Below are 139,991 nucleotides of genomic sequence, written 5' to 3'. Positions count from 1 at the left end.
GGGACTCTGCTGCAGTTAGTGATAGTTGGGTCGGTGGGACTCTGTGCAGTAAAGGATAGTTGGGAGGTGGGATTCTGTTGCAGTTAGTTATAGTTGGGTAGGTGGGAATCTGTGCAGTAATGGATAGTTGTGGAGGTGGGATTATGTTACAGTTAGTGATAGTTGGGTAGGTGGGACTCTGTGCAGTTACTGATAGTTGGGTAGATGTGACTGTTGCAGTTAGTGATAGTTGGGTAGGTGGGACTCTGTTGCAGTTATTGATAGTTGGGTAGATGGGACTTTGTTACAGTGAGTGATATTTGGGTAGGTGGGACTCTGTTGCAGTTAGTGATAGTTGGGTAGGTGGGACTCTGTTGTAGTTAGTAATAGTTGGGGAGGTGGGACTCTGTTGCAGTAAGCTATAGTTGGGTAGTTGGGACTCTGTTGCTGTTAGTGATAGTTGTGTAGGTGGGACTTTGTGCAGTAAAGGATAGTTGGGTAGGTGGGAGTCTGCTGCAGTTAGTGATAGTTGTGCAGGTGGGACTCTGCTGCAGTTAGTGATAGTTGGATAGTTGGGACTCTGTTGCTGTTAGTGATAGTTGTGTAGGTGGGACTTTGTGCAGTAAAGGATAGTTGGGTAGGTGGGACTCTTCTGCAGTTAGTGATCGTTTTTTAGGTGGGACTCTGTGCGGTAACAGATAGTTGGGTAGTTGGGACTCTGTTGCAGTCAGTGATAGTTGGGTAGGTGGGACTCTGTTGTAGTTATTGATAATTGGGTATTTGGGACTCTGTTGCAGTTAGTGACAGTTGGGTAGGTGGGACTCTGTTGCAGTTAGTGACAGTTGGGTAGGTGGTTCACTGTTGCAGTAAGTGATAGTTAGGTAGGTGGGACTCTTTTGCAGTTAGTGATGGTTGGGTAGGTTGGACTCTGTGCGGTAAAGGACAGTTGGGTAGGTGGGACTCTGTTGCAGTTAGTGATAGTTGGGTAGGTGGGACTCTGTGTGGTAAAGGATAGTTGGGTAGGTGGGACTCTTGCATATAGTGATAGTTGGGTAGGTGGGACTCTTGCATATAGTGATAGTTGGGTAGGTGGGACTCTGATGCAGTTAGTGATAGTTGGGTAGGTGGGACTCTGTGTGGTAAAGGATAGTTGGGTAGGTGGGACTCTTGCATTTAGTGATAGTGTTACACCGCTCCCCGCACGAGCTGCGACTCTTCCTACAAAGACACGCCCCCCCACGTCTCTAGCCTCTTCCCATCCAGCACCCAAACACACACGTCCCGACAGGGGTACCTCATTACCTTATCTGGTGTCACGCTATGGGGCACGACGTGGCATGCTTGGCAGGACTGGGGTTTATCGCCCTTCATGTGTGTGGCAAACGAACTGGCGACTCCATCACAGATACGCACGAAGAACTGCGCGACCCAGCGCAGCCCGGAACACGTGACTCGTTGCCTAGCAACTCTCAACGCTTGGGTATACGTGTCACGTGATAATGGTCACGTGGTTCCTTTCCATGGTTAAAAGGAGCCCGGTTACGGAAAACGTTGCTTCACAGCTGTTCTCTCTGGATCACGTGTTGCTTGCGCTTCGTTTTCAAGTCTCCTTGCTTCGCCAGGCCCCTGCTCTGTCTAACGGACTGCTCAGTGCCTAACCCTTGTCTGCTTTGTCTACCTTGGAACTGGTATTGGTTGATGAACTATTTTGCCCAACGGATTGCTCGTGTCTCACCCCTCTCTGCCTTGGAACTTGGAACCATCAACGCCGACCTACGCTTTGCCTACGGACTGCCTCGTGTCTCACCCCTCTCTGCCTTGGAATTTGGATCCATCAACGCCGACCTACGCTTTGCCTACGGACTGCCTTGTGTCTATCCCCTTGGACACACTTCTGCTACTCGCTACCTTTCTTGTTACGAAGACCCCGTCCTGGGTGGTCACCTGCCTGTCTCTGTCGCCACGTCTGTCCCCCCCTGGTAACGCTTGCCTCCGACTCCCTGGGACTACGTTCCAGCATACACAACGCTCCAGCATACACAACGCTCCAGCCTACACAGGTATATCGTGTCTTGGTTGTTTTTACGAGATTTTGCATATTGAACAGTTAAATAACCTTATACCTTCCTTTACAGCGCTCCAGGGGTTTTTCCGGTTGTTCCTGAGTCCTGGCTCCACGGACTACCTTCTTTGGTCCTAAGCATCACTCTGGTGGTATTCTTGTGGTTGTCAGTCTGATACTTGGGAACAGAGGGATAGCCCATACTCTGCACGACCAACAGCTGCGTAACAGACTGTGAAGCCTTTTGGTCATCCAGAGTATGAATCCCTCCACCGGGGACCCAGTGACCGCTTTGATGCAAGCAGTAGCGGCCCTCAGGACCGACATGGCAGCCGCTACAACAGCCATACATGACCGTCTTGATGCCTTACAGAGCACGCGTTACCCATTACCCCCAGACACCGAATTCGGGGACTCCGGCCCCTCGGAACAGCCAGCACCTATCCCGGCCTCTGCACCCGCTCCTTTGTTGTTTCCGACACCCGTTCCTCTTGCTGCCCCAGAACGCTACCAGGGAGACCCCCGGAAATACCGAACCTTCATTAATCAATGTAAACTCCACTTTTTGTGCAGACCCTTGGCTTTCCCTGATTCAGTCACAAAGGCCGCATTCCTTCTTTCACATCTATCTGGGGTGGCGGCCACCTGGGCAAATCCAATGCTGGAAAACGACCATCCCGCTCTGTATGATTTCGACCTCCTCACAACGGAAATGGCCAAGGTCTTTAATACACATCATAAAGCCCAATCACGGGACCTTGAACTCCTAGACCTAACACAGGGTAAGCTATCGTTAATAGAATACATAGCTCGGTATAACCAGCTCGCCGCCGAGACTTCCTGGCCGGAGGAGAAAAAGGCGATTGTGTTCTACCGTGGCTTATGTAACACCATGAAAGATGCGCTTTCAGTGGTTCCTGCCCTTCCCTCGGTATTTCCAGACCTGGTGGATCTCGCTTTACAGATAGATGCAAGGAGGTCCGAGAGAAGGACAGAAACAACATTCGCTAGCCAGTCCGGTCAGGTCTCTTCTACCACCCCTTCCGAACCCATGCAAATAGGAGGCATCCGAAGCCCGATAACACCGTCAGAACGCGAACGCCGGAGGGCGGATAACGCCTGCTTTTATTGCGGGTTAAACGGGCACTATGTAAGGGAATGCCCCCGACGCCCTAAGAACAAAAACCCGGGTTTTCAGAAGGCTCGCCCATGATACAGGGGGCACCGGCGAGCCTGTCTTCAAGCACCTCTGAACCCGCCTTCGGCCCTGTCAGACCAGTGATCGTCCAGGCCCTCATGAAGCCCACTAGGGATGTCACACATATGGTCCATATAGTGATTGACTCTGGGGCCACTGGTTGTTTTATCGATATCGCCTTGGCCCATCGTCTCAACCTACCCCTGGTCAGAAAAGAACACCCAGAACCCATACATACTGTTGACGGCAAGTCCTTGTCGTCCGGCCCCATTCAGTTTCAGACCGCACCCTTGGAAGTATTGATCCAGAGCACCCACAGGGAAACCTTGTCGTTTGATCTTATTACCACGCCACAATTCGGTGTCATTTTGGGAATCCCCTGGTTGCGACAACACAACCCGTTGATTAACTGGGGGACAGGACAGGTCACGTTCGAGTCAGAGGTGTGTCAGCAGTTTTGTCTTGTGGAGGGCGATACGCCCTCCTCTCCTGCCAATATCCTGGGCGTCATGACCGCTGCTCGCATTACTGACGCAACCTCCGAGACTGGGCCTTCACATACTGTGGGGGCCGTCCTGGCTGACATCCCCATCGAATACCACGAATACCACATGGTATTTGATAAAGCCACGGCGGAGGGTCTCCCTCCACATAGACCATACGACTGCCCGATTGATTTGGTTACGGATGCGCCTATACCCAGGGGGAGGATCTACTCATTGTCCCAATCAGAGGAGCAGGCCCTCAATGAATACATCCAGCAGGCATTGCAATTGGGTCACATTCGTCCATCAAGTTCCCCTGCTGCCAGCCCGATATTTTTTGTGCCGAAAAAGGAAGGCGATTTGCGTCCATGTGTGGACTACAGGAAGCTGAATGCCGTTACCATAAAAAACAGGTACCCTCTCCCCCTCATCTCCACACTGCTGGACAGGTTAACCAGGGCTACCATTTTTACCAAATTGGACCTAAGAGGGGCCTACAACCTGATCCGTATGCGACGTGGGGATGAGTGGAAGACGGCATTCTGCTCTCGGCAAGGGTTATTTGAGTACACCGTAATGCCCTTTGGGCTTTGCAACGCTCCCGCAACTTTCCAGCGGTTTATCAATGACGTGTTCTCCGACGTCTTGGATACCTACGTAGTGGTATACCTGGACGATATATTGGTTTTTTCTCCCTCCTTAGAGGAACACATCGTTCATGTCAGAGAGGTCCTCTCTCGTCTTAAAGCGAACGCTCTGTTCGCCAAACCGGAGAAATGCATTTTTCATTCAAAGGAAGTGGAGTTCCTAGGCTTCCACATCTCCCCCGGAGGCTTGTCCATGAACCAGTCCAAGGTTCGTGCTGTCATGGAATGGCCGACTCCGACTAATGTTAAACAACTTCAATCCTTTCTTGGTTTCGCTAATTTCTACCGGCGGTTCATCGCCGGCTTCTCTTCCATCGTTTCTCCGCTGACCGCTCTGACCAGTCCTCTTGCCCCGTACTCTTGGACCCCCACGCAGCAAAGGGCGTTCGAGGCACTCAAATCCAGGTTTACTTCTGCCCCGGTCCTACAACACCCCGATCCCGACCTCTCCTACGTTCTGGAAGCGGATGCCTCTTCGTTTGCACTAGGTGCGGTGTTGTCCCAGCCATGTCCAGCCACGGGCCGGTTACATCCGGTGGCCTACCATTCTCGGAAGTTCTCAACAGCCGAAACTCACTACACGGTAACCGAGAAAGAGCTGCTGGCCATCAAGGACGCCCTCCAGACATGGAGACACCACCTCATGGGGGCAAAACACCAAACGGTGGTTTATACAGACCACAAAAACCTGCAAGACCTGGTCTCCCTGAAGTGCGTAAATAGTCGGCAGGTACACTGGCACTTGTTTTTTGCTGCCTTCGATTTCGTTGTGAAACACAGACCAGGCCTCACCAATGGCAAGGCTGACGCTTTGTCCCGATCTCCCGGTGGTGAGTCCTTAGTTTCGTTCCCAGACACTTTATTAGGGAAAGGCCATGTTGTCTGCTTATGTACGCCCTCGCCACTCATGCTCACTGCCATTAGAGAATGGGTTTCTCAACATCCCCATACGCTCACGGAATGGGACATCACTCTCCAGGATGGGCTCCCTTTCATTCAGGGCAAGCTATTCCTTCCTACATGCGATGCACGCAACCAGGCGCTGGCATGGTCGCATGATGCGGCCATTAACGGCCATCCCGGGCAACAACGCACCCTTGAATTGTTACAACGCTGGTGCTGGTGGCCATCCATGAGGAAGGACATAGAAAGTTATGTAAACACGTGTTCCATATGCGCACAATGTAAAACACGTAGAGGACGACCATTGGGGTTGCTCCTGCCATTACCCATACCTCCCAGGCCGTGGCACACCATTTCGATGGACCTCATTACTGATCTACCTCGCAGACAGGGTTACGATACCATATGGGTTGTCGTTGACTCATACACCAAAATGGCCCGTTTTGTTCCCTGCACAGGCATTCCATCGGCCCCAACACTAGCTCGCCTGTTTTTCAAAACGGTTTTCTGTCTTTTCGGTTTACCACATGTCATCATATCAGACCGGGGATCCCAGTTCACGTCCTGCTTCTGGCGCGCTCTTACCAGGCTTCTGAAGATCGATGCACACTTCTCTTCGGCGTACCACCCTGAAAGCGATGGGCAGACGGAGAGGGTTAACCAGGCCCTAGAACAGTACCTGCGCTGTCTGTCCCTCCAGTACCAGGACTCTTGGTTCAAGCTGCTCTATCTGGCTGAGTTCGCATACAATAATTCCCGTCATTCGGCCACTGGGTTCTCCCCTTTCTACTCTCTGTACGGGCAGCATCCTCGCGCCCTACCGCTCCCTGACTTCTCCTCGGCCACTCCCGCTGCTAACGCCTGCGTGCGTGATTTAGCGGGGGTCCATGCACATACTCTGGTCCACCTCCGCGAGGCTCAGGCGGTGATGAAGGCCAAAGCGGACCGTAGGCGGGCTGAGGCGCCGGTGTATCATGTGGGCGATCGGGTATGGTTGTCGACCAGACACCTGCGAATCCCTGGTTGTCGCAAGTTGTTGCCCCGCTTTGTGGGCCCCTATCGGATCGCCGGTATACTTAATCCCGTGGCCCTACGCCTGACTGTACCGCGTGCTTGGCGGATCCACCCGGTTTTCCATATCTCCCTCCTCAAACCGTTCCTTGCTTCCACTCGCATCCTTGTTCCTCCTGCCCCAGTTTCTGTGTCTTCCCAGGACGTTTTTGAGGTCAGTGCCATCCTCGGATCCCGCTTCCATAGAGGCCGTCTACAGTACCTGGTGGACTGGCTGGGTTATGGTCCCGAAGACCGGTCCTGGGTTCCCTCCCATGACGTCCAGGCCCCTCTTCTGGTGGCGCAGTTCCATAAGGATAACCCGACTTGCCCACGGGGTCGTGGGTCGTTGCGGGGGGAGTCTGTTACACCGCTCCCCGCACGAGCTGCGACTCTTCCTACAAAGACACGCCCCCCCACGTCTCTAGCCTCTTCCCATCCAGCACCCAAACACACACGTCCCGACAGGGGTACCTCATTACCTTATCTGGTGTCACGCTATGGGGCACGACGTGGCATGCTTGGCAGGACTGGGGTTTATCGCCCTTCATGTGTGTGGCAAACGAACTGGCGACTCCATCACAGATACGCACGAAGAACTGCGCGACCCAGCGCAGCCCGGAACACGTGACTCGTTGCCTAGCAACTCTCAACGCTTGGGTATACGTGTCACGTGATAATGGTCACGTGGTTCCTTTCCATGGTTAAAAGGAGCCCGGTTACGGAAAACGTTGCTTCACAGCTGTTCTCTCTGGATCACGTGTTGCTTGCGCTTCGTTTTCAAGTCTCCTTGCTTCGCCAGGCCCCTGCTCTGTCTAACGGACTGCTCAGTGCCTAACCCTTGTCTGCTTTGTCTACCTTGGAACTGGTATTGGTTGATGAACTATTTTGCCCAACGGATTGCTCGTGTCTCACCCCTCTCTGCCTTGGAACTTGGAACCATCAACGCCGACCTACGCTTTGCCTACGGACTGCCTCGTGTCTCACCCCTCTCTGCCTTGGAATTTGGATCCATCAATGCCGACCTACGCTTTGCCTACGGACTGCCTTGTGTCTATCCCCTTGGACACACTTCTGCTACTCGCTACCTTTCTTGTTACGAAGACCCCGTCCTGGGTGGTCACCTGCCTGTCTCTGTCGCCACGTCTGTCCCCCCCTGGTAACGCTTGCCTCCGACTCCCTGGGACTACGTTCCAGCATACACAACGCTCCAGCATACACAACGCTCCAGCATACACAGGTATATCGTGTCTTGGTTGTTTTTACGAGATTTTGCATATTGAACAGTTACATAACCTTATACCTTCCTTTACAGCGCTCCAGGGGTTTTTCCGGTTGTTCCTGAGTCCTGGCTCCACGGACTACCTTCTTTGGTCCTAAGCATCACTCTGGCGGTATTCTTGTGGTTGTCAGTCTGATACTTGGGAACAGAGGAATAGCCCATACTCTGCACGACCAACAGCTGCGTAACAGATAGTTGGGTAGGTGGGACTCTTGCATATAGTGATAGTTGGGTAGGTGAGACTCTGTTGCAGTTAGTGATAGTTGGGTAGGTGGGACTCTGTTGCAGTTATTGATAGTTGGGTAGATGGGACTTTGTTACAGTGAGTGATATTTGGGTAGGTGGGACTCTGTTGCAGTTAGTGATAGTTGGGTAGGTGGGACTCTGTTGTAGTTAGTAATAGTTGGGGAGGTGGGACTCTGTTGCAGTAAGCTATAGTTGAGTAGTTGGGACTCTGTTGCTGTTAGTGATAGTTGTGTAGGTGGGACTTTGTGCAGTAAAGGATAGTTGGGTAGGTGGGAGTCTGCTGCAGTTAGTGATAGTTGTGCAGGTGGGACTCTGCTGCAGTTAGTGATAGTTGGATAGTTGGGACTCTGTTGCTGTTAGTGATAGTTGTGTAGGTGGGACTTTGTGCAGTAAAGGATAGTTGGGTAGGTGGGACTCTTCTGCAGTTAGTGATAGTTTTTTAGGTGGGACTCTGTGCGGTAACAGATAGTTGGGTAGTTGGGACTCTGTTGCAGTCAGTGATAGTTGGGTAGGTGGGACTCTGTTGTAGTTATTGATAATTGGGTATTTGGGACTCTGTTGCAGTTAGTGACAGTTGGGTAGGTGGGACTCTGTTGCAGTTAGTGACAGTTGGGTAGGTGGTTCACTGTTGCAGTAAGTGATAGTTGGGTAGGTGGGACTCTTTTGCTGTTAGTGATGGTTGGGTAGGTTGGACTCTGTGCGGTAAAGGACAGTTGGGTAGGTGGGACTCTGTTGCAGTTAGTGATAGTTGGGTAGGTGGGACTCTGTGTGGTAAAGGATAGTTGGGTAGGTAGGACTCTTGCATATAGTGATAGTTGGGTAGGTGGGACTCTTGCATATAGTGATAGTTGGGTAGGTGGGACTCTGATGCAGTTAGTGATAGTTGGGTAGGTGGGACTCTGTGTGGTAAAGGATAGTTGGGTAGGTGGGACTCTTGCATTTAGTGATAGTTGGGTAGGTGGGACTCTTGCATATAGTGATAGTTGGGTAGGTGAGACTCTGTTGCAGTTAGTGATAGTTGGGTAGGTGGGACTCTTACATTTAGTGATAGTTGAGTAGGTTGGAATCTGCTGCAGTTAGTGATAGTTGGGTAGGTTGGAATCTGTTGCTGTTAGTGATAGTTGGGTAGGTGGACTCTGCTGCAGTTAGTGATAGTTGGGTAGGTGGGACTCTGTGTGGTAAAGGATAGTTGGGTAGGTGGGGCTCTTACATTTAGTGATAGTTGGGTAGGTTGGAATCTGCTGCAGTTAGTGATAGTTGGGTAGGTTGGAATCTGTTGCTGTTAGTGATAATTGGGTAGGTGGACTCTGCTGCAGTTAGTGATAGTTGGGTAGGTGGGACTCTGTGTGGTAAAGGATAGTTGGGTAGGTGGGACTCTTGCATTTAGTGATAGTTGGGTAGGTTGGAATCTGTTGCTGTTAGTGATAGTTGGGTAGGTGGGACTCTGTTGCAGTTATTGTTAATTGAGTAGGTGGCACTCTGTTGCAGTTAGTGTTAGTTGGGGAGGTGGGACTCTGTTGCAGTTAGTGATGGTTGCATAGGTGGGACACTGTTGCAGTTAGTGATAGTTTGGTAGGTGGGAGTCTGATGCAGTTAGTGATAGTTGGGTACGTGGGACTCTGTGTGGTAAAGGATAGTTGGGCAGGTGGGACTATGCTGCAGTTAGTGATGGATGCGTAGGTGGGACTCAGTTGCAGTTAGTGGTAATTGAGTAGGTGGGACCCGTTGCAGTTAGTGATAGACGTTTGAGTGGGACTCTGTGTGGTAAAGGATAGTTGGGTAGGTGGGACTCTATTGCAGTTAGTGATAGTTGGGTAGGCAAAACTCTGTTGCAGTTAGTGTTAGTTGGGTAGGTGGGGTCTGTGTGTTAAAGGATAGTTCAGTAGGTGGGACTCTGTTGCAGTTAGTGATGGTTGGGTAGGTGGGACTCTGTTGCAGTTAGCGATAGTTGGGTAGGTGGGACTCTTTTGCAGTTAGTGATATTTGGGTAGGTGGGACTCTGTGAGGGAAAGGATAGTTGGGTAGGTGGGACTATGCTGCAGTTAGTGATAGTTGGGTAGGTGGACCTCTGTTGTAGTAAGTGATAGTTGAGTAGGTGGGGCTCTGTTTCAGTTAGTGATAGTTGGTTAGGTGTCACTCTGTTGTAGTAAGTGATAGTTGTGCAGGTGGGACTCTGTTGCATTTAGTGATAGTTGGGTAGGTGGGACTGTTGCAGTTAGTTATAGTTGGGTAGGTGGGACTCGGTTGTAGTTAGTGATAGTTGGGGAGGTGGAACTCTGTTGCAGTTAGTGATAGTTGGGTAGGTGGGACTCTGTGAGCAAAGGATAGTTGGGTTGGTGGGACTCTGTTGCAGTTAGTGATGGTTGGGTAGTTGGGATTCGGTTGCAGTTAGTGATAGTTGGGTAGGTGGAACTCTGTCGCAGTTAGTGATGGTTGGGTAGGTGGGATTCTGTGCAGTAAAGGATAGTTGGGTAGGTGGGACTCTGTTGCTGTTAGTGATTGTTGGGTAGGGGGGACTCTGCGCAGTTAGTGATAGTTGGGTAGGTGGGACTGTTGCAGTTAGTGATAGTTGGGTAGGTGGGACTCTTGTAGTTAGTGATAGTTGGGGAGGTGGGACTCTGTTGCAGTTAATGATAGTTGGGTAGGTGGGACTCTGTTGCAGTTAGTGATAATTGGGTAGGTGGACCTCTGTTGTAGTAAGTGATAGTTGAGTAGGTGGGGCTCTGTTTCAGTTAGTGATAGTTGGTTAGGTGTCACTCTGTTGTAGTAAGTGATAGTTGTGCAGGTGGGACTCTGTTGCATTTAGTGATAGTTGGGTAGGTGGGACTGTTGCAGTTAGTGATAGTTGGGTAGGTGGGACTCGGTTGTAGTTAGTGATAGTTGGGGAGGTGGGACTCTGTTGCAGTTAGTGATAGTTGGGTAGGTGGGACTCTGTGAGCAAAGGATAGTTGGGTTGGTGGGACTCTGTTGCAGTTAGTGATGGTTGGGTAGTTGGGATTCGGTTGCAGTTAGTGATAGTTGGGTAGGTGGAACTCTGTCGCAGTTAGTGATGGTTGGGTAGGTGGGACTCTGTGCAGTAAAGGATAGTTGGGTAGGTGGGACTCTGTTGCTGTTAGTGATGGTTGGGTAGGGGGGACTCTGCGCAGTTAGTGATAGTTGGGTAGGTGGGACTGTTGCAGTTAGTGATAGTTGGGTAGAGGGGACTGTTGCCGTTAGTGATAGTTGGGTAGGTGGGACTCTGTTGTAGTTAGTGATAGTTAGGGAGGTGGGACTGTGTTGCAGTTAGTGATAGTTGGGTAGTTGGCACTCTGTTGGAGTTAGTGATAGTTGGGGCGGTGGGACTCTATTGTAGTTAAAGATAGGGCCTCATTACGACCCTGGCGGAGGACCATGGTGCTATTAGCACCATGGTCCATGGCGCTAAGCTGCCAACTCCGCCATGGTGGTTGGCGGACTTACCGCCCCATCCCGACCTTGGCGGGGCGGTAAATCCCCATTCCCCATTTTACCCTTCCCCATTCCCATTCTTGCCCCATAGGGTATAATGGGAGTGGGGAAGGCGTTAATTACGCCACCGTAAATTACGGTGGCGTAATTAACAACAAGGTCCCTTAGCGCCATGGATTTTACCGCCTGCAAAAAGCAGGCGTTAAAATCGCCCTGGCGCTAAGGGATCTCGTAGTAAGGCGGAAGGGGTCGGCGCTGTTAGCGCCGGCGTAAACCCCTTTCCGCCAGGGTCGTAATGAGGCCCATAGTCAGGTAGATTAGACTCTGTGCAGTAAAGGATAGTTGGGGAGGTGGGACTCTGTTGCAGTTAGTGAAAGTTGGGTAGGTGGGACTCTGTGCAGTTAGTGATAGTTGGGTAGGTGGGACTGTTGCAGTTAGTGATAGTTGGGTAGGTGGGACTCTGTTGTAGTTAGTGATAGTTGAGGAGGTGGAACTCTGTGCAGTAAAGGATAGTTGGGGAGGTGGGATTCGGTTGCAGTTAGTGATAGTTGGATAGGTGGGACTCTGTGCAGTTACTGATATTTGGGTAGGTGGGACTGTTGCAGTTAGTGATAGTTGGGTAGGTGGGACTCTGCTGCAGTTAGTGATAGTTGGGTCGGTGGGACTCTGTGCAGTAAAGGATAGTTGGGAGGTGGGATTCTGTTGCAGTTAGTTATAGTTGGGTAGGTGGGAATCTGTGCAGTAATGGATAGTTGTGGAGGTGGGATTATGTTACAGTTAGTGATAGTTGGGTAGGTGGGACTCTGTGCAGTTACTGATAGTTGGGTAGATGTGACTGTTGCAGTTAGTGATAGTTGGGTAGGTGGGACTCTGTTGCAGTTATTGATAGTTGGGTAGATGGGACTTTGTTACAGTTAGTGATATTTGGGTAGGTGGGACTCTGTTGCAGTTAGTGATAGTTGGGTAGGTGGGACTCTGTTGTAGTTAGTAATAGTTGGGGAGGTGGGACTCTGTTGCAGTAAGCTATAGTTGGGTAGTTGGGACTCTGTTGCTGTTAGTGATAGTTGTGTAGGTGGGACTTTGTGCAGTAAAGGATAGTTGGGTAGGTGGGAGTCTGCTGCAGTTAGTGATAGTTGTGCAGGTGGGACTCTGTTGCAGTTAGTGATAGTTGGATAGTTGGGACTCTGTTGCTGTTAGTGATAGTTGTGTAGGTGGGACTTTGTGCAGTAAAGGATAGTTGGGTAGATGGGACTCTTCTGCAGTTAGTGATAGTTTTTTAGGTTGGACTCTGTGCGGTAACAGATAGTTGGGTAGTTGGGATTTGTTGCAGTCAGTGATAGTTGGGTAGGTGGGACTCTGTTGTAGTTATTGATAATTGGGTATTTGAGACTCTGTTGCAGTTAGTGACAGTTGGGTAGGTGGGACTCTGTTGCAGTTAGTGACAGTTGGGTAGGTGGTACACTGTTGCAGTTAGTGATAGTTGAGGAGGTGGAACTCTCCTGTAGTTATTGATTATTGAGTAGTTGGGACTCTGTTGCAGTTAGTGAAAGTTGGGTAGGTGGGACTCTTTTGCAGTTAGTGATGGTTGGGTAGGTGGGACTCTGCTGTACTTATTGATAATTGGCTAGTTGGGACTCTGTTGCAGTTAGTGATAGTTGGGTAGGTGGGACTCTTTTGCAGTTAGTGATGGTTGGGTAGGTTGGACTCTGTGCGGTAAAGGTCAGTTGGGTAGGTGGGACTCTGTTGCAGTTAGTGATAGTTGGGTAGGTGGGACTCTGTGTGGTAAAGGATAGTTGGGTAGGTGGGACTCTTGCATATAGTGATAGTTGGGTAGGTGGGACTCTTGCATATAGTGATAGTTGGGTAGGTGGGACTCTGATGCAGATAGATATAGTTGGGTAGGTGGGACTCTGTGTGGTAAAGGATAGTTGGGTAGGTGGGACTCTTGCATTTAGTGATAGTTGGGTAGGTGGGACTCTTGCATATAGTGATAGTTGCGTAGGTGATACTCTGTTGCAGTTAGTGATAGTTAGGTAGGTGGGACTCTGTGTGGTAAAGGATAGTTGGGTAGGTGGAGCTCTTACATTTAGTGATAGTTGGGTAGGTTGGAATCTGCTGCAGTTAGTGATAGTTGGGTAGGTTGGAATCTGTTGCTGTTAGTGATAGTTGGGTAGGTGGACTCTGCTGCAGTTAGTGATAGTTGGGTAGGTGGGACTCTGTGTGGTAAAGGATAGTTGGGTAGGTGGGACTCTTGCATTTAGTGATAGTTGGGTAGGTTGGAATCTGTTGCTGTTAGTGATAGTTGGGTAGGTGGACTCTGCTGCAGTTAGTGATAGTTGGGTAGGTTGAAATCTGCTGCAGTTAGTGATAGTTGGGTAGGTTGGAATCTGTTGCTGTTAGTGATAGTTGGGTAGGTGGACTCTGTGTGGTAAAGGATAGTTGGGTAGGTGGGACTCTGCTGCAGTTAGTGATAGTTGGGTAGGTTGGAATCTGCTGCAGTTAATGATAGTTGGGTAGGTTGGAATCTGTTGCTGTTAGTGAAATTGGGTAGGTGGACTCTGCTGCAGTTAGTGATAGTTGGGTAGGTGGGACTCTGTGTGGTAAAGGATAGTTGGGTAGGTGGGGCTCTTACATTTAGTGATAGTTGGGTAGGTTGGAATCTGCTGCAGTTAGTGATAGTTGGGTAGGTTGGAATCTGTTGCTGTTAGTGATAGTTGGGTAGGTGGACTCTGCTGCAGTTAGTGATAGTTGGGTAGGTGTGACTCTGTGTGGTAAAGGATAGTTGGGTAGGTGGGACTCTTGCATTTAGTGATAGTTGGGTAGTTTGGAATCTGTTGCTGTTAGTGATAGTTGGGTAGGTGGGACTCTGTTGCAGTTATTGATAATTGAGTAGGTGGGACTCTGTTGCAGTTAGTGATAGTTGGGGAGGTGGGACTCTGTTGCAGTTAGTGATGGTTGCATAGGTGGGACACTGTTGCAGTTAGTGATAGTTTGGTAGGTGGGACTCTGATGCAGTTAGTGATAGTTGGGTACGTGGGACTCTGTGTGGTAAAGGATAGTTGGGCAGGTGGGACTATGCTGCAGTTAGTGATGGATGCGTAGGTGGGACTCTGTTGCAGTTAGTGGTAATTGAATAGTTGGGACTCCGTTGCAGTTAGTGATAGACGTTTAAGTGGGACTCTGTGTGGTAAAGGATAGTTGGGTAGGTGGGACTCTATTGCAGTTAGTGATAGTTGGGTAGGCAAAACTCTGTTGCAGTTAGTGATAGTTGGGTAGGTGGGGTCTGTGTGTTAAAGGATAGTTCAGTAGGTGGGACTCTGTTGCAGTTAGTGATGGTTGGGTAGGTGGGACTCTGTTGCAGTTAGCGATAGTTGGGTAGGTGGGACTCTGTTGCAGTTAGTGATAATTGGGTAGGTGGGACTCTGTGAGGGAAAGCATAGTTGGGTAGGTGGGACTATGCTGCAGTTAGTGATAGTTGGGTAGGTGGACCTCTGTTGTAGTAAGTGATAGTTGGGTAGGTTGGAATCTGTTGCTGTTAGTGATAGTTGGGTAGGTGGACTCTGCTGCAGTTAGTGATAGTTGGGTAGGTGGGACTCTGTGTGGTAAAGGATAGTTGGGTAGGTGGGACTCTTGCATTTAGTGATAGTTGGGTAGTTTGGAATCTGTTGCTGTTAGTGATAGTTGGGTAGGTGGGACTCTGTTGCAGTTATTGATAATTGAGTAGGTGGGACTCTGTTGCAGTTAGTGATAGTTGGGGAGGTGGGACTCTGATGCAGTTAGTGATAGTTGGGTAGGTGGGACTCGGTTGTAGTTAGTGACAGTTGGGGAGGTGGGACTCTGTTGCAGTTAGTGATAGTTGGGTAGGTGGGACTCTGTGAGCAAAGGATAGTTGGGTTGGTGGGACTCTGTTGCAGTTAGTGATGGTTGGGTAGTTGGGATTCGGTTGCAGTTAGTGATAGTTGGGTAGGTGGGACTGTTGCAGTTAGTGATAGTTGGGTAGGTGGGACTCTGTTGTAGTTAGTGATAGTTGGGGAGGTGGAACTCTGTGCAGTAAAGGATAGTTGGGGAGGTGGGATTCGGTTGCAGTTAGTGATAGTTGGATAGGTGGGACTCTGTGCAGTTACTGATATTTGGGTAGGTGGGACTGTTGCAGTTAGTGATAGTTGGGTAGGTGGGACTCTGCTGCAGTTAGTGATAGTTGGGTCGGTGGGACTCTGTGCAGTAAAGGATAGTTGGGAGGTGGGATTCTGTTGCAGTTAGTTATAGTTGGGTAGGTGGGAATCTGTGCAGTAATGGATAGTTGTGGAGGTGGGATTATGTTACAGTTAGTGATAGTTGGGTAGGTGGGACTCTGTGCAGTTACTGATAGTTGGGTAGATGTGACTGTTGCAGTTAGTGATAGTTGGGTAGGTGGGACTCTGTTGCAGTTATTGATAGTTGGGTAGATGGGACTTTGTTACAGTTAGTGATATTTGGGTAGGTGGGACTCTGTTGCAGTTAGTGATAGTTGGGTAGGTGGGACTCTGTTGTAGTTAGTAATAGTTGGGGAGGTGGGACTCTGTTGCAGTAAGCTATAGTTGGGTAGTTGGGACTCTGTTGCTGTTAGTGATAGTTGTGTAGGTGGGACTTTGTGCAGTAAAGGATAGTTGGGTAGGTGGGAGTCTGCTGCAGTTAGTGATAGTTGTGCAGGTGGGACTCTGCTGCAGTTAGTGATAGTTGGAAAGTTGGGACTCTGTTGCTGTTAGTGATAGTTGTGTAGGTGGGACTTTGTGCAGTAAAGGATAGTTGGGTAGGTGGGACTCTTCTGCAGTTATTGATAGTTTTTTAGGTGGGACTCTGTGCGGTAACAGATAGTTGGGTAGTTGGGACTCTGTTGCAGTCAGTGATAGTTGGGTAGGTGGGACTCTGTTGTAGTAATTGATAATTGGGTATTTGGGACTCTGTTGCAGTTAGTGACAGTTGGGTAGGTGGGACTCTGTTGCAGTTAGTGACAGTTGGGTAGGTGGTACACTGTTGCAGTTAGTGATAGTTGGGTAGGTGGGACTCTTTTGCAGTTAGTGATGGTTGGGTAGGTTGGACTCTGTGCGGTAAAGGACAGTTGGGTAGGTGGGACTCTGTTGCAGTTAGTGATAGTTGGGTAGGTGGGACTCTGTGTGGTAAAGGATAGTTGGGTAGGTGGGACTCTTGCATATAGTGATAGTTGGGTAGGTGGGACTCTTGCATATAGTGATAGTTGGGTAGGTGGGACTCTGATGCAGTTAGTGATAGTTGGGTAGGTGGGACTCTGTGTGGTAAAGGATAGTTGGGTAGGTGGTACTCTTGCATTTAGTGATAGTTGGGTAGGTGGGACTCTTGCATATAGTGATAGTTGGGTAGGTGAGACTCTGTTGCAGTTAGTGATAGTTGGGTAGGTGGGACTCTTACATTTAGTGATAGTTGAGTAGGTTGGAATCTGCTGCAGTTAGTGATAGTTGGGTAGGTTGGAATCTGTTGCTGTTAGTGATAGTTGGGTAGGTGGACTCTGCTGCAGTTAGTGAAAGTTGGGTAGGTGGGACTCTTTTGCAGTTAGTGATGGTTGGGTAGGTGGGACTCTGCTGTACTTATTGATAATTGGCTAGTTGGGACTCTGTTGCAGTTAGTGATAGTTGGTTAGGTGGGACTCTGCTGTACTTATTGATAATTGGCTAGTTGGGACTCTGTTGCAGTTAGTGATAGTTGGGTAGGTGGGACTCTTTTGCAGTTAGTGATGGTTGGGTAGGTTGGACTCTGTGCGGTAAAGGACAGTTGGGTAGGTGGGACTCTGTTGCAGTTAGTGATAGTTGGGTAGGTGGGACTCTGTGTGGTAAAGGATAGTTGGGTAGGTGGGACTCTTGCATATAGTGATAGTTGTGTAGGTGGGACTCTTGCATATAGTGATAGTTGGGTAGGTGGGACTCTGATGCAGTTAGTGATAGTTGGGTAGGTGGGACTCTGTGTGGTAAAGGATAGTTGGGTAGGTGGGACTCTTGCATTTAGTGATAGTTGGGTAGGTGGGACTCTTGCATATAGTGATAGTTGGGTAGGTGAGACTCTGTTGCAGTTAGTGATAGTTGGGTAGGTGGGACTCTTACATTTAGTGATAGTTGAGTAGGTTGGAATCTGCTGCAGTTAGTGATAGTTGGGTAGGTTGGAATCTGTTGCTGTTAGTGATAGTTGGGTAGGTGGACTCTGCTGCAGTTAGTGATAGTTGGGTAGGTGGGACTCTGTGTGGTAAAGGATAGTTGGGTAGATGGGACTCTTACATTTAGTGATAGTTGGGTAGGTTGGAATCTGTTGCTGTTAGTGATAGTTGGGTAGGTGGACTCTGTGCAGTTAGTGATAGTTGGGCAGGTTGAAATCTGCTGCAGTTAGTGATAGTTGGGTAGGTTGGAATCTGTTGCTGTTAGTGATAGTTGGGTAGGTGGACTCTGTGTGGTAAAGGATAGTTGGGTAGGTGGGACTCTGCTGCAGTTAGTGATAGTTGGGTAGGTTGGAATCTGCTGCAGTTAATGATAGTTGGGTAGGTTGGAATCTGTTGCTGTTAGTGATAGTTGGGTAGGTGGACTCTGCTGCAGTTAGTGATAGTTGGGTAGGTGGGACTCTGTGTAGTAAAGGATAGTTGGGTAGGTGGGGCTCTTGCATTTAGTGATAGTTGGGTAGGTTGGAATCTGCTGCAGTTAGTGATAGTTGGGTAGGTTGGAATCTGTTGCTGTTAGTGATAGTTGGGTAGGTGGACTCTGCTGCAGTTAGTGATAGTTGGGTAGGTGGGACTCTGTGTGGTAAAGGATAGTTGGGTAGGTGGGACTCTTGCATTTAGTGATAGTTGGGTAGGTTGGAATCTGTTGCTGTTAGTGATAGTTGGGTAGGTGGGACTCTGTTGCAGTTATTGATAATTGAGTAGGTGGGACTCTGTTGCAGTTAGTGATAGTTGGGGAGGTGGGACTCTGTTGCAGTTAGTGATGGTTGCATAGGTGGGACACTGTTGCAGTTAGTGATAGTTTGGTAGGTGGGACTCTGATGCAGTTAGTGATAATTGGGTACATGGGACTCTGTGTGGTAAAGGATAGTTGGGCAGGTGGGACTATGCTGCAGTTAGTGATGGATGCGTAGGTGGGACTCTGTTGCAGTTAGTGGTAATTGAATAGGTGGGACTCCGTTGCAGTTAGTGATAGACGTTTAAGTGGGACTCTGTGTGGTAAAGGATAGTTGGGTAGGTGGGACTCTATTGCAGTTAGTGATAGTTGGGTAGGCAAAACTCTGTTGCAGTTAGTGATAGTTGGGTAGGTGGGGTCTGTGTGTTAAAGGATAGTTCAGTAGGTGGGACTCTGTTGCAGTTAGTGATGGTTGGGTAGGTGGGACTCTGTTGCAGTTAGCGATAGTTGGGTAGGTGGGACTCTGTTGCAGTTAGTGATAATTGGGTAGGTGGGACTCTGTGAGGGAAAGGATAGTTGGGTAGGTGGGACTCTGCTGCAGTTAGTGATAGTTGGGTCGGTGGGACTCTGTGCAGTAAAGGATAGTTGGGAGGTGGGATTCTGTTGCAGTTAGTTATAGTTGGGTAGGTGGGAATCTGTGCAGTAATGGATAGTTGTGGAGGTGGGATTATGTTACAGTTAGTGATAGTTGGGTAGGTGGGACTCTGTGCAGTTACTGATAGTTGGTAGATGTGACTGTTGCAGTTAGTGATAGTTGGGTAGGTGGGACTCTGTTGCAGTTATTGATAGTTGGGTAGATGGGACTTTGTTACAGTTAGTGATATTTGGGTAGGTGGGACTCTGTTGCAGTTAGTGATAGTTGGGTAGGTGGGACTCTGTTGTAGTTAGTAATAGTTGGGGAGGTGGGACTCTGTTGCAGTAAGCTATAGTTGGGTAGTTGGGACTCTGTTGCTGTTAGTGATAGTTGTGTAGGTGGGACTTTGTGCAGTAAAGGATAGTTGGGTAGGTGGGAGTCTGCTGCAGTTAGTGATAGTTGTGCAGGTGGGACTCTGCTGCAGTTAGTGATAGTTGGAAAATTGGGACTCTGTTGCTGTTAGTGATAGTTGTGTAGGTGGGACTTTGTGCAGTAAAGGATAGTTGGGTAGGTGGGACTCTTCTGCAGTTATTGATAGTTTTTTAGGTGGGACTCTGTGCGGTAACAGAAAGTTGGGTATTTGGGACTCTGTTGCAGTTAGTGACAGTTGGGTAGGTGGGACTCTGTTGCAGTTAGTGACAGTTGGGTAGGTGGTACACTGTTGCAGTTAGTGATAGTTGGGTAGGTGGGACTCTTTTGCAGTTAGTGATGGTTGGGTAGGTTGGACTCTGTGCGGTAAAGGACAGTTGGGTAGGTGGGACTCTGTTGCAGTTAGTGATAGTTGGGTAGGTGGGACTCTGTGTGGTAAAGGATAGTTGGGTAGGTGGGACTCTTGCATATAGTGATAGTTGGGTAGGTGGGACTCTTGCATATAGTGATAGTTGGGTAGGTGGGACTCTGATGCAGTTAGTGATAGTTGGGTAGGTGGGACTCTGTGTGGTAAAGGATAGTTGGGTAGGTGGTACTCTTGCATTTAGTGATAGTTGGGTAGGTGGGACTCTTGCATATAGTGATAGTTGGGTAGGTGAGACTCTGTTGCAGTTAGTGATAGTTGGGTAGGTGGGACTCTTACATTTAGTGATAGTTGAGTAGGTTGGAATCTGCTGCAGTTAGTGATAGTTGGGTAGGTTGGAATCTGTTGCTGTTAGTGATAGTTGGGTAGGTGGACTCTGCTGCAGTTAGTGAAAGTTGGGTAGGTGGGACTCTTTTGCAGTTAGTGATGGTTGGGTAGGTGGGACTCTGCTGTACTTATTGATAATTGGCTAGTTGGGACTCTGTTGCAGTTAGTGATAGTTGGTTAGGTGGGACTCTGCTGTACTTATTGATAATTGGCTAGTTGGGACTCTGTTGCAGTTAGTGATAGTTGGGTAGGTGGGACTCTTTTGCAGTTAGTGATGGTTGGGTAGGTTGGACTCTGTGCGGTAAAGGACAGTTGGGTAGGTGGGACTCTGTTGCAGTTAGTGATAGTTGGGTAGGTGGGACTCTGTGTGGTAAAGGATAGTTGGGTAGGTGGGACTCTTGCATATAGTGATAGTTGGGTAGGTGGGACTCTTGCATATAGTGATAGTTGGGTAGGTGGGACTCTGATGCAGTTAGTGATAGTTGGGTAGGTGGGACTCTGTGTGGTAAAGGATAGTTGGGTAGGTGGTACTCTTGCATTTAGTGATAGTTGGGTAGGTGGGACTCTTGCATATAGTGATAGTTGGGTAGGTGAGACTCTGTTGCAGTTAGTGATAGTTGGGTAGGTGGGACTCTTACATTTAGTGATAGTTGAGTAGGTTGGAATCTGCTGCAGTTAGTGATAGTTGGGTAGGTTGGAATCTGTTGCTGTTAGTGATAGTTGGGTAGGTGGACTCTGCTGCAGTTAGTGAAAGTTGGGTAGGTGGGACTCTTTTGCAGTTAGTGATGGTTGGGTAGGTGGGACTCTGCTGTACTTATTGATAATTGGCTAGTTGGGACTCTGTTGCAGTTAGTGATAGTTGGTTAGGTGGGACTCTGCTGTACTTATTGATAATTGGCTAGTTGGGACTCTGTTGCAGTTAGTGATAGTTGGGTAGGTGGGACTCTTTTGCAGTTAGTGATGGTTGGGTAGGTTGGACTCTGTGCGGTAAAGGACAGTTGGGTAGGTGGGACTCTGTTGCAGTTAGTGATAGTTGGGTAGGTGGGACTCTGTGTGGTAAAGGATAGTTGGGTAGGTGGGACTCTTGCATATAGTGATAGTTGTGTAGGTGGGACTCTTGCATATAGTGATAGTTGGGTAGGTGGGACTCTGATGCAGTTAGTGATAGTTGGGTAGGTGGGACTCTGTGTGGTAAAGGATAGTTGGGTAGGTGGGACTCTTGCATTTAGTGATAGTTGGGTAGGTGGGACTCTTGCATATAGTGATAGTTGGGTAGGTGAGACTCTGTTGCAGTTAGTGATAGTTGGGTAGGTGGGACTCTTACATTTAGTGATAGTTGAGTAGGTTGGAATCTGCTGCAGTTAGTGATAGTTGGGTAGGTTGGAATCTGTTGCTGTTAGTGATAGTTGGGTAGGTGGACTCTGCTGCAGTTAGTGATAGTTGGGTAGGTGGGACTCTGTGTGGTAAAGGATAGTTGGGTAGATGGGACTCTTACATTTAGTGATAGTTGGGTAGGTTGGAATCTGTTGCTGTTAGTGATAGTTGGGTAGGTGGACTCTGCTGCAGTTAGTGATAGTTGGGCAGGTTGAAATCTGCTGCAGTTAGTGATAGTTGGGTAGGTTGGAATCTGTTGCTGTTAGTGATAGTTGGGTAGGTGGACTCTGTGTGGTAAAGGATAGTTGGGTAGGTGGGACTCTGCTGCAGTTAGTGATAGTTGGGTAGGTTGGAATCTGCTGCAGTTAATGATAGTTGGGTAGGTTGGAATCTGTTGCTGTTAGTGATAGTTGGGTAGGTGGACTCTGCTGCAGTTAGTGATAGTTGGGTAGGTGGGACTCTGTGTAGTAAAGGATAGTTGGGTAGGTGGGGCTCTTACATTTAGTGATAGTTGGGTAGGTTGGAATCTGCTGCAGTTAGTGATAGTTGGGTAGGTTGGAATCTGTTGCTGTTAGTGATAGTTGGGTAGGTGGACTCTGCTGCAGTTAGTGATAGTTGGGTAGGTGGGACTCTGTGTGGTAAAGGATAGTTGGGTAGGTGGGACTCTTGCATTTAGTGATAGTTGGGTAGGTTGGAATCTGTTGCTGTTAGTGATAGTTGGGTAGGTGGGACTCTGTTGCAGTTATTGATAATTGAGTAGGTGGGACTCTGTTGCAGTTAGTGATAGTTGGGGAGGTGGGACTCTGTTGCAGTTAGTGATGGTTGCATAGGTGGGACACTGTTGCAGTTAGTGATAGTTTGGTAGGTGGGACTCTGATGCAGTTAGTGATAATTGGGTACATGGGACGCTGTGTGGTAAAGGATAGTTGGGCAGGTGGGACTATGCTGCAGTTAGTGATGGATGCGTAGGTGGGACTCTGTTGCAGTTAGTGGTAATTGAATAGGTGGGACTCCGTTGCAGTTAGTGATAGACGTTTAAGTGGGACTCTGTGTGGTAAAGGATAGTTGGGTAGGTGGGACTCTATTGCAGTTAGTGATAGTTGGGTAGGCAAAACTCTGTTGCAGTTAGTGATAGTTGGGTAGGTGGGGTCTGTGTGTTAAAGGATAGTTCAGTAGGTGGGACTCTGTTGCAGTTAGTGATGGTTGGGTAGGTGGGACTCTGTTGCAGTTAGCGATAGTTGGGTAGGTGGGACTCTGTTGCAGTTAGTGATAATTGGGTAGGTTTAACTCTGTGAGGGAAAGGATAGTTGGGTAGGTGGGACTATGCTGCAGTTAGTGATAGTTGGGTAGGTGGACCTCTGTTGTAGTAAGTGATAGTTGAGTAGGTGGGGCTCTGTTTCAGTTAGTGATAGTTGGTTAGGTGTCACTCTGTTGTAGTAAGTGATAGTTGTGCAGGTGGGACTCTGTTGCATTTAGTGATAGTTGGGTAGGTGGGACTGTTGCAGTTAGTGATAGTTGGGTAGGTGGGACTCGGTTGTAGTTAGTGATAGTTGGGGAGGTGGAACTCTGTGCAGTAAAGGATAGTTGGGGAGGTGGGATTCGGTTGCAGTTAGTGATAGTTGGATAGGTGGGACTCTGTGCAGTTACTGATATTTGGGTAGGTGGGACTGTTGCAGTTAGTGATAGTTGGGTAGGTGGGACTCTGCTGCAGTTAGTGATGGTTGGGTAGTTGGGATTCGGTTGCAGTTAGTGATAGTTGGGTAGGTGGGACTGTTGCAGTTAGTGATAGTTGGGTAGGTGGGACTCTGTTGTAGTTAGTGATAGTTGGGGAGGTGGAACTCTGTGCAGTAAAGGATAGTTGGGGAGGTGGGATTCGGTTGCAGTTAGTGATAGTTGGATAGGTGGGACTCTGTGCAGTTACTGATATTTGGGTAGGTGGGACTGTTGCAGTTAGTGATAGTTGGGTAGGTGGGACTCTGCTGCAGTTAGTGATAGTTGGGTCGGTGGGACTCTGTGCAGTAAAGGATAGTTGGGAGGTGGGATTCTGTTGCAGTTAGTTATAGTTGGGTAGGTGGGAATCTGTGCAGTAATGGATAGTTGTGGAGGTGGGATTATGTTACAGTTAGTGATAGTTGGGTAGGTGGGACTCTGTGCAGTTACTGATAGTTGGGTAGATGTGACTGTTGCAGTTAGTGATAGTTGGGTAGGTGGGACTCTGTTGCAGTTATTGATAGTTGGGTAGATGGGACTTTGTTACAGTTAGTGATATTTGGGTAGGTGGGACTCTGTTGCAGTTAGTGATAGTTGGGTAGGTGGGACTCTGTTGTAGTTAGTAATAGTTGGGGAGGTGGGACTCTGTTGCAGTAAGCTATAGTTGGGTAGTTGGGACTCTGTTGCTGTTAGTGATAGTTGTGTAGGTGGGACTTTGTGCAGTAAAGGATAGTTGGGTAGGTGGGAGTCTGCTGCAGTTAGTGATAGTTGTGCAGGTGGGACTCTGCTGCAGTTAGTGATAGTTGGATAGTTGGGACTCTGTTGCTGTTAGTGATAGTTGTGTAGGTGGGACTTTGTGCAGTAAAGGATAGTTGGGTAGGTGGGAGTCTGCTGCAGTTAGTGATAGTTGTGCAGGTGGGACTCTGCTGCAGTTAGTGATAGTTGGATAGTTGGGACTCTGTTGCTGTTAGTGATAGTTGTGTAGGTGGGACTTTGTGCAGTAAAGGATAGTTGGGTAGGTGGGAGTCTGCTGCAGTTAGTGATAGTTGTGCAGGTGGGACTCTGCTGCAGTTAGTGATAGTTGGATAGTTGGGACTCTGTTGCTGTTAGTGATAGTTGTGTAGGTGGGACTTTGTGCAGTAAAGGATAGTTGGGTAGGTGGGACTCTTCTGCAGTTAGTGATAGTTTTTTAGGTGGGACTCTGTTGCAGTTAGTGACAGTTGGGTAGGTGGTACACTGTTGCAGTTAGTGATAGTTGGGTAGGTGGGACTCTGTTGCAGTTAGTGACAGTTGGGTAGGTGGTACACTGTTGCAGTTAGTGATAGTTGGGTAGGTGGGACTCTTTTGCAGTTAGTGATGGTTGGGTAGGTTGGACTCTGTGCGGTAAAGGACAGTTGGGTAGGTGGGACTCTGTTGCAGTTAGTGATAGTTGGGTAGGTGGGACTCTGTGTGGTAAAGGATAGTTGGGTAGGTGGGACTCTTGCATATAGTGATAGTTGGGTAGGTGGGACTCTTGCATATAGTGATAGTTGGGTAGGTGGGACTCTGATGCAGTTAGTGATAGTTGGGTAGGTGGGACTCTGTGGTAGAGGATAGTTGGGTAGGTGGGACTCTTGCATTTAGTGATAGTTGGGTAGGTGGGACTCTTGCATATAGTGATAGTTGGGTAGGTGAGACTCTGTTGCAGTTAGTGATAGTTGGGTAGGTGGGACTCTTACATTTAGTGATAGTTGAGTAGGTTGGAATCTGCTGCAGTTAGTGATAGTTGGGTAGGTTGGAATCAGTTGCTGTTAGTGATAGTTGGGTAGGTGGACTCTGCTGCAGTTAGTGATAGTTGGGTAGGTGGGACTCTGTGTGGTAAAGGATAGTTGGGTAGGTGGGGCTCTTACATTTAGTGATAGTTGGGTAGGTTGGAATCTGCTGCAGTTAGTGATAGTTGGGTAGGTTGGAATCTGTTGCTGTTAGTGATAATTGGGTAGGTGGACTCTGCTGCAGTTAGTGATAGTTGGGTAGGTGGGACTCTGTGTGGTAAAGGATAGTTGGGTAGGTGGGACTCTTGCATTTAGTGATAGTTGGGTAGGTTGGAATCTGTTGCTGTTAGTGATAGTTGGGTAGGTGGACTCTGCTGCAGTTAGTGATAGTTGGGTAGGTGGGACTGTTGCAGTTAGTGATAGTTGGGTAGGTGGGACTCTTGTAGTTAGTGATAGTTGGGGAGGTGGGACTCTGTTGCAGTTAATGATAGTTGGGTAGGTGGGACTCTGATGCAGTTAGTGATAGTTGGGTAGGTGGGACTCTTGCATTTAGTGATAGTGTTACACCGCTCCCCGCACGAGCTGCGACTCTTCCTACAAAGACACGCCCCCCCACGTCTCTAGCCTCTTCCCATCCAGCACCCAAACACACACGTCCCGACAGGGGTACCTCATTACCTTATCTGGTGTCACGCTATGGGGCACGACGTGGCATGCTTGGCAGGACTGGGGTTTATCGCCCTTCATGTGTGTGGCAAACGAACTGGCGACTCCATCACAGATACGCACGAAGAACTGCGCGACCCAGCGCAGCCCGGAACACGTGACTCGTTGCCTAGCAACTCTCAACGCTTGGGTATACGTGTCACGTGATAATGGTCACGTGGTTCCTTTCCATGGTTAAAAGGAGCCCGGTTACGGAAAACGTTGCTTCACAGCTGTTCTCTCTGGATCACGTGTTGCTTGCGCTTCGTTTTCAAGTCTCCTTGCTTCGCCAGGCCCCTGCTCTGTCTAACGGACTGCTCAGTGCCTAACCCTTGTCTGCTTTGTCTACCTTGGAACTGGTATTGGTTGATGAACTATTTTGCCCAACGGATTGCTCGTGTCTCACCCCTCTCTGCCTTGGAACTTGGAACCATCAACGCCGACCTACGCTTTGCCTACGGACTGCCTCGTGTCTCACCCCTCTCTGCCTTGGAATTTGGATCCATCAACGCCGACCTACGCTTTGCCTACGGACTGCCTTGTGTCTATCCCCTTGGACACACTTCTGCTACTCGCTACCTTTCTTGTTACGAAGACCCCGTCCTGGGTGGTCACCTGCCTGTCTCTGTCGCCACGTCTGTCCCCCCCTGGTAACGCTTGCCTCCGACTCCCTGGGACTACGTTCCAGCATACACAACGCTCCAGCATACACAACGCTCCAGCATACACAGGTATATCGTGTCTTGGTTGTTTTTACGAGATTTTGCATATTGAACAGTTACATAACCTTATACCTTCCTTTACAGCGCTCCAGGGGTTTTTCCGGTTGTTCCTGAGTCCTGGCTCCACGGACTACCTTCTTTGGTCCTAAGCATCACTCTGCCGGTATTCTTGTGGTTGTCAGTCTGATACTTGGGAACAGAGGGATAGCCCATACTCTGCACGACCAACAGCTGCGTAACAGATAGTTGGGTAGGTGGGACTCTTGCATATAGTGATAGTTGGGTAGGTGAGACTCTGTTGCAGTTAGTGATAGTTGGGTAGGTGGGACTCTGTTGCAGTTATTGATAGTTGGGTAGATGGGACTTTGTTACAGTGAGTGATATTTGGGTAGGTGGGACTCTGTTGCAGTTAGTGATAGTTGGGTAGGTGGGACTCTGTTGTAGTTAGTAATAGTTGGGGAGGTGGGACTCTGTTGCAGTAAGCTATAGTTGAGTAGTTGGGACTCTGTTGCTGTTAGTGATAGTTGTGTAGGTGGGACTTTGTGCAGTAAAGGATAGTTGGGTAGGTGGGAGTCTGCTGCAGTTAGTGATAGTTGTGCAGGTGGGACTCTGCTGCAGTTAGTGATAGTTGGATAGTTGGGACTCTGTTGCTGTTAGTGATAGTTGTGTAGGTGGGACTTTGTGCAGTAAAGGATAGTTGGGTAGGTGGGACTCTTCTGCAGTTAGTGATAGTTTTTTAGGTGGGACTCTGTGCGGTAACAGATAGTTGGGTAGTTGGGACTCTGTTGCAGTCAGTGATAGTTGGGTAGGTGGGACTCTGTTGTAGTTATTGATAATTGGGTATTTGGGACTCTGTTGCAGTTAGTGACAGTTGGGTAGGTGGGACTCTGTTGCAGTTAGTGACAGTTGGGTAGGTGGTTCACTGTTGCAGTAAGTGATAGTTGGGTAGGTGGGACTCTTTTGCTGTTAGTGATGGTTGGGTAGGTTGGACTCTGTGCGGTAAAGGACAGTTGGGTAGGTGGGACTCTGTTGCAGTTAGTGATAGTTGGGTAGGTGGGACTCTGTGTGGTAAAGGATAGTTGGGTAGGTGGGACTCTTGCATATAGTGATAGTTGGGTAGGTGGGACTCTTGCATATAGTGATAGTTGGGTAGGTGGGACTCTGATGCAGTTAGTGATAGTTGGGTAGGTGGGACTCTGTGTGGTAAAGGATAGTTGGGTAGGTGGGACTCTTGCATTTAGTGATAGTTGGGTAGGTGGGACTCTTGCATATAGTGATAGTTGGGTAGGTGAGACTCTGTTGCAGTTAGTGATAGTTGGGTAGGTGGGACTCTTACATTTAGTGATAGTTGAGTAGGTTGGAATCTGCTGCAGTTAGTGATAGTTGGGTAGGTTGGAATCTGTTGCTGTTAGTGATAGTTGGGTAGGTGGACTCTGCTGCAGTTAGTGATAGTTGGGTAGGTGGGACTCTGTGTGGTAAAGGATAGTTGGGTAGGTGGGGCTCTTACATTTAGTGATAGTTGGGTAGGTTGGAATCTGCTGCAGTTAGTGATAGTTGGGTAGGTTGGAATCTGTTGCTGTTAGTGATAATTGGGTAGGTGGACTCTGCTGCAGTTAGTGATAGTTGGGTAGGTGGGACTCTGTGTGGTAAAGGATAGTTGGGTAGGTGGGACTCTTGCATTTAGTGATAGTTGGGTAGGTTGGAATCTGTTGCTGTTAGTGATAGTTGGGTAGGTGGGACTCTGTTGCAGTTATTGTTAATTGAGTAGGTGGCACTCTGTTGCAGTTAGTGATAGTTGGGGAGGTGTGACTCTGTTGCAGTTAGTGATGGTTGCATAGGTGGGACACTGTTGCAGTTAGTGATAGTTTGGTAGGTGGGACTCTGATGCAGTTAGTGATAGTTGGGTACGTGGGACTCTGTGTGGTAAAGGATAGTTGGGCAGGTGGGACTATGCTGCAGTTAGTGATGGATGCGTAGGTGGGACTCAGTTGCAGTTAGTGGTAATTGAGTAGGTGGGACTCCGTTGCAGTTAGTGATAGACGTTTAAGTGGGACTCTGTGTGGTACAGGATAGTTGGGTAGGTGGGACTCTATTGCAGTTAGTGATAGTTGGGTAGGCAAAACTCTGTTGCAGTTAGTGTTAGTTGGGTAGGTGGGGTCTGTGTGTTAAAGGATAGTTCAGTAGGTGGGACTCTGTTGCAGTTAGTGATGGTTGGGTAGGTGGGACTCTGTTGCAGTTAGCGATAGTTGGGTAGGTGGGACTCTTTTGCAGTTAGTGATATTTGGGTAGGTGGGACTCTGTGAGGGAAAGGATAGTTGGGTAGGTGGGACTATGCTGCAGTTAGTGATAGTTGGGTAGGTGGACCTCTGTTGTAGTAAGTGATAGTTGAGTAGGTGGGGCTCTGTTTCAGTTAGTGATAGTTGGTTAGGTGTCACTCTGTTGTAGTAAGTGATAGTTGTGCAGGTGGGACTCTGTTGCATTTAGTGATAGTTGGGTAGGTGGGACTGTTGCAGTTAGTTATAGTTGGGTAGGTGGGACTCGGTTGTAGTTAGTGATAGTTGGGGAGGTGGAACTCTGTTGCAGTTAGTGATAGTTGGGTAGGTGGGACTCTGTGAGCAAAGGATAGTTGGGTTGGTGGGACTCTGTTGCAGTTAGTGATGGTTGGGTAGTTGGGATTCGGTTGCAGTTAGTGATAGTTGGGTAGGTGGAACTCTGTCGCAGTTAGTGATGGTTGGATAGGTGGGATTCTGTGCAGTAAAGGATAGTTGGGTAGGTGGGACTCTGTTGCTGTTAGTGATTGTTGGGTAGGGGGGACTCTGCGCAGTTAGTGATAGTTGGGTAGGTGGGACTGTTGCAGTTAGTGATAGTTGGGTAGGTGGGACTCTTGTAGTTAGTGATAGTTGGGGAGGTGGGACTCTGTTGCAGTTAATGATAGTTGGGTAGGTGGGACTCTGTTGCAGTTAGTGATAATTGGGTAGGTGGACCTCTGTTGTAGTAAGTGATAGTTGAGTAGGTGGGGCTCTGTTTCAGTTAGTGATAGTTGGTTAGGTGTCACTCTGTTGTAGTAAGTGATAGTTGTGCAGGTGGGACTCTGTTGCATTTAGTGATAGTTGGGTAGGTGGGACTGTTGCAGTTAGTGATAGTTGGGTAGGTGGGACTCGGTTGTAGTTAGTGATAGTTGGGGAGGTGGGACTCTGTTGCAGTTAGTGATAGTTGGGTAGGTGGGACTCTGTGAGCAAAGGATAGTTGGGTTGGTGGGACTCTGTTGCAGTTAGTGATGGTTGGGTAGTTGGGATTCGGTTGCAGTTAGTGATAGTTGGGTAGGTGGAACTCTGTCGCAGTTAGTGATGGTTGGGTAGGTGGGACTCTGTGCAGTAAAGGATAGTTGGGTAGGTGGGACTCTGTTGCTGTTAGTGATGGTTGGGTAGGGGGGACTCTGCGCAGTTAGTGATAGTTGGGTAGAGGGGACTGTTGCCGTTAGTGATAGTTGGGTAGGTGGGACTCTGTTGTAGTTAGTGATAGTTAGGGAGGTGGGACTGTGTTGCAGTTAGTGATAGTTGGGTAGTTGGCACTCTGTTGGAGTTAGTGATAGTTGGGGCGGTGGGACTCTATTGTAGTTAGAGATAGGGCCTAATTACGACCCTGGCGGAGGACCATGGTGCTATTAGCACCATGGTCCATGGCGCTAAACTGCCAACTCCGCCATGGTGGTTGGCGGACTTACCGCCCCATCCCGACCTTGGCGGGGCGGTAAATCCCCAATCCCCATTTTACCCTTCCCCATTCCCATTCTTGCCCCATAGGGTATAATGGGAGTGGGGAAGGCGTTAATTACGCCACCGTAAATTACGGTGGCGTAATTAACAACAAGGTCCCTTAGCGCCATGGATTTTACCGCCTGCAAAAAGCAGGCGTTAAAATCGCCCTGGCGCTAAGGGATCTCGTAGTAAGGCGGAAGGGGTCGGCGCTGTTAGCGCCGGCGTAAACCCCTTTCCGCCAGGGTCGTAATGAGGCCCATAGTCAGGTAGATTAGACTCTGTGCAGTAAAGGATAGTTGGGGAGGTGGGACTCTGTTGCAGTTAGTGAAAGTTGGGTAGGTGGGACTCTGTGCAGTTAGTGATAGTTGGGTAGGTGGGACTGTTGCAGTTAGTGATAGTTGGGTAGGTGGGACTCTGTTGTAGTTAGTGATAGTTGGGGAGGTGGAACTCTGTGCAGTAAAGGATAGTTGGGGAGGTGGGATTCGGTTGCAGTTAGTGATAGTTGGATAGGTGGGACTCTGTGCAGTTACTGATATTTGGGTAGGTGGGACTGTTGCAGTTAGTGATAGTTGGGTAGGTGGGACTCTGCTGCAGTTAGTGATAGTTGGGTCGGTGGGACTCTGTGCAGTAAAGGATAGTTGGGAGGTGGGATTCTGTTGCAGTTAGTTATAGTTGGGTAGGTGGGAATCTGTGCAGTAATGGATAGTTGTGGAGGTGGGATTATGTTACAGTTAGTGATAGTTGGGTAGGTGGGACTCTGTGCAGTTACTGATAGTTGGGTAGATGTGACTGTTGCAGTTAGTGATAGTTGGGTAGGTGGGACTCTGTTGCAGTTATTGATAGTTGGGTAGATGGGACTTTGTTACAGTTAGTGATATTTGGGTAGGTGGGACTCTGTTGCAGTTAGTGATAGTTGGGTAGGTGGGACTCTGTTGTAGTTAGTAATAGTTGGGGAGGTGGGACTCTGTTCCAGTAAGCTATAGTTGGGTAGTTGGGACTCTGTTGCTGTTAGTGATAGTTGTGTAGGTGGGACTTTGTGCAGTAAAGGATAGTTGGGTAGGTGGGAGTCTGCTGCAGTTAGTGATAGTTGTGCAGGTGGGACTCTGTTGCAGTTAGTGATAGTTGGAGAGTTGGGACTCTGTTGCTGTTAGTGATAGTTGTGTAGGTGGGACTTTGTGCAGTAAAGGATAGTTGGGTAGATGGGACTCTTCTGCAGTTAGTGATAGTTTTTTAGGTTGGACTCTGTGTGGTAACAGATAGTTGGGTAGTTGGGATTTGTTGCAGTCAGTGATAGTTGGGTAGGTGGGACTCTGTTGTAGTTATTGATAATTGGGTATTTGAGACTCTGTTGCAGTTAGTGACAGTTGGGTAGGTGGGACTCTGTTGCAGTTAGTGACAGTTGGGTAGGTGGTACACTGTTGCAGTTAGTGATAGTTGAGGAGGTGGAACTCTCCTGTAGTTATTGATTATTGAGTAGTTGGGACTCTGTTGCAGTTAGTGAAAGTTGGGTAGGTGGGACTCTTTTGCAGTTAGTGATGGTTGGGTAGGTGGGACTCTGCTGTACTTATTGATAATTGGCTAGTTGGGGCTCTGTTGCAGTTAGTGATAGTTGGGTAGGTGGGACTCTGCTGTACTTATTGATAATTGGCTAGTTGGGACTCTGTTGCAGTTAGTGATAGTTGGGTAGGTGGGACTCTTTTGCAGTTAGTGATGGTTGGGTAGGTTGGACTCTGTGCGGTAAAGGACAGTTGGGTAGGTGGGACTCTGTTGCAGTTAGTGATAGTTGGGTAGGTGGGACTCTGTGTGATAAAGGATAGTTGGGTAGGTGGGACTCTTGCTATATAGTGATAGTTGGGTAGGTGGGACTCTTGCATATAGTGATAGTTGGGTAGGTGGGACTCTGATGCAGTTAGTTATAGTTGGGTAGGTGGGACTCTGTGTGGTAAAGGATAGTTGGGTAGGTGGGACTCTTGCATTTAGTGATAGTTGGGTAGGTGGGACTCTTGCATATAGTGATAGTTGCGTAGGTGAGACTCTGTTGCAGTTAGTGATAGTTAGGTAGGTGGGACTCTGTGTGGTAAAGGATAGTTGGGTAGGTGGAGCTCTTACATTTAGTGATAGTTGGGTAGGTTGGAATCTGCTGCAGTTAGTGATAGTTGGGTAGGTTGGAATCTGTTGCTGTTAGTGATAGTTGGGTAGGTGGACTCTGCTGCAGTTAGTGATAGTTGGGTAGGTGGGACTCTGTGTGGTAAAGGATAGTTGGGTAGGTGGGACTCTTGCATTTAGTGATAGTTGGGTAGGTTGGAATCTGTTGCTCTTAGTGATAGTTGGGTAGGTGGACTCTGCTGCAGTTAGTGATAGTTGGGTAGGTTGAAATCTGCTGCAGTTAGTGATAGTTGGGTAGGTTGGAATCTGTTGCTGTTAGTGATAGTTGGGTAGGTGGACTCTGTGTGGTAAAGGATAGTTGGGTAGGTGGGACTCTGCTGCAGTTAGTGATAGTTGGGTAGGTTGGAATCTGCTGCAGTTAATGATAGTTGGGTAGGTTGGAATCTGTTGCTGTTAGTGAAATTGGGTAGGTGGACTCTGCTGCAGTTAGTGATAGTTGGGTAGGTGGGACTCTGTGTGGTAAAGGATAGTTGGGTAGGTGGGGCTCTTACATTTAGTGATAGTTCGGTAGGTTGGAATCTGCTGCAGTTAGTGATAGTTGGGTAGGTTGGAATCTGTTGCTGTTAGTGATAGTTGGGTAGGTGGACTCTGCTGCAGTTAGTGATAGTTGGGTAGGTGGGACTCCGTTGCAGTTAGTGGTAATTGAATAGGTGGGACTCCGTTGCAGTTAGTGATAGACGTTTAAGTGGGACTCTGTGTGGTAAAGGATAGTTGGGTAGGTGGGACTCTATTGCAGTTAGTGATAGTTGGGTAGGCAAAACTCTGTTGCAGTTAGTGATAGTTGGGTAGGTGGGGTCTGTGTGTTAAAGGATAGTTCAGTAGGTGGGACTCTGTTGCAGTTAGCGATAGTTGGGTAGGTGGGACTCTGTTGCAGTTAGTGATAATTGGGTAGGTGGGACTCTGTGAGGGAAAGCATAGTTGGGTAGGTGGGACTATTCTGCAGTTAGTGATAGTTGGGTAGGTGGACCTCTGTTGTAGTAAGTGATAGTTGGGTAGGTTGGAATCTGTTGCTGTTAGTGATAGTTGGGTAGGTGGACTCTGCTGCAGTTAGTGATGGTTGGGTAGGTGGGACTCTGTTGCAGTTATTGATAATTGAGTAGGTGGGACTCTGTTGCAGTTAGTGATAGTTGGGGAGGTGGGACTCTGTTGCAGTTAGTGATGGTTGCATAGGTGGGACACTGTTGCAGTTAGTGATAGTTTGGTAGGTGGGACTCTGATGCAGTTAGTGATAGTTGGGTACGTGGGACTCTGTGTGGTAAAGGATAGTTGGGCAGGTGGGACTATGCTGCAGTTAGTGATGGATGCGTAGGTGGGACTCTGTTGCAGTTAGTGGTAATTGAATAGGTGGGACTCCATTGCAGTTAGTGATAGACGTTTAAGTGGGACTCTGTGTGGTAAAGGATAGTTGGGTAGGTGGGACTCTATTGCAGTTAGTGATAGTTGGGTAGGCAAAACTCTGTTGCAGTTAGTGATAGTTGGGTAGGTGGGGTCTGTGTGTTAAAGGATAGTTCAGTAGGTGGGACTCTGTTGCAGTTAGTGATGGTTGGGTAGGTGGGACTCTGTTGCAGTTAGCGATAGTTGGGTAGGTGGGACTCTGTTGCAGTTAGTGATAATTGGGTAGGTGGGACTCTGTGAGGGAAAGCATAGTTGGGTAGGTGGGACTATGCTGCAGTTAGTGATAGTTGGGTAGGTGGACCTCTGTTGTAGTAAGTGATAGTTGGGTAGGTTGGAATCTGTTGCTGTTAGTGATAGTTGGGTAGTTTGGAATCTGTTGCTGTTAGTGATAGTTGGGTAGGTGGGACTCTGTTGCAGTTATTGATAATTGAGTAGGTGGGACTCTGTTGCAGTTAGTGATAGTTGGGGAGGTGGGACTCTGTTGCAGTTAGTGATGGTTGCATAGGTGGGACACTGTTGCAGTTAGTGATAGTTTAGTAGGTGGGACTCTGATGCAGTTAGTGATAGTTGGGTAGGTGGGACTCGGTTGTAGTTAGTGACAGTTGGGGAGGTGGGACTCTGTTGCAGTTAGTGATAGTTGGGTAGGTGGGACTCTGTGAGCAAAGGATAGTTGGGTTGGTGGGACTCTGTTGCAGTTAGTGATGGTTGGGTAGTTGGGATTCGGTTGCAGTTAGTGATAGTTGGGTAGGTGGGACTGTTGCAGTTAGTGATAGTTGGGTAGGTGGGACTCTGTTGTAGTTAGTGATAGTTGGGGAGGTGGAACTCTGTGCAGTAAAGGATAGTTGGGGAGGTGGGATTCGGTTGCAGTTAGTGATAGTTGGATAGGTGGGACTCTGTGCAGTTACTGATATTTGGGTAGGTGGGACTGTTGGAGTTAGTGATAGTTGGGTAGGTGGGACTCTGCTGCAGTTAGTGATAGTTGGGTCGGTGGGACTCTGTGCAGTAAAGGATAGTTGGGAGGTGGGATTCTGTTGCAGTTAGTTATAGTTGGGTAGGTGGGAATCTGTGCAGTAATGGATAGTTGTGGAGGTGGGATTATGTTACAGTTAGTGATAGTTGGGTAGGTGGGACTCTGTGCAGTTACTGATAGTTGGGTAGATGTGACTGTTGCAGTTAGTGATAGTTGGGTAGGTGGGACTCTGTTGCAGTTATTGATAGTTGGGTAGATGGGACTTTGTTACAGTTAGTGATATTTGGGTAGGTGGGACTCTGTTGCAGTTAGTGATAGTTGGGTAGGTGGGACTCTGTTGTAGTTAGTAATAGTTGGGGAGGTGGGACTCTGTTGCAGTAAGCTATAGTTGGGTAGTTGGGACTCTGTTGCTGTTAGTGATAGTTGTGTAGGTGGGACTTTGTGCAGTAAAGGATAGTTGGGTAGGTGGGAGTCTGCTGCAGTTAGTGATAGTTGTGCAGGTGGGACTCTGCTGCAGTTAGTGATAGTTGGAAAGTTGGGACTCTGTTGCTGTTAGTGATAGTTGTGTAGGTGGGACTTTGTGCAGTAAAGGATAGTTGGGTAGGTGGGACTCTTCTGCAGTTATTGATAGTTTTTTAGGTGGGACTCTGTGCGGTAACAGATAGTTGGGTAGTTGGGACTCTGTTGCAGTCAGTGATAGTTGGGTAGGTGGGACTCTGATGCAGTTAGTGATAGTTGGGTACGTGGGACTCTGTGTGGTAAAGGATAGTTGGGCAGGTGGGACTATGCTGCAGTTAGTGATGGATGCGTAGGTGGGACTCTGTTGCAGTTAGTGGTAATTGAATAGGTGGGACTCCGTTGCAGTTAGTGATAGACGTTTAAGTGGGACTCTGTGTGGTAAAGGATAGTTGGGTAGGTGGGACTCTATTGCAGTTAGTGATAGTTGGGTAGGCAAAACTCTGTTGCAGTTAGTGATAGTTGGGTAGGTGGGGTCTGTGTGTTAAAGGATAGTTCAGTAGGTGGGACTCTGTTGCAGTTAGCGATAGTTTGGTAGGTGGGACTCTGTTGCAGTTAGTGATAATTGGGTAGGTGGGACTCTGTGAGGGAAAGCATAGTTGGGTAGGTGGGACTATGCTGCAGTTAGTGATAGTTGGGTAGGTGGACCTCTGTTGTAGTAAGTGATAGTTGGGTAGGTTGGAATCTGTTGCTGTTAGTGATAGTTGGGTAGGTGGACTCTGCTGCAGTTAGTGATGGTTGGGTAGGTGGGACTCTGTTGCAGTTATTGATAATTGAGTAGGTGGGACTCTGTTGCAGTTAGTGATAGTTGGGGAGGTGGGACTCTGTTGCAGTTAGTGATGGTTGCATAGGTGGGACACTGTTGCAGTTAGTGATAGTTTGGTAGGTGGGACTCTGATGCAGTTAGTGATAGTTGGGTACGTGGGACTCTGTGTGGTAAAGGATAGTTGGGCAGGTGGGACTATGCTGCAGTTAGTGATGGATGTGTAGGTGGGACTCTGTTGCAGTTAGTGGTAATTGAATAGGTGGGACTCCATTGCAGTTAGTGATAGACGTTTAAGTGGGACTCTGTGTGGTAAAGGATAGTTGGGTAGGTGGGACTCTATTGCAGTTAGTGATAGTTGGGTAGGCAAAACTCTGTTGCAGTTAGTGATAGTTGGGTAGGTGGGGTCTGTGTGTTAAAGGATAGTTCAGTAGGTGGGACTCTGTTGCAGTTAGTGATGGTTGGGTAGGTGGGACTCTGTTGCAGTTAGCGATAGTTGGGTAGGTGGGACTCTGTTGCAGTTAGTGATAATTGGGTAGGTGGGACTCTGTGAGGGAAAGCATAGTTGGGTAGGTGGGACTATGCTGCAGTTAGTGATAGTTGGGTAGGTGGACCTCTGTTGTAGTAAGTGATAGTTGGGTAGGTTGGAATCTGTTGCTGTTAGTGATAGTTGGGTAGTTTGGAATCTGTTGCTGTTAGTGATAGTTGGGTAGGTGGGACTCTGTTGCAGTTATTGATAATTGAGTAGGTGGGACTCTGTTGCAGTTAGTGATAGTTGGGGAGGTGGGACTCTGTTGCAGTTAGTGATGGTTGCATAGGTGGGACACTGTTGCAGTTAGTGATAGTTTAGTAGGTGGGACTCTGATGCAGTTAGTGATAGTTGGGTAGGTGGGACTCGGTTGTAGTTAGTGACAGTTGGGGAGGTGGGACTCTGTTGCAGTTAGTTATAGTTGGGTAGGTGGGACTCTGTGAGCAAAGGATAGTTGGGTTGGTGGGACTCTGTTGCAGTTAGTGATGGTTGGGTAGTTGGGATTCGGTTGCAGTTAGTGATAGTTGGGTAGGTGGGACTGTTGCAGTTAGTGATAGTTGGGTAGGTGGGACTCTGTTGTAGTTAGTGATAGTTGGGGAGGTGGAACTCTGTGCAGTAAAGGATAGTTGGGGAGGTGGGATTCGGTTGCAGTTAGTGATAGTTGGATAGGTGGGACTCTGTGCAGTTACTGATATTTGGGTAGGTGGGACTGTTGGAGTTAGTGATAGTTGGGTAGGTGGGACTCTGCTGCAGTTAGTGATAGTTGGGTCGGTGGGACTCTGTGCAGTAAAGGATAGTTGGGAGGTGGGATTCTGTTGCAGTTAGTTATAGTTGGGTAGGTGGGAATCTGTGCAGTAATGGATAGTTGTGGAGGTGGGATTATGTTACAGTTAGTGAAAGTTGGGTAGGTGGGACTGTTGCAGTTAGTGATAGTTGGGTAGGTGGGACTCTGTTGCAGTTATTGATAGTTGGGTAGATGGGACTTTGTTACAGTTAGTGATATTTGGGTAGGTGGGACTCTGTTGCAGTTAGTGATAGTTGGGTAGGTGGGACTCTGTTGTAGTTAGTAATAGTTGGGGAGGTGGGACTCTGTTGCAGTAAGCTATAGTTGGGTAGTTGGGACTCTGTTGCTGTTAGTGATAGTTGTGTAGGTGGGACTTTGTGCAGTAAAGGATAGTTGGGTAGGTGGGAGTCTGCTGCAGTTAGTGATAGTTGTGCAGGTGGGACTCTGCTGCAGTTAGTGATAGTTGGAAAGTTGGGACTCTGTTGCAGTTATTGATAGTTTTTTAGGTGGGACTCTGTGCGGTAACAGATAGTTGGGTAGTTGGGACTCTGTTGCAGTCAGTGATAGTTGGGTAGGTGGGACTCTGTTGTAGTAATTGATAATTGGGTATTTGGGACTCTGTTGCAGTTAGTGACAGTTGGGTAGGTGGGACTCTGTTGCAGTTAGTGACAGTTGGGTAGGTGGTACACTGTTGCAGTTAGTGATAGTTGGGTAGGTGGGACTCTTTTGCAGTTAGTGATGGTTGGGTAGGTTGGACTCTGTGCGGTAAAGGACAGTTGGGTAGGTGGGACTCTGTTGCAGTTAGTGATAGTTGGGTAGGTGGGACTCTGTGTGGTAAAGGATAGTTGGGTAGGTGGGACTCTTGCATATAGTGATAGTTGGGTAGGTGGGACTCTTGCATATAGTGATAGTTGGGTAGGTGGGACTCTGATGCAGTTAGTGATAGTTGGGTAGGTGGGACTCTGTGTGGTAAAGGATAGTTGGGTAGGTGGTACTCTTGCATTTAGTGATAGTTGGGTAGGTGGGACTCTTGCATCTAGTGATAGTTGGGTAGGTGAGACTCTGTTGCAGTTAGTGATAGTTGGGTAGGTGGGACTCTTACATTTAGTGATAGTTGAGTAGGTTGGAATCTGCTGCAGTTAGTGATAGTTGGGTAGGTTGGAATCTGTTGCTGTTAGTGATAGTTGGGTAGGTGGACTCTGCTGCAGTTAGTGAAAGTTGGGTAGGTGGGACTCTTTTGCAGTTAGTGATGGTTGGGTAGGTGGGACTCTGCTGTACTTATTGATAATTGGCTAGTTGGGACTCTGTTGCAGTTAGTGATAGTTGGTTAGGTGGGACTCTGCTGTACTTATTGATAATTGGCTAGTTGGGACTCTGTTGCAGTTAGTGATAGTTGGGTAGGTGGGACTCTTTTGCAGTTAGTGATGGTTGGGTAGGTTGGACTCTGTGCGGTAAAGGACAGTTGGGTAGGTGGGACTCTGTTGCAGTTAGTGATAGTTGGGTAGGTGGGACTCTGTGTGGTAAAGGATAGTTGGGTAGGTGGGACTCTTGCATATAGTGATAGTTGTGTAGGTGGGACTCTTGCATATAGTGATAGTTGGGTAGGTGGGACTCTGATGCAGTTAGTGATAGTTGGGTAGGTGGGACTCTGTGTGGTAAAGGATAGTTGGGTAGGTGGGACTCTTGCATTTAGTGATAGTTGGGTAGGTGGGACTCTTGCATATAGTGATAGTTGGGTAGGTGAGACTCTGTTGCAGTTAGTGATAGTTGGGTAGGTGGGACTCTTACATTTAGTGATAGTTGAGTAGGTTGGAATCTGCTGCAGTTAGTGATAGTTGGGTAGGTTGGAATCTGTTGCTGTTAGTGATAGTTGGGTAGGTGGACTCTGCTGCAGTTAGTGATAGTTGGGTAGGTGGGACTCTGTGTGGTAAAGGATAGTTGGGTAGATGGGACTCTTACATTTAGTGATAGTTGGGTAGGTTGGAATCTGTTGCTGTTAGTGATAGTTGGGTAGGTGGACTCTGCTGCAGTTAGTGATAGTTGGGCAGGTTGAAATCTGCTGCAGTTAGTGATAGTTGGGTAGGTTGGAATCTGTTGCTGTTAGTGATAGTTGGGTAGGTGGACTCTGTGTGGTAAAGGATAGTTGGGTAGGTGGGACCCTGCTGCAGTTAGTGATAGCTGGGTAGGTTGGAATCTGCTGCAGTTAATGATAGTTGGGTAGGTTGGAATCTGTTGCTGTTAGTGATAGATGGGTAGGTGGACTCTGCTGCAGTTAGTGATAGTTGGGTAGGTGGGACTCTGTGTAGTAAAGGATAGTTGGGTAGGTGGGGCTCTTACATTTACTGATAGTTGGGTAGGTTGGAATCTGCTGCAGTTAGTGATAGTTGGGTAGGTTGGAATCTGTTGCTGTTAGTGATAGTTGGGTAGGTGGACTCTGCTGCAGTTAGTGATAGTTGGGTAGGTGGGACTCTGTGTGGTAAAGGATAGTTGGGTAGGTGGGACTCTTGCATTTAGTGATAGTTGGGTAGGTTGGAATCTGTTGCTGTTAGTGATAGTTGGGTAGGTGGGACTCTGTTGCAGTTATTGATAATTGAGTAGGTGGGACTCTGTTGCAGTTAGTGATAGTTGGGGAGGTGGGACTCTGTTGCAGTTAGTGATGGTTGCATAGGTGGGACACTGTTGCAGTTAGTGATAGTTTGGTAGGTGGGACTCTGATGCAGTTAGTGATAATTGGGTACATGGGACTCTGTGTGGTAAAGGATAGTTGGGCAGGTGGGACTATGCTGCAGTTAGTGATGGATGCGTAGGTGGGACTCTGTTGCAGTTAGTGGTAATTGAATAGGTGGGACTCCGTTGCAGTTAGTGATAGACGTTTAAGTGGGACTCTGTGTGGTAAAGGATAGTTGGGTAGGTGGGACTCTATTGCAGTTAGTGATAGTTGGGTAGGCAAAACTCTGTTGCAGTTAGTGATAGTTGGGTAGGTGGGGTCTGTGTGTTAAAGGATAGTTCAGTAGGTGGGACTCTGTTGCAGTTAGTGATGGTTGGGTAGGTGGGACTCTGTTGCAGTTAGCGATAGTTGGGTAGGTGGGACTCTGTTGCAGTTAGTGATAATTGGGTAGGTGGGACTCTGTGAGGGAAAGGATAGTTGGGTAGGTGGGACTCTGCTGCAGTTAGTGATAGTTGGGTCGGTGGGACTCTGTGCAGTAAAGGATAGTTGGGAGGTGGGATTCTGTTGCAGTTAGTTATAGTTGGGTAGGTGGGAATCTGTGCAGTAATGGATAGTTGTGGAGGTGGGATTATGTTACAGTTAGTGATAGTTGGGTAGGTGGGACTCTGTGCAGTTACTGATAGTTGGGTAGATGTGACTGTTGCAGTTAGTGATAGTTGGGTAGGTGGGACTCTGTTGCAGTTATTGATAGTTGGGTAGATGGGACTTTGTTACAGTTAGTGATATTTGGGTAGGTGGGACTCTGTTGCAGTTAGTGATAGTTGGGTAGGTGGGACTCTGTTGTAGTTAGTAATAGTTGGGGAGGTGGGACTCTGTTGCAGTAAGCTATAGTTGGGTAGTTGGGACTCTGTTGCTGTTAGTGATAGTTGTGTAGGTGGGACTTTGTGCAGTAAAGGATAGTTGGGTAGGTGGGAGTCTGCTGCAGTTAGTGATAGTTGTGCAGGTGGGACTCTGCTGCAGTTAGTGATAGTTGGATAGTTGGGACTCTGTTGCTGTTAGTGATAGTTGTGTAGGTGGGACTTTGTGCAGTAAAGGATAGTTGGGTAGGTGGGAGTCTGCTGCAGTTAGTGATAGTTGTGCAGGTGGGACTCTGCTGCAGTTAGTGATAGTTGGATAGTTGGGACTCTGTTGCTGTTAGTGATAGTTGTGTAGGTGGGACTTTGTGCAGTAAAGGATAGTTGGGTAGGTGGGAGTCTGCTGCAGTTAGTGATAGTTGTGCAGGTGGGACTCTGCTGCAGTTAGTGATAGTTGGATAGTTGGGACTCTGTTGCTGTTAGTGATAGTTGTGTAGGTGGGACTTTGTGCAGTAAAGGATAGTTGGGTAGGTGGGACTCTTCTGCAGTTAGTGATAGTTTTTTAGGTGGGACTCTGTTGCAGTTAGTGACAGTTGGGTAGGTGGTACACTATTGCAGTTAGTGATAGTTGGGTAGGTGGGACTCTGTTGCAGTTAGTGACAGTTGGGTAGGTGGTACACTGTTGCAGTTAGTGATAGTTGGGTAGGTGGGACTCTTTTGCAGTTAGTGATGGTTGGGTAGGTTGGACTCTGTGCGGTAAAGGACAGTTGGGTAGGTGGGACTCTGTTGCAGTTAGTGATAGTTGGGTAGGTGGGACTCTGTGTGGTAAAGGATAGTTGGGTAGGTGGGACTCTTGCATATAGTGATAGTTGGGTAGGTGGGACTCTTGCATATAGTGATAGTTGGGTAGGTGGGACTCTGATGCAGTTAGTGATAGTTGGGTAGGTGGGACTCTGTGTGGTAAAGGATAGTTGGGTAGGTGGGACTCTTGCATTTAGTGATAGTTGGGTAGGTGGGACTCTTGTATATAGTGATAGTTGGGTAGGTGAGACTCTGTTGCAGTTAGTGATAGTTGGGTAGGTGGGACTCTTACATTTAGTGATAGTTGAGTAGGTTGGAATCTGCTGCAGTTAGTGATAGTTGGGTAGGTTGGAATCTGTTGCTGTTAGTGATAGTTGGGTAGGTGGACTCTGCTGCAGTTAGTGAAAGTTGGGTAGGTGGGACTCTTTTGCAGTTAGTGATGGTTGGGTAGGTGGGACTCTGCTGTACTTATTGATAATTGGCTAGTTGGGACTCTGTTGCAGTTAGTGATAGTTGGTTAGGTGGGACTCTGCTGTACTTATTGATAATTGGCTAGTTGGGACTCTGTTGCAGTTAGTGATAGTTGGGTAGGTGGGACTCTTTTGCAGTTAGTGATGGTTGGGTAGGTTGGACTCTGTGCGGTAAAGGACAGTTGGGTAGGTGGGACTCTGTTGCAGTTAGTGATAGTTGGGTAGGTGGGACTCTGTGTGGTAAAGGATAGTTGGGTAGGTGGGACTCTTGCATATAGTGATAGTTGGGTAGGTGGGACTCTTGCATATAGTGATAGTTGGGTAGGTGGGACTCTGATGCAGTTAGTGATAGTTGGGTAGGTGGGACTCTGTGTGGTAAAGGATAGTTGGGTAGGTGGGACTCTTGCATTTAGTGATAGTTGGGTAGGTGGGACTCTTGCATATAGTGATAGTTGGGTAGGTGAGACTCTGTTGCAGTTAGTGATAGTTGGGTAGGTGGGACTCTTACATTTAGTGATAATTGAGTAGGTTGGAATCTGCTGCAGTTAGTGATAGTTGGGTAGGTTGGAATCTGTTGCTGTTAGTGATAGTTGGGTAGGTGGACTCTGCTGCAGTTAGTGAAAGTTGGGTAGGTGGGACTCTTTTGCAGTTAGTGATGGTTGGGTAGGTGGGACTCTGCTGTACTTATTGATAATTGGCTAGTTGGGACTCTGTTGCAGTTAGTGATAGTTGGTTAGGTGGGACTCTGCTGTACTTATTGATAATTGGCTAGTTGGGACTCTGTTGCAGTTAGTGATAGTTGGGTAGGTGGGACTCTTTTGCAGTTAGTGATGGTTGGGTAGGTGGGACTCTGCTGTACTTATTGATAATTGGCTAGTTGGGACTCTGTTGCAGTTAGTGATAGTTGGTTAGGTGGGACTCTGCTGTACTTATTGATAATTGGCTAGTTGGGACTCTGTTGCAGTTAGTGATAGTTGGGTAGGTGGGACTCTTTTGCAGTTAGTGATGGTTGGGTAGGTTGGACTCTGTGCGGTAAAGGACAGTTGGGTAGGTGGGACTCTTGCATTTAGTGATAGTTGGGTAGGTGGGACTCTTGCATATAGTGATAGTTGGGTAGGTGAGACTCTGTTGCAGTTAGTGATAGTTGGGTAGGTGGGACTCTTACATTTAGTGATAATTGAGTAGGTTGGAATCTGCTGCAGTTAGTGATAGTTGGGTAGGTTGGAATCTGTTACTGTTAGTGATAGTTGGGTAGGTGGACTCTGCTGCAGTTAGTGAAAGTTGGGTAGGTGGGACTCTTTTGCAGTTAGTGATGGTTGGGTAGGTGGGACTCTGCTGTACTTATTGATAATTGGCTAGTTGGGACTCTGATGCAGTTAGTGATAGTTGGGTAGGTGGGACTCTGTGTGGTAAAGGATAGTTGGGTAGGTGGGACTCTTGCATTTAGTGATAGTTGGGTAGGTGGGACTCTTGCATATAGTGATAGTTGGGTAGGTGAGACTCTGTTGCAGTTAGTGATAGTTGGGTAGGTGGTACACTGTTGCAGTTAGTGATAATTGGGTAGGTGGGACTCTGTTGTAGTAATTGATAATTGGGTATTTGGGACTCTGTTGCAGTTAGTGACAGTTGGGTAGGTGGGACTCTGTTGCAGTTAGTGACAGTTGGGTAGATGGTACACTGTTGCAGTTAGTGATAGTTGGGTAGGTGGGACTCTTTTGCAGTTAGTGATGGTTGGGTAGGTTGGACTCTGTGCGGTAAAGGACAGTTGGGTAGGTGGGACTCTGTTGCAGTTAGTGATAGTTGGGTAGGTGGGACTCTGTGTGGTAAAGGATAGTTGGGTAGGTGGGACTCTTGCATATAGTGATAGTTGGATAGGTGGGACTCTTGCATATAGTGATAGTTGGGTAGGTGGGACTCTGATGCAGTTAGTGATAGTTGGGTAGGTGGGACTCTGTGTGGTAAAGGATAGTTGGGTAGGTGGGACTCTTGCATTTAGTGATAGTTGGGTAGGTGGGACTTTTGCATATAGTGATAGTTGGGTAGGTGAGACTCTGTTGCAGTTAGTGATAGTTGGGTAGGTGGGACTCTTACATTTAGTGATAGTTGAGTAGGTTGGAATCTGCTGCAGTTAGTGATAGTTGGGTAGGTTGGAATCTGTTGCTGTTAGTGATAGTTGGGTAGGTGGACTCTGCTGCAGTTAGTGAAAGTTGGGTAGGTGGGACTCTTTTGCAGTTAGTGATGGTTGGGTAGGTGGGACTCTGCTGTACTTATTGATAATTGGCTAGTTGGGACTCTGTTGCAGTTAGTGATAGTTGGTTAGGTGGGACTCTGCTGTACTTATTGATAATTGGCTAGTTGGGACTCTGTTGCAGTTAGTGATAGTTGGGTAGGTGGGACTCTTTTGCAGTTAGTGATGGTTGGGTAGGTGGGACTCTGCTGTACTTATTGATAATTGGCTAGTTGGGACTCTGTTGCAGTTAGTGATAGTTGGTTAGGTGGGACTCTGCTGTACTTATTGATAATTGGCTAGTTGGGACTCTGTTGCAGTTAGTGATAGTTGGGTAGGTGGGACTCTTTTGCAGTTAGTGATGGTTGGGTAGGTTGGACTCTGTGCGGTAAAGGACAGTTGGGTAGGTGGGACTCTGTTGCAGTTAGTGATAGTTGGGTAGGTGGGACTCTGTGTGGTAAAGGATAGTTGGGTAGGTGGGACTCTTGCATATAGTGATAGTTGTGTAGGTGGGACTCTTGCATATAGTGATAGTTGGGTAGGTGGGACTCTGATGCAGTTAGTGATAGTTGGGTAGGTGGGACTCTGTGTGGTAAAGGATAGTTGGGTGGGTGGGACTCTTGCATTTAGTGATAGTTGGGTAGGTGGGACTCTTGCATATAGTGATAGTTGGGTAGGTGAGACTCTGTTGCAGTTAGTGATAGTTGGGTAGGTGGGACTCTTACATTTAGTGATAGTTGAGTAGGTTGGAATCTGCTGCAGTTAGTGATAGTTGGGTAGGTTGGAATCTGTTGCTGTTAGTGATAGTTGGGTAGGTGGACTCTGCTGCAGTTAGTGATAGTTGGGTAGGTGGGACTCTGTGTGGTAAAGGATAGTTGGGTTGGTGGGACTCTTACATTTAGTGATAGTTGGGTAGGTTGGAATCTGCTGCAGTTAGTGATAGTTGGGTAGGTTGGGATCTGTTGCTGTTAGTGATAGTTGGGTAGGTGGACTCTGCTGCAGTTAGTGATAGTTGGGTAGGTGGGACTCTGTTGCAGTTAGTGATAATTGGGTAGGTGGGACTCTGTGAGGGAAAGGATAGTTGGGTAGGTGGGACTATGCTGCAGTTAGTGATAGTTGGGTAGGTGGACCTCTGTTGTAGTAAGTGATAGTTGAGTAGGTGGGGCTCTGTTTCAGTTAGTGATAGTTGGTTAGGTGTCACTCTGTTGTAGTAAGTGATAGTTGTGCAGGTGGGACTCTGTTGCATTTAGTGATAGTTGGGTAGGTGGGACTGTTGCAGTTAGTGATAGTTGGGTAGGTGGGACTCGGTTGTAGTTAGTGATAGTTGGGGAGGTGGGACTCTGTTGCAGTTAGTGATAGTTGGGTAGGTGGGACTCGGTGAGCAAAGGATAGTTGGGTTGGTGGGACTCTGTTGCAGTTAGTGATGGTTGGGTAGTTGGGATTCGGTTGCAGTTAGTGATAGTTGGGTAGGTGGGACTGTTGCAGTTAGTGATAGTTGGGTAGGTGGGACTCTGTTGTAGTTAGTGATAGTTGGGGAGGTGGAACTCTGTGCAGTAAAGGATAGTTGGGGAGGTGGGATTCGGTTGCAGTTAGTGATAGTTGGATAGGTGGGACTCTGTGCAGTTACTGATATTTGGGTAGGTGGGACTGTTGCAGTTAGTGATAGTTGGGTAGGTGGGACTCTGCTGCAGTTAGTGATAGTTGGGTCGGTGGGACTCTGTGCAGTAAAGGATAGTTGGGAGGTGGGATTCTGTTGCAGTTAGTTATAGTTGGGTAGGTGGGAATCTGTGCAGTAATGGATAGTTGTGGAGGTGGGATTATGTTACAGTTAGTGATAGTTGGGTAGGTGGGACTCTGTGCAGTTACTGATAGTTGGGTAGATGTGACTGTTGCAGTTAGTGATAGTTGGGTAGGTGGGACTCTGTTGCAGTTATTGATAGTTGGGTAGATGGGACTTTGTTACAGTTAGTGATATTTGGGTAGGTGGGACTCTGTTGCAGTTAGTGATAGTTGGGTAGGTGGGACTCTGTTGTAGTTAGTAATAGTTGGGGAGGTGGGACTCTGTTGCAGTAAGCTATAGTTGGGTAGTTGGGACTCTGTTGCTGTTAGTGATAGTTGTGTAGGTGGGACTTTGTGCAGTAAAGGATAGTTGGGTAGGTGGGAGTCTGCTGCAGTTAGTGATAGTTGTGCAGGTGGGACTCTGCTGCAGTTAGTGATAGTTGGATAGTTGGGACTCTGTTGCTGTTAGTGATAGTTGTGTAGGTGGGACTTTGTGCAGTAAAGGATAGTTGGGTAGGTGGGAGTCTGCTGCAGTTAGTGATAGTTGTGCAGGTGGGACTCTGCTGCAGTTAGTGATAGTTGGATAGTTGGGACTCTGTTGCTGTTAGTGATAGTTGTATAGGCGGGACTTTGTGCAGTAAAGGATAGTTGGGTAGGTGGGAGTCTGCTGCAGTTAGTGATAGTTGTGCAGGTGGGACTCTGCTGCAGTTAGTGATAGTTGGATAGTTGGGACTCTGTTGCTGTTAGTGATAGTTGTGTAGGTGGGACTTTGTGCAGTAAAGGATAGTTGGGTAGGTGGGACTCTTCTGCAGTTAGTGATAGTTTTTTAGGTGGGACTCTGTTGCAGTTAGTGACAGTTGGGTAGGTGGTACACTGTTGCAGTTAGTGATAGTTGGGTAGGTGGGACTCTGTTGCAGTTAGTGACAGTTGGGTAGGTGGTACACTGTTGCAGTTAGTGATAGTTGGGTAGGTGGGACTCTTTTGCAGTTAGTGATGGTTGGGTAGGTTGGACTCTGTGCGGTAAAGGACAGTTGGGTAGGTGGGACTCTGTTGCAGTTAGTGATAGTTGGGTAGGTGGGACTCTGTGTGGTAAAGGATAGTTGGGTAGGTGGGACTCTTGCATATAGTGATAGTTGTGTAGGTGGGACTCTTGCATATAGTGATAGTTGGGTAGGTGGGACTCTGATGCAGTTAGTGATAGTTGGGTAGGTGGGACTCTGTGTGGTAAAGGATAGTTGGGTAGGTGGGACTCTTGCATTTAGTGATAGTTGGGTAGGTGGGACTCTTGCATATAGTGATAGTTGGGTAGGTGAGACTCTGTTGCAGTTAGTGATAGTTGGGTAGGTGGTACACTGTTGCAGTTAGTGATAATTGGGTAGGTGGGACTCTGTTGTAGTAATTGATAATTGGGTATTTGGGACTCTGTTGCAGTTAGTGACAGTTGGGTAGGTGGGACTCTGTTGCAGTTAGTGACAGTTGGGTAGGTGGTACACTGTTGCAGTTAGTGATAGTTGGGTAGGTGGGACTCTTTTGCAGTTAGTGATGGTTGGGTAGGTTGGACTCTGTGCGGTAAAGGACAGTTGGGTAGGTGGGACTCTGTTGCAGTTAGTGATAGTTGGGTAGGTGGGACTCTGTGTGGTAAAGGATAGTTGGGTAGGTGGGACTCTTGCATATAGTGATAGTTGGGTAGGTGGGACTCTTGCATATAGTGATAGTTGGGTAGGTGGGACTCTGATGCAGTTAGTGATAGTTGGGTAGGTGGGACTCTGTGTGGTAAAGGATAGTTGGGTAGGTGGGACTCTTGCATTTAGTGATAGTTGGGTAGGTGGGACTCTTGCATATAGTGATAGTTGGGTAGGTGAGACTCTGTTGCAGTTAGTGATAGTTGGGTAGGTGGGACTCTTACATTTAGTGATAATTGAGTAGGTTGGAATCTGCTGCAGTTAGTGATAGTTGGGTAGGTTGGAATCTGTTGCTGTTAGTGATAGTTGGGTAGGTGGACTCTGCTGCAGTTAGTGAAAGTTGGGTAGGTGGGACTCTTTTGCAGTTAGTGATGGTTGGGTAGGTGGGACTCTGCTGTACTTATTGATAATTGGCTAGTTGGGACTCTGTTGCAGTTAGTGATAGTTGGTTAGGTGGGACTCTGCTGTACTTATTGATAATTGGCTAGTTGGGACTCTGTTGCAGTTAGTGATAGTTGGGTAGGTGGGACTCTTTTGCAGTTAGTGATGGTTGGGTAGGTGGGACTCTGCTGTACTTATTGATAATTGGCTAGTTGGGACTCTGTTGCAGTTAGTGATAGTTGGTTAGGTGGGACTCTGCTGTACTTATTGATAATTGGCTAGTTGGGACTCTGTTGCAGTTAGTGATAGTTGGGTAGGTGGGACTCTTTTGCAGTTAGTGATGGTTGGGTAGGTTGGACTCTGTGCGGTAAAGGACAGTTGGGTAGGTGGGACTCTTGCATTTAGTGATAGTTGGGTAGGTGGGACTCTTGCATATAGTGATAGTTGGGTAGGTGAGACTCTGTTGCAGTTAGTGATAGTTGGGTAGGTGGGACTCTTACATTTAGTGATAATTGAGTAGGTTGGAATCTGCTGCAGTTAGTGATAGTTGGGTAGGTTGGAATCTGTTACTGTTAGTGATAGTTGGGTAGGTGGACTCTGCTGCAGTTAGTGAAAGTTGGGTAGGTGGGACTCTTTTGCAGTTAGTGATGGTTGGGTAGGTGGGACTCTGCTGTACTTATTGATAATTGGCTAGTTGGGACTCTGTTGCAGTTAGTGATAGTTGGTTAGGTGGGACTCTGCTGTACTTATTGATAATTGGCTAGTTGGGACTCTGTTGCAGTTAGTGATAGTTGGTTAGGTGGGACTCTGCTGTACTTATTGATAATTGGCTAGTTGGGACTCTGTTGCAGTTAGTGATAGTTGGGTAGGTGGGACTCTTTTGCAGTTAGTGATGGTTGGGTAGGTTGGACTCTGTGCGGTAAAGGACAGTTGGGTAGGTGGGACTCTTGCATTTAGTGATAGTTGGGTAGGTGGGACTCTTGCATATAGTGATAGTTGGGTAGGTGAGACTCTGTTGCAGTTAGTGATAGTTGGGTAGGTGGGACTCTTACATTTAGTGATAATTGAGTAGGTTGGAATCTGCTGCAGTTAGTGATAGTTGGGTAGGTTGGAATCTGTTGCTGTTAGTGATAGTTGGGTAGGTGGACTCTAATGCAGTTAGTGAAAGTTGGGTAGGTGGGACTCTTTTGCAGTTAGTGATGGTTGGGTAGGTGGGACTCTGCTGTACTTATTGATAATTGGCTAGTTGGGACTCTGTTGCAGTTAGTGATAGTTGGTTAGGTGGGACTCTGCTGTACTTATTGATAATTGGCTAGTTGGGACTCTGTTGCAGTTAGTGATAGTTGGGTAGGTGGGACTCTTTTGCAGTTAGTGATGGTTGGGTAGGTGGGACTCTGCTGTACTTATTGATAATTGGCTAGTTGGGACTCTGTTGCAGTTAGTGATAGTTGGTTAGGTGGGACTCTGCTGTACTTATTGATAATTGGCTAGTTGGGACTCTGTTGCAGTTAGTGATAGTTGGGTAGGTGGGACTCTTTTGCAGTTAGTGATGGTTGGGTAGGTTGGACTCTGTGCGGTAAAGGACAGTTGGGTAGGTGGGACTCTGTTGCAGTTAGTGATAGTTGGGTAGGTGGGACTCTGTGTGGTAAAGGATAGTTGGGTAGGTGGGACTCTTGCATATAGTGATAGTTGTGTAGGTGGGACTCTTGCATATAGTGATAGTTGGGTAGGTGGGACTCTGATGCAGTTAGTGATAGTTGGGTAGGTGGGACTCTGTGTGGTAAAGGATAGTTGGGTAGGTGGGACTCTTGCATTTAGTGATAGTTGGGTAGGTGGGACTCTTGCATATAGTGATAGTTGGGTAGGTGAGACTCTGTTGCAGTTAGTGATAGTTGGGTAGGTGGGACTCTTACATTTAGTGATAGTTGAGTAGGTTGGAATCTGCTGCAGTTAGTGATAGTTGGGTAGGTTGGAATCTGTTGCTGTTAGTGATAGTTGGGTAGGTGGACTCTGCTGCAGTTAGTGATAGTTGGGTAGGTGGGACTCTGTGTGGTAAAGGATAGTTGGGTAGGTGGGACTCTTACATTTAGTGATAGTTGGGTAGGTTGGAATCTGCTGCAATTAGTGATAGTTGGGTAGGTTGGAATCTGTTGCTGTTAGTGATAGTTGGGTAGGTGGACTCTGCTGCAGTTAGTGATAGTTGGGTAGGTGGGACTCTGTGTGGTAAAGGATAGTTGGGTAGGTGGGACTCTTGCATTTAGTGATAGTTGGGTAGGTTGGAATCTGTTGCTGTTAGTGATAGTTGGGTAGGTGGGACTCTGTTGCAGTTATTGATAATTGAGTAGGTGGGACTCTGTTGCAGTTAGTGATAGTTGGGGAGGTGGGACTCTGTTGCAGTTAGTGATGGTTGCATAGGTGGGACACTGTTGCAGTTAGTGATAGTTTGGTAGGTGGGACTCTGCTGCAGTTAGTGATAGTTGGATAGTTGGGACTCTGTTGCTGTTAGTGATAGTTGTGTAGGTGGGACTTTGTGCAGTAAAGGATAGTTGGGTAGGTGGGACTCTTCTGCAGTTAGTGATAGTTTTTTAGGTGGGACTCTGTGCGGTAACAGATAGTTGGGTAGTTGGGACTCTGTTGCAGTCAGTGATCGTTGGGTAGGTGGGACTCTGTTGTAGTTATTGATAATTGGGTATTTGGGACTCTGTTGCAGTTAGTGACAGTTGGGTAGGTGGTACACTGTTGCAGTTAGTGATAGTTGAGGAGGTGGAACTCTGCTGTAGTTATTGATTATTGGGTAGTTGGGACTCTGTTGCAGTTAGTGAAAGTTGGGTAGGCGGGACTCTTTTGCAGTTAGTGATGGTTGGGTAGGTGGGACTCTGCTGTACTTATTGATAATTGGCTAGTTGGGACTCTGTTGCAGTTAGTGATAGTTGGTTAGGTGGGGCTCTGCTGTACTTATTGATAATTGGCTAGTTGGGACTCTGTTGCAGTTAGTGATAGTTGGGTAGGTGGGACTCTTTTGCAGTTAGTGATGGTTGGGTAGGTTGGACTCTGTGCGGTAAAGGACAGTTGGGTAGGTGGGACTCTGTTGCAGTTAGTGATAGTTGGGTAGGTGGGACTCTGTGTGGTAAAGGATAGTTGGGTAGGTGGGACTCTTGCATATAGTGATAGTTGGGTAGGTGGGACTCTTGCATATAGTGATAGTTGGGTAGGTGGGACTCTGATGCAGTTAGTGATAGTTGGGTAGGTGGGACTCTGTGTGGTAAAGGATAGTTGGGTAGGTGGGACTCTTGCATTTAGTGATAGTTGGGTAGGTGGGACTCTTGCATATAGTGATAGTTGGGTAGGTGAGACTCTGTTGCAGTTAGTGATAGTTGGGTAGGTGGGACTCTTACATTTAGTGATAGTTGAGTAGGTTGGAATCTGCTGCAGTTAGTGATAGTTGGGTAGGTTGGAATCTGTTGCTGTTAGTGATAGTTGGGTAGGTGGACTCTGCTGCAGTTAGTGATAGTTGGGTAGGTGGGACTCTGTGTGGTAAAGGATAGTTGGGTAGGTGGGGCTCTTACATTTAGTGATAGTTGGGTAGGTTGGAATCTGCTGCAGTTAGTGATAGTTGGGTAGGTTGGAATCTGTTGCTGTTAGTGATAATTGGGTAGGTGGACTCTGCTGCAGTTAGTGATAGTTGGGTAGGTGGGACTATGTGTGGTAAAGGATAGTTGGGTAGGTGGGACTCTTGCATTTAGTGATAGTTGGGTAGGTTGGAATCTGTTGCTGTTAGTGATAGTTGTATAGGCGGGACTTTGTGCAGTAAAGGATAGTTGGGTAGGTGGGAGTCTGCTGCAGTTAGTGATAGTTGTGCAGGTGGGACTCTGCTGCAGTTAGTGATAGTTGGATAGTTGGGACTCTGTTGCTGTTAGTGATAGTTGTGTAGGTGGGACTTTGTGCAGTAAAGGATAGTTGGGTAGGTGGGACTCTTCTGCAGTTAGTGATAGTTTTTTAGGTGGGACTCTGTTGCAGTTAGTGACAGTTGGGTAGGTGGTACACTGTTGCAGTTAGTGATAGTTGGGTAGGTGGGACTCTGTTGCAGTTATTGACAGTTGGGTAGGTGGTACACTGTTGCAGTTAGTGATAGTTGGGTAGGTGGGACTCTTTTGCAGTTAGTGATGGTTGGGTAGGTTGGACTCTGTGCGGTAAAGGACAGTTGGGTAGGTGGGACTCTGTTGCAGTTAGTGATAGTTGGGTAGGTGGGACTCTGTGTGGTAAAGGATAGTTGGGTAGGTGGGACTCTTGCATATAGTGATAGTTGTGTAGGTGGGACTCTTGCATATAGTGATAGTTGGGTAGGTGGGACTCTGATGCAGTTAGTGATAGTTGGGTAGGTGGGACTCTGTGTGGTAAAGGATAGTTGGGTAGGTGGGACTCTTGCATTTAGTGATAGTTGGGTAGGTGGGACTCTTGCATATAGTGATAGTTGGGTAGGTGAGACTCTGTTGCAGTTAGTGATAGTTGGGTAGGTGGTACACTGTTGCAGTTAGTGATAATTGGGTAGGTGGGACTCTGTTGTAGTAATTGATAATTGGGTATTTGGGACTCTGTTGCAGTTAGTGACAGTTGGGTAGGTGGGACTCTGTTGCAGTTAGTGACAGTTGGGTAGGTGGTACACTGTTGCAGTTAGTGATAGTTGGGTAGGTGGGACTCTTTTGCAGTTAGTGATGGTTGGGTAGGTTGGACTCTGTGCGGTAAAGGACAGTTGGGTAGGTGGGACTCTGTTGCAGTTAGTGATAGTTGGGTAGGTGGGACTCTGTGTGGTAAAGGATAGTTGGGTAGGTGGGACTCTTGCATATAGTGATAGTTGGGTAGGTGGGACTCTTGCATATAGTGATAGTTGGGTAGGTGGGACTCTGATGCAGTTAGTGATAGTTGGGTAGGTGGGACTCTGTGTGGTAAAGGATAGTTGGGTAGGTGGGACTCTTGCATTTAGTGATAGTTGGGTAGGTGGGACTCTTGCATATAGTGATAGTTGGGTAGGTGAGACTCTGTTGCAGTTAGTGATAGTTGGGTAGGTGGGACTCTTACATTTAGTGATAATTGAGTAGGTTGGAATCTGCTGCAGTTAGTGATAGTTGGGTAGGTTGGAATCTGTTGCTGTTAGTGATAGTTGGGTAGGTGGACTCTGCTGCAGTTAGTGAAAGTTGGGTAGGTGGGACTCTTTTGCAGTTAGTGATGGTTGGGTAGGTGGGACTCTGCTGTACTTATTGATAATTGGCTAGTTGGGACTCTGTTGCAGTTAGTGATAGTTGGTTAGGTGGGACTCTGCTGTACTTATTGATAATTGGCTAGTTGGGACTCTGTTGCAGTTAGTGATAGTTGGGTAGGTGGGACTCTTTTGCAGTTAGTGATGGTTGGGTAGGTGGGACTCTGCTGTACTTATTGATAATTGGCTAGTTGGGACTCTGTTGCAGTTAGTGATAGTTGGTTAGGTGGGACTCTGCTGTACTTATTGATAATTGGCTAGTTGGGACTCTGTTGCAGTTAGTGATAGTTGGGTAGGTGGGACTCTTTTGCAGTTAGTGATGGTTGGGTAGGTTGGACTCTGTGCGGTAAAGGACAGTTGGGTAGGTGGGACTCTTGCATTTAGTGATAGTTGGGTAGGTGGGACTCTTGCATATAGTGATAGTTGGGTAGGTTAGACTCTGTTGCAGTTAGTGATAGTTGGGTAGGTGGGACTCTTACATTTAGTGATAATTGAGTAGGTTGGAATCTGCTGCAGTTAGTGATAGTTGGGTAGGTTGGAATCTGTTACTGTTAGTGATAGTTGGGTAGGTGGACTCTGCTGCAGTTAGTGAAAGTTGGGTAGGTGGGACTCTTTTGCAGTTAGTGATGGTTGGGTAGGTGGGACTCTGCTGTACTTATTGATAATTGGCTAGTTGGGACTCTGTTGCAGTTAGTGATAGTTGGTTAGGTGGGACTCTGCTGTACTTATTGATAATTGGCTAGTTGGGACTCTGTTGCAGTTAGTGATAGTTGGTTAGGTGGGACTCTGCTGTACTTATTGATAATTGGCTAGTTGGGACTCTGTTGCAGTTAGTGATAGTTGGGTAGGTGGGACTCTTTTGCAGTTAGTGATGGTTGGGTAGGTTGGACTCTGTGCGGTAAAGGACAGTTGGGTAGGTGGGACTCTTGCATTTAGTGATAGTTGGGTAGGTGGGACTCTTGCATATAGTGATAGTTGGGTAGGTGAGACTCTGTTGCAGTTAGTGATAGTTGGGTAGGTGGGACTCTTACATTTAGTGATAATTGAGTAGGTTGGAATCTGCTGCAGTTAGTGATAGTTGGGTAGGTTGGAATCTGTTGCTGTTAGTGATAGTTGGGTAGGTGGACTCTAATGCAGTTAGTGAAAGTTGGGTAGGTGGGACTCTTTTGCAGTTAGTGATGGTTGGGTAGGTGGGACTCTGCTGTACTTATTGATAATTGGCTAGTTGGGACTCTGTTGCAGTTAGTGATAGTTGGGTAGGTTGGAATCTGTTACTGTTAGTGATAGTTGGGTAGGTGGACTCTGCTGCAGTTAGTGAAAGTTGGGTAGGTGGGACTCTTTTGCAGTTAGTGATGGTTGGGTAGGTGGGACTCTGCTGTACTTATTGATAATTGGCTAGTTGGGACTCTGTTGCAGTTAGTGATAGTTGGTTAGGTGGGACTCTGCTGTACTTATTGATAATTGGCTAGTTGGGACTCTGTTGCAGTTAGTGATAGTTGGTTAGGTGGGACTCTGCTGTACTTATTGATAATTGGCTAGTTGGGACTCTGTTGCAGTTAGTGATAGTTGGGTAGGTGGGACTCTTTTGCAGTTAGTGATGGTTGGGTAGGTTGGACTCTGTGCGGTAAAGGACAGTTGGGTAGGTGGGACTCTTGCATTTAGTGATAGTTGGGTAGGTGGGACTCTTGCATATAGTGATAGTTGGGTAGGTGAGACTCTGTTGCAGTTAGTGATAGTTGGGTAGGTGGGACTCTTACATTTAGTGATAATTGAGTAGGTTGGAATCTGCTGCAGTTAGTGATAGTTGGGTAGGTTGGAATCTGTTGCTGTTAGTGATAGTTGGGTAGGTGGACTCTAATGCAGTTAGTGAAAGTTGGGTAGGTGGGACTCTTTTGCAGTTAGTGATGGTTGGGTAGGTGGGACTCTGCTGTACTTATTGATAATTGGCTAGTTGGGACTCTGTTGCAGTTAGTGATAGTTGGTTAGGTGGGACTCTGCTGTACTTATTGATAATTGGCTAGTTGGGACTCTGTTGCAGTTAGTGATAGTTGGGTAGGTGGGACTCTTTTGCAGTTAGTGATGGTTGGGTAGGTGGGACTCTGCTGTACTTATTGATAATTGGCTAGTTGGGACTCTGTTGCAGTTAGTGATAGTTGGTTAGGTGGGACTCTGCTGTACTTATTGATAATTGGCTAGTTGGGACTCTGTTGCAGTTAGTGATAGTTGGGTAGGTGGGACTCTTTTGCAGTTAGTGATGGTTGGGTAGGTTGGACTCTGTGCGGTAAAGGACAGTTGGGTAGGTGGGACTCTGTTGCAGTTAGTGATAGTTGGGTAGGTGGGACTCTGTGTGGTAAAGGATAGTTGGGTAGGTGGGACTCTTGCATATAGTGATAGTTGTGTAGGTGGGACTCTTGCATATAGTGATAGTTGGGTAGGTGGGACTCTGATGCAGTTAGTGATAGTTGGGTAGGTGGGACTCTGTGTGGTAAAGGATAGTTGGGTAGGTGGGACTCTTGCATTTAGTGATAGTTGGGTAGGTGGGACTCTTGCATATAGTGATAGTTGGGTAGGTGAGACTCTGTTGCAGTTAGTGATAGTTGGGTAGGTGGGACTCTTACATTTAGTGATAGTTGAGTAGGTTGGAATCTGCTGCAGTTAGTGATAGTTGGGTAGGTTGGAATCTGTTGCTGTTAGTGATAGTTGGGTAGGTGGACTCTGCTGCAGTTAGTGATAGTTGGGTAGGTGGGACTCTGTGTGGTAAAGGATAGTTGGGTAGGTGGGACTCTTACATTTAGTGATAGTTGGGTAGGTTGGAATCTGCTGCAGTTAGTGATAGTTGGGTAGGTTGGAATCTGTTGCTGTTAGTGATAGTTGGGTAGGTGGACTCTGCTGCAGTTAGTGATAGTTGGGTAGGTGGGACTCTGTGTGGTAAAGGATAGTTGGGTAGGTGGGACTCTTGCATTTAGTGATAGTTGGGTAGGTTGGAATCTGTTGCTGTTAGTGATAGTTGGGTAGGTGGGACTCTGTTGCAGTTATTGATAATTGAGTAGGTGGGACTCTGTTGCAGTTAGTGATAGTTGGGGAGGTGGGACTCTGTTGCAGTTAGTGATGGTTGCATAGGTGGGACACTGTTGCAGTTAGTGATAGTTTGGTAGGTGGGACTCTGCTGCAGTTAGTGATAGTTGGATAGTTGGGACTCTGTTGCTGTTAGTGATAGTTGTGTAGGTGGGACTTTGTGCAGTAAAGGATAGTTGGGTAGGTGGGACTCTTCTGCAGTTAGTGATAGTTTTTTAGGTGGGACTCTGTGCGGTAACAGATAGTTGGGTAGTTGGGACTCTGTTGCAGTCAGTGATCGTTGGGTAGGTGGGACTCTGTTGTAGTTATTGATAATTGGGTATTTGGGACTCTGTTGCAGTTAGTGACAGTTGGGTAGGTGGTACACTGTTGCAGTTAGTGATAGTTGAGGAGGTGGAACTCTGCTGTAGTTATTGATTATTGGGTAGTTGGGACTCTGTTGCATTTAGTGAAAGTTGGGTAGGCGGGACTCTTTTGCAGTTAGTGATGGTTGGGTAGGTGGGACTCTGCTGTACTTATTGATAATTGGCTAGTTGGGACTCTGTTGCAGTTAGTGATAGTTGGTTAGGTGGGGCTCTGCTGTACTTATTGATAATTGGCTAGTTGGGACTCTGTTGCAGTTAGTGATAGTTGGGTAGGTGGGACTCTTTTGCAGTTAGTGATGGTTGGGTAGGTTGGACTCTGTGCGGTAAAGGACAGTTGGGTAGGTGGGACTCTGTTGCAGTTAGTGATAGTTGGGTAGGTGGGACTCTGTGTGGTAAAGGATAGTTGGGTAGGTGGGACTCTTGCATATAGTGATAGTTGGGTAGGTGGGACTCTTGCATATAGTGATAGTTGGGTAGGTGGGACTCTGATGCAGTTAGTGATAGTTGGGTAGGTGGGACTCTGTGTGGTAAAGGATAGTTGGGTAGGTGGGACTCTTGCATTTAGTGATAGTTGGGTAGGTGGGACTCTTGCATATAGTGATAGTTGGGTAGGTGAGACTCTGTTGCAGTTAGTGATAGTTGGGTAGGTGGGACTCTTACATTTAGTGATAGTTGAGTAGGTTGGAATCTGCTGCAGTTAGTGATAGTTGGGTAGGTTGGAATCTGTTGCTGTTAGTGATAGTTGGGTAGGTGGACTCTGCTGCAGTTAGTGATAGTTGGGTAGGTGGGACTCTGTGTGGTAAAGGATAGTTGGGTAGGTGGGGCTCTTACATTTAGTGATAGTTGGGTAGGTTGGAATCTGCTGCAGTTAGTGATAGTTGGGTAGGTTGGAATCTGTTGCTGTTAGTGATAATTGGGTAGGTGGACTCTGCTGCAGTTAGTGATAGTTGGGTAGGTGGGACTATGTGTGGTAAAGGATAGTTGGGTAGGTGGGACTCTTGCATTTAGTGATAGTTGGGTAGGTTGGAATCTGTTGCTGTTAGTGATAGTTGGGTAGGTGGACTCTGCTGCAGTTAGTGATAGTTGGGTAGGTGGGACTGTTGCAGTTAGTGATAGTTGGGTAGGTGGGACTCTTGTAGTTAGTGATAGTTGGGGAGGTGGGACTCTGTTGCAGTTAATGATAGTTGGGTAGGTGGGACTCTGTGCAGATAAGGATATCTGGGGCGGTGGGACTCTGCTGCAGTTAGTGATAGTTGGGTAGGTGGGACTCTGTGCAGTTAGTGATAGTTGGGTAGAGGGGACTGTTGCCGTTAGTGATAGTTGGGTAGGTGGGACTCTGTTGTAGTTAGTGATAGTTAGGGAGGTGGGACTGTGTTGCAGTTAGTGATAGTTGGGTAGTTGGCACTCTGTTGGAGTTAGTGATAGTTGGGTAGGTGGGACTCTGTGTGGTAAAGGATAGTTGGGTAGGTGGGACTCTTGCATATAGTGATAGTTGTGTAGGTGGGACTCTTGCATATAGTGATAGTTGGGTAGGTGGGACTCTGATGCAGTTAGTGATAGTTGGGTAGGTGGGACTCTGTGTGGTAAAGGATAGTTGGGTAGGTGGGACTCTTGCATTTAGTGATAGTTGGGTAGGTGGGACTCTTGCATATAGTGATAGTTGGGTAGGTGAGACTCTGTTGCAGTTAGTGATAGTTGGGTAGGTGGTACACTGTTGCAGTTAGTGATAATTGGGTAGGTGGGACTCTGTTGTAGTAATTGATAATTGGGTATTTGGGACTCTGTTGCAGTTAGTGACAGTTGGGTAGGTGGGACTCTGTTGCAGTTAGTGACAGTTGGGTAGGTGGTACACTGTTGCAGTTAGTGATAGTTGGGTAGGTGGGACTCTTTTGCAGTTAGTGATGGTTGGGTAGGTTGGACTCTGTGCGGTAAAGGACAGTTGGGTAGGTGGGACTCTGTTGCAGTTAGTGATAGTTGGGTAGGTGGGACTCTGTTGCAGTTAGTGACAGTTGGGTAGGTGGTACACTGTTGCAGTTAGTGATAGTTGGGTAGGTGGGACTCTTTTGCAGTTAGTGATGGTTGGGTAGGTTGGACTCTGTGTGGTAAAGGATAGTTGGGTAGGTGGGACTCTTGCATATAGTGATAGTTGTGTAGGTGGGACTCTTGCATATAGTGATAGTTGGGTAGGTGGGACTCTGATGCAGTTAGTGATAGTTGGGTAGGTGGGACTCTGTGTGGTAAAGGATAGTTGGGTAGGTGGGACTCTTGCATTTAGTGATAGTTGGGTAGGTGGGACTCTTGCATATAGTGATAGTTGGGTAGGTGAGACTCTGTTGCAGTTAGTGATAGTTGGGTAGGTGGGACTCTTACATTTAGTGATAGTTGAGTAGGTTGGAATCTGCTGCAGTTAGTGATAGTTGGGTAGGTTGGAATCTGTTGCTGTTAGTGATAGTTGGGTAGGTGGACTCTGCTGCAGTTAGTGATAGTTGGGTAGGTGGGACTCTGTGTGGTAAAAGATAGTTGGGTAGGTGGGACTCTTACATTTAGTGATAGTTGGGTAGGTTGGAATCTGCTGCAGTTAGTGATAGTTGGGTAGGTTGGAATCTGTTGCTGTTAGTGATAGTTGGGTAGGTGGACTCTGCTGCAGTTAGTGATAGTTGGGTAGGTGGGACTCTGTGTGGTAAAGGATAGTTGGGTAGGTGGGACTCTTGCATTTAGTGATAGTTGGGTAGGTTGGAATCTGTTGCTGTTAGTGATAGTTGGGTAGGTGGGACTCTGTTGCAGTTATTGATAATTGAGTAGGTGGGACTCTGTTGCAGTTAGTGATAGTTGGGGAGGTGGGACTCTGTTGCAGTTAGTGATGGTTGCATAGGTGGGACACTGTTGCAGTTAGTGATAGTTTGGTAGGTGGGACTCTGCTGCAGTTAGTGATAGTTGGATAGTTGGGACTCTGTTGCTGTTAGTGATAGTTGTGTAGGTGGGACTTTGTGCAGTAAAGGATAGTTGGGTAGGTGGGACTCTTCTGCAGTTAGTGATAGTTTTTTAGGTGGGACTCTGTGCGGTAACAGATAGTTGGGTAGTTGGGACTCTGTTGCAGTCAGTGATCGTTGGGTAGGTGGGACTCTGTTGTAGTTATTGATAATTGGGTATTTGGGACTCTGTTGCAGTTAGTGACAGTTGGGTAGGTGGTACACTGTTGCAGTTAGTGATAGTTGAGGAGGTGGAACTCTGCTGTAGTTATTGATTATTGGGTAGTTGGGACTCTGTTGCAGTTAGTGAAAGTTGGGTAGGCGGGACTCTTTTGCAGTTAGTGATGGTTGGGTAGGTGGGACTCTGCTGTACTTATTGATAATTGGCTAGTTGGGACTCTGTTGCAGTTAGTGATAGTTGGTTAGGTGGGGCTCTGCTGTACTTATTGATAATTGGCTAGTTGGGACTCTGTTGCAGTTAGTGATAGTTGGGTAGGTGGGACTCTTTTGCAGTTAGTGATGGTTGGGTAGGTTGGACTCTGTGCGGTAAAGGACAGTTGGGTAGGTGGGACTCTGTTGCAGTTAGTGATAGTTGGGTAGGTGGGACTCTGTGTGGTAAAGGATAGTTGGGTAGGTGGGACTCTTGCATATAGTGATAGTTGGGTAGGTGGGACTCTTGCATATAGTGATAGTTGGGTAGGTGGGACTCTGATGCAGTTAGTGATAGTTGGGTAGGTGGGACTCTGTGTGGTAAAGGATAGTTGGGTAGGTGGGACTCTTGCATTTAGTGATAGTTGGGTAGGTGGGACTCTTGCATATAGTGATAGTTGGGTAGGTGAGACTCTGTTGCAGTTAGTGATAGTTGGGTAGGTGGGACTCTTACATTTAGTGATAGTTGAGTAGGTTGGAATCTGCTGCAGTTAGTGATAGTTGGGTAGGTTGGAATCTGTTGCTGTTAGTGATAGTTGGGTAGGTGGACTCTGCTGCAGTTAGTGATAGTTGGGTAGGTGGGACTCTGTGTGGTAAAGGATAGTTGGGTAGGTGGGGCTCTTACATTTAGTGATAGTTGGGTAGGTTGGAATCTGCTGCAGTTAGTGATAGTTGGGTAGGTTGGAATCTGTTGCTGTTAGTGATAATTGGGTAGGTGGACTCTGCTGCAGTTAGTGATAGTTGGGTAGGTGGGACTCTGTGTGGTAAAGGATAGTTGGGTAGGTGGGACTCTTGCATTTAGTGATAGTTGGGTAGGTTGGAATCTGTTGCTGTTAGTGATAGTTGGGTAGGTGGACTCTGCTGCAGTTAGTGATAGTTGGGTAGGTGGGACTGTTGCAGTTAGTGATAGTTGGGTAGGTGGGACTCTTGTAGTTAGTGATAGTTGGGGAGGTGGGACTCTGTTGCAGTTAATGATAGTTGGGTAGGTGGGACTCTGTGCAGATAAGGATATCTGGGGCGGTGGGACTCTGCTGCAGTTAGTGATAGTTGGGTAGGTGGGACTCTGTGCAGTTAGTGATAGTTGGGTAGAGGGGACTGTTGCCGTTAGTGATAGTTGGGTAGGTGGGACTCTGTTGTAGTTAGTGATAGTTAGGGAGGTGGGACTGTGTTGCAGTTAGTGATAGTTGGGTAGTTGGCACTCTGTTGGAGTTAGTGATAGTTGGGTAGGTGGGACTCTGTGTGGTAAAGGATAGTTGGGTAGGTGGGACTCTTGCATATAGTGATAGTTGTGTAGGTGGGACTCTTGCATATAGTGATAGTTGGGTAGGTGGGACTCTGATGCAGTTAATGATAGTTGGGTAGGTGGGACTCTGTGTGGTAAAGGATAGTTGGGTAGGTGGGACTCTTGCATTTAGTGATAGTTGGGTAGGTGGGACTCTTGCATATAGTGATAGTTGGGTAGGTGAGACTCTGTTGCAGTTAGTGATAGTTGGGTAGGTGGTACACTGTTGCAGTTAGTGATAATTGGGTAGGTGGGACTCTGTTGTAGTAATTGATAATTGGGTATTTGGGACTCTGTTGCAGTTAGTGACAGTTGGGTAGGTGGGACTCTGTTGCAGTTAGTGACAGTTGGGTAGGTGGTACACTGTTGCAGTTAGTGATAGTTGGGTAGGTGGGACTCTTTTGCAGTTAGTGATGGTTGGGTAGGTTGGACTCTGTGCGGTAAAGGACAGTTGGGTAGGTGGGACTCTGTTGCAGTTAGTGATAGTTGGGTAGGTGGGACTCTGTGTGGTAAAGGATAGTTGGGTAGGTGGGACTCTTGCATATAGTGATAGTTGGGTAGGTGGGACTCTTGCATATAGTGATAGTTGGGTAGGTGGGACTCTGATGCAGTTAGTGATAGTTGGGTAGGTGGGACTCTGTGTGGTAAAGGATAGTTGGGTAGGTGGGACTCTTGCATTTAGTGATAGTTGGGTAGGTGGGACTCTTGCATATAGTGATAGTTGGGTAGGTGAGACTCTGTTGCAGTTAGTGATAGTTGGGTAGGTGGGACTCTTACATTTAGTGATAATTGAGTAGGTTGGAATCTGCTGCAGTTAGTGATAGTTGGGTAGGTTGGAATCTGTTGCTGTTAGTGATAGTTGGGTAGGTGGACTCTGCTGCAGTTAGTGAAAGTTGGGTAGGTGGGACTCTTTTGCAGTTAGTGATGGTTGGGTAGGTGGGACTCTGCTGTACTTATTGATAATTGGCTAGTTGGGACTCTGTTGCAGTTAGTGATAGTTGGTTAGGTGGGACTCTGCTGTACTTATTGATAATTGGCTAGTTGGGACTCTGTTGCAGTTAGTGATAGTTGGGTAGGTGGGACTCTTTTGCAGTTAGTGATGGTTGGGTAGGTGGGACTCTGCTGTACTTATTGATAATTGGCTAGTTGGGACTCTGTTGCAGTTAGTGATAGTTGGTTAGGTGGGACTCTGCTGTACTTATTGATAATTGGCTAGTTGGGACTCTGTTGCAGTTAGTGATAGTTGGGTAGGTGGGACTCTTTTGCAGTTAGTGATGGTTGGGTAGGTTGGACTCTGTGCGGTAAAGGACAGTTGGGTAGGTGGGACTCTTGCATTTAGTGATAGTTGGGTAGGTGGGACTCTTGCATATAGTGATAGTTGGGTAGGTGAGACTCTGTTGCAGTTAGTGATAGTTGGGTAGGTGGGACTCTTACATTTAGTGATAATTGAGTAGGTTGGAATCTGCTGCAGTTAGTGATAGTTGGGTAGGTTGGAATCTGTTGCTGTTAGTGATAGTTGGGTAGGTGGACTCTGCTGCAGTTAGTGAAAGTTGGGTAGGTGGGACTCTTTTGCAGTTAGTGATGGTTGGGTAGGTGGGACTCTGCTGTACTTATTGATAATTGGCTAGTTGGGACTCTGTTGCAGTTAGTGATAGTTGGTTAGGTGGGACTCTGCTGTACTTATTAATAATTGGCTAGTTGGGACTCTGTTGCAGTTAGTGATAGTTGGTTAGGTGGGACTCTGCTGTACTTATTGATAATTGGCTAGTTGGGACTCTGTTGCAGTTAGTGATAGTTGGGTAGGTGGGACTCTTTTGCAGTTAGTGATGGTTGGGTAGGTTGGACTCTGTGCGGTAAAGGACAGTTGGGTAGGTGGGACTCTTGCATTTAGTGATAGTTGGGTAGGTGGGACTCTTGCATATAGTGATAGTTGGGTAGGTGAGACTCTGTTGCAGTTAGTGATAGTTGGGTAGGTGGGACTCTTACATTTAGTGATAATTGAGTAGGTTGGAATCTGCTGCAGTTAGTGATAGTTGGGTAGGTTGGAATCTGTTGCTGTTAGTGATAGTTGGGTAGGTGGACTCTGCTGCAGTTAGTGAAAGTTGGGTAGGTGGGACTCTTTTGCAGTTAGTGATGGTTGGGTAGGTGGGACTCTGCTGTACTTATTGATAATTGGCTAGTTGGGACTCTGTTGCAGTTAGTGATAGTTGGGTAGGTGGGACTCTTTTGCAGTTAGTGATGGTTGGGTAGGTGGGACTCTGCTGTACTTATTGATAATTGGCTAGTTGGGACTCTGTTGCAGTTAGTGATAGTTGGTTAGGTGGGACTCTGCTGTACTTATTGATAATTGGCTAGTTGGGACTCTGTTGCAGTTAGTGATAGTTGGGTAGGTGGGACTCTTTTGCAGTTAGTGATGGTTGGGTAGGTTGGACTCTGTGCGGTAAACGACAGTTGGGTAGGTGGGACTCTGTTGCAGTTAGTGATAGTTGGGTAGGTGGGACTCTGTGTGGTAAAGGATAGTTGGGTAGGTGGGACTCTTGCATATAGTGATAGTTGTGTAGGTGGGACTCTTGCATATAGTGATAGTTGGGTAGGTGGGACTCTGATGCAGTTAGTGATAGTTGGGTAGGTGGGACTCTGTGTGGTAAAGGATAGTTGGGTAGGTGGGACTCTTGCATTTAGTGATAGTTGGGTAGGTGGGACTCTTGCATATAGTGATAGTTGGGTAGGTGAGACTCTGTTGCAGTTAGTGATAGTTGGGTAGGTGGGACTCTTACATTTAGTGATAGTTGAGTAGGTTGGAATCTGCTGCAGTTAGTGATAGTTGGGTAGGTTGGAATCTGTTGCTGTTAGTGATAGTTGGGTAGGTGGACTCTGCTGCAGTTAGTGATAGTTGGGTAGGTGGGACTCTGTGTGGTAAAGGATAGTTGGGTAGGTGGGACTCTTACATTTAGTGATAGTTGGGTAGGTTGGAATCTGCTGCAGTTAGTGATAGTTGGGTAGGTTGGAATCTGTTGCTGTTAGTGATAGTTGGGTAGGTGGGACTCTGTGTGGTAAAGGATAGTTGGGTAGGTGGGACTCTTGCATTTAGTGATAGTTGGGTAGGTTGGAATCTGTTGCTGTTAGTGATAGTTGGGTAGGTGGGACTCTGTTGCAGTTATTGATAATTGAGTAGGTGGGACTCTGTTGCAGTTAGTGATAGTTGGGGAGGTGGGACTCTGTTGCAGTTAGTGATGGTTGCATAGGTGGGACACTGTTGCAGTTAGTGATAGTTTGGTAGGTGGGACTCTGCTGCAGTTAGTGATAGTTGGATAGTTGGGACTCTGTTGCTGTTAGTGATAGTTGTGTAGGTGGGACTTTGTGCAGTAAAGGATAGTTGGGTAGGAGGGACTCTTCTGCAGTTAGTGATAGTTTTTTAGGTGGGACTCTGTGCGGTAACAGATAGTTGGGTAGTTGGGACTCTGTGGCAGTCAGTGATCGTTGGGTAGGTGGGACTCTGTTGTAGTTATTGATAATTGGGTATTTGGGACTCTGTTGCAGTTAGTGACAGTTGGGTAGGTGGTACACTGTTGCAGTTAGTGATAGTTGAGGAGGTGGAACTCTGCTGTAGTTATTGATTATTGGGTAGTTGGGACTCTGTTGCAGTTAGTGAAAGTTGGGTAGGCGGGACTCTTTTGCAGTTAGTGATGGTTGGGTAGGTGGGACTCTGCTGTACTTATTGATAATTGGCTAGTTGGGACTCTGTTGCAGTTAGTGATAGTTGGTTAGGTGGGGCTCTGCTGTACTTATTGATAATTGGCTAGTTGGGACTCTGTTGCAGTTAGTGATAGTTGGGTAGGTGGGACTCTTTTGCAGTTAGTGATGGTTGGGTAGGTTGGACTCTGTGCGGTAAAGGACAGTTGGGTAGGTGGGACTCTGTTGCAGTTAGTGATAGTTGGGTAGGTGGGACTCTGTGTGGTAAAGGATAGTTGGGTAGGTGGGACTCTTGCATATAGTGATAGTTGGGTAGGTGGGACTCTTGCATATAGTGATAGTTGGGTAGGTGGGACTCTGATGCAGTTAGTGATAGTTGGGTAGGTGGGACTCTGTGTGGTAAAGGATAGTTGGGTAGGTGGGACTCTTGCATTTAGTGATAGTTGGGTAGGTGGGACTCTTGCATATAGTGATAGTTGGGTAGGTGAGACTCTGTTGCAGTTAGTGATAGTTGGGTAGGTGGGACTCTTACATTTAGTGATAGTTGAGTAGGTTGGAATCTGCTGCAGTTAGTGATAGTTGGGTAGGTTGGAATCTGTTGCTGTTAGTGATAGTTGGGTAGGTGGACTCTGCTGCAGTTAGTGATAGTTGGGTAGGTGGGACTCTGTGTGGTAAAGGATAGTTGGGTAGGTGGGGCTCTTACATTTAGTGATAGTTGGGTAGGTTGGAATCTGCTGCAGTTAGTGATAGTTGGGTAGGTTGGAATCTGTTGCTGTTAGTGATAATTGGGTAGGTGGACTCTGCTGCAGTTAGTGATAGTTGGGTAGGTGGGACTCTGTGTGGTAAAGGATAGTAGGGTAGGTGGGACTCTTGCATTTAGTGATAGTTGGGTAGGTTGGAATCTGTTGCTGTTAGTGATAGTTGGGTAGGTGGACTCTGCTGCAGTTAGTGATAGTTGGGTAGGTGGGACTGTTGCAGTTAGTGATAGTTGGGTAGGTGGGACTCTTGTAGTTAGTGATAGTTGGGGAGGTGGGACTCTGTTGCAGTTAATGATAGTTGGGTAGGTGGGACTCTGTGCAGATAAGGATATCTGGGGCGGTGGGACTCTGCTGCAGTTAGTGATAGTTGGGTAGGTGGGACTCTGTGCAGTTAGTGATAGTTGGGTAGAGGGGACTGTTGCCGTTAGTGATAGTTGGGTAGGTGGGACTCTGTTGTAGTTAGTGATAGTTAGGGAGGTGGGACTGTGTTGCAGTTAGTGATAGTTGGGTAGTTGGCACTCTGTTGGAGTTAGTGATAGTTGGGGAGGTGGGACTCTATTGTAGTTAGAGATAGCCAGGTAGATTAGACTCTGTGCAGTAAAGGATAGTTGGGGAGGTGGGACTCTGTTGCAGTTAGTGAAAGTTGGGTAGGTGGGACTGTTGCAGTTAGTGATAGTTGGGTAGGTGGGACTCTGTTGTAGTTAGTGATAGTTGGGGAGGTGGAACTCTGTGCAGTGAAGGATAGTTGGGGAGGTGGGATTCGGTTGCAGTTAGTGATAGTTGGATAGGTGGGACTCTGTGCAGTTACTGATATTTAGGTAGGTGGGACTGTTGCAGTTAGTGATAGTTGGGTAGGTGGGACTCTGCTGCAGTTAGTGATAGTTGGGTAGGTGGGACTCTGTGTGGTAAAGGATAGTTGGGTAGGTGGGACTCTTACATTTAGTGATAGTTGGGTAGGTTGGAATCTGCTGCAGTTAGTGATAGTTGGGTAGGTTGGAATCTGTTGCTGTTAGTGATAGTTGGGTAGGTGGACTCTGCTGCAGTTAGTGATAGTTGGGTAGGTGGGACTCTGTGTGGTAAAGGATAGTTGGGTAGGTGGGACTCTTGCATTTAGTGATAGTTGGGTAGGTTGGAATCTGTTGCTGTTAGTGATAGTTGGGTAGGTGGGACTCTGTTGCAGTTATTGATAATTGAGTAGGTGGGACTCTGTTGCAGTTAGTGATAGTTGGGGAGGTGGGACTCTGTTGCAGTTAGTGATGGTTGCATAGGTGGGACACTGTTGCAGTTAGTGATAGTTTGGTAGGTGGGACTCTGCTGCAGTTAGTGATAGTTGGATAGTTGGGACTCTGTTGCTGTTAGTGATAGTTGTGTAGGTGGGACTTTGTGCAGTAAAGGATAGTTGGGTAGGTGGGACTCTTCTGCAGTTAGTGATAGTTTTTTAGGTGGGACTCTGTGCGGTAACAGATAGTTGGGTAGTTGGGACTCTGTTGCAGTCAGTGATCGTTGGGTAGGTGGGACTCTGTTGTAGTTATTGATAATTGGGTATTTGGGACTCTGTTGCAGTTAGTGACAGTTGGGTAGGTGGTACACTGTTGCAGTTAGTGATAGTTGAGGAGGTGGAACTCTGCTGTAGTTATTGATTATTGGGTAGTTGGGACTCTGTTGCAGTTAGTGAAAGTTGGGTAGGCGGGACTCTTTTGCAGTTAGTGATGGTTGGGTAGGTGGGACTCTGCTGTACTTATTGATAATTGGCTAGTTGGGACTCTGTTGCAGTTAGTGATAGTTGGTTAGGTGGGGCTCTGCTGTACTTATTGATAATTGGCTAGTTGGGACTCTGTTGCAGTTAGTGATAGTTGGGTAGGTGGGACTCTTTTGCAGTTAGTGATGGTTGGGTAGGTTGGACTCTGTGCGGTAAAGGACAGTTGGGTAGGTGGGACTCTGTTGCAGTTAGTGATAGTTGGGTAGGTGGGACTCTGTGTGGTAAAGGATAGTTGGGTAGGTGGGACTCTTGCATATAGTGATAGTTGGGTAGGTGGGACTCTTGCATATAGTGATAGTTGGGTAGGTGGGACTCTGATGCAGTTAGTGATAGTTGGGTAGGTGGGACTCTGTGTGGTAAAGGATAGTTGGGTAGGTGGGACTCTTGCATTTAGTGATAGTTGGGTAGGTGGGACTCTTGCATATAGTGATAGTTGGGTAGGTGAGACTCTGTTGCAGTTAGTGATAGTTGGGTAGGTGGGACTCTTACATTTAGTGATAGTTGAGTAGGTTGGAATCTGCTGCAGTTAGTGATAGTTGGGTAGGTTGGAATCTGTTGCTGTTAGTGATAGTTGGGTAGGTGGACTCTGCTGCAGTTAGTGATAGTTGGGTAGGTGGGACTCTGTGTGGTAAAGGATAGTTGGGTAGGTGGGGCTCTTACATTTAGTGATAGTTGGGTAGGTTGGAATCTGCTGCAGTTAGTGATAGTTGGGTAGGTTGGAATCTGTTGCTGTTAGTGATAATTGGGTAGGTGGACTCTGCTGCAGTTAGTGATAGTTGGGTAGGTGGGACTCTGTGTGGTAAAGGATAGTTGGGTAGGTGGGACTCTTGCATTTAGTGATAGTTGGGTAGGTTGGAATCTGTTGCTGTTAGTGATAGTTGGGTAGGTGGACTCTGCTGCAGTTAGTGATAGTTGGGTAGGTGGGACTGTTGCAGTTAGTGATAGTTGGGTAGGTGGGACTCTTGTAGTTAGTGATAGTTGGGGAGGTGGGACTCTGTTGCAGTTAATGATAGTTGGGTAGGTGGGACTCTGTGCAGATAAGGATATCTGGGGCGGTGGGACTCTGCTGCAGTTAGTGATAGTTGGGTAGGTGGGACTCTGTGCAGTTAGTGATAGTTGGGTAGAGGGGACTGTTGCCGTTAGTGATAGTTGGGTAGGTGGGACTCTGTTGTAGTTAGTGATAGTTAGGGAGGTGGGACTGTGTTGCAGTTAGTGATAGTTGGGTAGTTGGCACTCTGTTGGAGTTAGTGATAGTTGGGTAGGTGGGACTCTGTGTGGTAAAGGATAGTTGGGTAGGTGGGACTCTTGCATATAGTGATAGTTGTGTAGGTGGGACTCTTGCATATAGTGATAGTTGGGTAGGTGGGACTCTGATGCAGTTAATGATAGTTGGGTAGGTGGGACTCTGTGTGGTAAAGGATAGTTGGGTAGGTGGGACTCTTGCATTTAGTGATAGTTGGGTAGGTGGGACTCTTGCATATAGTGATAGTTGGGTAGGTGAGACTCTGTTGCAGTTAGTGATAGTTGGGTAGGTGGTACACTGTTGCAGTTAGTGATAATTGGGTAGGTGGGACTCTGTTGTAGTAATTGATAATTGGGTATTTGGGACTCTGTTGCAGTTAGTGACAGTTGGGTAGGTGGGACTCTGTTGCAGTTAGTGACAGTTGGGTAGGTGGTACACTGTTGCAGTTAGTGATAGTTGGGTAGGTGGGACTCTTTTGCAGTTAGTGATGGTTGGGTAGGTTGGACTCTGTGCGGTAAAGGACAGTTGGGTAGGTGGGACTCTGTTGCAGTTAGTGATAGTTGGGTAGGTGGGACTCTGTGTGGTAAAGGATAGTTGGGTAGGTGGGACTCTTGCATATAGTGATAGTTGGGTAGGTGGGACTCTTGCATATAGTGATAGTTGGGTAGGTGGGACTCTGATGCAGTTAGTGATAGTTGGGTAGGTGGGACTCTGTGTGGTAAAGGATAGTTGGGTAGGTGGGACTCTTGCATTTAGTGATAGTTGGGTAGGTGGGACTCTTGCATATAGTGATAGTTGGGTAGGTGAGACTCTGTTGCAGTTAGTGATAGTTGGGTAGGTGGGACTCTTACATTTAGTGATAATTGAGTAGGTTGGAATCTGCTGCAGTTAGTGATAGTTGGGTAGGTTGGAATCTGTTGCTGTTAGTGATAGTTGGGTAGGTGGACTCTGCTGCAGTTAGTGAAAGTTGGGTAGGTGGGACTCTTTTGCAGTTAGTGATGGTTGGGTAGGTGGGACTCTGCTGTACTTATTGATAATTGGCTAGTTGGGACTCTGTTGCAGTTAGTGATAGTTGGTTAGGTGGGACTCTGCTGTACTTATTGATAATTGGCTAGTTGGGACTCTGTTGCAGTTAGTGATAGTTGGGTAGGTGGGACTCTTTTGCAGTTAGTGATGGTTGGGTAGGTGGGACTCTGCTGTACTTATTGATAATTGGCTAGTTGGGACTCTGTTGCAGTTAGTGATAGTTGGTTAGGTGGGACTCTGCTGTACTTATTGATAATTGGCTAGTTGGGACTCTGTTGCAGTTAGTGATAGTTGGGTAGGTGGGACTCTTTTGCAGTTAGTGATGGTTGGGTAGGTTGGACTCTGTGCGGTAAAGGACAGTTGGGTAGGTGGGACTCTTGCATTTAGTGATAGTTGGGTAGGTGGGACTCTTGCATATAGTGATAGTTGGGTAGGTGAGACTCTGTTGCAGTTAGTGATAGTTGGGTAGGTGGGACTCTTACATTTAGTGATAATTGAGTAGGTTGGAATCTGCTGCAGTTAGTGATAGTTGGGTAGGTTGGAATCTGTTGCTGTTAGTGATAGTTGGGTAGGTGGACTCTGCTGCAGTTAGTGAAAGTTGGGTAGGTGGGACTCTTTTGCAGTTAGTGATGGTTGGGTAGGTGGGACTCTGCTGTACTTATTGATAATTGGCTAGTTGGGACTCTGTTGCAGTTAGTGATAGTTGGTTAGGTGGGACTCTGCTGTACTTATTAATAATTGGCTAGTTGGGACTCTGTTGCAGTTAGTGATAGTTGGTTAGGTGGGACTCTGCTGTACTTATTGATAATTGGCTAGTTGGGACTCTGTTGCAGTTAGTGATAGTTGGGTAGGTGGGACTCTTTTGCAGTTAGTGATGGTTGGGTAGGTTGGACTCTGTGCGGTAAAGGACAGTTGGGTAGGTGGGACTCTTGCATTTAGTGATAGTTGGGTAGGTGGGACTCTTGCATATAGTGATAGTTGGGTAGGTGAGACTCTGTTGCAGTTAGTGATAGTTGGGTAGGTGGGACTCTTACATTTAGTGATAATTGAGTAGGTTGGAATCTGCTGCAGTTAGTGATAGTTGGGTAGGTTGGAATCTGTTGCTGTTAGTGATAGTTGGGTAGGTGGACTCTGCTGCAGTTAGTGAAAGTTGGGTAGGTGGGACTCTTTTGCAGTTAGTGATGGTTGGGTAGGTGGGACTCTGCTGTACTTATTGATAATTGGCTAGTTGGGACTCTGTTGCAGTTAGTGATAGTTGGGTAGGTGGGACTCTTTTGCAGTTAGTGATGGTTGGGTAGGTGGGACTCTGCTGTACTTATTGATAATTGGCTAGTTGGGACTCTGTTGCAGTTAGTGATAGTTGGTTAGGTGGGACTCTGCTGTACTTATTGATAATTGGCTAGTTGGGACTCTGTTGCAGTTAGTGATAGTTGGGTAGGTGGGACTCTTTTGCAGTTAGTGATGGTTGGGTAGGTTGGACTCTGTGCGGTAAACGACAGTTGGGTAGGTGGGACTCTGTTGCAGTTAGTGATAGTTGGGTAGGTGGGACTCTGTGTGGTAAAGGATAGTTGGGTAGGTGGGACTCTTGCATATAGTGATAGTTGTGTAGGTGGGACTCTTGCATATAGTGATAGTTGGGTAGGTGGGACTCTGATGCAGTTAGTGATAGTTGGGTAGGTGGGACTCTGTGTGGTAAAGGATAGTTGGGTAGGTGGGACTCTTGCATTTAGTGATAGTTGGGTAGGTGGGACTCTTGCATATAGTGATAGTTGGGTAGGTGAGACTCTGTTGCAGTTAGTGATAGTTGGGTAGGTGGGACTCTTACATTTAGTGATAGTTGAGTAGGTTGGAATCTGCTGCAGTTAGTGATAGTTGGGTAGGTTGGAATCTGTTGCTGTTAGTGATAGTTGGGTAGGTGGACTCTGCTGCAGTTAGTGATAGTTGGGTAGGTGGGACTCTGTGTGGTAAAGGATAGTTGGGTAGGTGGGACTCTTACATTTAGTGATAGTTGGGTAGGTTGGAATCTGCTGCAGTTAGTGATAGTTGGGTAGGTTGGAATCTGTTGCTGTTAGTGATAGTTGGGTAGGTGGGACTCTGTGTGGTAAAGGATAGTTGGGTAGGTGGGACTCTTGCATTTAGTGATAGTTGGGTAGGTTGGAATCTGTTGCTGTTAGTGATAGTTGGGTAGGTGGGACTCTGTTGCAGTTATTGATAATTGAGTAGGTGGGACTCTGTTGCAGTTAGTGATAGTTGGGGAGGTGGGACTCTGTTGCAGTTAGTGATGGTTGCATAGGTGGGACACTGTTGCAGTTAGTGATAGTTTGGTAGGTGGGACTCTGCTGCAGTTAGTGATAGTTGGATAGTTGGGACTCTGTTGCTGTTAGTGATAGTTGTGTAGGTGGGACTTTGTGCAGTAAAGGATAGTTGGGTAGGAGGGACTCTTCTGCAGTTAGTGATAGTTTTTTAGGTGGGACTCTGTGCGGTAACAGATAGTTGGGTAGTTGGGACTCTGTGGCAGTCAGTGATCGTTGGGTAGGTGGGACTCTGTTGTAGTTATTGATAATTGGGTATTTGGGACTCTGTTGCAGTTAGTGACAGTTGGGTAGGTGGTACACTGTTGCAGTTAGTGATAGTTGAGGAGGTGGAACTCTGCTGTAGTTATTGATTATTGGGTAGTTGGGACTCTGTTGCAGTTAGTGAAAGTTGGGTAGGCGGGACTCTTTTGCAGTTAGTGATGGTTGGGTAGGTGGGACTCTGCTGTACTTATTGATAATTGGCTAGTTGGGACTCTGTTGCAGTTAGTGATAGTTGGTTAGGTGGGGCTCTGCTGTACTTATTGATAATTGGCTAGTTGGGACTCTGTTGCAGTTAGTGATAGTTGGGTAGGTGGGACTCTTTTGCAGTTAGTGATGGTTGGGTAGGTTGGACTCTGTGCGGTAAAGGACAGTTGGGTAGGTGGGACTCTGTTGCAGTTAGTGATAGTTGGGTAGGTGGGACTCTGTGTGGTAAAGGATAGTTGGGTAGGTGGGACTCTTGCATATAGTGATAGTTGGGTAGGTGGGACTCTTGCATATAGTGATAGTTGGGTAGGTGGGACTCTGATGCAGTTAGTGATAGTTGGGTAGGTGGGACTCTGTGTGGTAAAGGATAGTTGGGTAGGTGGGACTCTTGCATTTAGTGATAGTTGGGTAGGTGGGACTCTTGCATATAGTGATAGTTGGGTAGGTGAGACTCTGTTGCAGTTAGTGATAGTTGGGTAGGTGGGACTCTTACATTTAGTGATAGTTGAGTAGGTTGGAATCTGCTGCAGTTAGTGATAGTTGGGTAGGTTGGAATCTGTTGCTGTTAGTGATAGTTGGGTAGGTGGACTCTGCTGCAGTTAGTGATAGTTGGGTAGGTGGGACTCTGTGTGGTAAAGGATAGTTGGGTAGGTGGGGCTCTTACATTTAGTGATAGTTGGGTAGGTTGGAATCTGCTGCAGTTAGTGATAGTTGGGTAGGTTGGAATCTGTTGCTGTTAGTGATAATTGGGTAGGTGGACTCTGCTGCAGTTAGTGATAGTTGGGTAGGTGGGACTCTGTGTGGTAAAGGATAGTAGGGTAGGTGGGACTCTTGCATTTAGTGATAGTTGGGTAGGTTGGAATCTGTTGCTGTTAGTGATAGTTGGGTAGGTGGACTCTGCTGCAGTTAGTGATAGTTGGGTAGGTGGGACTGTTGCAGTTAGTGATAGTTGGGTAGGTGGGACTCTTGTAGTTAGTGATAGTTGGGGAGGTGGGACTCTGTTGCAGTTAATGATAGTTGGGTAGGTGGGACTCTGTGCAGATAAGGATATCTGGGGCGGTGGGACTCTGCTGCAGTTAGTGATAGTTGGGTAGGTGGGACTCTGTGCAGTTAGTGATAGTTGGGTAGAGGGGACTGTTGCCGTTAGTGATAGTTGGGTAGGTGGGACTCTGTTGTAGTTAGTGATAGTTAGGGAGGTGGGACTGTGTTGCAGTTAGTGATAGTTGGGTAGTTGGCACTCTGTTGGAGTTAGTGATAGTTGGGGAGGTGGGACTCTATTGTAGTTAGAGATAGCCAGGTAGATTAGACTCTGTGCAGTAAAGGATAGTTGGGGAGGTGGGACTCTGTTGCAGTTAGTGAAAGTTGGGTAGGTGGGACTGTTGCAGTTAGTGATAGTTGGGTAGGTGGGACTCTGTTGTAGTTAGTGATAGTTGGGGAGGTGGAACTCTGTGCAGTGAAGGATAGTTGGGGAGGTGGGATTCGGTTGCAGTTAGTGATAGTTGGATAGGTGGGACTCTGTGCAGTTACTGATATTTAGGTAGGTGGGACTGTTGCAGTTAGTGATAGTTGGGTAGGTGGGACTCTGCTGCAGTTAGTGATAGTTGGGTAGGTGGGACTCTGTGTGGTAAAGGATAGTTGGGTAGGTGGGACTCTTACATTTAGTGATAGTTGGGTAGGTTGGAATCTGCTGCAGTTAGTGATAGTTGGGTAGGTTGGAATCTGTTGCTGTTAGTGATAGTTGGGTAGGTGGACTCTGCTGCAGTTAGTGATAGTTGGGTAGGTGGGACTCTGTGTGGTAAAGGATAGTTGGGTAGGTGGGACTCTTGCATTTAGTGATAGTTGGGTAGGTTGGAATCTGTTGCTGTTAGTGATAGTTGGGTAGGTGGGACTCTGTTGCAGTTATTGATAATTGAGTAGGTGGGACTCTGTTGCAGTTAGTGATAGTTGGGGAGGTGGGACTCTGTTGCAGTTAGTGATGGTTGCATAGGTGGGACACTGTTGCAGTTAGTGATAGTTTGGTAGGTGGGACTCTGCTGCAGTTAGTGATAGTTGGATAGTTGGGACTCTGTTGCTGTTAGTGATAGTTGTGTAGGTGGGACTTTGTGCAGTAAAGGATAGTTGGGTAGGTGGGACTCTTCTGCAGTTAGTGATAGTTTTTTAGGTGGGACTCTGTGCGGTAACAGATAGTTGGGTAGTTGGGACTCTGTTGCAGTCAGTGATCGTTGGGTAGGTGGGACTCTGTTGTAGTTATTGATAATTGGGTATTTGGGACTCTGTTGCAGTTAGTGACAGTTGGGTAGGTGGTACACTGTTGCAGTTAGTGATAGTTGAGGAGGTGGAACTCTGCTGTAGTTATTGATTATTGGGTAGTTGGGACTCTGTTGCAGTTAGTGAAAGTTGGGTAGGCGGGACTCTTTTGCAGTTAGTGATGGTTGGGTAGGTGGGACTCTGCTGTACTTATTGATAATTGGCTAGTTGGGACTCTGTTGCAGTTAGTGATAGTTGGTTAGGTGGGGCTCTGCTGTACTTATTGATAATTGGCTAGTTGGGACTCTGTTGCAGTTAGTGATAGTTGGGTAGGTGGGACTCTTTTGCAGTTAGTGATGGTTGGGTAGGTTGGACTCTGTGCGGTAAAGGACAGTTGGGTAGGTGGGACTCTGTTGCAGTTAGTGATAGTTGGGTAGGTGGGACTCTGTGTGGTAAAGGATAGTTGGGTAGGTGGGACTCTTGCATATAGTGATAGTTGGGTAGGTGGGACTCTTGCATATAGTGATAGTTGGGTAGGTGGGACTCTGATGCAGTTAGTGATAGTTGGGTAGGTGGGACTCTGTGTGGTAAAGGATAGTTGGGTAGGTGGGACTCTTGCATTTAGTGATAGTTGGGTAGGTGGGACTCTTGCATATAGTGATAGTTGGGTAGGTGAGACTCTGTTGCAGTTAGTGATAGTTGGGTAGGTGGGACTCTTACATTTAGTGATAGTTGAGTAGGTTGGAATCTGCTGCAGTTAGTGATAGTTGGGTAGGTTGGAATCTGTTGCTGTTAGTGATAGTTGGGTAGGTGGACTCTGCTGCAGTTAGTGATAGTTGGGTAGGTGGGACTCTGTGTGGTAAAGGATAGTTGGGTAGGTGGGGCTCTTACATTTAGTGATAGTTGGGTAGGTTGGAATCTGCTGCAGTTAGTGATAGTTGGGTAGGTTGGAATCTGTTGCTGTTAGTGATAATTGGGTAGGTGGACTCTGCTGCAGTTAGTGATAGTTGGGTAGGTGGGACTCTGTGTGGTAAAGGATAGTTGGGTAGGTGGGACTCTTGCATTTAGTGATAGTTGGGTAGGTTGGAATCTGTTGCTGTTAGTGATAGTTGGGTAGGTGGACTCTGCTGCAGTTAGTGATAGTTGGGTAGGTGGGACTGTTGCAGTTAGTGATAGTTGGGTAGGTGGGACTCTTGTAGTTAGTGATAGTTGGGGAGGTGGGACTCTGTTGCAGTTAATGATAGTTGGGTAGGTGGGACTCTGTGCAGATAAGGATATCTGGGGCGGTGGGACTCTGCTGCAGTTAGTGATAGTTGGGTAGGTGGGACTCTGTGCAGTTAGTGATAGTTGGGTAGAGGGGACTGTTGCCGTTAGTGATAGTTGGGTAGGTGGGACTCTGTTGTAGTTAGTGATAGTTAGGGAGGTGGGACTGTGTTGCAGTTAGTGATAGTTGGGTAGTTGGCACTCTGTTGGAGTTAGTGATAGTTGGGGAGGTGGGACTCTATTGTAGTTAGAGATAGCCAGGTAGATTAGACTCTGTGCAGTAAAGGATAGTTGGGGAGGTGGGACTCTGTTGCAGTTAGTGATAGTTGGGTAGGTGGGACTGTTGCAGTTAGTGATAGTTGGGTAGGTGGGACTCTGTTGTAGTTAGTGATAGTTGGGGAGGTGGAACTCTGTGCAGTGAAGGATAGTTGGGGAGGTGGGATTCGGTTGCAGTTAGTGATAGTTGGATAGGTGGGACTCTGTGCAGTTACTGATATTTGGGTAGGTGGGACTGTTGCAGTTAGTGATAGTTGGGTAGGTGGGACTCTGCTGCAGTTAGTGATAGTTGGGTTGGTGGGACTCTGTGCAGTAAAGGATAGTTGGGAGGTGGGATTCTGTTGCAGTTAGTTATAGTTGGGTAGGTGGGAATCTGTGCAGTAATGGATAGTTGTGGAGGTGGGATTATGTTACAGTTAGTGATAGTTGGGTAGGTGGGACTCTGTGCAGTTACTGATAGTTGGGTAGATGTGACTGTTGCAGTTAGTGATAGTTGGGTAGGTGGGACTCTGTTGCAGTTATTGATAGTTGGGTAGATGGGACTTTGTTACAGTTAGTGATATTTGGGTAGGTGGGACTCTGTTGCAGTTAGTGATAGTTGGGTAGGTGGGACTCTGTTGTAGTTAGTAATAGTTGGGGAGGTGGTACTCTGTTGCAGTAAGCTATAGTTGGGTAGTTGGGACTCTGTTGCTGTTAGTGATAGTTGTGTAGGTGGGACTTTGTGCAGTAAAGGGTAGTTGGGTAGGTGGGAGTCTGCTGCAGTTAGTGATAGTTGTGCAGGTGGGACTCTGTTGCAGTTAGTGATAGTTGGATAGTTGGGACTCTGTTGCTGTTAGTGATAGTTGTGTAGGTGGGACTTTGTGCAGTAAAGGATAGTTGGGTAGATGGGACTCTTCTGCAGTTAGTGATAGTTTTTTAGGTGGGACTCTGTGCGGTAACAGATAGTTGGGTAGTTGGGATTTGTTGCAGTCAGTGATAGTTGGGTAGGTGGGACTCTGTTGTAGTTATTGATAATTGGGTATTTGGGACTCTGTTGCAGTTAGTGACAGTTGGGTAGGTGGGACTCTGTTGCAGTTAGTGACAGTTGGGTAGGTGGTACACTGTTGCAGTTAGTGATAGTTGAGGAGGTGGAACTCTCCTGTAGTTATTGATTATTGGGTAGTTGGGACTCTGTTGCAGTTAGTGAAAGTTGGGTAGGTGGGACTCTTTTGCAGTTAGTGATGGTTGGGTAGGTGGGACTCTGCTGTACTTATTGATAATTGGCTAGTTGGGACTCTGTTGCAGTTAGTGATAGTTGGGTAGGTGGGACTCTGCTGTACTTATTGATAATTGGCTAGTCGGGACTTTGTTGCAGTTAGTGATAGTTGGGTAGGTGGGACTCTTTTGCAGTTAGTGATGGTTGGGTAGGTTGGACTCTGTGCGGTAAAGGACAGTTGGGTAGGTGGGACTCTGTTGCAGTTAGTGATAGTTGGGTAGGTGGGACTCTGTGTGGTAAAGGATAGTTGGGTAGGTGGGACTCTTGCATATAGTGATAGTTGGTCAGGTGGGACTCTTGCATATAGTGATAGTTGGGTAGGTGGGACTCTGATGCAGTTAGTTATAGTTGAGTAGGTGGGACTCTGTGTGGTAAAGGATAGTTGGGTAGGTGGGACTCTTGCATTTAGTGATAGTTGGGTAGGTGGGACTCTTGCATATAGTGATAGTTGGGTAGGTGAGACTCTGTTGCAGTTAGTGATAGTTGGGTAGGTGGGACTCTGTGTGGTAAAGGATAGTTGGGTAGGTGGGACTCTTGCATATAGTGATAGTTGTGTAGGTGGGACTCTTGCATATAGTGATAGTTGGGTAGGTGGGACTCTGATGCAGTTAGTGATAGTTGGGTAGGTGGGACTCTGTGTGGTAAAGGATAGTTGGGTAGGTGGGACTCTTGCATTTAGTGATAGTTGGGTAGGTGGGACTCTTGCATATAGTGATAGTTGGGTAGGTGAGACTCTGTTGCAGTTAGTGATAGTTGGGTAGGTGGGACTCTTACATTTAGTGATAGTTGAGTAGGTTGGAATCTGCTGCAGTTAGTGATAGTTGGGTAGGTTGGAATCTGTTGCTGTTAGTGATAGTTGGGTAGGTGGACTCTGCTGCAGTTAGTGATAGTTGGGTAGGAGGGACTCTGTGTGGTAAAGGATAGTTGGGTAGGTGGGACTCTTACATTTAGTGATAGTTGGGTAGGTTGGAATCTGCTGCAGTTAGTGATAGTTGGGTAGGTTGGAATATGTTGCTGTTAGTGATAGTTGGGTAGGTGGACTCTGCTGCAGTTAGTGATAGTTGGGTAGGTGGGACTCTGTGTGGTGAAGGATAGTTGGGTAGGTGGGACTCTTGCATTTAGTGATAGTTGGGTAGGTTGGAATCTGTTGCTGTTAGTGATAGTTGGGTAGGTGGGACTCTGTTGCAGTTATTGATAATTGAGTAGGTGGGACTCTGTTGCAGTTAGTGATAGTTGGGGAGGTGGGACTCTGTTGCAGTTAGTGATGGTTGCATAGGTGGGACACTGTTGCAGTTAGTGATAGTTTGGTAGGTGGGACTCTGCTGCAGTTAGTGATAGTTGGATAGTTGGGACTCTGTTGCTGTTAGTGATAGTTGTGTAGGTGGGACTTTGTGCAGTAAAGGATAGTTGGGTAGGTGGGACTCTTCTGCAGTTAGTGATAGTTTTTTAGGTGGGACTCTGTGCGGTAACAGATAGTTGGGTAGTTGGGACTCTGTTGCAGTCAGTGATAGTTGGGTAGGTGGGACTCTGTTGTAGTTATTGATAATTGGGTATTTGGGACTCTGTTGCAGTTAGTGACAGTTGGGTAGGTGGTACACTGTTGCAGTTAGTGATAGTTGAGGAGGTGGAACTCTGCTGTAGTTATTGATTATTGGGTAGTTGGGACTCTGTTGCAGTTAGTGAAAGTTGGGTAGGTGGGACTCTTTTGCAGTTAGTGATGGTTGGGTAGGTGGGACTCTGCTGTACTTATTGATAATTGGCTAGTTGGGACTCTGTTGCAGTTAGTGATAGTTGGTTAGGTGGGGCTCTGCTGTACTTATTGATAATTGGCTAGTTGGGACTCTGTTGCAGTTAGTGATAGTTGGGTAGGTGGGACTCTTTTGCAGTTAGTGATGGTTGGGTAGGTGGGACTCTGCTGTACTTATTGATAATTGGCTAGTTGGGACTCTGTTGCAGTTAGTGATAGTTGGGTAGGTGGGACTCTGCTGTACTTATTGATAATTGGCTAGTCGGGACTTTGTTGCAGTTAGTGATAGTTGGGTAGGTGGGACTCTTTTGCAGTTAGTGATGGTTGGGTAGGTTGGACTCTGTGCGGTAAAGGACAGTTGGGTAGGTGGGACTCTGTTGCAGTTAGTGATAGTTGGGTAGGTGGGACTCTGTGTGGTAAAGGATAGTTGGGTAGGTGGGACTCTTGCATATAGTGATAGTTGGTCAGGTGGGACTCTTGCATATAGTGATAGTTGGGTAGGTGGGACTCTGATGCAGTTAGTTATAGTTGAGTAGGTGGGACTCTGTGTGGTAAAGGATAGTTGGGTAGGTGGGACTCTTGCATTTAGTGATAGTTGGGTAGGTGGGACTCTTGCATATAGTGATAGTTGGGTAGGTGAGACTCTGTTGCAGTTAGTGATAGTTGGGTAGGTGGGACTCTGTGTGGTAAAGGATAGTTGGGTAGGTGGGACTCTTGCATATAGTGATAGTTGTGTAGGTGGGACTCTTGCATATAGTGATAGTTGGGTAGGTGGGACTCTGATGCAGTTAGTGATAGTTGGGTAGGTGGGACTCTGTGTGGTAAAGGATAGTTGGGTAGGTGGGACTCTTGCATTTAGTGATAGTTGGGTAGGTGGGACTCTTGCATATAGTGATAGTTGGGTAGGTGAGACTCTGTTGCAGTTAGTGATAGTTGGGTAGGTGGGACTCTTACATTTAGTGATAGTTGAGTAGGTTGGAATCTGCTGCAGTTAGTGATAGTTGGGTAGGTTGGAATCTGTTGCTGTTAGTGATAGCTGGGTAGGTGGACTCTGCTGCAGTTAGTGATAGTTGGGTAGGAGGGACTCTGTGTGGTAAAGGATAGTTGGGTAGGTGGGACTCTTACATTTAGTGATAGTTGGGTAGGTTGGAATCTGCTGCAGTTAGTGATAGTTGGGTAGGTTGGAATCTGTTGCTGTTAGTGATAGTTGGGTAGGTGGACTCTGCTGCAGTTAGTGATAGTTGGGTAGGTGGGACTCTGTGTGGTGAAGGATAGTTGGGTAGGTGGGACTCTTGCATTTAGTGATAGTTGGGTAGGTTGGAATCTGTTGCTGTTAGTGATAGTTGGGTAGGTGGGACTCTGTTGCAGTTATTGATAATTGAGTAGGTGGGACTCTGTTGCAGTTAGTGATAGTTGGGGAGGTGGGACTCTGTTGCAGTTAGTGATGGTTGCATAGGTGGGACACTGTTGCAGTTAGTGATAGTTTGGTAGGTGGGACTCTGCTGCAGTTAGTGATAGTTGGATAGTTGGGACTCTGTTGCTGTTAGTGATAGTTGTGTAGGTGGGACTTTGTGCAGTAAAGGATAGTTGGGTAGGTGGGACTCTTCTGCAGTTAGTGATAGTTTTTTAGGTGGGACTCTGTGCGGTAACAGATAGTTGGGTAGTTGGGACTCTGTTGCAGTCAGTGATAGTTGGGTAGGTGGGACTCTGTTGTAGTTATTGATAATTGGGTATTTGGGACTCTGTTGCAGTTAGTGACAGTTGGGTAGGTGGTACACTGTTGCAGTTAGTGATAGTTGAGGAGGTGGAACTCTGCTGTAGTTATTGATTATTGGGTAGTTGGGACTCTGTTGCAGTTAGTGAAAGTTGGGTAGGTGGGACTCTTTTGCAGTTAGTGATGGTTGGGTAGGTGGGACTCTGCTGTACTTATTGATAATTGGCTAGTTGGGACTCTGTTGCAGTTAGTGATAGTTGGTTAGGTGGGGCTCTGCTGTACTTATTGATAATTGGCTAGTTGGGACTCTGTTGCAGTTAGTGATAGTTGGGTAGGTGGGACTCTTTTGCAGTTAGTGATGGTTGGGTAGGTTGGACTCTGTGCGGTAAAGGACAGTTGGGTAGGTGGGACTCTGTTGCAGTTAGTGATAGTTGGGTAGGTGGGACTCTGTGTGGTAAAGGATAGTTGGGTAGGTGGGACTCTTGCATATAGTGATAGTTGGGTAGGTGGGACTCTTGCATATAGTGATAGTTGGGTAGGTGGGACTCTGATGCAGTTAGTGATAGTTGGGTAGGTGGGACTCTGTGTGGTAAAGGATAGTTGGGTAGGTGGGACTCTTGCATATAGTGATAGTTGGGTAGGTGGGACTCTTGCATATAGTGATAGTTGGGTAGGTGGGACTCTGATGCAGTTAGTGATAGTTGGGTAGGTGGGACTCTGTGTGGTAAAGGATAGTTGGGTAGGTGGGACTCTTGCATTTAGTGATAGTTGGGTAGGTGGGACTCTTGCATATAGTGATAGTTGGGTAGGTGAGACTCTGTTGCAGTTAGTGATAGTTGGGTAGGTGGGACTCGTACATTTAGTGATAGTTGAGTAGGTTGGAATCTGCTGCAGTTAGTGATAGTTGGGTAGGTTGGAATCTGTTGCTGTTAGTGATAGTTGGGTAGGTGGACTCTGCTGCAGTTAGTGATAGTTGGGTAGGTGGGACTCTGTGTGGTAAAGGATAGTTGGGTAGGTGGGGCTCTTACATTTAGTGATAATTGGGTAGGTTGGAATCTGCTGCAGTTAGTGATAGTTGGGTAGGTTGGAATCTGTTGCTGTTAGTGATAATTGGGTAGGTGGACTCTGCTGCAGTTAGTGATAGTTGGGTAGGTGGGACTCTGTGTGGTAAAGGATAGTTGGGTAGGTGGGACTCTTGCATTTAGTGATAGTTGGGTAGGTTGGAATCTGTTGCTGTTAGTGATAGTTGGGTAGGTGGACTCTGCTGCAGTTAGTGATAGTTGGGTAGGTGGGACTGTTGCAGTTAGTGATAGTTGGGTAGGTGGGACTCTTGTAGTTAGTGATAGTTGGGGAGGTGGGACTCTGTTGCAGTTAATGATAGTTGGGTAGGTGGGACTCTGTGCAGATAAGGATATCTGGGGCGGTGGGACTCTGCTGCAGTTAGTGATAGTTGGGTAGGTGGGACTCTGTGCAGTTAGTGATAGTTGGGTAGAGGGGACTGTTGCCGTTAGTGATAGTTGGGTAGGTGGGACTCTGTTGTAGTTAGTGATAGTTAGGGAGGTGGGACTGTGTTGCAGTTAGTGATAGTTGGGTAGTTGGCACTCTGTTGGAGTTAGTGATAGTTGGGGAGGTGGGACTCTATTGTAGTTAGAGATAGCCAGGTAGATTAGACTCTGTGCAGTAAAGGATAGTTGGGGAGGTGGGACTCTGTTGCAGTTAGTGAAAGTTGGGTAGGTGGGACTCTGTGCAGTTAGTGATAGTTGGGTAGGTGGGACTGTTGCAGTTAGTGATAGTTGGGTAGGTGGGACTCTGTTGTAGTTAGTGATAGTTGGGGAGGTGGAACTCTGTGCAGTAAAGGATAGTTGGGGAGGTGGGATTCGGTTGCAGTTAGTGATAGTTGGATAGGTGGGACTCTGCAGTTACTGATATTTGGGTAGGTGGGACTGTTGCAGTTAGTGATAGTTGGGTAGGTGGGACTCTGCTGCAGTTAGTGATAGTTGGGTTGGTGGGACTCTGTGCAGTAAAGGATAGTTGGGAGGTGGGATTCTGTTGCAGTTAGTTATAGTTGGGTAGGTGGGAATCTGTGCAGTAATGGATAGTTGTGGAGGTGGGATTATGTTACAGTTAGTGATAGTTGGGTAGGTGGGACTCTGTGCAGTTACTGATAGTTGGGTAGATGTGACTGTTGCAGTTAGTGATAGTTGGGTAGGTGGGACTCTGTTGCAGTTATTGATAGTTGGGTAGATGGGACTTTGTTACAGTTAGTGATATTTGGGTAGGTGGGACTCTGTTGCAGTTAGTGATAGTTGGGTAGGTGGGACTCTGTTGTAGTTAGTAATAGTTGGGGAGGTGGTACTCTGTTGCAGTAAGCTATAGTTGGGTAGTTGGGACTCTGTTGCTGTTAGTGATAGTTGTGTAGGTGGGACTTTGTGCAGTAAAGGATAGTTGGGTAGGTGGGAGTCTGCTGCAGTTAGTGATAGTTGTGCAGGTGGGACTCTGTTGCAGTTAGTGATAGTTGTATAGTTGGGACTCTGTTGCTGTTAGTGATAGTTGTGTAGGTGGGACTTTGTGCAGTAAAGGATAGTTGGGTAGATGGGACTCTTCTGCAGTTAGTGATAGTTTTTTAGGTGGGACTCTGTGCGGTAACAGATAGTTGGGTAGTTGGGATTTGTTGCAGTCAGTGATAGTTGGGTAGGTGGGACTCTGTTGTAGTTATTGATAATTGGGTATTTGGGACTCTGTTGCAGTTAGTGACAGTTGGGTAGGTGGGACTCTGTTGCAGTTAGTGACAGTTGGGTAGGTGGTACACTGTTGCAGTTAGTGATAGTTGAGGAGGTGGAACTCTCCTGTAGTTATTGATTATTGGGTAGTTGGGACTCTGTTGCAGTTAGTGAAAGTTGGGTAGGTGGGACTCTTTTGCAGTTAGTGATGGTTGGGTAGGTGGGACTCTGCTGTACTTATTGATAATTGGCTAGTTGGGACTCTGTTGCAGTTAGTGATAGTTGGGTAGGTGGGACTCTGCTGTACTTATTGATAATTGGCTAGTTGGGACTTTGTTGCAGTTAGTGATAGTTGGGTAGGTGGGACTCTTTTGCAGTTAGTGATGGTTGGGTAGGTTGGACTCTGTGCGGTAAAGGACAGTTGGGTAGGTGGGACTCTGTTGCAGTTAGTGATAGTTGGGTAGGTGGGACTCTGTGTGGTAAAGGATAGTTGGGTAGGTGGGACTCTTGCATATAGTGATAGTTGGTCAGGTGGGACTCTTGCATATAGTGATAGTTGGGTAGGTGGGACTCTGATGCAGTTAGTTATAGTTGAGTAGGTGGGACTCTGTGTGGTAAAGGATAGTTGGGTAGGTGGGACTCTTGCATTTAGTGATAGTTGGGTAGGTGGGACTCTTGCATATAGTGATAGTTGGGTAGGTGAGACTCTGTTGCAGTTAGTGATAGTTGGGTAGGTGGGACTCTGTGTGGTAAAGGATAGTTGGGTAGGTGGGACTCTTGCATGTAGTGATAGTTGGGTAGGTTGGAATCTGCTGCAGTTAGTGATAGTTGGGTAGGTTGGAATCTGTTGCTGTTAGTGATAGTTGGGTAGGTGGACTCTGCTGCAGTTAGTGATAGTTGGGTAGGTGGGACTCTGTGTGGTAAAGGATAGTTGGGTAGGTGGGACTCTTGCATTTAGTGATAGTTGGGTAGGTTGGAATCTGTTGCTGTTAGTGATAGTTGGGTAGGTGGACTCTGCTGCAGTTAGTGATAGTTGGGTAGGTTGGAATCTGCTGCAGTTAGTGATAGTTGGGTAGGTTGGAATCTGTTGCTGTTAGTGATAGTTGGGTAGGTGGACTCTGTGTGGTAAAGGATAGTTGGGTAGGTGGGACTCTTGCATTTAGTGATAGTTGGGTAGGTTGGAATCTGTTGCTGTTAGTGATAGTTGGGTAGGTGGACTCTGCTGCAGTTAGTGATAGTTGGGTAGGTTGGAATCTGCTGCAGTTAGTGATAGTTGGGTAGGTTGGAATCTGTTGCTGTTAGTGATAGTTGGGTAGGTGGACTCTGTGTGGTAAAGGATAGTTGGGTAGGTGGGACTCTGCTGCAGTTAGTGATAGTTGGGTAGGTTGGAATCTGCTGCAGTTAGTGATAGTTGGGTAGGTTGGAATCTGTTGCTGTTAGTGATAGTTGGGTAGGTGGACTCTGCTGCAGTTAGTGATAGTTGGGTAGGTGGGACTCTGTGTGGTAAAGGATAGTTGGGTAGGTGGGGCTCTTACATTTAGTGATAGTTGGGTAGGTTGGAATCTGCTGCAGTTAGTGATAGTTGGGTAGGTTGGAATCTGTTGCTGTTAGTGATAGTTGGGTAGGTGGACTCTGCTGCAGTTAGTGATAGTTGGGTAGGTGGGACTCTGTGTGGTAAAGGATAGTTGGGTAGGTGGGACTCTTGCATTTAGTGATAGTTGGGTAGGTTGGAATCTGTTGCTCTTAGTGATAGTTGGGTAGGTGGGACTCTGTTGCAGTTATTGATAATTGAGTAGGTGGGACTCTGTTGCAGTTAGTGATAGTTGGGGAGGTGGGACTCTGTTGCAGTTAGTGATGGTTGCATAGGTGGGACACTGTTGCAGTTAGTGATAGTTTGGTAGGTGGGACTCTGATGCAGTTTGTGATAGTTGGGTACGTGGGACTCTGTGTGGTAAAGGATAGTTGAGCAGGTGGGACTATGCTGCAGTTAGTGATGGATGTGTAGGTGGGACTCTGTTGCAGTTAGTGGTAATTGAGTAGGTGGGACTCCGTTGCAGTTAGTGATAGACGTTTAAGTGGGACTCTGTGTGGTAAAGGATAGTTGGGTAGGTGGGACTCTGTTGCAATTAGTGATAGTTGGGTAGGTGGGGTCTGTGTGTTAAAGGATAGTTCAGTAGGTGGGACTCTGTTGCAGTTAGTGATGGTTGGGTAGGTGGGACTCTGTTGCAGTTAGCGATAGTTGGGTAGGTGGGACTCTGTTGCAGTTAGTGATAATTGGGTAGGTGGGACTCTGTGAGGGAAAGGATAATTGGGTAGGTGGGACTATGCTGCAGTTAGTGATAGTTGGGTAGGTGGACCTCTGTTGTAGTAAGTGAAAGTTGAGTAGGTGGGGCTCTGTTTCAGTTAGTGATAGTTGGTTAGGTGTCACTCTGTTGTAGTAAGTGATAGTTGTGCAGGTGGGACTCTGTTGCATTTAGTGATAGTTGGGTAGGTGGGACTCTGTTGTAGTTAGTGATAGTTGGGTAGTTGGGATTCGGTTGCAGTTAGTGATAGTTGGGTAGGTGGGACTGTTGCAGTTAGTGATAGTTGGGTAGGTGGGACTCTATTGTAGTTAGTGATAGTTGGGGAGGTGGAACTCTGTGCAGTAAAGGATAGTTGGGGAGGTGGGATTCGGTTGCTGTTAGTGATAGTTGGATAGGTGGGACTCTGTGCAGTTACTGATATTTGGGTAGGTGGGACTGTTGCAGTTAGTGATAGTTGGGTAGGTGGGACTCTGCTGCAGTTAGTGATAGTTGGGTCGGTGGGACTATGCTGCAGTTAGTGATAGTTGGGTAGGTGGACCTCTGTTGTAGTAAGTGAAAGTTGAGTAGGTGGGGCTCTGTTTCAGTTAGTGATAGTTGGTTAGGTGTCACTCTGTTGTAGTAAGTGATATTTGGGTAGGTGGGACTGTTGCAGTTAGTGATAGTTGGGTAGGTGGGACTCTGCTGCAGTTAGTGATAGTTGGGTCGGTGGGACTATGCTGCAGTTAGTGATAGTTGGGGAGGTGGGACTCTGTTGCAGTTAGTGATGGTTGCATAGGTGGGACACTGTTGCAGTTAGTGATAGTTTGGTAGGTGGGACTCTGATGCAGTTTGTGATAGTTGGGTACGTGGGACTCTGTGTGGTAAAGGATAGTTGAGCAGGTGGGACTATGCTGCAGTTAGTGATGGATGTGTAGGTGGGACTCTGTTGCAGTTAGTGGTAATTGAGTAGGTGGGACTCTGTTGCAGTTAGTGATAGTTGGGTAGGTGGGGTCTGTGTGTTAAAGGATAGTTCAGTAGGTGGGACTCTGTTGCAGTTAGTGATGGTTGGGTAGGTGGGACTCTGTTGCAGTTAGCGATAGTTGGGTAGGTGGGACTCTGTTGCAGTTAGTGATAATTGGGTAGGTGGGACTCTGTGAGGGAAAGGATAATTGGGTAGGTGGGACTATGCTGCAGTTAGTGATAGTTGGGTAGGTGGACCTCTGTTGTAGTAAGTGAAAGTTGAGTAGGTGGGGCTCTGTTTCAGTTAGTGATAGTTGGTTAGGTGTCACTCTGTTTTAGTAAGTGATAGTTGTGCAGGTGGGACTCTGTTGCATTTAGTGATAGTTGGGTAGGTGGGACTCTGTTGTAGTTAGTGATAGTTGGGTAGTTGGGATTCGGTTGCAGTTAGTGATAGTTGGGTAGGTGGGACTGTTGCAGTTAGTGATAGTTGGGTAGGTGGGACTCTATTGTAGTAAGTGATATTTGGGTAGGTGAGACTGTTGCAGTTAGTGATAGTTGGGTAGGTGGGACTCTGCTGCAGTTAGTGATAGTTGGGTCGGTGGGACTATGCTGCAGTTAGTGATAGTTGGGTAGGTGGACCTCTGTTGTAGTAAGTGAAAGTTGAGTAGGTGGGGCTCTGTTTCAGTTAGTGATAGTTGGTTAGGTGTCACTCTGTTGTAGTAAGTGATAGTTGTGCAGGTGGGACTCTGTTGCATTTAGTGATAGTTGGGTAGGTGGGACTGTTGCAGTTAGTGATAGTTGGGTAGGTGGGACTCGGTTGTAGTTAGTGATAGTTGGGGAGGTGGGACTCTGTTGCAGTTAGTGATAGTTGGGTAGGTGGGACTCTGTGAGCAAAGGATAGTTGGGTTGGTGGGACTCTGTTGCAGTTAGTGATGGTTGGGTAGTTGGGATTCGGTTGCAGTTAGTGATAGTTGGGTAGGTCGGACTGTTGCAGTTAGTGATAGTTGGGTAGGTGGGACTCTGTTGTAGTTAGTGATAGTTGGGGAGGTGGAACTCTGTGCAGTAAAGGATAGTTGGGGAGGTGGGATTCGGTTGCTGTTAGTGATAGTTGGATAGGTGGGACTCTGTGCAGTTACTGATATTTGGGTAGGTGGGACTGTTGCAGTTAGTGATAGTTGGGTAGGTGGGACTCTGTTGCAGTTATTGATAGTTGGGTAGATGGGACTTTGTTACAGTTAGTGATATTTGGGTAGGTGGGACTCTGTTGCAGTTAGTGATAGTTGGGTAGGTGGGACTCTGTTGTAGTTAGTAATAGTTGGGGAGGTGGGACTCTGTTGCAGTAAGCTATAGTTGGGTAGTTGGGACTCTGTTGCTGTTAGTGATAGTTGTGTAGGTGGGACTTTGTGCAGTAAAGGATAGTTGGGTAGGTGGGAGTCTGCTGCAGTTAGTGATAGTTGTGCAGGTGGGACTCTGCTGCAGTTAGTGATAGTTGGATAGTTGGGACTCTGTTGCTGTTAGTGATAGTTGTGTAGGTGGGACTTTGTGCAGTAAAGGATAGTTGGGTAGGTGGGACTCTTCTGCAGTTAGTGATAGTTTTTTAGGTGGGACTCTGTGCGGTAACAGATAGTTGGGTAGTTGGGACTCTGTTGCAGTCAGTGATAGTTGGTTAGGTGGGACTCTGTTGTAGTTATTGATAATTGGGTATTTGGGACTCTGTTGCAGTTAGTGACAGTTGGGTAGGTGGGACTCTGTTGCAGTTAGTGACAGTTGGGTAGGTGGTACACTGTTGCAGTTAGTGATAGTTGGGTAGGTGGGACTCTTTTGCAGTTAGTGATGGTTGGGTAGGTTGTACTCTGTGCGGTAAAGGACAGTTGGGTAGGTGGGACTATGTTGAAGTTAGTGATAGTTGGGTAGGTGGGACTCTGTGTGGTAAAGGATAGTTGAGTAGGTGGGACTCTTGCATATAGTGATAGTTGGGTAGGTGGGACTCTTGCATATAGTGATAGTTGGGTAGGTGGGACTCTGTGTGGTAAAGGATAGTTGGGTAGGTGGGACTCTTGCATATAGTGATAGTTGGGTAGGTGTGACTCTTGCATATAGTGATAGTTGGGTAGGTGGGACTCTGTGTGGTAAAGGATAGTTGGGTAGGTGGGACTCTTGCATTTAGTGATAGTTGGGTAGGTGGGACTCTTGCATATAGTGATAGTTGGGTAGGTGAGACTCTGTTGCAGTTAGTGATAGTTGGGTAGGTGGGACTCTTACATTTAGTGATAGCTGAGTAGGTTGGAATCTGCTGCAGTTAGTGATAGTTGGGTAGGTTGGAATCTGTTGCTGTTAGTGATAGTTGGGTAGGTGGACTCTGCTGCAGTTAGTGAAAGTTGGGTAGGTGGGACTCTTTTGCAGTTAGTGATGGTTGGGTAGGTGGGACTCTGCTGTACTTATTGATAATTGGCTAGTTGGGACTCTGTTGCAGTTAGTGATAGTTGGTTAGGTGGGACTCTGCTGTACTTATTGATAATTGGCTAGTTGGGACTCTGTTGCAGTTAGTGATAGTTGGGTAGGTGGGACTCTTTTGCAGTTAGTGATGGTTGGGTAGGTTGGACTCTGTGCGGTAAAGGACAGTTGGGTAGGTGGGACTCTGTTGCAGTTAGTGATAGTTGGGTAGGTGGGACTCTGTGTGGTAAAGGATAGTTGGGTAGGTGGGACTCTTGCATATAGTGATAGTTGTGTAGGTGGGACTCTTGCATATAGTGATAGTTGGGTAGGTGGGACTCTGATGCAGTTAGTGATAGTTGGGTAGGTGGGACTCTGTGTGGTAAAGGATAGTTGGGTAGGTGGGACTCTTGCATTTAGTGATAGTTGGGTAGGTGGGACTCTTGCATATAGTGATAGTTGGGTAGGTGAGACTCTGTTGCAGTTAGTGATAGTTGAGTAGGTGGGACTCTTACATTTAGTGATAGTTGAGTAGGTTGGAATCTGCTGCAGTTAGTGATAGTTGGGTAGGTTGGAATCTGTTGCTGTTAGTGATAGTTGGGTAGGTGGACTCTGCTGCAGTTAGTGTTAGTTGGGTAGGTGGGACTCTGTGTGGTAAAGGATAGTTGGGTAGGTGGGACTCTTACATTTAGTGATAGTTGGGTAGGTTGGAATCTGCTGCAGTTAGTGATAGTTGGGTAGGTTGGAATCTGTTGCTGTTAGTGATAGTTGGGTAGGTGGACTCTGCTGCAGTTAGTGATAGTTGGGTAGGTGGGACTCTGTGTGGTAAAGGATAGTTGGGTAGGTGGGACTCTTGCATTTAGTGATAGTTGGGTAGGTTGGAATCTGTTGCTGTTAGTGATAGTTGGGTAGGTGGGACTCTGTTGCAGTTATTGATAATTGAGTAGATGGGACTCTGTTGCAGTTAGTGATAGTTGGGGAGGTGGGACTCTGTTGCAGTTAGTGATGGTTGCATAGGTGGGACACTGTTGCAGTTAGTGATAGTTTGGTAGGTGGGACTCTGCTGCAGTTAGTGATAGTTGGATAGTTGGGACTCTGTTGCTGTTAGTGATAGTTGTGTAGGTGGGACTTTGTGCAGTAAAGGATAGTTGGGTAGGTGGGACTCTTCTGCAGTTAGTGATAGTTTTTTAGGTGGGACTCTGTGCGGTAACAGATAGTTGGGTAGTTGGGACTCTGTTGCAGTCAGTGATAGTTGGTTAGGTGGGACTCTGTTGTAGTTATTGATAATTGGGTATTTGGGACTCTGTTGCAGTTAGTGACAGTTGGGTAGGTAGTACACTGTTGCAGTTAGTGATAGTTGAGGAGGTGGACATCTGCTGTAGTTATTGATTATTGGGTAGTTGGGACTCTGTTGCAGTTAGTGAAAGTTGGGTAGGTGGGACTCTTTTGCAGTTAGTGATGGTTGGGTAGGTGGGACTCTGCTGTACTTATTGATAATTGGCTAGTTGGGACTCTGTTGCAGTTAGTGATAGTTGGTTAGGTGGGGCTCTGCTGTACTTATTGATAATTGGCTAGTTGGGACTCTGTTGCAGTTAGTGATAGTTGGGTAGGTGGGACTCTTTTGCAGTTAGTGATGGTTGGGTAGGTTGGACTCTGTGTGGTAAAGGATAGTTGGGTAGGTGGGACTCTTGCATATAGTGATAGTTGGGTAGGTGGGACTCTTGCATATAGTGATAGTTGGGTAGGTGGGACTCTGATGCAGTTAGTGATAGTTGGGTAGGTGGGACTCTGTTGTAGTTAGTAATAGTTGGGGAGGTGGTACTCTGTTGCAGTAAGCTATAGTTGGGTAGTTGGGACTCTGTTGCTGTTAGTGATAGTTGTGTAGGTGGGACTTTGTGCAGTAAAGGATAGTTGGGTAGGTGGGAGTCTGCTGCAGTTAGTGATAGTTGTGCAGGTGGGACTCTGTTGCAGTTAGTGATAGTTGTATAGTTGGGACTCTGTTGCTGTTAGTGATAGTTGTGTAGGTGGGACTTTGTGCAGTAAAGGATAGTTGGGTAGATGGGACTCTTCTGCAGTTAGTGATAGTTTTTTAGGTGGGACTCTGTGCGGTAACAGATAGTTGGGTAGTTGGGATTTGTTGCAGTCAGTGATAGTTGGGTAGGTGGGACTCTGTTGTAGTTATTGATAATTGGGTATTTGGGACTCTGTTGCAGTTAGTGACAGTTGGGTAGGTGGGACTCTGTTGCAGTTAGTGACAGTTGGGTAGGTGGTACACTGTTGCAGTTAGTGATAGTTGAGGAGGTGGAACTCTCCTGTAGTTATTGATTATTGGGTAGTTGGGACTCTGTTGCAGTTAGTGAAAGTTGGGTAGGTGGGACTCTTTTGCAGTTAGTGATGGTTGGGTAGGTGGGACTCTGCTGTACTTATTGATAATTGGCTAGTTGGGACTCTGTTGCAGTTAGTGATAGTTGGGTAGGTGGGACTCTGCTGTACTTATTGATAATTGGCTAGTTGGGACTTTGTTGCAGTTAGTGATAGTTGGGTAGGTGGGACTCTTTTGCAGTTAGTGATGGTTGGGTAGGTTGGACTCTGTGCAGTAAAGGACAGTTGGGTAGGTGGGACTCTGTTGCAGTTAGTGATAGTTGGGTAGGTGGGACTCTGTGTGGTAAAGGATAGTTGGGTAGGTGGGACTCTTGCATATAGTGATAGTTGGTCAGGTGGGACTCTTGCATATAGTGATAGTTGGGTAGGTGGGACTCTAATGCAGTTAGTTATAGTTGGGTAGGTGGGACTCTGTGTGGTAAAGGATAGTTGGGTAGGTGGGACTCTTGCATTTAGTGATAGTTGGGTAGGTTGGAATCTGCTGCAGTTAGTGATATTTGGGTAGGTTGGAATCTGTTGCTGTTAGTGATAGTTGGGTAGGTGGACTCTGCTGCAGTTAGTGATAGTTGGGTAGGTGGGACTCTGTGTGGTAAAGGATAGTTGGGTAGGTGGGACTCTTGCATTTAGTGATAGTTGGGTAGGTTGGAATCTGTTGCTGTTAGTGATAGTTGGGTAGGTGGACTCTGCTGCAGTTAGTGATAGTTGGGTAGGTTGGAATCTGCTGCAGTTAGTGATAGTTGGGTAGGTTGGAATCTGTTGCTGTTAGTGATAGTTGGGTAGGTGGACTCTGTGTGGTAAAGGATAGTTGGGTAGGTGGGAATCTTGCATTTAGTGATAGTTGGGTAGGTTGGAATCTGTTGCTGTTAGTGATAGTTGGGTAGGTGGACTCTGCTGCAGTTAGTGATAGTTGGGTAGGTTGGAATCTGCTGCAGTTAGTGATAGTTGGGTAGGTTGGAATCTGTTGCTGTTAGTGATAGTTGGGTAGGTGGACTCTGTGTGGTAAAGGATAGTTGGGTAGGTGGGACTCTGCTGCAGTTAGTGATAGTTGGGTAGGTTGGAATCTGCTGCAGTTAGTGATAGTTGGGTAGGTTGGAATCTGTTGCTGTTAGTGATAGTTGGGTAGGTGGACTCTGCTGCAGTTAGTGATAGTTGGGTAGGTGGGACTCTGTGTGGTAAAGGATAGTTGGGTAGGTGGGGCTCTTACATTTAGTGATAGTTGGGTAGGTTGGAATCTGCTGCAGTTAGTGATAGTTGGGTAGGTTGGAATCTGTTGCTGTTAGTGATAGTTGGGTAGGTGGACTCTGCTGCAGTTAGTGATAGTTGGGTAGGTGGGACTCTGTGTGGTAAAGGATAGTTGGGTAGGTGGGACTCTTGCATTTAGTGATAGTTGGGTAGGTTGGAATCTGTTGCTGATAGTGATAGTTGGGTAGGTGGGACTCTGTTGCAGTTATTGATAATTGAGTAGGTGGGACTCTGTTGCAGTTAGTGATAGTTGGGGAGGTGGGACTCTGTTGCAGTTAGTGATGGTTGCATAGGTGGGACACTGTTGCAGTTAGTGATAGTTTGGTAGGTGGGACTCTGATGCAGTTTGTGATAGTTGGGTACGTGGGACTCTGTGTGGTAAAGGATAGTTGAGCAGGTGGGACTATGCTGCAGTTAGTGATGGATGTGTAGGTGGGACTCTGTTGCAGTTAGTGGTAATTGAGTAGGTGGGACTCCGTTGCAGTTAGTGATAGACGTTTAAGTGGGACTCTGTGTGGTAAAGGATAGTTGGGTAGGTGGGACTCTGTTGCAGTTAGTGATAGTTGGGTAGGTGGGGTCTGTGTGTTAAAGGATAGTTCAGTAGGTGGGACTCTGTTGCAGTTAGTGATGGTTGGGTAGGTGGGACTCTGTTGCAGTTAGCGATAGTTGGGTAGGTGGGACTCTGTTGCAGTTAGTGATAATTGGGTAGGTGGGACTCTGTGAGGGAAAGGATAATTGGGTAGGTGGGACTATGCTGCAGTTAGTGATAGTTGGGTAGGTGGACCTCTGTTGTAGTAAGTGAAAGTTGAGTAGGTGGGGCTCTGTTTCAGTTAGTGATAGTTGGTTAGGTGTCACTCTGTTGTAGTAAGTGATAGTTGTGCAGGTGGGACTCTGTTGCATTTAGTGATAGTTGGGTAGGTGGGACTGTTGCAGTTAGTGATAGTTGGGTAGGTGGGACTCGGTTGTAGTTAGTGATAGTTGGGGAGGTGGGACTCTATTGTAGTTAGAGATAGCCAGGTAGATTAGACTCTGTGCAGTAAAGGATAGTTGGGGAGGTGGGACTCTGTTGCAGTTAGTGAAAGTTGGGTAGGTGGGACTCTGTGCAGTTAGTGATAGTTGGGTAGGTGGGACTGTTGCAGTTAGTGATAGTTGGGTAGGTGGGACTCTTGTAGTTAGTGATAGTTGGGGAGGTGGGACTCTGTTGCAGTTAATGATAGTTGGGTAGGTGGGACTCTGTGCAGATAAGGATATCTGGGGCGGTGGGACTCTGCTGCAGTTAGTGATAGTTGGGTAGGTGGGACTCTGTGCAGTTAGTGATAGTTGGGTAGAGGGGACTGTTGCCGTTAGTGATAGTTGGGTAGGTGGGACTCTGTTGTAGTTAGTGATAGTTAGGGAGGTGGGACTGTGTTGCAGTTAGTGATAGTTGGGTAGTTGGCACTCTGTTGGAGTTAGTGATAGTTGGGGAGGTGGGACTCTATTGTAGTTAGAGATAGCCAGGTAGATTAGACTCTGTGCAGTAAAGGATAGTTGGGGAGGTGGGACTCTGTTGCAGTTAGTGAAAGTTGGGTAGGTGGGACTCTGTGCAGTTAGTGATAGTTGGGTAGGTGGGACTGTTGCAGTTAGTGATAGTTGGGTAGGTGGGACTCTGTTGTAGTTAGTGATAGTTGGGGAGGTGGAACTCTGTGCAGTAAAGGATAGTTGGGGAGGTGGGATTCGGTTGCAGTTAGTGATAGTTGGATAGGTGGGACTCTGTGCAGTTTCTGATATTTGGGTAGGTGGGACTGTTGCAGTTAGTGATAGTTGGGTAGGTGGGACTCTGCTGCAGTTAGTGATAGTTGGGTTGGTGGGACTCTGTGCAGTAAAGGATAGTTGGGAGGTGGGATTCTGTTGCAGTTAGTTATAGTTGGGTAGGTGGGAATCTGTGCAGTAATGGATAGTTGTGGAGGTGGGATTATGTTACAGTTAGTGATAGTTGGGTAGGTGGGACTCTGTGCAGTTACTGATAGTTGGGTAGATGTGACTGTTGCAGTTAGTGATAGTTGGGTAGGTGGGACTCTGTTGCAGTTATTGATAGTTGGGTAGATGAGACTTTGTTACAGTTAGTGATATTTGGGTAGGTGGGACTCTGTTGCAGTTAGTGATAGTTGGGTAGGTGGGACTCTGTTGTAGTTAGTAATAGTTGGGGAGGTGGTACTCTGTTGCAGTAAGCTATAGTTGGGTAGTTGGGACTCTGTTGCTGTTAGTGATAGTTGTGTAGGTGGGACTTTGTGCAGTAAAGGATAGTTGGGTAGGTGGGAGTCTGCTGCAGTTAGTGATAGTTGTGCAGGTGGGACTCTGTTGCAGTTAGTGATAGTTGTATAGTTGGGACTCTGTTGCTGTTAGTGATAGTTGTGTAGGTGGGACTTTGTGCAGTAAAGGATAGTTGGGTAGATGGGACTCTTCTGCAGTTAGTGATAGTTTTTTAGGTGGGACTCTGTGCGGTAACAGATAGTTGGGTAGTTGGGATTTGTTGCAGTCAGTGATAGTTGGGTAGGTGGGACTCTGTTGTAGTTATTGATAATTGGGTATTTGGGACTCTGTTGCAGTTAGTGACAGTTGGGTAGGTGGGACTCTGTTGCAGTTAGTGACAGTTGGGTAGGTGGTACACTGTTGCAGTTAGTGATAGTTGAGGAGGTGGAACTCTCCTGTAGTTATTGATTATTGGGTAGTTGGGACTCTGTTGCAGTTAGTGAAAGTTGGGTAGGTGGGACTCTTTTGCAGTTAGTGATGGTTGGGTAGGTGGGACTCTGCTGTACTTATTGATAATTGGCTAGTTGGGACTCTGTTGCAGTTAGTGATAGTTGGGTAGGTGGGACTCTGCTGTACTTATTGATAATTGGCTAGTTGGGACTTTGTTGCAGTTAGTGATAGTTAGGTAGGTGGGACTCTTTTGCAGTTAGTGATGGTTGGGTAGGTTGGACTCTGTGCGGTAAAGGACAGTTGGGTAGGTGGGACTCTGTTGCAGTTAGTGATAGTTGGGTAGGTGGGACTCTGTGTGGTAAAGGATAGTTGGGTAGGTGGGACTCTTGCATATAGTGATAGTTGGTCAGGTGGGACTCTTGCATATAGTGATAGTTGGGTAGGTGGGACTCTGATGCAGTTAGTTATAGTTGAGTAGGTGGGACTCTGTGTGGTAAAGGATAGTTGGGTAGGTGGGACTCTTGCATTTAGTGATAGTTGGGTAGGTGGGACTCTTGCATATAGTGATAGTTGGGTAGGTGAGACTCTGTTGCAGTTAGTGATAGTTGGGTAGGTGGGACTCTGTGTGGTAAAGGATAGTTGGGTAGGTGGGACTCTTGCATTTAGTGATAGTTGGGTAGGTTGGAATCTGCTGCAGTTAGTGATAGTTGGGTAGGTTGGAATCTGTTGCTGTTAGTGATAGTTGGGTAGGTGGACTCTGCTGCAGTTAGTGATAGTTGGGTAGGTGGGACTCTGTGTGGTAAAGGATAGTTGGGTAGGTGGGACTCTTGCAGTTAGTGATAGTTGGGTAGGTTGGAATCTGCTGCAGTTAGTGATAGTTGGGTAGGTTGGAATCTGTTGCTGTTAGTGATAGTTGGGTAGGTGGACTCTGTGTGGTAAAGGATAGTTGGGTAGGTGGGACTCTTGCATTTAGTGATAGTTGGGTAGGTTGGAATCTGTTGCTGTTAGTGATAGTTGGGTAGGTGGACTCTGCTGCAGTTAGTGATAGTTGGGTAGGTTGGAATCTGCTGCAGTTAGTGATAGTTGGGTAGGTTGGAATCTGTTGCTGTTAGTGATAGTTGGGTAGGTGGACTCTGTGTGGTAAAGGATAGTTGGGTAGGTGGGACTCTGCTGCAGTTAGTGATAGTTGGGTAGGTTGGAATCTGCTGCAGTTAGTGATAGTTGGGTAGGTTGGAATCTGTTGCTGTTAGTGATAGTTGGGTAGGTGGACTCTGCTGCAGTTAGTGATAGTTGGGTAGGTGGGACTCTGTGTGGTAAAGGACAGTTGGGTAGGTGGGGCTCTTACATTTAGTGATAGTTGGGTAGGTTGGAATCTGCTGCAGTTAGTGATAGTTGGGTAGGTTGGAATCTGTTGCTGTTAGTGATAGTTGGGTAGGTGGACTCTGCTGCAGTTAGTGATAGTTGGGTAGGTGGGACTCTGTGTGGTAAAGGATAGTTGGGTAGGTGGGACTCTTGCATTTAGTGATAGTTGGGTAGGTTGGAATCTGTTGCTATTAGTGATAGTTGGGAAGTGGGACTCTGTTGCAGTTATTGATAATTGAGTAGGTGGGACTCTGTTGCAGTTAGTGATAGTTGGGGAGGTGGGACTCTGTTGCAGTTAGTGATGGTTGCATAGGTGGGACACTGTTGCAGTTAGTGATAGTTTGGTAGGTGGGACTCTGATGCAGTTTGTGATAGTTGGGTACGTGGGACTCTGTGTGGTAAAGGATAGTTGAGCAGGTGGGACTATGCTGCAGTTAGTGATGGATGTGTAGGTGGGACTCTGTTGCAGTTAGTGGTAATTGAGTAGGTGGGACTCCGTTGCAGTTAGTGATAGACGTTTAAGTGGGACTCTGTGTGGTAAAGGATAGTTGGGTAGGTGGGACTCTGTTGCAGTTAGTGATAGTTGGGTAGGTGGGGTCTGTGTGTTAAAGGATAGTTCAGTAGGTGGGACTCTGTTGCAGTTAGTGATGGTTGGGTAGGTGGGACTCTGTTGCAGTTAGCGATAGTTGGGTAGGTGGGACTCTGTTGCAGTTAGTGATAATTGGGTAGGTGGGACTCTGTGAGGGAAAGGATAATTGGGTAGGTGGGACTATGCTGCAGTTAGTGATAGTTGGGTAGGTGGACCTCTGTTGTAGTAAGTGAAAGTTGAGTAGGTGGGGCTCTGTTTCAGTTAGTGATAGTTGGTTAGGTGTCACTCTGTTGTAGTAAGTGATAGTTGTGCAGGTGGGACTCTGTTGCATTTAGTGATAGTTGGGTAGGTGGGACTGTTGCAGTTAGTGATAGTTGGGTAGGTGGGACTCGGTTGTAGTTAGTGATAGTTGGGGAGGTGGGACTCTGTTGCAGTTAGTGATAGTTGGGTAGGTGGGACTCTGTGAGCAAAGGATAGTTGGGTTGGTGGGACTCTGTTGCAGTTAGTGATGGTTGGGTAGTTGGGATTCGGTTGCAGTTAGTGATAGTTGGGTAGGTGGGACTGTTGCAGTTAGTGATAGTTGGGTAGGTGGGACTCTGTTGTAGTTAGTGATAGTTGGGGAGGTGGAACTCTGTGCAGTAAAGGATAGTTGGGGAGGTGGGATTCGGTTGCTGTTAGTGATAGTTGGATAGGTGGGACTCTGTGCAGTTACTGATATTTGGGTAGGTGGGACTGTTGCAGTTAGTGATAGTTGGGTAGGTGGGACTCTGCTGCAGTTAGTGATAGTTGGGTCGGTGGGACTCTGTGCAGTAAAGGATAGTTGGGAGGTGGGATTCTGTTGCAGTTAGTTATAGTTGGGTAGGTGGGAATCTGTGCAGTAATGGATAGTTGTGGAGGTGGGATTATGTTACAGTTAGTGATAGTTGGGTAGGTGGGACTCTGTGCAGTTACTGATAGTTGGGTAGATGTGACTGTTGCAGTTAGTGATAGTTGGGTAGGTGGGACTCTGTTGCAGTTATTGATAGTTGGGTAGATGGGACTTTGTTACAGTTAGTGATATTTGGGTAGGTGGGACTCTGTTGCAGTTAGTGATAGTTGGGTAGGTGGGACTCTGTTGTAGTTAGTAATAGTTGGGGAGGTGGGACTCTGTTGCAGTAAGCTATAGTTGGGTAGTTGGGACTCTGTTGCTTTTAGTGATAGTTGTGTAGGTGGGACTTTGTGCAGTAAAGGATAGTTGGGTAGGTGGGAGTCTGCTGCAGTTAGTGATAGTTGTGCAGGTGGGACTCTGCTGCAGTTAGTGATAGTTGGATAGTTGGGACTCTGTTGCTGTTAGTGATAGTTGTGTAGGTGGGACTTTGTGCAGTAAAGGATAGTTGGGTAGGTGGGACTCTTCTGCAGTTAGTGATAGTTTTTTAGGTGGGACTCTGTGCGGTAACAGATAGTTGGGTAGTTGGGACTCTGTTGCAGTCAGTGATAGTTGGGTAGGTGGGACTCTGTTGTAGTAATTGATAATTGGGTATTTGGGACTCTGTTGCAGTTAGTGACAGTTGGGTAGGTGGGACTCTGTTGCAGTTAGTGACAGTTGGGTAGGTGGTACACTGTTGCAGTTAGTGATAGTTGGGTAGGTGGGACTCTTTTGCAGTTAGTGATGGTTGGGTAGGTTGGACTCTGTGCGGTAAAGGACAGTTGGGTAGGTGGGACTCTGTTGAAGTTAGTGATAGTTGGGTAGGTGGGACTCTGTGTGGTAAAGGATAGTTGGGTAGGTGGGACTCTTGCATATAGTCATAGTTGGGTAGGTGGGACTCTTGCATATAGTGATAGTTGGGTAGGTGGGACTCTGATGCAGTTAGTGATAGTTGGGTAGGTGGGACTCTGTGTGGTAAAGGATAGTTGGGTAGGTGGGACTCTTGCATTTAGTGATAGTTGGGTAGGTGGGACTCTTGCATATAGTGATAGTTGGGTAGGTGAGACTCTGTTGCAGTTAGTGATAGTTGGGTAGGTGGGACTCTTACATTTAGTGATAGTTGAGTAGGTTGGAATCTGCTGCAGTTAGTGATAGTTGGGTAGGTTGGAATCTGTTGCTGTTAGTGATAGTTGGGTAGGTGGACTCTGCTGCAGTTAGTGAAAGTTGGGTAGGTGGGACTCTTTTGCAGTTAGTGATGGTTGGGTAGGTGGGACTCTGCTGTACTTATTGATAATTGGCTAGTTGGGACTCTGTTGCAGTTAGTGATAGTTGGTTAGGTGGGGCTCTGCTGTACTTATTGATAATTGGCTAGTTGGGACTCTGTTGCAGTTAGTGATAGTTGGGTAGGTGGGACTCTTTTGCAGTTAGTGATGGTTGGGTAGGTTGGAATCTGTGCGGTAAAGGACAGTTGGGTAGGTGGGACTCTGTTGCAGTTAGTGATAGTTGGGTAGGTGGGACTCTGTGTGGTAAAGGATAGTTGGGTAGGTGGGACTCTTGCATATAGTGATAGTTGTGTAGGTGGGACTCTTGCATATAGTGATAGTTGGGTAGGTGGGACTCTGATGCAGTTAGTGATAGTTGGGTAGGTGGGACTCTGTGTGGTAAAGGATAGTTGGGTAGGTGGGACTCTTGCATTTAGTGATGGTTGGGTAGGTGGGACTCTTGCATATAGTGATAGTTGGGTAGGTGAGACTCTGTTGCAGTTAGTGATAGTTGGGTAGGTGGGACTCTTACATTTAGTGATAGTTGAGTAGGTTGGAATCTGCTGCAGTTAGTGATAGTTGGGTAGGTTGGAATCTGTTGCTGTTAGTGATAGTTGGGTAGGTGGACTCTGCTGCAGTTAGTGTTAGTTGGGTAGGTGGGACTCTGTGTGGTAAAGGATAGTTGGGTAGGTGGGACTCTTACATTTAGTGATAGTTGGGTAGGTTGGAATCTGCTGCAGTTAGTGATAGTTGGGTAGGTTGGAATCTGTTGCTGTTAGTGATAGTTGGGTAGGTGGACTCTGCTGCAGTTAGTGATAGTTGGGTAGGTGGGACTCTGTGTGGTAAAGGATAGTTGGGTAGGTGGGACTCTTGCATTTAGTGATAGTTGGGTAGGTTGGAATCTGTTGCTGTTAGTGATAGTTGGGTAGGTGGGACTCTGTTGCAGTTATTGATAATTGAGTAGGTGGGACTCTGTTGCAGTTAGTGATAGTTGGGGAGGTGGGACTCTGTTGCAGTTAGTGATGGTTGCATAGGTGGGACACTGTTGCAGTTAGTGATAGTTTGGTAGGTGGGACTCTGCTGCAGTTAGTGATAGTTGGATAGTTGGGACTCTGTTGCTGTTAGTGATAGTTGTGTAGGTGGGACTTTGTGCAGTAAAGGATAGTTGGGTAGGTGGGACTCTTCTGCAGTTAGTGATAGTTTTTTAGGTGGGACTCTGTGCGGTAACAGATAGTTGGGTAGTTGGGACTCTGTTGCAGTCAGTGATGGTTAGGTGGGACTCTGTTGTAGTTATTGATAATTGGGTATTTGGGACTCTGTTGCAGTTAGTGACAGTTGGGTAGGTAGTACACTGTTGCAGTTAGTGATAGTTGAGGAGGTGGAAATCTGCTGTAGTTATTGATTATTGGGTAGTTGGGACTCTGTTGCAGTTAGTGAAAGTTGGGTAGGTGGGACTCTTTTGCAGTTAGTGATGGTTGGGTAGGTGGGACTCTGCTGTACTTATTGATAATTGGCTAGTTGGGACTCTGTTGCAGTTAGTGATAGTTGGTTAGGTGGGGCTCTGCTGTACTTATTGATAATTGGCTAGTTGGGACTCTGTTGCAGTTAGTGATAGTTGGGTAGGTGGGACTCTTTTGCAGTTAGTGATGGTTGGGTAGGTTGGACTCTGTGTGGTAAAGGATAGTTGGGTAGGTGGGACTCTTGCATATAGTGATAGTTGGGTAGGTGGGACTCTTGCATATAGTGATAGTTGGGTAGGTGGGACTCTGATGCAGTTAGTGATAGTTGGGTAGGTGGGACTCTGTTGTAGTTAGTAATAGTTGGGGAGGTGGTACTCTGTTGCAGTAAGCTATAGTTGGGTAGTTGGGACTCTGTTGCTGTTAGTGATAGTTGTGTAGGTGGGACTTTGTGCAGTAAAGGATAGTTGGGTAGGTGGGAGTCTGCTGCAGTTAGTGATAGTTGTGCAGGTGGGACTCTGTTGCAGTTAGTGATAGTTGTATAGTTGGGACTCTGTTGCTGTTAGTGATAGTTGTGTAGGTGGGACTTTGTGCAGTAAAGGATAGTTGGGTAGATGGGACTCTTCTGCAGTTAGTGATAGTTTTTTAGGTGGGACTCTGTGCGGTAACAGATAGTTGGGTAGTTGGGATTTGTTGCAGTCAGTGATAGTTGGGTAGGTGGGACTCTGTTGTAGTTATTGATAATTGGGTATTTGGGACTCTGTTGCAGTTAGTGACAGTTGGGTAGGTGGGACTCTGTTGCAGTTAGTGACAGTTGGGTAGGTGGTACACTGTTGCAGTTAGTGATAGTTGAGGAGGTGGAACTCTCCTGTAGTTATTGATTATTGGGTAGTTGGGACTCTGTTGCAGTTAGTGAAAGTTGGGTAGGTGGGACTCTTTTGCAGTTAGTGATGGTTGGGTAGGTGGGACTCTGCTGTACTTATTGATAATTGGCTAGTTGGGACTCTGTTGCAGTTAGTGATAGTTGGGTAGGTGGGACTCTGCTGTACTTATTGATAATTGGCTAGTTGGGACTTTGTTGCAGTTAGTGATAGTTAGGTAGGTGGGACTCTTTTGCAGTTAGTGATGGTTGGGTAGGTTGGACTCTGTGCGGTAAAGGACAGTTGGGTAGGTGGGACTCTGTTGCAGTTAGTGATAGTTGGGTAGGTGGGACTCTGTGTGGTAAAGGATAGTTGGGTAGGTGGGACTCTTGCATATAGTGATAGTTGGTCAGGTGGGACTCTTGCATATAGTGATAGTTGGGTAGGTGGGACTCTGATGCAGTTAGTTATAGTTGAGTAGGTGGGACTCTGTGTGGTAAAGGATAGTTGGGTAGGTGGGACTCTTGCATTTAGTGATAGTTGGGTAGGTGGGACTCTTGCATATAGTGATAGTTGGGTAGGTGAGACTCTGTTGCAGTTAGTGATAGTTGGGTAGGTGGGACTCTGTGTGGTAAAGGATAGTTGGGTAGGTGGGACTCTTGCATTTAGTGATAGTTGGGTAGGTTGGAATCTGCTGCAGTTAGTGATAGTTGGGTAGGTTGGAATCTGTTGCTGTTAGTGATAGTTGGGTAGGTGGACTCTGCTGCAGTTAGTGATAGTTGGGTAGGTGGGACTCTGTGTGGTAAAGGATAGTTGGGTAGGTGGGACTCTTGCAGTTAGTGATAGTTGGGTAGGTTGGAATCTGCTGCAGTTAGTGATAGTTGGGTAGGTTGGAATCTGTTGCTGTTAGTGATAGTTGGGTAGGTGGACTCTGTGTGGTAAAGGATAGTTGGGTAGGTGGGACTCTTGCATTTAGTGATAGTTGGGTAGGTTGGAATCTGTTGCTGTTAGTGATAGTTGGGTAGGTGGACTCTGCTGCAGTTAGTGATAGTTGGGTAGGTTGGAATCTGCTGCAGTTAGTGATAGTTGGGTAGGTTGGAATCTGTTGCTGTTAGTGATAGTTGGGTAGGTGGACTCTGTGTGGTAAAGGATAGTTGGGTAGGTGGGACTCTGCTGCAGTTAGTGATAGTTGGGTAGGTTGGAATCTGCTGCAGTTAGTGATAGTTGGGTAGGTTGGAATCTGTTGCTGTTAGTGATAGTTGGGTAGGTGGACTCTGCTGCAGTTAGTGATAGTTGGGTAGGTGGGACTCTGTGTGGTAAAGGACAGTTGGGTAGGTGGGGCTCTTACATTTAGTGATAGTTGGGTAGGTTGGAATCTGCTGCAGTTAGTGATAGTTGGGTAGGTTGGAATCTGTGGCTGTTAGTGATAGTTGGGTAGGTGGACTCTGCTGCAGTTAGTGATAGTTGGGTAGGTGGGACTCTGTGTGGTAAAGGATAGTTGGGTAGGTGGGACTCTTGCATTTAGTGATAGTTGGGTAGGTTGGAATCTGTTGCTATTAGTGATAGTTGGGAAGTGGGACTCTGTTGCAGTTATTGATAATTGAGTAGGTGGGACTCTGTTGCAGTTAGTGATAGTTGGGGAGGTGGGACTCTGTTGCAGTTAGTGATGGTTGCATAGGTGGGACACTGTTGCAGTTAGTGATAGTTTGGTAGGTGGGACTCTGATGCAGTTTGTGATAGTTGGGTACGTGGGACTCTGTGTGGTAAAGGATAGTTGAGCAGGTGGGACTATGCTGCAGTTAGTGATGGATGTGTAGGTGGGACTCTGTTGCAGTTAGTGGTAATTGAGTAGGTGGGACTCTGTTGCAGTTAGTGATAGACGTTTAAGTGGGACTCTGTGTGGTAAAGGATAGTTGGGTAGGTGGGACTCTGTTGCAGTTAGTGATAGTTGGGTAGGTGGGGTCTGTGTGTTAAAGGATAGTTCAGTAGGTGGGACTCTGTTGCAGTTAGTGATGGTTGGGTAGGTGGGACTCTGTTGCAGTTAGCGATAGTTGGGTAGGTGGGACTCTGTTGCAGTTAGTGATAATTGGGTAGGTGGGACTCTGTGAGGGAAAGGATAATTGGGTAGGTGGGACTATGCTGCAGTTAGTGATAGTTGGGTAGGTGGACCTCTGTTGTAGTAAGTGAAAGTTGAGTAGGTGGGGCTCTGTTTCAGTTAGTGATAGTTGGTTAGGTGTCACTCTGTTGTAGTAAGTGATAGTTGTGCAGGTGGGACTCTGTTGCATTTAGTGATAGTTGGGTAGGTGGGACTGTTGCAGTTAGTGATAGTTGGGTAGGTGGGACTCGGTTGTAGTTAGTGATAGTTGGGGAGGTGGGACTCTGTTGCAGTTAGTGATAGTTGGGTAGGTGGGACTCTGTGAGCAAAGGATAGTTGGGTTGGTGGGACTCTGTTGCAGTTAGTGATGGTTGGGTAGTTGGGATTCGGTTGCAGTTAGTGATAGTTGGGTAGGTGGGACTGTTGCAGTTAGTGATAGTTGGGTAGGTGGGACTCTGTTGTAGTTAGTGATAGTTGGGGAGGTGGAACTCTGTGCAGTAAAGGATAGTTGGGGAGGTGGGATTCGGTTGCTGTTAGTGATAGTTGGATAGGTGGGACTCTGTGCAGTTACTGATATTTGGGTAGGTGGGACTGTTGCAGTTAGTGATAGTTGGGTAGGTGGGACTCTGCTGCAGTTAGTGATAGTTGGGTCGGTGGGACTCTGTGCAGTAAAGGATAGTTGGGAGGTGGGATTCTGTTGCAGTTAGTTATAGTTGGGTAGGTGGGAATCTGTGCAGTAATGGATAGTTGTGGAGGTGGGATTATGTTACAGTTAGTGATAGTTGGGTAGGTGGGACTCTGTGCAGTTACTGATAGTTGGGTAGATGTGACTGTTGCAGTTAGTGATAGTTGGGTAGGTGGGACTCTGTTGCAGTTATTGATAGTTGGGTAGATGGGACTTTGTTACAGTTAGTGATATTTGGGTAGGTGGGACTCTGTTGCAGTTAGTGATAGTTGGGTAGGTGGGACTCTGTTGTAGTTAGTAATAGTTGGGGAGGTGGGACTCTGTTGCAGTAAGCTATAGTTGGGTAGTTGGGACTCTGTTGCTGTTAGTGATAGTTGTGTAGGTGGGACTTTGTGCAGTAAAGGATAGTTGGGTAGGTGGGAGTCTGCTGCAGTTAGTGATAGTTGTGCAGGTGGGACTCTGCTGCAGTTAGTGATAGTTGGATAGTTGGGACTCTGTTGCTGTTAGTGATAGTTGTGTAGGTGGGACTTTGTGCAGTAAAGGATAGTTGGGTAGGTGGGACTCTTCTGCAGTTAGTGATAGTTTTTTAGGTGGGACTCTGTGCGGTAACAGATAGTTGGGTAGTTGGGACTCTGTTGCAGTCAGTGATAGTTGGGTAGGTGGGACTCTGTTGTAGTAATTGATAATTGGGTATTTGGGACTCTGTTGCAGTTAGTGACAGTTGGGTAGGTGGGACTCTGTTGCAGTTAGTGACAGTTGGGTAGGTGGTACACTGTTGCAGTTAGTGATAGTTGGGTAGGTGGGACTCTTTTGCAGTTAGTGATGGTTGGGTAGGTTGGACTCTGTGCGGTAAAGGACAGTTGGGTAGGTGGGACTCTGTTGAAGTTAGTGATAGTTGGGTAGGTGGGACTCTGTGTGGTAAAGGATAGTTGGGTAGGTGGGACTCTTGCATATAGTCATAGTTGGGTAGGTGGGACTCTTGCATATAGTGATAGTTGGGTAGGTGGGACTCTGATGCAGTTAGTGATAGTTGGGTAGGTGGGACTCTGTGTGGTAAAGGATAGTTGGGTAGGTGGGACTCTTGCATTTAGTGATAGTTGGGTAGGTGGGACTCTTGCATATAGTGATAGTTGGGTAGGTGAGACTCTGTTGCAGTTAGTGATAGTTGGGTAGGTGGGACTCTTACATTTAGTGATAGTTGAGTAGGTTGGAATCTGCTGCAGTTAGTGATAGTTGGGTAGGTTGGAATCTGTTGCTGTTAGTGATAGTTGGGTAGGTGGACTCTGCTGCAGTTAGTGAAAGTTGGGTAGGTGGGACTCTTTTGCAGTTAGTGATGGTTGGGTAGGTGGGACTCTGCTGTACTTATTGATAATTGGCTAGTTGGGACTCTGTTGCAGTTAGTGATAGTTGGTTAGGTGGGGCTCTGCTGTACTTATTGATAATTGGCTAGTTGGGACTCTGTTGCAGTTAGTGATAGTTGGGTAGGTGGGACTCTTTTGCAGTTAGTGATGGTTGGGTAGGTTGGAATCTGTGCGTTAAAGGACAGTTGGGTAGGTGGGACTCTGTTGCAGTTAGTGATAGTTGGGTAGGTGGGACTCTGTGTGGTAAAGGATAGTTGGGTAGGTGGGACTCTTGCATATAGTGATAGTTGTGTAGGTGGGACTCTTGCATATAGTGATAGTTGGGTAGGTGGGACTCTGATGCAGTTAGTGATAGTTGGGTAGGTGGGACTCTGTGTGGTAAAGGATAGTTGGGTAGGTGGGACTCTTGCATTTAGTGATGGTTGGGTAGGTGGGACTCTTGCATATAGTGATAGTTGGGTAGGTGAGACTCTGTTGCAGTTAGTGATAGTTGGGTAGGTGGGACTCTTACATTTAGTGATAGTTGAGTAGGTTGGAATCTGCTGCAGTTAGTGATAGTTGGGTAGGTTGGAATCTGTTGCTGTTAGTGATAGTTGGGTAGGTGGACTCTGCTGCAGTTAGTGTTAGTTGGGTAGGTGGGACTCTGTGTGGTAAAGGATAGTTGGGTAGGTGGGACTCTTACATTTAGTGATAGTTGGGTAGGTTGGAATCTGCTGCAGTTAGTGATAGTTGGGTAGGTTGGAATCTGTTGCTGTTAGTGATAGTTGGGTAGGTGGACTCTGCTGCAGTTAGTGATAGTTGGGTAGGTGGGACTCTGTGTGGTAAAGGATAGTTGGGTAGGTGGGACTCTTGCATTTAGTGATAGTTGGGTAGGTTGGAATCTGTTGCTGTTAGTGATAGTTGGGTAGGTGGGACTCTGTTGCAGTTATTGATAATTGAGTAGGTGGGACTCTGTTGCAGTTAGTGATAGTTGGGGAGGTGGGACTCTGTTGCAGTTAGTGATGGTTGCATAAGTGGGACACTGTTGCAGTTAGTGATAGTTTGGTAGGTGGGACTCTGCTGCAGTTAGTGATAGTTGGATAGTTGGGACTCTGTTGCTGTTAGTGATAGTTGTGTAGGTGGGACTTTGTGCAGTAAAGGATAGTTGGGTAGGTGGGACTCTTCTGCAGTTAGTGATAGTTTTTTAGGTGGGACTCTGTGCGGTAACAGATAGTTGGGTAGTTGGGACTCTGTTGCAGTCAGTGATGGTTAGGTGGGACTCTGTTGTAGTTATTGATAATTGGGTATTTGGGACTCTGTTGCAGTTAGTGACAGTTGGGTAGGTAGTACACTGTTGCAGTTAGTGATAGTTGAGGAGGTGGAAATCTGCTGTAGTTATTGATTATTGGGTAGTTGGGACTCTGTTGCAGTTAGTGAAAGTTGGGTAGGTGGGACTCTTTTGCAGTTAGTGATGGTTGGGTAGGTGGGACTCTGCTGTACTTATTGATAATTGGCTAGTTGGGACTCTGTTGCAGTTAGTGATAGTTGGTTAGGTGGGGCTCTGCTGTACTTATTGATAATTGGCTAGTTGGGACTCTGTTGCAGTTAGTGATAGTTGGGTAGGTGGGACTCTTTTGCAGTTAGTGATGGTTGGGTAGGTTGGACTCTGTGTGGTAAAGGATAGTTGGGTAGGTGGGACTCTTGCATATAGTGATAGTTGGGTAGGTGGGACTCTTGCATATAGTGATAGTTGGGTAGGTGGGACTCTGATGCAGTTAGTGATAGTTGGGTAGGTGGGACTCTGTTGTAGTTAGTAATAGTTGGGGAGGTGGTACTCTGTTGCAGTAAGCTATAGTTGGGTAGTTGGGACTCTGTTGCTGTTAGTGATAGTTGTGTAGGTGGGACTTTGTGCAGTAAAGGATAGTTGGGTAGGTGGGAGTCTGCTGCAGTTAGTGATAGTTGTGCAGGTGGGACTCTGTTGCAGTTAGTGATAGTTGTATAGTTGGGACTCTGGTGCTGTTAGTGATAGTTGTGTAGGTGGGACTTTGTGCAGTAAAGGATAGTTGGGTAGATGGGACTCTTCTGCAGTTAGTGATAGTTTTTTAGGTGGGACTCTGTGCGGTAACAGATAGTTGGGTAGTTGGGATTTGTTGCAGTCAGTGATAGTTGGGTAGGTGGGACTCTGTTGTAGTTATTGATAATTGGGTATTTGGGACTCTGTTGCAGTTAGTGACAGTTGGGTAGGTGGGACTCTGTTGCAGTTAGTGACAGTTGGGTAGGTGGTACACTGTTGCAGTTAGTGATAGCTGAGGAGGTGGAACTCTCCTGTAGTTATTGATTATTGGGTAGTTGGGACTCTGTTGCAGTTAGTGAAAGTTGGGTAGGTGGGACTCTTTTGCAGTTAGTGATGGTTGGGTAGGTGGGACTCTGCTGTACTTATTGATAATTGGCTAGTTGGGACTTAGTTGCAGTTAGTGATAGTTGGGTAGGTGGGACTCTTTTGCAGTTAGTGATGGTTGGGTAGGTTGGACTCTGTGCGGTAAAGGACAGTTGGGTAGGTGGGACTCTGTTGCAGTTAGTGATAGTTGGGTAGGTTGGAATCTGCTGCAGTTAGTGATAGTTGGGTAGGTTGGAATCTGTTGCTGTTAGTGATAGTTGGGTAGGTGGACTCTGTGTGGTAAAGGATAGTTGGGTAGGTGGGACTCTGCTGCAGTTAGTGATAGTTGGGTAGGTTGGAATCTGCTGCAGTTAGTGATAGTTGGGTAGGTTGGAATCTGTTGCTGTTAGTGATAGTTGGGTAGGTGGACTCTGCTGCAGTTAGTGATAGTTGGGTAGGTGGGACTCTGTGTGGTAAAGGATAGTTGGGTAGGTGGGGCTCTTACATTTAGTGATAGTTGGGTAGGTTGGAATCTGCTGCAGTTAGTGATAGTTGGGTAGGTTGGAATCTGTTGCTGTTAGTGATAGTTGGGTAGGTGGACTCTGCTGCAGTTAGTGATAGTTGGGTAGGTGGGACTCTGTGTGGTAAAGGATAGTTGGGTAGGTGGGACTCTTGCATTTAGTGATAGTTGGGTATGTTGGAATCTGTTGCTGATAGTGATAGTTGGGTAGGTGGGACTCTGTTGCAGTTATTGATAATTGAGTAGGTGGGACTCTGTTGCAGTTAGTGATAGTTGGGGAGGTGGGACTCTGTTGCAGTTAGTGATGGTTGCATAGGTGGGACACTGTTGCAGTTAGTGATAGTTGGGTACGTGGGACTCTGTGTGGTAAAGGATAGTTGAGCAGGTGGGACTATGCTGCAGTTAGTGATGGATGTGTAGGTGGGACTCTGTTGCAGTTAGTGGTAATTGAGTAGGTGGGACTCCGTTGCAGTTAGTGATAGACGTTTAAGTGGGACTCTGTGTGGTAAAGGATAGTTGGGTAGGTGGGACTCTGTTGCAGTTAGTGATAGTTGGGTGGGTGGGGTCTGTGTGTTAAAGGATAGTTCAGTAGGTGGGACTCTGTTGCAGTTAGTGATGGTTGGGTAGGTGGGACTCTGTTGCAGTTAGCGATAGTTGGGTAGGTGGGACTCTGTTGCAGTTAGTGATAATTGGGTAGGTGGGACTCTGTGAGGGAAAGGATAATTGGGTAGGTGGGACTATGCTGCAGTTAGTGATAGTTGGGTAGGTGGACCTCTGTTGTAGTAAGTGAAAGTTGAGTAGGTGGGGCTCTGTTTCAGTTAGTGATAGTTGGTTAGGTGTCACTCTGTTGTAGTAAGTGATAGTTGTGCAGGTGGGACTCTGTTGCATTTAGTGATAGTTGGGTAGGTGGGACTGTTGCAGTTAGTGATAGTTGGGTAGGTGGGACTCGGTTGTAGTTAGTGATAGTTGGGGAGGTGGGACTCTATTGTAGTTAGAGATAGCCAGGTAGATTAGACTCTGTGCAGTAAAGGATAGTTGGGGAGGTGGGACTCTGTTGCAGTTAGTGAAAGTTGGGTAGGTGGGACTCTGTGCAGTTAGTGATAGTTGGGTAGGTGGGACTGTTGCAGTTAGTGATAGTTGGGTAGGTGGGACTCTTGTAGTTAGTGATAGTTGGGGAGGTGGGACTCTGTTGCAGTTAATGATAGTTGGGTAGGTGGGACTCTGTGCAGATAAGGATATCTGGGGAGGTGGGACTCTGCTGCAGTTAGTGATAGTTGGGTAGGTGGGACTCTGTGCAGTTAGTGATAGTTGGGTAGAGGGGACTGTTGCCGTTAGTGATAGTTGGGTAGGTGGGACTCTGTTGTAGTTAGTGATAGTTAGGGAGGTGGGACTGTGTTGCAGTTAGTGATAGTTGGGTAGTTGGCACTCTGTTGGAGTTAGTGATAGTTGGGGAGGTGGGACTCTATTGTAGTTAGAGATAGCCAGGTAGATTAGACTCTGTGCAGTAAAGGATAGTTGGGGAGGTGGGACTCTGTTGCAGTTAGTGAAAGTTGGGTAGGTGGGACTCTGTGCAGTTAGTGATAGTTGGGTAGGTGGGACTGTTGCAGTTAGTGATAGTTGGGTAGGTGGGACTCTGTTGTAGTTAGTGATAGTTGGGGAGGTGGAACTCTGTGCAGTAAAGGATAGTTGGGGAGGTGGGATTCGGTTGCAGTTAGTGATAGTTGGATAGGTGGGACTCTGTGCAGTTTCTGATATTTGGGTAGGTGGGACTGTTGCAGTTAGTGATAGTTGGGTAGGTGGGACTCTGCTGCAGTTAGTGATAGTTGGGTTGGTGGGACTCTGTGCAGTAAAGGATAGTTGGGAGGTGGGATTCTGTTGCAGTTAGTTATAGTTGGGTAGGTGGGAATCTGTGCAGTAATGGATAGTTGTGGAGGTGGGATTATGTTACAGTTAGTGATAGTTGGGTAGGTGGGACTCTGTGCAGTTACTGATAGTTGGGTAGATGTGACTGTTGCAGTTAGTGATAGTTGGGTAGGTGGGACTCTGTTGCAGTTATTGATAGTTGGGTAGATGGGACTTTGTTACAGTTAGTGATATTTGGGTAGGTGGGACTCTGTTGCAGTTAGTGATAGTTGGGTAGGTGGGACTCTGTTGTAGTTAGTAATAGTTGGGGAGGTGGTACTCTGTTGCAGTAAGCTATAGTTGGGTAGTTGGGACTCTGTTGCTGTTAGTGATAGTTGTGTAGGTGGGACTTTGTGCAGTAAAGGATAGTTGGGTAGGTGGGAGTCTGCTGCAGTTAGTGATAGTTGTGCAGGTGGGACTCTGTTGCAGTTAGTGATAGTTGTATAGTTGGGACTCTGTTGCTGTTAGTGATAGTTGTGTAGGTGGGACTTTGTGCAGTAAAGGATAGTTGGGTAGATGGGACTCTTCTGCAGTTAGTGATAGTTTTTTAGGTGGGACTCTGTGCGGTAACAGATAGTTGGGTAGTTGGGATTTGTTGCAGTCAGTGATAGTTGGGTAGGTGGGACTCTGTTGTAGTTATTGATAATTGGGTATTTGGGACTCTGTTGCAGTTAGTGACAGTTGGGTAGGTGGGACTCTGTTGCAGTTAGTGACAGTTGGGTAGGTGGTACACTGTTGCAGTTAGTGATAGTTGAGGAGGTGGAACTCTCCTGTAGTTATTGATTATTGGGTAGTTGGGACTCTGTTGCAGTTAGTGAAAGTTGGGTAGGTGGGACTCTTTTGCAGTTAGTGATGGTTGGGTAGGTGGGACTCTGCTGTACTTATTGATAATTGGCTAGTTGGGACTCTGTTGCAGTTAGTGATAGTTGGGTAGGTGGGACTCTGCTGTACTTATTGATAATTGGCTAGTTGGGACTTTGTTGCAGTTAGTGATAGTTGGGTAGGTGGGACTCTTTTGCAGTTAGTGATGGTTGGGTAGGTTGGACTCTGTGCGGTAAAGGACAGTTGGGTAGGTGGGACTCTGTTGCAGTTAGTGATAGTTGGGTAGGTGGGACTCTGTGTGGTAAAGGATAGTTGGGTAGTTGGGACTCTTGCATATAGTGATAGTTGGTCAGGTGGGACTCTTGCATATAGTGATAGTTGGGTAGGTGGGACTCTGATGCAGTTAGTTATAGTTGAGTAGGTGGGACTCTGTGTGGTAAAGGATAGTTGGGTAGGTGGGACTCTTGCATTTAGTGATAGTTGGGTAGGTGGGACTCTTGCATATAGTGATAGTTGGGTAGGTGAGACTCTGTTGCAGTTAGTGATAGTTGGGTAGGTGGGACTCTGTGTGGTAAAGGATAGTTGGGTAGGTGGGACTCTTGCATTTAGTGATAGTTGGGTAGGTTGGAATCTGCTGCAGTTAGTGATAGTTGGGTAGGTTGGAATCTGTTGCTGTTAGTGATAGTTGGGTAGGTGGACTCTGCTGCAGTTAGTGATAGTTGGGTAGGTGGGACTCTGTGTGGTAAAGGATAGTTGGGTAGGTGGGACTCTTGCATTTAGTGATAGTTGGGTAGGTTGGAATCTGTTGCTGTTAGTGATAGTTGGGTAGGTGGACTCTGCTGCAGTTAGTGATAGTTGGGTAGGTTGGAATCTGCTGCAGTTAGTGATAGTTGGGTAGGTTGGAATCTGTTGCTGTTAGTGATAGTTGGGTAGGTGGACTCTGTGTGGTAAAGGATAGTTGGGTAGGTGGGACTCTTGCATTTAGTGATAGTTGGGTAGGTTGGAATCTGTTGCTGTTAGTGATAGTTGGGTAGGTGGACTCTGCTGCAGTTAGTGATAGTTGGGTAGGTTGGAATCTGCTGCAGTTAGTGATAGTTGGGTAGGTTGGAATCTGTTGCTGTTAGTGATAGTTGGGTAGGTGGACTCTGTGTGGTAAAGGATAGTTGGGTAGGTGGGACTCTGCTGCAGTTAGTGATAGTTGGGTAGGTTGGAATCTGCTGCAGTTAGTGATAGTTGGGTAGGTTGGAATCTGTTGCTGTTAGTGATAGTTGGGTAGGTGGACTCTGCTGCAGTTAGTGATAGTTGGGTAGGTGGGACTCTGTGTGGTAAAGGACAGTTGGGTAGGTGGGGCTCTTACATTTAGTGATAGTTGGGTAGGTTGGAATCTGCTGCAGTTAGTGATAGTTGGGTAGGTTGGAATCTGTTGCTGTTAGTGATAGTTGGGTAGGTGGACTCTGCTGCAGTTAGTGATAGTTGGGTAGGTGGGACTCTGTGTGGTAAAGGATAGTTGGGTAGGTGGGACTCTTGCATTTAGTGATAGTTGGGTAGGTTGGAATCTGTTGCTGTTAGTGATAGTTGGGAAGTAGGACTCTGTTGCAGTTATTGATAATTGAGTAGGTGGGACTCTGTTGCAGTTAGTGATAGTTGGGGAGGTGGGACTCTGTTGCAGTTAGTGATGGTTGCATAGGTGGGACACTGTTGCAGTTAGTGATAGTTTGGTAGGTGGGACTCTGATGCAGTTTGTGATAGTTGGGTACGTGGGACTCTGTGTGGTAAAGGATAGTTGAGCAGGTGGGACTATGCTGCAGGTAGTGATGGATGTGTAGGTGGGACTCTGTTGCAGTTAGTGGTAATTGAGTAGGTGGGACTCCGTTGCAGTTAGTGATAGACGTTTAAGTGGGACTCTGTGTGGTAAAGGATAGTTGGGTAGGTGGGACTCTGTTGCAGTTAGTGATAGTTGGGTAGGTGGGGTCTGTGTGTTAAAGGATAGTTCAGTAGGTGGGACTCTGTTGCAGTTAGTGATGGTTGGGTAGGTGGGACTCTGTTGCAGTTAGCGATAGTTGGGTAGGTGGGACTCTGTTGCAGTTAGTGATAATTGGGTAGGTGGGACTCTGTGAGGGAAAGGATAATTGGGTAGGTGGGACTATGCTGCAGTTAGTGATAGTTGGGTAGGTGGACCTCTGTTGTAGTAAGTGAAAGTTGAGTAGGTGGGGATCTGTTTCAGTTAGTGATAGTTGGTTAGGTGTCACTCTGTTGTAGTAAGTGATAGTTGTGCAGGTGGGACTCTGTTGCATTTAGTGATAGTTGGGTAGGTGGGACTGTTGCAGTTAGTGATAGTTGGGTAGGTGGGACTCGGTTGTAGTTAGTGATAGTTGGGGAGGTGGGACTCTGTTGCAGTTAGTGATAGTTGGGTAGGTGGGACTCTGTGAGCAAAGGATAGTTGGGTTGGTGGGACTCTGTTGCAGTTAGTGATGGTTGGGTAGTTGGGATTCGGTTGCAGTTAGTGATAGTTGGGTAGGTGGGACTGTTGCAGTTAGTGATAGTTGGGTAGGTGGGACTCTGTTGTAGTTAGTGATAGTTGGGGAGGTGGAACTCTGTGCAGTAAAGGATAGTTGGGGAGGTGGGATTCGGTTGCTGTTAGTGATAGTTGGGTAGGTGGGACTCTGCTGCAGTTAGTGATAGTTGGGTCGGTGGGACTCTGTGCAGTAAAGGATAGTTGGGAGGTGGGATTCTGTTGCAGTTAGTTATAGTTGGGTAGGTGGGAATCTGTGCAGTAATGGATAGTTGTGGAGGTGGGATTATGTTACAGTTAGTGATAGTTGGGTAGGTGGGACTCTGTGCAGTTACTGATAGTTGGGTAGATGTGACTGTTGCAGTTAGTGATAGTTGGGTAGGTGGGACTCTGTTGCAGTTATTGATAGTTGGGTAGATGGGACTTTGTTACAGTTAGTGATATTTGGGTAGGTGGGACTCTGTTGCAGTTAGTGATAGTTGGGTAGGTGGGACTCTGTTGTAGTTAGTAATAGTTGGGGAGGTGGGACTCTGTTGCAGTAAGCTATAGTTGTGTAGGTGGGACTTTGTGCAGTAAAGGATAGTTGGGTAGGTGGGAGTCTGCTGCAGTTAGTGATAGTTGTGCAGGTGGGACTCTGCTGCAGTTAGTGATAGTTGGATAGTTGGGACTCTGTTGCTGTTAGTGATAGTTGTGTAGGTGGGACTTTGTGCAGTAAAGGATAGTTGGGTAGGTGGGACTCTTCTGCAGTTAGTGATAGTTTTTTAGGTGGGACTCTGTGCGGTAACAGATAGTTGGGTAGTTGGGACTCTGTTGCAGTCAGTGATAGTTGGGTAGGTGGGACTCTGTTGTAGTAATTGATAATTGGGTATTTGGGACTCTGTTGCAGTTAGTGACAGTTGGGTAGGTGGGACTCTGTTGCAGTTAGTGACAGTTGGGTAGGTGGTACACTGTTGCAGTTAGTGATAGTTGGGTAGGTGGGACTCTTTTGCAGTTAGTGATGGTTGGGTAGGTTGGACTCTGTGCGGTAAAGGACAGTTGGGTAGGTGGGACTCTGTTGAAGTTAGTGATAGTTGGGTAGGTGGGACTCTGTGTGGTAAAGGATAGTTGGGTAGGTGGGACTCTTGCATATAGTCATAGTTGGGTAGGTGGGACTCTTGCATATAGTGATAGTTGGGTAGGTGGGACTCTGATGCAGTTAGTGATAGTTGGGTAGGCGGGACTCTGTGTGGTAAAGGATAGTTGGGTAGGTGGGACTCTTGCATTTAGTGATAGTTGGGTAGGTGGGACTCTTGCATATAGTGATAGTTGGGTAGGTGAGACTCTGTTGCAGTTAGTGATAGTTGGGTAGGTGGGACTCTTACATTTAGTGATAGTTGAGTAGGTTGGAATCTGCTGCAGTTAGTGATAGTTGGGTAGGTTGGAATCTGTTGCTGTTAGTGATAGTTGGGTAGGTGGACTCTGCTGCAGTTAGTGAAAGTTGGGTAGGTGGGACTCTTTTGCAGTTAGTGATGGTTGGGTAGGTGGGACTCTGCTGTACTTATTGATAATTGGCTAGTTGGGACTCTGTTGCAGTTAGTGATAGTTGGTTAGGTGGGGCTCTGCTGTACTTATTGATAATTGGCTAGTTGGGACTCTGTTGCAGTTAGTGATAGTTGGGTAGGTGGGACTCTTTTGCAGTTAGTGATGGTTGGGTAGGTTGGAATCTGTGCGGTAAAGGACAGTTGGGTAGGTGGGACTCTGTTGCAGTTAGTGATAGTTGGGTAGGTGGGACTCTGTGCGGTAAAGGATAGTTGGGTAGGTGGGACTCTTGCATATAGTGATAGTTGTGTAGGTGGGACTCTTGCATATAGTGATAGTTGGGTAGGTGGGACTCTGATGCAGTTAGTGATAGTTGGGTAGGTGGGACTCTGTGTGGTAAAGGATAGTTGGGTAGGTGGGACTCTTGCATTTAGTGATGGTTGGGTAGGTGGGACTCTTGCATATAGTGATAGTTGGGTAGGTGAGACTCTGTTGCAGTTAGTGATAGTTGGGTAGGTGGGACTCTGTGTGGTAAAGGATAGTTGGGTAGGTGGGACTCTTACATTTAGTGATAGTTGGGTAGGTTGGAATCTGCTGCAGTTAGTGATAGTTGGGTAGGTTGGAATCTGTTGCTGTTAGTGATAGTTGGGTAGGTGGACTCTGCTGCAGTTAGTGATAGTTGGGTAGGTGGGACTCTGTGTGGTAAAGGATAGTTGGGTAGGTGGGACTCTTGCATTTAGGGATAGTTGGGTAGGTTGGAATCTGTTGCTGTTAGTGATAGTTGGGTAGGTGGGACTCTGTTGCAGTTATTGATAATTGAGTAGGTGGGACTCTGTTGCAGTTAGTGATAGTTGGGGAGGTGGGACTCTGTTGCAGTTAGTGATGGTTGCATAGGTGGGACACTGTTGCAGTTAGTGATAGTTTGGTAGGTGGGACTCTGCTGCAGTTAGTGATAGTTGGATAGTTGGGACTCTGTTGCTGTTAGTGATAGTTGTGTAGGTGGGACTTTGTGCAGTAAAGGATAGTTGGGTAGGTGGGACTCTTCTGCAGTTAGTGATAGTTTTTTAGGTGGGACTCTGTGCGGTAACAGATAGTTGGGTAGTTGGGACTCTGTTGCAGTCAGTGATGGTTAGGTGGGACTCTGTTGTAGTTATTGATAATTGGGTATTTGGGACTCTGTTGCAGTTAGTGACAGTTGGGTAGGTAGTACACTGTTGCAGTTAGTGATAGTTGAGGAGGTGGAAATCTGCTGTAGTTATTGATTATTGGGTAGTTGGGACTCTGTTGCAGTTAGTGAAAGTTGGGTAGGTGGGACTCTTTTGCAGTTAGTGATGGTTGGGTAGGTGGGACTCTGCTGTACTTATTGATAATTGGCTAGTTGGGGCTCTGTTGCAGTTAGTGATAGTTGGTTAGGTGGGGCTCTGCTGTACTTATTGATAATTGGCTAGTTGGGACTCTGTTGCAGTTAGTGATAGTTGGGTAGGTGGGACTCTTTTGCAGTTAGTGATGGTTGGGTAGGTTGGACTCTGTGTGGTAAAGGATAGTTGGGTAGGTGGGACTCTTGCATATAGTGATAGTTGGGTAGGTGGGACTCTTGCATATAGTGATAGTTGGGTAGGTGGGACTCTGATGCAGTTAGTGATAGTTGGGTAGATGTGACTGTTGCAGTTAGTGATAGTTGGGTAGGTGGGACTCTGTTGCAGTTATTGATAGTTGGGTAGATGGGACTTTGTTACAGTTAGTGATATTTGGGTAGGTGGGACTCTGTTGCAGTTAGTGATAGTTGGGTAGGTGGGACTCTGTTGTAGTTAGTAATAGTTGGGGAGGTGGGACTCTGTTGCAGTAAGCTATAGTTGGGTAGTTGGGACTCTGTTGCTGTTAGTGATAGTTGTGTAGGTGGGACTTTGTGCAGTAAAGGATAGTTGGGTAGGTGGGAGTCTGCTGCAGTTAGTGATAGTTGTGCAGGTGGGACTCTGCTGCAGTTAGTGATAGTTGGATAGTTGGGACTCTGTTGCTGTTAGTGATAGTTGTGTAGGTGGGACTTTGTGCAGTAAAGGATAGTTGGGTAGGTGGGACTCTTCTGCAGTTAGTGATAGTTTTTTAGGTGGGACTCTGTGCGGTAACAGATAGTTGGGTAGTTGGGACTCTGTTGCAGTCAGTGATAGTTGGGTAGGTGGGACTCTGTTGTAGTAATTGATAATTGGGTATTTGGGACTCTGTTGCAGTTAGTGACAGTTGGGTAGGTGGGACTCTGTTGCAGTTAGTGACAGTTGGGTAGGTGGTACACTGTTGCAGTTAGTGATAGTTGAGTAGGTGGGGCTCTGTTTCAGTTAGTGATAGTTGGTTAGGTGTCACTCTGTTGTAGTAAGTGATAGTTGTGCAGGTGGGACTCTGTTGCATTTAGTGATAGTTGGGTAGGTGGGACTGTTGCAGTTAGTGATAGTTGGGTAGGTGGGACTCGGTTGTAGTTAGTGATAGTTGGGGAGGTGGGACTCTGTTGCAGTTAGTGATAGTTGGGTAGGTGGGACTCTGTGAGCAAAGGATAGTTGGGTTGGTGGGACTCTGTTGCAGTTAGTGATGGTTGGGTAGTTGGGATTCGGTTGCAGTTAGTGATAGTTGGGTAGGTGGGACTGTTGCAGTTAGTGATAGTTGGGTAGGTGGGACTCTGTTGTAGTTAGTGATAGTTGGGGAGGTGGAACTCTGTGCAGTAAAGGATAGTTGGGGAGGTGGGATTCGGTTGCTGTTAGTGATAGTTGGGTAGGTGGGACTCTGCTGCAGTTAGTGATAGTTGGGTCGGTGGGACTCTGTGCAGTAAAGGATAGTTGGGAGGTGGGATTCTGTTGCAGTTAGTTATAGTTGGGTAGGTGGGAATCTGTGCAGTAATGGATAGTTGTGGAGGTGGGATTATGTTACAGTTAGTGATAGTTGGGTAGGTGGGACTCTGTGCAGTTACTGATAGTTGGGTAGATGTGACTGTTGCAGTTAGTGATAGTTGGGTAGGTGGGACTCTGTTGCAGTTATTGATAGTTGGGTAGATGGGACTTTGTTACAGTTAGTGATATTTGGGTAGGTGGGACTCTGTTGCAGTTAGTGATAGTTGGGTAGGTGGGACTCTGTTGTAGTTAGTAATAGTTGGGGAGGTGGGACTCTGTTGCAGTAAGCTATAGTTGTGTAGGTGGGACTTTGTGCAGTAAAGGATAGTTGGGTAGGTGGGAGTCTGCTGCAGTTAGTGATAGTTGTGCAGGTGGGACTCTGCTGCAGTTAGTGATAGTTGGATAGTTGGGACTCTGTTGCTGTTAGTGATAGTTGTGTAGGTGGGACTTTGTGCAGTAAAGGATAGTTGGGTAGGTGGGACTCTGTTGCAGTTATTGATAGTTGGGTAGATGGGACTTTGTTACAGTTAGTGATATTTGGGTAGGTGGGACTCTGTTGCAGTTAGTGATAGTTGGGTAGGTGGGACTCTGTTGTAGTTAGTAATAGTTGGGGAGGTGGGACTCTGTTGCAGTAAGCTATAGTTGGGTAGTTGGGACTCTGTTGCTGTTAGTGATAGTTGTGTAGGTGGGACTTTGTGCAGTAAAGGATAGTTGGGTAGGTGGGAGTCTGCTGCAGTTAGTGATAGTTGTGCAGGTGGGACTCTGCTGCAGTTAGTGATAGTTGGATAGTTGGGACTCTGTTGCTGTTAGTGATAGTTGTGTAGGTGGGACTTTGTGCAGTAAAGGATAGTTGGGTAGGTGGGACTCTTCTGCAGTTAGTGATAGTTTTTTAGGTGGGACTCTGTGCGGTAACAGATAGTTGGGTAGTTGGGACTCTGTTGCAGTCAGTGATAGTTGGGTAGGTGGGACTCTGTTGTAGTAATTGATAATTGGGTATTTGGGACTCTGTTGCAGTTAGTGACAGTTGGGTAGGTGGGACTCTGTTGCAGTTAGTGACAGTTGGGTAGGTGGTACACTGTTGCAGTTAGTGATAGTTGGGTAGGTGGGACTCTTTTGCAGTTAGTGATGGTTGGGTAGGTTGGACTCTGTGCGGTAAAGGACAGTTGGGTAGGTGGGACTCTGTTGAAGTTAGTGATAGTTGGGTAGGTGGGACTCTGTGTGGTAAAGGATAGTTGGGTAGGTGGGACTCTTGCATATAGTCATAGTTGGGTAGGTGGGACTCTTGCATATAGTGATAGTTGGGTAGGTGGGACTCTGATGCAGTTAGTGATAGTTGGGTAGGCGGGACTCTGTGTGGTAAAGGATAGTTGGGTAGGTGGGACTCTTGCATTTAGTGATAGTTGGGTAGGTGGGACTCTTGCATATAGTGATAGTTGGGTAGGTGAGACTCTGTTGCAGTTAGTGATAGTTGGGTAGGTGGGACTCTTACATTTAGTGATAGTTGAGTAGGTTGGAATCTGCTGCAGTTAGTGATAGTTGGGTAGGTTGGAATCTGTTGCTGTTAGTGATAGTTGGGTAGGTGGACTCTGCTGCAGTTAGTGAAAGTTGGGTAGGTGGGACTCTTTTGCAGTTAGTGATGGTTGGGTAGGTGGGACTCTGCTGTACTTATTGATAATTGGCTAGTTGGGACTCTGTTGCAGTTAGTGATAGTTGGTTAGGTGGGGCTCTGCTGTACTTATTGATAATTGGCTAGTTGGGACTCTGTTGCAGTTAGTGATAGTTGGGTAGGTGGGACTCTTTTGCAGTTAGTGATGGTTGGGTAGGTTGGAATCTGTGCGGTAAAGGACAGTTGGGTAGGTGGGACTCTGTTGCAGTTAGTGATAGTTGGGTAGGTGGGACTCTGTGCGGTAAAGGATAGTTGGGTAGGTGGGACTCTTGCATATAGTGATAGTTGTGTAGGTGGGACTCTTGCATATAGTGATAGTTGGGTAGGTGGGACTCTGATGCAGTTAGTGATAGTTGGGTAGGTGGGACTCTGTGTGGTAAAGGATAGTTGGGTAGGTGGGACTCTTGCATTTAGTGATGGTTGGGTAGGTGGGACTCTTGCATATAGTGATAGTTGGGTAGGTGAGACTCTGTTGCAGTTAGTGATAGTTGGGTAGGTGGGACTCTTACAATTAGTGATAGTTGAGTAGGTTGGAATCTGCTGCAGTTAGTGATAGTTGGGTAGGTTGGAATCTGTTGCTGTTAGTGATAGTTGGGTAGGTGGACTCTGCTGCAGTTAGTGTTAGTTGGGTAGGTGGGACTCTGTGTGGTAAAGGATAGTTGGGTAGGTGGGACTCTTACATTTAGTGATAGTTGGGTAGGTTGGAATCTGCTGCAGTTAGTGATAGTTGGGTAGGTTGGAATCTGTTGCTGTTAGTGATAGTTGGGTAGGTGGACTCTGCTGCAGTTAGTGATAGTTGGGTAGGTGGGACTCTGTGTGGTAAAGGATAGTTGGGTAGGTGGGACTCTTGCATTTAGGGATAGTTGGGTAGGTTGGAATCTGTTGCTGTTAGTGATAGTTGGGTAGGTGGGACTCTGTTGCAGTTATTGATAATTGAGTAGGTGGGACTCTGTTGCAGTTAGTGATAGTTGGGGAGGTGGGACTCTGTTGCAGTTAGTGATGGTTGCATAGGTGGGACACTGTTGCAGTTAGTGATAGTTTGGTAGGTGGGACTCTGCTGCAGTTAGTGATAGTTGGATAGTTGGGACTCTGTTGCTGTTAGTGATAGTTGTGTAGGTGGGACTTTGTGCAGTAAAGGATAGTTGGGTAGGTGGGACTCTTCTGCAGTTAGTGATAGTTTTTTAGGTGGGACTCTGTGCGGTAACAGATAGTTGGGTAGTTGGGACTCTGTTGCAGTCAGTGATGGTTAGGTGGGACTCTGTTGTAGTTATTGATAATTGGGTATTTGGGACTCTGTTGCAGTTAGTGACAGTTGGGTAGGTAGTACACTGTTGCAGTTAGTGATAGTTGAGGAGGTGGAAATCTGCTGTAGTTATTGATTATTGGGTAGTTGGGACTCTGTTGCAGTTAGTGAAAGTTGGGTAGGTGGGACTCTTTTGCAGTTAGTGATGGTTGGGTAGGTGGGACTCTGCTGTACTTATTGATAATTGGCTAGTTGGGGCTCTGTTGCAGTTAGTGATAGTTGGTTAGGTGGGGCTCTGCTGTACTTATTGATAATTGGCTAGTTGGGACTCTGTTGCAGTTAGTGATAGTTGGGTAGGTGGGACTCTTTTGCAGTTAGTGATGGTTGGGTAGGTTGGACTCTGTGTGGTAAAGGATAGTTGGGTAGCTGGGACTCTTGCATATAGTGATAGTTGGGTAGGTGGGACTCTTGCATATAGTGATAGTTGGGTAGGTGGGACTCTGATGCAGTTAGTGATAGTTGGGTAGATGTGACTGTTGCAGTTAGTGATAGTTGGGTAGGTGGGACTCTGTTGCAGTTATTGATAGTTGGGTAGATGGGACTTTGTTACAGTTAGTGATATTTGGGTAGGTGGGACTCTGTTGCAGTTAGTGATAGTTGGGTAGGTGGGACTCTGTTGTAGTTAGTAATAGTTGGGGAGGTGGGACTCTGTTGCAGTAAGCTATAGTTGGGTAGTTGGGACTCTGTTGCTGTTAGTGATAGTTGTGTAGGTGGGACTTTGTGCAGTAAAGGATAGTTGGGTAGGTGGGAGTCTGCTGCAGTTAGTGATAGTTGTGCAGGTGGGACTCTGCTGCAGTTAGTGATAGTTGGATAGTTGGGACTCTGTTGCTGTTAGTGATAGTTGTGTAGGTGGGACTTTGTGCAGTAAAGGATAGTTGGGTAGGTGGGACTCTTCTGCAGTTAGTGATAGTTTTTTAGGTGGGACTCTGTGCGGTAACAGATAGTTGGGTAGTTGGGACTCTGTTGCAGTCAGTGATAGTTGGGTAGGTGGGACTCTGTTGTAGTAATTGATAATTGGGTATTTGGGACTCTGTTGCAGTTAGTGACAGTTGGGTAGGTGGGACTCTGTTGCAGTTAGTGACAGTTGGGTAGGTGGTACACTGTTGCAGTTAGTGATAGTTGGGTAGGTGGGACTCTTTTGCAGTTAGTGATGGTTGGGTAGGTTGGACTCTGTGCGGTAAAGGACAGTTGGGTAGGTGGGACTCTGTTGAAGTTAGTGATAGTTGGGTAGGTGGGACTCTGTGTGGTAAAGGATAGTTGGGTAGGTGGGACTCTTGCATATAGTCATAGTTGGGTAGGTGGGACTCTTGCATATAGTGATAGTTGGGTAGGTGGGACTCTGATGCAGTTAGTGATAGTTGGGTAGGCGGGACTCTGTGTGGTAAAGGATAGTTGGGTAGGTGGGACTCTTGCATTTAGTGATAGTTGGGTAGGTGGGACTCTTGCATATAGTGATAGTTGGGTAGGTGAGACTCTGTTGCAGTTAGTGATAGTTGGGTAGGTGGGACTCTTACATTTAGTGATAGTTGAGTAGGTTGGAATCTGCTGCAGTTAGTGATAGTTGGGTAGGTTGGAATCTGTTGCTGTTAGTGATAGTTGGGTAGGTGGACTCTGCTGCAGTTAGTGAAAGTTGGGTAGGTGGGACTCTTTTGCAGTTAGTGATGGTTGGGTAGGTGGGACTCTGCTGTACTTATTGATAATTGGCTAGTTGGGACTCTGTTGCAGTTAGTGATAGTTGGTTAGGTGGGGCTCTGCTGTACTTATTGATAATTGGCTAGTTGGGACTCTGTTGCAGTTAGTGATAGTTGGGTAGGTGGGACTCTTTTGCAGTTAGTGATGGTTGGGTAGGTTGGAATCTGTGCGGTAAAGGACAGTTGGGTAGGTGGGACTCTGTTGCAGTTAGTGATAGTTGGGTAGGTGGGACTCTGTGCGGTAAAGGATAGTTGGGTAGGTGGGACTCTTGCATATAGTGATAGTTGTGTAGGTGGGACTCTTGCATATAGTGATAGTTGGGTAGGTGGGACTCTGATGCAGTTAGTGATAGTTGGGTAGGTGGGACTCTGTGTGGTAAAGGATAGTTGGGTAGGTGGGACTCTTGCATTTAGTGATGGTTGGGTAGGTGGGACTCTTGCATATAGTGATAGTTGGGTAGGTGAGACTCTGTTGCAGTTAGTGATAGTTGGGTAGGTGGGACTCTTACATTTAGTGATAGTTGAGTAGGTTGGAATCTGCTGCAGTTAGTGATAGTTGGGTAGGTTGGAATCTGTTGCTGTTAGTGATAGTTGGGTAGGTGGACTCTGCTGCAGTTAGTGTTAGTTGGGTAGGTGGGACTCTGTGTGGTAAAGGATAGTTGGGTAGGTGGGACTCTTACATTTAGTGATAGTTGGGTAGGTTGGAATCTGCTGCAGTTAGTGATAGTTGGGTAGGTTGGAATCTGTTGCTGTTAGTGATAGTTGGGTAGGTGGACTCTGCTGCAGTTAGTGATAGTTGGGTAGGTGGGACTCTGTGTGGTAAAGGATAGTTGGGTAGGTGGGACTCTTGCATTTAGGGATAGTTGGGTAGGTTGGAATCTGTTGCTGTTAGTGATAGTTGGGTAGGTGGGACTCTGTTGCAGTTATTGATAATTGAGTAGGTGGGACTCTGTTGCAGTTAGTGATAGTTGGGGAGGTGGGACTCTGTTGCAGTTAGTGATGGTTGCATAGGTGGGACACTGTTGCAGTTAGTGATAGTTTGGTAGGTGGGACTCTGCTGCAGTTAGTGATAGTTGGATAGTTGGGACTCTGTTGCTGTTAGTGATAGTTGTGTAGGTGGGACTTTGTGCAGTAAAGGATAGTTGGGTAGGTGGGACTCTTCTGCAGTTAGTGATAGTTTTTTAGGTGGGACTCTGTGCGGTAACAGATAGTTGGGTAGTTGGGACTCTGTTGCAGTCAGTGATGGTTAGGTGGGACTCTGTTGTAGTTATTGATAATTGGGTATTTGGGACTCTGTTGCAGTTAGTGACAGTTGGGTAGGTAGTACACTGTTGCAGTTAGTGATAGTTGAGGAGGTGGAAATCTGCTGTAGTTATTGATTATTGGGTAGTTGGGACTCTGTTGCAGTTAGTGAAAGTTGGGTAGGTGGGACTCTTTTGCAGTTAGTGATGGCTGGGTAGGTGGGACTCTGCTGTACTTATTGATAATTGGCTAGTTGGGGCTCTGTTGCAGTTAGTGATAGTTGGTTAGGTGGGGCTCTGCTGTACTTATTGATAATTGGCTAGTTGGGACTCTGTTGCAGTTAGTGATAGTTGGGTAGGTGGGACTCTTTTGCAGTTAGTGATGGTTGGGTAGGTTGGACTCTGTGTGGTAAAGGATAGTTGGGTAGGTGGGACTCTTGCATATAGTGATAGTTGGGTAGGTGGGACTCTTGCATATAGTGATAGTTGGGTAGGTGGGACTCTGATGCAGTTAGTGATAGTTGGGTAGGTGGGACTCTGTTGTAGTTAGTAATAGTTGGGGAGGTGGTACTCTGTTGCAGTAAGCTATAGTTGGGTAGTTGGGACTCTGTTGCTGTTAGTGATAGTTGTGTAGGTGGGACTTTGTGCAGTAAAGGATAGTTGGGTAGGTGGGAGTCTGCTGCAGTTAGTGATAGTTGTGCAGGTGGGACTCTGTTGCAGTTAGTGATAGTTGTATAGTTGGGACTCTGTTGCTGTTAGTGATAGTTGTGTAGGTGGGACTTTGTGCAGTAAAGGATAGTTGGGTAGATGGGACTCTTCTGCAGTTAGTGATAGTTTTTTAGGTGGGACTCTGTGCGGTAACAGATAGTTGGGTAGTTGGGATTTGTTGCAGTCAGTGATAGTTGGGTAGGTGGGACTCTGTTGTAGTTATTGATAATTGGGTATTTGGGACTCTGTTGCAGTTAGTGACAGTTGGGTAGGTGGGACTCTGTTGCAGTTAGTGACAGTTGGGTAGGTGGTACACTGTTGCAGTTAGTGATAGTTGAGGAGGTGGAACTCTCCTGTAGTTATTGATTATTGGGTAGTTGGGACTCTGTTGCAGTTAGTGAAAGTTGGGTAGGTGGGACTCTTTTGCAGTTAGTGATGGTTGGGTAGGTGGGACTCTGCTGTACTTATTGATAATTGGCTAGTTGGGACTTTGTTGCAGTTAGTGATAGTTGGGTAGGTGGGACTCTTTTGCAGTTAGTGATGGTTGGGTAGGTTGGACTCTGTGCGGTAAAGGACAGTTGGGTAGGTGGGACTCTGTTGCAGTTAGTGATAGTTGGGTAGGTTGGAATCTGCTGCAGTTAGTGATAGTTGGGTAGGTTGGAATCTGTTGCTGTTAGTGATAGTTGGGTAGGTGGACTCTGTGTGGTAAAGGATAGTTGGGTAGGTGGGACTCTGCTGCAGTTAGTGATAGTTGGGTAGGTTGGAATCTGCTGCAGTTAGTGATAGTTGGGTAGGTTGGAATCTGTTGCTGTTAGTGATAGTTGGGTAGGTGGACTCTGCTGCAGTTAGTGATAGTTGGGTAGGTGGGACTCTGTGTGGTAAAGGATAGTTGGGTAGGTGGGGCTCTTACATTTAGTGATAGTTGGGTAGGTTGGAATCTGCTGCAGTTAGTGATAGTTGGGTAGGTTGGAATCTGTTGCTGTTAGTGATAGTTGGGTAGGTGGGACTCTGCTGTACTTATTGATAATTGGCTAGTTGGGACTCTGTTGCAGTTAGTGATAGTTGGTTAGGTGGGGCTCTGCTGTACTTATTGATAATTTGCTAGTTGGGACTCTGTTGCAGTTAGTGATAGTTGGGTAGGTGGGACTCTTTTGCAGTTAGTGATGGTTGGGTAGGTTGGACTCTGTGCGGTAAAGGACAGTTGGGTAGGTGGGACTCTACTGCAGTTAGTGATAGTTGGGTAGGTTGGAATCTGTTGCTGTTAGTGATAGTTGGGTAGGTGGACTCTGCTGCAGTTAGTGATAGTTGGGTAGGTTGGAATCTGCTGCAGTTAGTGATAGTTGGGTAGGTTGGAATCTGTTGCTGTTAGTGATAGTTGGGTAGGTGGACTCTGTGTGGTAAAGGATAGTTGGGTAGGTGGGACTCTGCTGCAGTTAGTGATAGTTGGGTAGGTTGGAATCTGCTGCAGTTAGTGATAGTTGGGTAGGTTGGAATCTGTTGCTGTTAGTGATAGTTGGGTAGGTGGACTCTGCTGCAGTTAGTGATGGTTGGGTAGGTGGGACTCTGTGTGGTAAAGGATAGTTGGGTAGGTGGGGCTCTTACATTTAGTGATAGTTGGGTAGGTGGGACTCTGCTGCAGTTAGTGATAGTTGGGTAGGTTGGAATCTGCTGCAGTTAGTGATAGTTGGGTAGGTTGGAATCTGTTGCTGTTAGTGATAGTTGGGTAGGTGGACTCTGCTGCAGTTAGTGATAGTTGGGTAGGTGGGACTCTGTGTGGTAAAGGATAGTTGGGTAGGTGGGGCTCTTACATTTAGTGATAGTTGGGTAGGTTGGAATCTGCTGCAGTTAGTGATAGTTGGGTAGGTTGGAATCTGTTGCTGTTAGTGATAGTTGGGTAGGTGGGACTCTGCTGTACTTATTGATAATTGGCTAGTTGGGACTCTGTTGCAGTTAGTGATAGTTGGTTAGGTGGGGCTCTGCTGTACTTATTGATAATTTGCTAGTTGGGACTCTGTTGCAGTTAGTGATAGTTGGGTAGGTGGGACTCTGTTGTAGTTAGTGATAGTTGGGGAGGTGGAACTCTGTGCAGTAAAGGATAGTTGGGGAGGTGGGATTCGGTTGCTGTTAGTGATAGTTGGATAGGTGGGACTCTGTGCAGTTACTGATATTTGGGTAGGTGGGACTGTTGCAGTTAGTGATAGTTGGGTAGGTGGGACTCTGCTGCAGTTAGTGATAGTTGGGTCGGTGGGACTCTGTGCAGTAAAGGATAGTTGGGAGGTGGGATTCTGTTGCAGTTAGTTATAGTTGGGTAGGTGGGAATCTGTGCAGTAATGGATAGTTGTGGAGGTGGGATTATGTTACAGTTAGTGATAGTTGGGTAGGTGGGACTCTGTGCAGTTACTGATAGTTGGGTAGATGTGACTGTTGCAGTTAGTGATAGTTGGGTAGGTGGGACTCTGTTGCAGTTATTGATAGTTGGGTAGATGGGACTTTGTTACAGTTAGTGATATTTGGGTAGGTGGGACTCTGTTGCAGTTAGTGATAGTTGGGTAGGTGGGACTCTGTTGTAGTTAGTAATAGTTGGGGAGGTGGGACTCTGTTGCAGTAAGCTATAGTTGGGTAGTTGGGACTCTGTTGCTGTTAGTGATAGCTGTGTAGGTGGGACTTTGTGCAGTAAAGGATAGTTGGGTAGGTGGGAGTCTGCTGCAGTTAGTGATAGTTGTGCAGGTGGGACTCTGCTGCAGTTAGTGATAGTTAGATAGTTGGGACTCTGTTGCTGTTAGTGATAGTTGTGTAGGTGGGACTTTGTGCAGTAAAGGATAGTTGGGTAGGTGGGACTCTTCTGCAGTTAGTGATAGTTTTTTAGGTGGGACTCTGTGCGGTAACAGATAGTTGGGTAGTTGGGACTCTGTTGCAGTCAGTGATAGTTGGGTAGGTGGGACTCTGTTGTAGTAATTGATAATTGGGTATTTGGGACTCTGTTGCAGTTAGTGACAGTTGGGTAGGTGGGACTCTGTTGCAGTTAGTGACAGTTGGGTAGGTGGTACACTGTTGCAGTTAGTGATAGTTGGGTAGGTGGGACTCTTTTGCAGTTAGTGATGGTTGGGTAAGTTGGACTCTGTGCGGTAAAGGACAGTTGGGTAGGTGGGACTCTGTTGAAGTTAGTGATAGTTGGGTAGGTGGGACTCTGTGTGGTAAAGGATAGTTGGGTAGGTGGGACTCTTGCATATAGTGATAGTTGGGTAGGTGGGACTCTTGCATATAGTGATAGTTGGGTAGGTGGGACTCTGATGCAGTTAGTGATAGTTGGGTAGGTGGGACTCTGTGTGGTAAAGGATAGTTGGGTAGGTGGGACTCTTGCATTTAGTGATAGTTGGGTAGGTGGGACTCTTGCATATAGTGATAGTTGGGTAGGTGAGACTCTGTTGCAGTTAGTGATAGTTGGGTAGGTGGGACTCTTACATTTAGTGATAGTTGAGTAGGTTGGAATCTGCTGCAGTTAGTGATAGTTGGGTAGGTTGGAATCTGTTGCTGTTAGTGATAGTTGGGTAGGTGGACTCTGCTGCAGTTAGTGAAAGTTGGGTAGGTGGGACTCTTTTGCAGTTAGTGATGGTTGGGTAGGTGGGACTCTGCTGTACTTATTGATAATTGGCTAGTTGGGACTCTGTTGCAGTTAGTGATAGTTGGTTAGGTGGGGCTCTGCTGTACTTATTGATAATTGGCTAGTTGGGACTCTGTTGCAGTTAGTGATAGTTGGGTAGGTGGGACTCTTTTGCAGTTAGTGATGGTTGGGTAGGTTGGAATCTGTGCGGTAAAGGACAGTTGGGTAGGTGGGACTCTGTTGCAGTTAGTGATAGTTGGGTAGGTGGGACTCTGTGTGGTAAAGGATAGTTGGGTAGGTGGGACTCTTGCATATAGTGATAGTTGTGTAGGTGGGACTCTTGCATATAGTGATAGTTGGGTAGGTGGGACTCTGATGCAGTTAGTGATAGTTGGGTAGGTGGGACTCTGTGTGGTAAAGGATAGTTGGGTAGGTGGGACTCTTGCATTTAGTGATGGTTGGGTAGGTGGGACTCTTGCATATAGTGATAGTTGGGTAGGTGAGACTCTGTTGCAGTTAGTGATAGTTGGGTAGGTGGGACTCTTACATTTAGTGATAGTTGAGTAGGTTGGAATCTGCTGCATTTAGTGATAGTTGGGTAGGTTGGAATCTGTTGCTGTTAGTGATAGTTGGGTAGGTGGACTCTGCTGCAGTTAGTGTTAGTTGGGTAGGTGGGACTCTGTGTGGTAAAGGATAGTTGGGTAGGTGGGACTCTTACATTTAGTGATAGTTGGGTAGGTTGGAATCTGCTGCAGTTAGTGATAGTTGGGTAGGTTGGAATCTGTTGCTGTTAGTGATAGTTGGGTAGGTGGACTCTGCTGCAGTTAGTGATAGTTGGGTAGGTGGGACTCTGTGTGGTAAAGGATAGTTGGGTAGGTGGGACTCTTGCATTTAGTGATAGTTGGGTAGGTTGGAATCTGTTGCTGTTAGTGATAGTTGGGTAGGTGGGACTCTGTTGCAGTTATTGATAATTGAGTAGGTGGGACTCTGTTGCAGTTAGTGATAGTTGGGGAGGTGGGACTCTGTTGCAGTTAGTGATGGTTGCATAGGTGGGACACTGTTGCAGTTAGTGATAGTTTGGTAGGTGGGACTCTGCTGCAGTTAGTGATAGTTGGATAGTTGGGACTCTGTTGCTGTTAGTGATAGTTGTGTAGGTGGGACTTTGTGCAGTAAAGGATAGTTGGGTAGGTGGGACTCTTCTGCAGTTAGTGATAGTTTTTTAGGTGGGACTCTGTGCGGTAACAGATAGTTGGGTAGTTGGGACTCTGTTGCAGTCAGTGATGGTTAGGTGGGACTCTGTTGTAGTTATTGATAATTGGGTATTTGGGACTCTGTTGCAGTTAGTGACAGTTGGGTAGGTAGTACACTGTTGCAGTTAGTGATAGTTGAGGAGGTGGAAATCTGCTGTAGTTATTGATTATTGGGTAGTTGGGACTCTGTTGCAGTTAGTGAAAGTTGGGTAGGTGGGACTCTTTTGCAGTTAGTGATGGTTGGGTAGGTGGGACTCTGCTGTACTTATTGATAATTGGCTAGTTGGGACTCTGTTGCAGTTAGTGATAGTTGGTTAGGTGGGGCTCTGCTGTACTTATTGATAATTGGCTAGTTGGGACTCTGTTGCAGTTAGTGATAGTTGGGTAAGTGGGACTCTTTTGCAGTTAGTGATGGTTGGGTAGGTTGGACTCTGTGTGGTAAAGGATAGTTGGGTAGGTGGGACTCTTGCATATAGTGATAGTTGGGTAGGTGGGACTCTTGCATATAGTGATAGTTGGGTAGGTGGGACTCTGATGCAGTTAGTGATAGTTGGGTAGGTGGGACTCTGTTGTAGTTAGTAATAGTTGGGGAGGTGGTACTCTGTTGCAGTAAGCTATAGTTGGGTAGTTGGGACTCTGTTGCTGTTAGTGATAGTTGTGTAGGTGGGACTTTGTGCAGTAAAGGATAGTTGGGTAGGTGGGAGTCTGCTGCAGTTAGTGATAGTTGTGCAGGTGGGACTCTGTTGCAGTTAGTGATAGTTGTATAGTTGGGACTCTGTTGCTGTTAGTGATAGTTGTGTAGGTGGGACTTTGTGCAGTAAAGGATAGTTGGGTAGATGGGACTCTTCTGCAGTTAGTGATAGTTTTTTAGGTGGGACTCTGTGCGGTAACAGATAGTTGGGTAGTTGGGATTTGTTGCAGTCAGTGATAGTTGGGTAGGTGGGACTCTGTTGTAGTTATTGATAATTGGGTATTTGGGACTCTGTTGCAGTTAGTGACAGTTGGGTAGGTGGGACTCTGTTGCAGTTAGTGACAGTTGGGTAGGTGGTACACTGTTGCAGTTAGTGATAGTTGAGGAGGTGGAACTCTCCTGTAGTTATTGATTATTGGGTAGTTGGGACTCTGTTGCAGTTAGTGAAAGTTGGGTAGGTGGGACTCTTTTGCAGTTAGTGATGGTTGGGTAGGTGGGACTCTGCTGTACTTATTGATAATTGGCTAGTTGGGACTTTGTTGCAGTTAGTGATAGTTGGGTAGGTGGGACTCTTTTGCAGTTAGTGATGGTTGGGTAGGTTGGACTCTGTGCGGTAAAGGACAGTTGGGTAGGTGGGACTCTGTTGCAGTTAGTGATAGTTGGGTAGGTTGGAATCTGCTGCAGTTAGTGATAGTTGGGTAGGTTGGAATCTGTTGCTGTTAGTGATAGTTGGGTAGGTGGACTCTGTGTGGTAAAGGATAGTTGGGTAGGTGGGACTCTGCTGCAGTTAGTGATAGTTGGGTAGGTTGGAATCTGCTGCAGTTAGTGATAGTTGGGTAGGTTGGAATCTGTTGCTGTTAGTGATAGTTGGGTAGGTGGACTCTGCTGCAGTTAGTGATAGTTGGGTAGGTGGGACTCTGTGTGGTAAAGGATAGTTGGGTAGGTGGGGCTCTTACATTTAGTGATAGTTGGGTAGGTTGGAATCTGCTGCAGTTAGTGATAGTTGGGTAGGTTGGAATCTGTTGCTGTTAGTGATAGTTGGGTAGGTGGGACTCTGCTGTACTTATTGATAATTGGCTAGTTGGGACTCTGTTGCAGTTAGTGATAGTTGGTTAGGTGGGGCTCTGCTGTACTTATTGATAATTTTCTAGTTGGGACTCTGTTGCAGTTAGTGATAGTTGGGTAGGTGGGACTCTTTTGCAGTTAGTGATGGTTGGGTAGGTTGGACTCTGTGCGGTAAAGGACAGTTGGGTAGGTGGGACTCTGCTGCAGTTAGTGATAGTTGGGTAGGTTGGAATCTGTTGCTGTTAGTGATAGTTGGGTAGGTGGACTCTGCTGCAGTTAGTGATAGTTGGGTAGGTTGGAATCTGCTGCAGTTAGTGATAGTTGGGTAGGTTGGAATCTGTTGCTGTTAGTGATAGTTGGGTAGGTGGACTCTGTGTGGTAAAGGATAGTTGGGTAGGTGGGACTCTGCTGCAGTTAGTGATAGTTGGGTAGGTTGGAATCTGCTGCAGTTAGTGATAGTTGGGTAGGTTGGAATCTGTTGCTGTTAGTGATAGTTGGGTAGGTGGACTCTGCTGCAGTTAGTGATAGTTGGGTAGGTGGGACTCTGTGTGGTAAAGGATAGTTGGGTAGGTGGGGCTCTTACATTTAGTGATAGTTGGGTAGGTGGGACTCTGCTGCAGTTAGTGATAGTTGGGTAGGTTGGAATCTGCTGCAGTTAGTGATAGTTGGGTAGGTTGGAATCTGTTGCTGTTAGTGATAGTTGGGTAGGTGGACTCTGCTGCAGTTAGTGATAGTTGGGTAGGTGGGACTCTGTGTGGTAAAGGATAGTTGGGTAGGTGGGGCTCTTACATTTAGTGATAGTTGGGTAGGTTGGAATCTGCTGCAGTTAGTGATAGTTGGGTAGGTTGGAATCTGTTGCTGTTAGTGATAGTTGGGTAGGTGGGACTCTGCTGTACTTATTGATAATTGGCTAGTTGGGACTCTGTTGCAGTTAGTGATAGTTGGTTAGGTGGGGCTCTGCTGTACTTATTGATAATTTGCTAGTTGGGACTCTGTTGCAGTTAGTGATAGTTGGGTAGGTGGGACTCTGTTGTAGTTAGTGATAGTTGGGGAGGTGGAACTCTGTGCAGTAAAGGATAGTTGGGGAGGTGGGATTCGGTTGCTGTTAGTGATAGTTGGATAGGTGGGACTCTGTGCAGTTACTGATATTTGGGTAGGTGGGACTGTTGCAGTTAGTGATAGTTGGGTAGGTGGGACTCTGCTGCAGTTAGTGATAGTTGGGTCGGTGGGACTCTGTGCAGTAAAGGATAGTTGGGAGGTGGGATTCTGTTGCAGTTAGTTATAGTTGGGTAGGTGGGAATCTGTGCAGTAATGGATAGTTGTGGAGGTGGGATTATGTTACAGTTAGTGATAGTTGGGTAGGTGGGACTCTGTGCAGTTACTGATAGTTGGGTAGATGTGACTGTTGCAGTTAGTGATAGTTGGGTAGGTGGGCCTCTGTTGCAGTTATTGATAGTTGGGTAGATGGGACTTTGTTACAGTTAGTGATATTTGGGTAGGTGGGACTCTGTTGCAGTTAGTGATAGTTGGGTAGGTGGGACTCTGTTGTAGTTAGTAATAGTTGGGGAGGTGGGACTCTGTTGCAGTAAGCTATAGTTGGGTAGTTGGGACTCTGTTGCTGTTAGTGATAGTTGTGTAGGTGGGACTTTGTGCAGTAAAGGATAGTTGGGTAGGTGGGAGTCTGCTGCAGTTAGTGATAGTTGTGCAGGTGGGACTCTGCTGCAGTTAGTGATAGTTGGATAGTTGGGACTCTGTTGCTGTTAGTGATAGTTGTGTAGGTGGGACTTTGTGCAGTAAAGGATAGTTGGGTAGGTGGGACTCTTCTGCAGTTAGTGATAGTTTTTTAGGTGGGACTCTGTGCGGTAACAGATAGTTGGGTAGTTGGGACTCTGTTGCAGTCAGTGATAGTTGGGTAGGTGGGACTCTGTTGTAGTAATTGATAATTGGGTATTTGGGACTCTGTTGCAGTTAGTGACAGTTGGGTAGGTGGGACTCTGTTGCAGTTAGTGACAGTTGGGTAGGTGGTACACTGTTGCAGTTAGTGATAGTTGGGTAGGTGGGACTCTTTTGCAGTTAGTGATGGTTGGGTAGGTTGGACTCTGTGCGGTAAAGGACAGTTGGGTAGGTGGGACTCTGTTGAAGTTAGTGATAGTTGGGTAGGTGGGACTCTGTGTGGTAAAGGATAGTTGGGTAGGTGGGACTCTTGCATATAGTGATAGTTGGGTAGGTGGGACTCTTGCATATAGTGATAGTTGGGTAGGTGGGACTCTGATGCAGTTAGTGATAGTTGGGTAGGTGGGACTCTGTGTGGTAAAGGATAGTTGGGTAGGTGGGACTCTTGCATTTAGTGATAGTTGGGTAGGTGGGACTCTTGCATATAGTGATAGTTGGGTAGGTGAGACTCTGTTGCAGTTAGTGATAGTTGGGTAGGTGGGACTCTTACATTTAGTGATAGTTGAGTAGGTTGGAATCTGCTGCAGTTAGTGATAGTTGGGTAGGTTGGAATCTGTTGCTGTTAGTGATAGTTGGGTAGGTGGACTCTGCTGCAGTTAGTGAAAGTTGGGTAGGTGGGACTCTTTTGCAGTTAGTGATGGTTGGGTAGGTGGGACTCTGCTGTACTTATTGATAATTGGCTAGTTGGGACTCTGTTGCAGTTAGTGATAGTTGGTTAGGTGGGGCTCTGCTGTACTTATTGATAATTGGCTAGTTGGGACTCTGTTGCAGTTAGTGATAGTTGGGTAGGTGGGACTCTTTTGCAGTTAGTGATGGTTGGGTAGGTTGGAATCTGTGCGGTAAAGGACAGTTGGGTAGGTGGGACTCTGTTGCAGTTAGTGATAGTTGGGTAGGTGGGACTCTGTGTGGTAAAGGATAGTTGGGTAGGTGGGACTCTTGCATATAGTGATAGTTGTGTAGGTGGGACTCTTGCATATAGTGATAGTTGGGTAGGTGGGACTCTGATGCAGTTAGTGATAGTTGGGTAGGTGGGACTCTGTGTGGTAAAGGATAGTTGGGTAGGTGGGACTCTTGCATTTAGTGATGGTTGGGTAGGTGGGACTCTTGCATATAGTGATAGTTGGGTAGGTGAGACTCTGTTGCAGTTAGTGATAGTTGGGTAGGTGGGACTCTTACATTTAGTGATAGTTGAGTAGGTTGGAATCTGCTGCAGTTAGTGATAGTTGGGTAGGTTGGAATCTGTTGCTGTTAGTGATAGTTGGGTAGGTGGACTCTGCTGCAGTTAGTGTTAGTTGGGTAGGTGGGACTCTGTGTGGTAAAGGATAGTTGGGTAGGTGGGACTCTTACATTTAGTGATAGTTGGGTAGGTTGGAATCTGCTGCAGTTAGTGATAGTTGGGTAGGTTGGAATCTGTTGCTGTTAGTGATAGTTGGGTAGGTGGACTCTGCTGCAGTTAGTGATAGTTGGGTAGGTGGGACTCTGTGTGGTAAAGGATAGTTGGGTATGTGGGACTCTTGCATTTAGTGATAGTTGGGTAGGTTGGAATCTGTTGCTGTTAGTGATAGTTGGGTAGGTGGGACTCTGTTGCAGTTATTGATAATTGAGTAGGTGGGACTCTGTTGCAGTTAGTGATAGTTGGGGAGGTGGGACTCTGTTGCAGTTAGTGATGGTTGCATAGGTGGGACACTGTTGCAGTTAGTGATAGTTTGGTAGGTGGGACTCTGCTGCAGTTAGTGATAGTTGGATAGTTGGGACTCTGTTGCTGTTAGTGATAGTTGTGTAGGTGGGACTTTGTGCAGTAAAGGATAGTTGGGTAGGTGGGACTCTTCTGCAGTTAGTGATAGTTTTTTAGGTGGGACTCTGTGCGGTAACAGATAGTTGGGTAGTTGGGACTCTGTTGCAGTCAGTGATGGTTAGGTGGGACTCTGTTGTAGTTATTGATAATTGGGTATTTGGGACTCTGTTGCAGTTAGTGACAGTTGGGTAGGTAGTACACTGTTGCAGTTAGTGATAGTTGAGGAGGTGGAAATCTGCTGTAGTTATTGATTATTGGGTAGTTGGGACTCTGTTGCAGTTAGTGAAAGTTGGGTAGGTGGGACTCTTTTGCAGTTAGTGATGGTTGGGTAGGTGGGACTCTGCTGTACTTATTGATAATTGGCTAGTTGGGACTCTGTTGCAGTTAGTGATAGTTGGTTAGGTGGGCTCTGCTGTACTTATTGATAATTGGCTAGTTGGGACTCTGTTGCAGTTAGTGATAGTTGGGTAGGTGGGACTCTTTTGCAGTTAGTGATGGTTGGGTAGGTTGGACTCTGTGTGGTAAAGGATAGTTGGGTAGGTGGGACTCTTGCATATAGTGATAGTTGGGTAGGTGGGACTCTTGCATATAGTGATAGTTGGGTAGGTGGGACTCTGATGCAGTTAGTGATAGTTGGGTAGGTGGGACTCTGTTGTAGTTAGTAATAGTTGGGGAGGTGGTACTCTGTTGCAGTAAGCTATAGTTGGGTAGTTGGGACTCTGTTGCTGTTAGTGATAGTTGTGTAGGTGGGACTTTGTGCAGTAAAGGATAGTTGGGTAGGTGGGAGTCTGCTGCAGTTAGTGATAGTTGTGCAGGTGGGACTCTGTTGCAGTTAGTGATAGTTGTATAGTTGGGACTCTGTTGCTGTTAGTGATAGTTGTGTAGGTGGGACTTTGTGCAGTAAAGGATAGTTGGGTAGATGGGACTCTTCTGCAGTTAGTGATAGTTTTTTAGGTGGGACTCTGTGCGGTAACAGATAGTTGGGTAGTTGGGATTTGTTGCAGTCAGTGATAGTTGGGTAGGTGGGACTCTGTTGTAGTTATTGATAATTGGGTATTTGGGACTCTGTTGCAGTTAGTGACAGTTGGGTAGGTGGGACTCTGTTGCAGTTAGTGACAGTTGGGTAGGTGGTACACTGTTGCAGTTAGTGATAGTTGAGGAGGTGGAACTCTCCTGTAGTTATTGATTATTGGGTAGTTGGGACTCTGTTGCAGTTAGTGAAAGTTGGGTAGGTGGGACTCTTTTGCAGTTAGTGATGGTTGGGTAGGTGGGACTCTGCTGTACTTATTGATAATTGGCTAGTTGGGACTCTGTTGCAGTTAGTGATAGTTGGGTAGGTGGGACTCTGCTGTACTTATTGATAATTGGCTAGTTGGGACTTTGTTGCAGTTAGTGATAGTTGGGTAGGTGGGACTCTTTTGCAGTTAGTGATGGTTGGGTAGCTTGGACTCTGTGCGGTAAAGGACAGTTGGGTAGGTGGGACTCTGTTGCAGTTAGTGATAGTTGGGTAGGTGGGACTCTGTGTGGTAAAGGATAGTTGGGTAGGTGGGACTCTTGCATATAGTGATAGTTGGTCAGGTGGGACTCTTGCATATAGTGATAGTTGGGTAGGTGGGACTCTGATGCAGTTAGTTATAGTTGGGTAGGTGGGACTCTGTGTGGTAAAGGATAGTTGGGTAGGTGGGACTCTTGCATTTAGTGATAGTTGGGTAGGTTGGAATCTGCTGCAGTTAGTGATAGTTGGGTAGGTTGGAATCTGTTGCTGTTAGTGATAGTTGGGTAGGTGGACTCTGCTGCAGTTAGTGATAGTTGGGTAGGTGGGACTCTGTGTGGTAAAGGATAGTAAGGTAGGTGGGACTCTTGCATTTAGTGATAGTTGGGTAGGTTGGAATCTGTTGCTGTTAGTGATAGTTGGGTAGGTGGACTCTGCTGCAGTTAGTGATAGTTGGGTAGGTTGGAATCTGCTGCAGTTAGTGATAGTTGGGTAGGTTGGAATCTGTTGCTGTTAGTGATAGTTGGGTAGGTGGACTCTGTGTGGTAAAGGATAGTTGGGTAGGTGGGACTCTTGCATTTAGTGATAGTTGGGTAGGTTGGAATCTGTTGCAGTTAGTGATAGTTGGGTAGGTTGGAATCTGCTGCAGTTAGTGATAGTTGGGTAGGTTGGAATCTGTTGCTGTTAGTGATAGTTGGGTAGGTGGACTCTGCTGCAGTTAGTGATAGTTGGGTAGGTGGGACTCTGTGTGGTAAAGGATAGTTGGGTAGGTGGGGCTCTTACATTTAGTGATAGTTGGGTAGGTTGGAATCTGCTGCAGTTAGTGATAGTTGGGTAGGTTGGAATCTGTTGCTGTTAGTGATAGTTGGGTAGGTGGGACTCTGCTGTACTTATTGATAATTGGCTAGTTGGGACTCTGTTGCAGTTAGTGATAGTTGGTTAGGTGGGGCTCTGCTGTACTTATTGATAATTTGCTAGTTGGGACTCTGTTGCAGTTAGTGATAGTTGGGTAGGTGGGACTCTTTTGCAGTTAGTGATGGTTGGGTAGGTTGGACTCTGTGCGGTAAAGGACAGTTGGGTAGGTGGGACTCTGTTGCAGTTAGTGATAGTTGGGTAGGTGGGACTCTGTGTGGTAAAGGATAGTTGGGTAGGTGGGACTCTTGCATATAGTGATAGTTGGGTAGGTGGGACTCTTGCATATAGTGATAGTTGGGTAGGTGGGACTCTGATGCAGTTAGTGATAGTTGGGTAGGTGGGACTCTGTGTGGTAAAGGATAGTTGGGTAGGTGGGACTCTTGCATTTAGTGATAGTTGGGTAGGTGGGACTCTTGCATATAGTGATAGTTGGGTAGGTGAGACTCTGTTGCAGTTAGTGATAGTTGGGTAGGTGGGACTCTTACATTTAGTGATAGTTGAGTAGGTTGGAATCTGCTGCAGTTAGTGATAGTTGGGTAGGTTGGAATCTGTTGCTGTTAGTGATAGTTGGGTAGGTGGACTCTGCTGCAGTTAGTGATAGTTGGGTAGGTGGGACTCTGTGTGGTAAAGGATAGTTGGGTAGGTGGGGCTCTTACATTTAGTGATAGTTGGGTAGGTTGGAATCTGCTGCAGTTAGTGATAGTTGGGTAGGTTGGAATCTGTTGCTGTTAGTGATAATTGGGTAGGTGGACTCTGCTGCAGTTAGCGATAGTTGGGTAGGTGGGACTCTGTGTGGTAAAGGATAGTTGGGTAGGTGGGACTCTTGCATTTAGTGATAGTTGGGTAGGTTGGAATCTGTTGCTGTTAGTGATAGTTGGGTAGGTGGGACTCTGTTGCAGTTATTGATAATTGAGTAGGTGGGACTCTGTTGCAGTTAGGGATAGTTGGGGAGGTGGGACTCTGTTGCAGTTAGTGATGGTTGCATAGGTGGGACACTGTTGCAGTTAGTGATAGTTTGGTAGGTGGGACTCTGATGCAGTTAGTGATAGTTGGGTACGTGGGACTCTGTGTGGTAAAGGATAGTTGGGCAGGTGGGACTATGCTGCAGTTAGTGATGGATGCGTAGGTGGGACTCTGTTGCAGTTAGTGGTAATTGAGTAGGTGGGACTCCGTTGCAGTTAGTGATAGACGTTTAAGTGGGACTCTGTGTGGTAAAGGATAGTTGGGTAGGTGGGACTCTATTGCACTTAGTAGTAGTTGGGTAGGCAAAACGCTGTTGCAGTTAGTAATAGTTGGGTAGGTGGGGTCTGTGTGTTAAAGGATAGTTCAGTAGGTGGGACTCTGTTGCAGTTAGTGATGGTTGGGTAGGTGGGACTCTGTTGCAGTTAGCGATAGTTGGGTAGGTGGGACTCTGTTGCAGTTAGTGATAATTGGGTAGGTGGGACTCTGTGAGGGAAAGGATAGTTGGGTAGGTGGGACTATGCTGCAGTTAGTGATAGTTGGGTAGGTGTACCTCTGTTGTAGTAAGTGATAGTTGAGCAGGTGGGGCTCTGTTTCAGTTAGTGATAGTTGGTTAGGTGTCACTCTGTTGTAGTAAGTGATAGTTGTGCAGGTGGGACTCTGTTGCATTTAGTGATAGTTGGGTAGGTGGGACTGTTGCAGTTAGTGATAGTTGGGTAGGTGGGACTCGGTTGTAGTTAG

This window comes from Ambystoma mexicanum, chromosome 10 (assembly GCF_040938575.1).
Source record: "Ambystoma mexicanum isolate Mex_15411 chromosome 10, UKY_AmexF1_1, whole genome shotgun sequence".
Taxonomy (NCBI): Eukaryota; Metazoa; Chordata; class Amphibia; order Caudata; family Ambystomatidae; genus Ambystoma; species Ambystoma mexicanum.
This window is presented reverse-complemented; position numbering follows the sequence as displayed.